Source organism: Doryrhamphus excisus, chromosome 10 (assembly GCF_030265055.1).
Source record: "Doryrhamphus excisus isolate RoL2022-K1 chromosome 10, RoL_Dexc_1.0, whole genome shotgun sequence".
NCBI lineage: Eukaryota > Metazoa > Chordata > Actinopteri > Syngnathiformes > Syngnathidae > Doryrhamphus > Doryrhamphus excisus.
The window spans coordinates 18,216,376-18,337,739 of record NC_080475.1 but is presented as its reverse complement, the minus strand read 5'-3'; the positions used below and the strand labels follow the sequence as shown (position 1 = coordinate 18,337,739).

The following is a 121,364-nucleotide window of genomic DNA, read 5'->3' as shown; positions in this document are numbered from 1 at the left end:
TTACTTTTTGCAGTTTTAAATCTGCACTTCAGTCTGTACAGTACAGGTCAATAAATAAATAAGTACTATTATTGTAAGATTCCAAGAATAGACTGCTAATTTGCCACGTATGCTCGCACGGCTTGTGGGTTTTTGACGTTGTATTTCCATCTGCGGTGCAAAGGAAACGTTTGTCCAGTGAAGTTTGCTGAGCATCTGATGAGGCGAATGGAGTCTTTTAAGAATGTGGACATGCTTACTCCATCTCCTCCAGCGTCAACACAGCAAGCGGGAATAGTGTGTGTGTGTGTGCCAACTAACTAAGCCAACTGTCACTGTGTCCTCTACTTGGATTTTTGCCTTGTAGTAGATCAGGAAATGTACAAATTCAGCCATTTTTAATGAAGAAAATGTCAAAAATGATTGAAAAAAAATTATAATAGAGTTCAATAGACAAATATTCAAATGTTTATTTTCTGTTACAGTAAACCTCGGATATATCGGATTCAATTGTTCCCACTGGTTTTGTCCGATATAAGCGAAATCCGTTATATGCGTATACCGGAAAATGTCCGTTTTACGCATATATCGGATTTATATCCGGTATATGCGTAATCGGATTTTATCCGTTATAAAAAGGCACTTCCTTGACTATGTTTCCAATGTACCTGGACTGGGCAATGAAAAGAGACGTAAGGTAATGAGAATTTAACTTTATTGGACTCTGAGCATAACAAATTGTTAATTAAGCTAGGCCCTGTCACGCCCGTCAGGCCTACGTTATTTCCAATAGTGAGGTTAAGATCTCATTCACTGCTGTGCTAGTATTATTGACGTCACTCACTTTTATATTTGTCCTAAATCTGGAGCCAGGAGAAAGACAATAGCCAGTGACATCAACAAGATTAGCATAACGATGCGGCCATCCGATATATGCGAGGGAAATTTAATGGAAATGCATTGGAACGGGACTGGAGATTTTGTCCGAAATAGGCGAAATCCGTTATAAAAAATCCGATATATGCAATGAATTTTTATTGGAAATGCATTACAGAAAAATCGGTTCTTTTTTATCTGTCCGTTGTGAGAGAATTTCCGATATATCCGAGGTTTACTGTATTTGTTTTAGTTTGACAAGCATGTCACTGATTACATGTTTACCACTTTGTAGCGCGTCAATCTAAAGAAACATTTTCTATCATTTTATTCAGTATTGGATCTGATCAAAACGGGCAGTAAATGTATGGAGTTGAAAGATAAATCATTACTGCATTCACGGACATTTGTTAACATGGAGGTAATCCCCCCCCCACCATCTTCTCCTCTCCACCTGGTTGGGCTGCTGGCCTGCCATTGTCGGGGCCTTGATAGTGACAAGGTTGACATCAGAGGAGAGCTTTGACACAGAGTGAGTTAGGACTGCCAGCTGTTAGCAATCAATTCTATTTTGAAGTCAGGGACACATGGCCCCCCAGGGCCAAAACTGCATCGAGCCCAACCCCTCCACCACTCCCAGCCTGCAGCCTCCAAGCCCCACGGTCCCATAGATAGCCAGTCCAAGTATTAGTTCCAGATGTTTTTCCAGCCAAGATGACCAATGAAACATGCACCACTAAACCAGAAATAAACACCAGGGAACCCAGAGACGGGGTGTTGCATCATGGGATACGGAGAATGGGACCAATGTCATGTTTCATTAGCCATCGGCTCCTTCCTGGAAGGTGGAGTCGCCGTCATAAATATTCTCCTGGATTCGAATGTGGCATTCTGAGTTTTAAACAAATTGCAATATCATTTAAAAAAAAACACACATTCATGTTCTTACATGAAACGAGACAAGAGACGAAGAAGCCAAGAAGAAAGAATGGGAACACCAAGATTCTGGTTCAGGTTCTGGTTCAAACAGGTCCTGTCTCAGGAAATTACATCTGACAGGTGGAATGTCTTGGTAAAATACCTCCATTACCTCTTCCCAAACTGGAATCAGATCAGACACACCTGGAAAGAAATACATAATCAAGCATCCAATCAAATAAAACATTGAAGGGTAGCTGTTTAGGCTTACTTAGTCTTAGGTGGACTGCCATTCCTGTCGTGATTGTGCTTTATTTCTAACAGACCCCTTCCCTGAACAACGAGGGGCTTCTGTACGGGTCTCTACCTCCCTCGTGTGGTCAAATTGAACACTATACAAGAAAAGGAATACTTGAATTACATATTACAATACATTCTTTATGCAGTGCGGCAAAACAACTGGCATGCACGAACACAAAAAAAAGTAAGGCGCACGCACCTGAAATAAATAGACAGAAACAGGTCAGAGAGACAAATGCAAAGCGAAGGAAAATTGAACAGAGCAACGCATGAAGTGAATAGAATACAAAATAAAGGCATGGAACCAGGAACTAAGGCAGGGGTGGGCAAACTTTTTGACTCGCGGGCCGCATTGATTTAACAAAATTGACGGGGGGGGCAGACTATATAGTATTTTACATGCAACAGTCCTATTTTTACGCATATTTTACATGTAAAAGTGTCATGCAATCTGCTATATGTGCACTTTGAAATCATTTATTTGATGTAAAGTGTGTTGGAAATTAAATGTATTATTATTATTATTATTATTGTCTCTATTATTACTATTTTATATATATATTATTATATTAGATTTGTTATTATTAGTTATAGTAATGTTATTATCATTATATTATTATTATATTATTGTTAATAATAATAACAATAATAATATTACAACTATTATTATATTAATATTATTAACAACAATATGAATATAATAATAGTAATATTATTATTATTAACAACATTCTTATTATTATTATTATTGTCATTATTTTTATTTTTATTTTTGTGCTTGTGTTACTTTTTCCAGGAGCATTTTGTAAACAACAGACCACATCAAATAACGAAATTGATAAAGCAGCTACCTCAACCATCAAAAAGTTGGCCCAAGCCACGATGCCAGGTTATGTGTTGAGTTTAAATGAAATACTTTGGAAAAAACAGGCGGGCCATATTCAAACACTTGGCGGGCCGCATGTGGCCCCCGGGCCGTAGTTTGCCCACCCCTGAACTAAGGCATAGAAAGGAAACTACACAAACTGCCACGCAGGATACATCGTGACAAAAATACTTCTTTGTTTGTGCATACATGGTAAATAAAGCTGATTCTGATTCTTACATTTCAATAAAGTTTAATTTAAAAAGCTTGCCAACCAATGAAATCGCAGTAACGCCACCTGTCACGTGACGCACAGCCCGTGACGTTGGACGGGAGGAGGAAGGGAGGCAAATTTAGACAAATCTATTTATTACAATCAAATTTATTACAATCAGTCATTCACTTTTGTTTTAGTGGCAGGAACGAAGAAGAATAAGAAAACTCTATAATAAGAATAAGAGGAACCACCAAAGATTTTATCGCCAAGATCATCATCCAGTTGGCTACAAGGCATCACAGGGATGAACTATGGTTGAAAACCAAAAATAAAAAATAGCATAAATGGCTAACACCTTGAGTCATTATGGAGGGCGGGGACATTCCAAAAACATGCTAGGTTAATTGGCCACTCCAAATTGTCCATAGGTATGAATGTGGGTGGGAATGGTTGTTTGTCTATATGTGCCCTGTGATTGGCTGGCCACCAGTCCAGGGTGTACCTCACCTCTTGCCCAAAGACAGCTGGGATATGTCTTATACTGTGTTATTTGCAGGATATCGCCATAAGTAGGGCCCTATGATTTCTGTGATGATGAAATAGAGGAATAGGCCAACAAAAACGGAATTTACTGTTAAATGCTGAATCTTACGAAAAGTGACATATTGGGAATGAAATGACATAATCGTGAGGAGGAACGTTGGTGAGGGGAAGTATTTGAAGAGCTTGCAACCAAAAGGCGCTAAATCCATTTTGACTGATTTTGAGAAAATCAATGATTTTTAATTACGCACATATCAATCTATTTGGTCATCAAGTCTATATTGCAAATGAAAGAGCTATCAATATCAGTCATAAAAATGCATCCTATAAAAATCCTGCACACACCATGTATTTTATATATATTTTTTAATTAATATTTTTTTCGGATTTTGCGCCTTTTGCCTGAAATAAATTTGAAGTCACCTTTAACTTCTTCAATAGCATTGTTGGAAAAGAATGTAAGGTGCTTTAATGTGCTATGCTAATAAAATAATTACAACACAGAAGCCATTCTCAACATACAATACACCCCCCCCCACCCATACACACACACACACACACACATGCACTCGTTCACCTTCACACATTACAGAAACAAAATGTTATAACCTACCACTAGTACACTGTTACTGTTAAGATATTATAGCACACATTTACATCATCCACATTCCATGATGATCAGCTTTAACACAACTCAACATACCCAATTATACAAGACAATGGTACAAGACATGTCATATGCAGTTGCATTCAACCTGTAGGCTGCAGTAGAGCGACACATGAAAACTAACAATTTGCAGACAATAATAAAAATGTTATTAAAAGCAGTGCTCATATTTGACTGCACCATGAAGGTGACAGTGACAAAAATCATCTCATTACAAACTCTTTACATTGTAAAGAGCCACACGCACATCAATTCCCTAACACCAAATGGCACATATGGGACTGAATCAAACACAAAATTTCAACTCACCTTCACCACTATTTGATCTCCTGTTAGCCTTGTTTTTCTTCCATTCTCCTTCATTCTTCTGTCTTTTCCTTGGGTTATTTGTTATATCAGCTAGCTCATTCATGGTAAAACTGCACTAGGATTGTATAAATTGCAGTATTTTTGCGACTTCGTATTCGATCAAAATGTACACAAACAAAACAGGATGTGCACTGATACTGGCAGTATGTGCAGTGCCAATTGTATTCTTCTCTCTGATTGGTCAGATTATCCATAGATGGGAAACTTGGGCCAATCAGAATAAAGAATAAAGAAAGGGATTTAGCTCCTTTTGGTTGAAATCTGAAATGGAAATAGCGCCTTTTGGTTGAAAGCATAAATTTCATATCACTTTTTTTCATATTTTTTAAAATGATTTCAAGACCAAAATATGTGATTTGGATACACATGACAGAGGTCTATTAAACTCAGGAAAAACATGCAACTTAGTGAAAATTGGATTTAGCGCCTTTTGGTTGCAAGCTCTTCATTTACCAATAAGACCAGGAGTGAAAAAAGACGAGGCGTTTATTTTTGCACCCAGCTTGTTTGAACAGTCAACAAAATAATGGTGTCAGGTTTTCTATTATCTGTGACGGGTTTTCCGGTCTGGACCAAAGTAGCCGTGATAAACCAGGTACTGCTGGAGGATAATTAAAGAAGTGTGTGTGCATTTTTGTTTATATTAACCGCTTGATGACGAATGGACCCATGTCCAAGATGAATTTCCAGGGCAAGGGGAATAAAACTGCTTTTGGCAACACACTTATATAATATACAATATTACGTATATACGTATTATAATTTGACTTTCTATGGGTTACATTAACCAAAGTTATTTTTACATTTACAGATTGGCTTGCTGGGGGGTGGGAGGCAGAAGAACTAGAATTCTTCAAATGTCCTTGTTTGGTGTTCATGTTGGTTGTTGGAAATAAAACATTGTTTAACATTCCATGTCAACTTTTTTTTCTTTTTTTTACAATTTACAACTGTCGCTGTACACCGCTGCTTAAATATTGTACTTCAACGTTGTCTCAGTTTACAAATACAAGTATTTTACAACGTTGTTCCACTGTCGAAGTACACCGTTGTTTAAATATCATACTTCAATCTTGTCTTGATTTACAACTATACAAACTATTTTACAATGTTATTCTAACTTTAAATGTTCACCATCATTAATGTTTAGTCAACACATCAACGTTGTGTGCCTGCTGGGTTTAGAATTTCAACCACTTAGCCATGAGATGCTGTCACTGAGTTCATGTCTATGGATGCCTTTCAGGGAGAACACTTACTGGAAGTCCTAGTGTTCGTGTGTGAGTGAATGTGTGTGTGTGAGGGCGAGCGAGAGAAATGAGTCAAAGTGACTCCGCCCATCACTTGTTATTCTCTGGAAGATGACTGACTCATATGTCGAGCAACAGTGGGTCGTCTTCCCAATAGTTTCAGTCGAGGTGTGAAACGGCTCTACAGACGAACAAGCCCCGACATCACATCGGCCCAAGTGCGCACGCCGCGACTGTCTCCTGAGAGCAGGAAGCGACTTGCGCGTGCATCTTGGGCGCGCTGCGCGAGGAACAAGGAAGTAATGGCCGGCTAACCTACTTCATAACTGCTTTAACTTTAGCCTTCCTAGTCCACATTGTCAGAAAACGTCCTCTATGAGAAGCGTTCTCCGCCCCCCATGTGTGCGACTGTGCCAGAGGAGACGACGTAGAGCCTTTTTAATACAGTAGTTGTATTAACGAGCCGAAGGTAAGTGTAAACATTGTACTTGGACGTTAGCTGACTTAGATAAGTCTTGGTAGTATTATTATCATTTTACCATCCTTCGTTATTATTATTTTGACCAGTTTCCGTACTCCGTATATCTGCGCATTTCCGTTTGTGTAAAAGCCACCCACAACCATCACCAGCAGTATTTTAAAGAGAGGCGTCGCCTCCGTTGATCATGATATGATTCCCTTTCACGAGATAAGTTTTAATTTGAGCTGAACAGTAGTGTCCGTTAATGTTGACCCTCCCATCAGGCTGGCGGTGTTCCAGGCCGCGGTAAACTTTGAAAGATATTCTCAGACTTCCGCGCTCAATAGCTCCCAAACGAATGTTTGTTACAGATCAATCATACCTCTTCCCAACACAGACAGACAGCTACACCTCAGCTTTTATCAAAACGAGCCATTTGTTTGCACTCTGACTAAAATTGATCTCTATGAGAAGCTGGCAGCGAGTCAGCAGCCCATGGATCTTCTACAAATGTTTTCTTCGGTATTATTGCAATTCAATGTTGCCAACTCCTCAGTAAAAACAAAAATAGCTATTGGCTGTCCAAGAAGTTGCCAGATTATTGGTTATTTTTCTGTTTTGGTTATTTTAATTATTGTGATTTCTAATAATTTGGGGGAATTTTTGTAATAATAATCATGAATAAATCTAATTATGTAACAAGCACGTTCAATAGCTCATAGCTATCATGTAAACAAGGTATGTCAATAGAGTTGCTGGCTCATCAGATACGTTGGAAAATTTGAAAAAATGATTCCAATAAGTCTTGGTTCACTTAGAAGAAAAGAAATTAAATCATCTCCAAGACTTGGGGACAAAGTTGAATGATTTAAAACTGGGGGAAAAAAGCAACAAGTGACAGAAGCGGCTGTACAATATTTATCCTTTGAAAATAGCTTGCCAAAGTAACATTTTGTCGTATAAGTTATTTCATTCCTTAATTCTTCAAGATTACTCTAGCAAATCTAACAAAGACCAATGTTGATTTTCATCACTGACCATTCAGCTTGACCATGGCCCAGTGGAGTCGCATGAGCCAACTGATACAGTACCTTCCTGTCCACACCATCAATGACCTCTACCCCACAGCCACCTTCGCAATTGAAGTGCGACACTTTTTGTCTGACTGGATTGAGGCACAAAGATGGTATCAGTCAAACAGACACACACCGCCTCGTGCACACACACACACACACACATTTAAACTCCCACTCATACTGTGTTTTCAGGGAGGAGTTTGAACTGGACAATGCAGAACAGGAGGCAAACGCCCGGGCTCTGTTAGACGAGATCATCATCCTGCTGCAGTCGTATTCGCAGCATAACGCCAACGTGGTGGACAAAATGAAGTTAATGCAGATAAGCAGGAACATGGTAGGAAAACCATCAGTCAACCAGAGCCAAAACTGAAATTAAGTTCTCTTTCTTGTATCCTGGTATGTATTCGTATCCAATATTAGTGCAGACCTGCCAACATGTGGAATGTATGAATACGCTTGTATCCTTCACTCCATTTTGTGGCATTTTGCTGGTTCCAGTTTCAAGTTCAGTCTGTAAAGCACTGGTCCCCAACCCCCAGGTCACAGACCGGTACAGGTCAGTGAATCAATTGGTAGTTTGCTATGGTGATGGACAGGGTGACAGATGAGTTTAGACAAGAATCTCTATGGACTATGATGTTGGCAGATGACATTGGGATTTGTAGTGAGAGTAGGGAACAGGTGGAGGAGATGCTAGAAGAGTGGAGGTTTGCCCTGGAAAGGAGAGGAATGAAGATTAGCCGCAGCAAGACGGAGTATATGTGCGTGAATGAGAGGGACCCAAGTGGCCCGGGGCAAGTTAAAACAAAATTCGGGCAAGTAAATCCAATCAGTGATATTCCTGTCGGGCAAGTGCACTTTGGCATGCCATACTGCGAAGAGTTTTTTTTAAAGCGGTTCTTGTTGGGTGTTGGTAAAATACGGACTGCGTAATTCCGGTGGTAATTTGCAAAGCAATCCTTGCAAATCTTGAAATGGACCAATCAGAATCGTTTATTTAGACAGTTTTACCCACACCAGTTCTTGTTCGCGATCAACCAATCAGCGATTGTTTGACTACGAAAACATCTATCATGGTGTCCCTGCCAACATTGTCTAATTCTTCAACAACTTCTGAAGGAAAAGACCAAAAAGTGATGAAACAGTGCCTCCTAAACAAGTATTTTATTAGCGGCAGCAAATCAAATGATGGCACAGGTGAGTGAATCACATTGCTGTGACAATTTGAAGTGGTCACAATGAAACACCACCGATTAGATTCAATACGAAGTGCTGATTTTGCACAAGCTACAAAAACTAGCGGCTCCATTTCTCTGTGTATTTTTCTCACCTTTGCTTCACAAATTATTGTTTGACCATTGAGCATTTTTTTCTGGATTAAAAACACTTTACTAGTACACGAATGTGTCTATTCAATAATGTTTCATTGTGGTGCACAACTTATAAATATCACTGCTTACTACGACTACGATGTGTAAGGTATAGGGGGGGATTATTGAGAACCCCTGAGTTAAGGCTAGCATAATGATGTCCAAGCCAGTTTCATTCATTTTTCATTAAGCTGTCTTTTTTATGTTCTCTTGAACCACCATTCAAAACCAGTGCCCGGTTTCCATTTGCTCATTTTAATTACATTTTTCTGTATTATCATGTCTGTCAGTTTCCTATTATTTCATTGATTTTGTTTTTTTAGTGGTAAGGGTGCCAATAATTTTGAGCCTGTGTGTAGATTTAGAAGAACTAAAAAGCCTGTGTACTTGTCTTATAGGGCATGTTTCAGCAGCAGCCGCTGCAGTTTGCAGTAATGGTGAGGGACACTCTGCGCAAAGAGAGGGATCTGCTCAGGCCTGTAAGATTTTTTGGACTTAGTTGTTCATGTTCTACATAAAACTTGCTCTGTTTACCTGATTGCATTCTATGAGTCCTGCGCTGTGTGTGTCGTGTGCAGACGTCCCAGGTAGACAACCCTCCACAGTGTCCTCAATATGGCACCGGAGAATTAAAGTTTCCAGCTATGCAAGATGTGGATCACCTGGTTCTCAGGGTGTTGGAAGTTCAGAACCTCCGACAGAAGATACACGATCTGCAGGAAGAGCTTAACTGGGAGAGGCAAAACTTTGAGTTGTTGAATCAAGGTATTATAAATCTAATAAATCTATTGCTCTTGTAAGCCCCAAATAGAAATAGATGTACAGAAGCAGCATATTTGAAACATGTGTACATAAATATAAATACGCAAAAAACTGCACAATATAATTCCAGTGCAGCCCTATAGGATACAATAAAGTACAATGGCAAATACTTGAATGTAGCAGAAACATTGGAATGATAACTAAAATGTGTGTTCTGCCCCATTCAAAAAGACATAATTTGTGCTTACTGCTTGTTGGTTGCGCAGGAACGATGCAACAGAATGGACTGGAAACCCCAGTCTCAGAAATCAACAGACTGCAGAAACACATCCAGCAACTGGAGTATAGCGTAAACACCATGGCAACGGTGAGCAGGCTTACTTCTTTATACAGTAACTCTCCAGAATCACTCGGATAGGTGTGATCATGCATTAACAAGTACACTATTTTACCAAAAGTCTTTGCTCACCTGCGTTTGTGTGGCTGGCATCAGTGTAATGTGTTGTGATTGCTGCAGAAACGTTTCCAGTTGCTCATGGAGTGCGTGGACTGTCTGGACCAGTGTCAGGCACGACTCCTCAGCAGGCTGAAGGCTTGGAGGTGCGAGCAGTATAAGGCCACCATTGGACATCCTTTTGATGACAACCTGAACATCCTGCAGACTTGGTAAAGTGTCTGCTTTTGTATTTAATTCCCGTTCTGTTCTTTAGTTTAGAGTTAATGCCCAAAGTGTAAAACCCCTTAGTAAACCTAGGAGCTTTAAATTGAGTACTATAAAATGTCAGGCCCAATGTCAGCATTTTTTTCTTTTTTTTTTTTTATTATTCCGTTTTTTACACTTATTTTGCCAGCATAGTGTGTGTGCTTTTGGGGTTAGTGAATGTGTGCGTGTGTTGAGAAGGCGTCTTGACAGAATAATAAATGTGCCTCTGGTCTTTTTTTTAACTCAGAACCTTTATATCGTCGTTAGTGGGTATTGTAAAATAGTAGCTTACATGAAAGTGGTAACACACAACACGGTGTAAACACTCACCCAGCCTGAGTCGCACAAACACAGTCGCACTTGTATGCTCTGCTGAGCTAAGATAATCCCGCTAGCTTCCATTCACGCTCCGTAAGAGAGGACTTTGGAAGTTTTTTGCCACAGTTTAGTTCAGGCGGGGGACAGTTAGTGCTTGGGATGACATCCCGCCGCAGAGCCGTCCGCAGAGAAAATGTAGTTTATGTATGGTATAAATAAACAGACAAACAAAAACAGTAAGTGGCTATTGTTTTCACTCACTAGTGTAACTCTTACTGTGGAAGTACAATTTGCTGTATGTAAGTGTGCTCGGAAATCCCAGGTATACATCAATCAACAGTGCATTCAACTTGAAAAAATACATGGTGTCTTTGGTTCTTAATGACACAAAGTGTGATTCAAATGTTCAGTTCATTTGGATCTGTTAATGCGTTTATCTTCTGTGTCTTCTGTCTATCAAGTGCAGCCAAAAAAAGGCGTATTTCGCACATAGCTGCAAATGGTGACTAATCGTGATTAATTCATTTGAAAATTTTGATTAATTGATCAATTTGTCCTCACTTCATACCCTAATCATGATGTTTTTCATGTGCTCCTGTCAGGTGTGAGCAGCTTTGTGGTCTGAATGGCAAGCTAAGGCAGGAACTAATGCTCATATTGGACCCCATCCCAGAGCTGCAGGAAAGGCTGGGACATCTTTTGCAGGTTCTTGTTCAGAGGTAATTTTCTGAGCATTTTCAGCTGAGCATTACCTTTGTAATGGCAGCATGTCTGGTACAGCTCTTGTTTACCCTATGGGAGAGTACCTTTTACATTACAGCATGTCCAAACATTTTGTCATTCAATCTCATTTGATCACAAAGACCAATGTAGATCACTGACGTTTCTTTACTTTTCCATGTGTACACTATGTGCTTTAGCTCTCTTGTGGTGGACAAGCAGCCTCCTCAGGTCATTAAGACACAATCCAAGTTCTCCACTACTGTACGCTATCTGCTCGGGGAGAAGGTAGCTCCAGGGAGGCCCGTGGTGTTGAGGGCACAAGTTATTAATGAGCTGCAGGCCAGAAACCTGAGTGTCATACTTAGGTAAGTTGGTGAGCACAACACTTGTTTGATTTAATTTTGTGTTTCAACATCAATTTACATTAAAATTGTAGGTACCGGTGGTCCTTGGGTTACACCGTTCTGAACTTGTGGTTACATACTGCATATACATACTCCCATAGATGAATGTAAAATGAAAGCTACATTCAAGAAAGTCAACGAGGGAATTGTTTAATTGATGAAATGCAAACATGTTCATTGTAAACGAACTATTGTTTTAATTGTTCTCCTGCCTCTTCTACTTCCCCCTCCCAATAAGGTAGGGAGTTGTTCTCCCTTTTTAATGACCGTTATATTATACTATATTTAATGTTTCCTTCCTGTGTTCTGTGTACATGCAGTGTGAGGGATGTAGGATTTAATCTACATACAAGAGCCAACTGACACCGATATTTGACTGAGGTGTGTAGTGTAGGAACGGGACTGGTATGTAACCTGAGGACCACATGTATAAGATAAGATAAGATAAGATATGCCTTTATTCGTCCTTCAGTAGGGAAATTTGCATTGCACAGCAGCAAGAGTACAGAGTCAGTTAAGCAGTACAAAATACACAATATAGAAAAATAAACAACGAGATGAGATATATGACCAGTCTATACACTGAGATCTTGCTAGTGAGTTAATATGAGGCATTATAGAAATACTTCACATAGAACTTAATATATTGCATGTGGAGGTTGATCATATATTGCACAGAGAATGGAGTCTGGAGTAACTATACTGAATATAAAAAACAAAGTATTGCACATATGTACATAGTGGTGTAGAAGTCTTTTGGGAGCGGTGCTGGTTGTACAGCCTGACAGTTGCAGGAAGAAAGGAATTGTGCCTGGAATAGAATGAAATATTTTTTGTGGCTTTTGATGTAAAATGAAACAATGTTGCATTGTATGCAGTGATAATGTTGGGGAAGTGATCAATAACACAGCCATCCTTGAACACAACACAGCCACCAAGAGCACATGTGCCACATTCAGAAATATGGTATGTACCACATTCCACTTCTCAGGCTGCGCTTGATAGTAAGGGATAAAATTGTTGCTTTCCTATAATAGTCCATCAAGAAGATCAAGAGAGCGGACAGGAAGGGGTCAGAGTCTGTGACAGAGGAGAAATTTGCCCTTCTCTTCTCAACAGAGATCACCATCACCGGCTGTGACACTCCGTACAAGATACAGGTTTGTCCTTGTTGTCACTGTCCCTTTTTAATCTGCACATTCACTTAACTGTACTGGGTATGACAATGATGTGTTCTAGAACAGTGGTTCCAAACCGTTACAGTCAAGGACCCCTTCAGACATTTGACCTGAAGCCATGTACCCCCTACTCTTGCACACTTAAAAATGTTCACTTTCTGGCAGTGGTTTAAGAAATATGGACGATAATTCAGTGGTTCATGCTTTTATACTAATTCCGGGTCAAACATGTTTATTTTGCATGGTGACATTTGACACGAGCACAAATAGATAAGTTATTATCCTCCATATATTTTATCCCACTCTGATGTTGGCATCCTACCTTTTGAATCCATTTAATTTGAATCGATTTAATTTGAATTTAAGCTTCACTTTTTTGTCCACTCAGGATGGCTATGGTTTAAGTCAGCACATTCATTTCATAGCCAATAGAAGGGGAAAGTTGACCAATCATGATAAAGCAGTATCTGTCCAAAGGTTTGTTAACATTGATGTCTGTTAGAAGTTCTAACATTGTCTTATTGTTGAATGAGCAACAAGTGGTTTTGTAAATATCACCTACTTTGGGCTGCATGTGTGTTTGCTGTGATTTACAAGTGTTCTTGAATGCAGCGGCAACTTGTGTCCCAGGAGTTACGTAATGCCCATGAATGCACCATTTTTGAAAGTTAGGTGCTAATTGTTTTTATTCACGTTCCCCCATGACAATTGTCGTACCCCAAATTGCGGAGTCACTGTTCCATAATATACATCAACAGTCCAGCAGTGATTACAAATAGATGATGTATAATCATAAATATATCACATGTTGATATTGAATTATATGTAATTGCAGATGATCTCGTTGCCACTCGTCGTCATTGTCCATGGCAGCCAAGACAACAACGCACTGGCTACCATCATTTGGGACTGTGCTTTTTCGGAACCAGTAAGAGGAATGTCCTTTCTATGTGCTGAAGTTACTCTAGTTGCTGATTGGAGTGTTGTGGAAAAAAAATTATCATTCTAACTGGGAAAGACAATTCCTGAAATTGGCAGTTTTTATGACCTTTGGAAAACAAAGGGGTCAGACAACACACAGTATGCATGGCGGTCTGTAGGTGTCTGGCCAGGAGTGGCCTCTTATACTCTAGCATGCCAATCAATGACTGGAAAAGAAAGGAGACTCCTATAAAGTTGGGTTTGGCATCTATTCCTCCTGATCACTTGGGAGTGTGACCAACTACAGCAGAGTGGGCAGACCTGGAGGCGGGCCAGGAGTGGAATACATTAAAACCGACCGTTTTGACAGGAAGCACAAAATCCAAAGAAATCCAGCTGGAATAGGTGCAGATTCTGGAAGAATTATAAAGCTTTCTGTGCTGGTTATTGTGTGTAGCTGCTCTATAGGAGTCCACAGCTCAATACAAAGGGCCGAAAAAGTTGCATAATAGGTCCCATTTAAAGAAAAACTCCCCTTTTTTGGAATTTGCACATTAAGATATGCCTTTATTCGTCCCTCAGTGGGGAAATTTGTAATCATCATCGTCAGTCTTTAAGTGAGACATGAACATATATCCTTCTTATATCTGTGCCTTCTAAAGATATACAAAGAGATAAAAAGAGGCAGCTACTAATTACTGAGATTAATGGGAAACACTTATTCCACCTATAAAGGCTCCCAAAAGCGCCAACAAGGCTCTGTTTGCATATAATGTGACATGGATATTAAACAAGCTACAGCGACATTATTATTAACATTCTTACACCGATCAAACTACATTACTGGTGTGTTGCTTCAACACACCTGCAAGCTACTATAGCGGGCTAGCAACTATCTTTAATCGCACACTCGCCTACAGTGCGTCAGCACTGTGCTCACAGTGCCTCAGACCACTACCACAAAGGTAAGGCAGGTATTGGAGCTGCTACAGCGACTGCTGCTGTGTTGTTATTTTGGAGGTTGGAAAAGTTAATGCGTGTTTGCGTTAGTTTCTACGTTGCTATGTTAAATTCATGTGCTGACGAAAGAAGTTCCAGAGCCGCCGTGGTGTATTAGTCAACATTAGGGATAGACCGATATGGATTTTTTCAGGCCAATACCGTTTTCTTTCCATCACCCTTAGCCGATGGCCAATTATGGACTGACGATTTTGCTTGGGCCAATATTTGTGGCCGATACTGCTTTTGCTCCCTCAATTTACAAAAAAATGACAATGATAACAAATATTACAGGTCTCAAATTTAAACAAACATTTGTTGAAATGTGAACACTGAACACAGTAGGATTCAGCTTTCTTAAGCACACATTCAGTAAACACTTTCAAGTAAAAAAAAGTTTAATTATTCAAGTATTGTCTATGAAATAAAATAAAAAATTTTTTAACTGAAGCATAAATAGAACAGCACCTACAGAGTAGGATTTAGCTTTGTCAAGCAAACATAAATTCATGTAAAAAAGTGTTTGGTGCTTTCTACTTCGCTACTGCTACATTGATTGTGTTTAGAGCAAGCGGCTCTAAACACGTTTTCACGAAACACTGACACAATTTAGTAGTATGTATAAAACATTTCTCTCATCATTAAAGTTTGTGTTGTGCACGCTAAAGACCTCTGATAGCAGACACGGCTGCTCCAATCTGCTCTGGAGAGAGCGCACACACATAACACGATAAGCATTTAACCTCAGCCCGGTGTTGGCTGAATGAAACTCCTCCAATCACCATGGGACTGAATTGCCAAGGTTGCCATTAAAGTGGTGTTGGTAACAGCTGTACATATTAGCCTCCAACTACATCAACAGCTCCCTAATTCCAACAGTAGGCACTTTTAAAGATGAAGCATTCAGCAGCATTCCTGGTTTTAAAAGGTTTGTGTTGTGCACGCTAAAGATCTCTGATAGCAGACACGGCTGCTCCAATTCCTTCTGTGTGTGTGTGTGTGTGTGTGTGTGTGTGTGTGCTCGGAGTGTGCACTAGTGAGAGTGCTTTTATTCATCTGTAGCGTTGGTATGTGATGTTTTTGGGCTTTCTCGTTGTCACACCGTGACTGTTATGCCTAGCGATCACCCAGTGAAATGTGATGGGCTTGGTAAGGTGTAAGAAGCAAGCTAATCCTTCTACTTGTGAAAACGCGCCCTTGTGATTCAACAGTGGGGGCGGGTGCTGCGACTGTGTGTGTTGCGGGGTCCTCTGCCGCCGCAGATGCCTGACTGTAAATCATGCAGCGGAAAATATATCGGCGAATCCACGCGCATATTGGCAGATACCAATTCAAGGGAAAAAAACGCAAATATCGGCCCGCTATATCGGCCGGCCGATGTATCGGTCGATCCTTAGTATGCGGATCAACATATTTGCTGTGGCGACTCCGAAATCAGAAAAAAGCCGAAGGAAAACACACACACGAAAGAAGTTCCAGTAAAGGACCAAAATACGGCAAAACACTGTAAGTACTAGATGTTATCACGATTATCATCATTACCTGTTACTGCATGGTCACCTATGCCACCTTTGTAGATGACATGCCGTGCAGTTGCTACGTGTCTATTTTCATTTGTTTCTATATCTTTAGAGCACAGAAAAGATAAACTGTGGATGAGGGGCAAAATAAAATAGTGTGGTTTCCTTTCCTTACAATGCCATCTACTGTATGAAGTTATAATGACAAGCAACACAGATGTCCCATTATGTGTTCATGAACAAGGGTTAACAGGTGGTAAATCTATTTTGTGGTGATCCAAAGGTATTGGTAGTGGGCTGCCACCAATAAATGAATGTATTGGAAACACAAACAGCATAAGCAATAACAATACGATTATTGACTTAACACTCAAACCCCATGAAGACATTCTTGTGTACATAAGAAGGTTCAACTTGTCATAACATGCTGTGTATGGGTGTCACCAGGACAGAGTCCCATTTGTGGTGCCAGATCGTGTGCCCTGGAAGCTCATGTGTAGCACTCTCAACAGTAAGTTCATCTCCGAGGTCCAGACGCATCACACCCTTCACCACTACAACCAGCACTTCCTGGCCCAGAAAATGTTTGACAAGCCAGACTTCACCGGTGATTTCAGCAACATGATGGTTTCCTGGCCTCAGTTTAATAAGGTATGCACACACACACACACACGTAAATGCCTTTGTCACAATGTCTCATTTTACAGGAAGTTCTCCCGGGTCGACTGTTCACTTTCTGGCAGTGGTTTGAGGGAGTGATGGACCTAACCAAAAAACACTTGAGAACCTATTGGAGTGATGGGTATGAATTATGAAGACATATGTTCACATTGAATATTACCAACTTGTAACACTTGGCTAGTAACTTCAACCTGTTGCCATGTTTTGGCCCCAAAGGCTCATATTTGGTTTCATCGGCAAGCAGCATCTGCACCTGATTCTCAAAGACAGGCCAAATGGAACATTCCTGCTTCGTTTTAGCGATTCTGAGATCGGTGGCATCACCATCGCTTATGTTTCTGCAGCTGAACGTGAGTACAAGCTGTGACCTAGTTAAAAGATTCAATACTATGGTTACTGTGGTACACATAATGTCATTGTATGGTCATATCACCTCGTACGAGGTACATTATTTAATTTTCTTTTTTTTTTTTTTAAAACCTTAAACTGTATTATGGAAAGCAGGAAGTGAACAAATGTAACAGTTACTGATTTTAGTACCAGTACCAGATGGAGGGGTAGGATTTAATTAATTAGCTTTGCTTCTTCCTACTCCTTTTGGACATGTGGAACTGGGAACTGATTATGGGATGCAGTCAATTGGAAAACCATTACCATTACCATATGTATAGAAAACATTTTAGGGCCGCACGGTGGAGAGTGGTTAGCAGGTTGGCCACACTGTCAGGAGATTGGGATGACCTGAGTTCGAATTGGGCATCTCTGTGTGGAGTTTGCATGTTCTCCCCCATTCCAAAAACATGCTAGGTTAAATGGCCACCCCAAATTGTCCATAGGTATGACTGTGGGTGGGGATGGTTGTTTGTCTATATGTGCCCTTGAATATGTTGAACATGTTCTTATTATAATTGTGGTTTACAGTGGTGTAGTACTTCATTATATTAAGTGGTAACTGTTATAGAAGTCACTGAGATCTTTACTTCTTCCAGATGGTGGACAGATGATCCAAAACATTCGGCCCTTCACCAAGAAGGATCTTGAAATCCGTAGCCTTGGTGACCACATCAGAGACATAAATGACATCACCTCTCTGTACCCTGACTTTCCTAAACATGACGTTTTCAAGAAGTACTATTCAGGTAAAGCCTCCATTCCAACTAAACTTATTTCAGTCCTGGGAAAACTTGCAATCAACCATCATTATTATTTTCTATGTAGAACCCCAAACCTCCCCCATTGGGGGCTACATCCCTTTCTCACTGCGTACTAAATTGGGCAAGTAAGGAATGCTTTGCATCTTACCTCTAGTCTACAAAAATAAATGTAATGTGGACTTGAGATTTGATCAGTCTTTGTGTTTTTGCAGGGAGGATGGCTCAGTGACACCTAACGTTGTCAATATGTCACATCACACCGACAGTCACCACAATGCTGCTGGATATCCATTGTAGGTCCTCATTTCTATACATGTCCATAACATAGCTACTGCCACTATAAATGTCATACAAACTGTAAACAAGGAGAAGAAATTCATTTTATTGGGCAAGACATACGGACATAGCACTAGCATCATTGCTCTCCAAAGTTTAGCTGTACTTGCTCACGTTTTGGTGTGCCAAGCCAAGAACTGGGTTTGTGCTGGCTGGTTCAGACCATGGCATGTTTGCAGGGAGGGAAGCTGCACCGAGTAGTTTTGGGATGCTCTCTCTAGGTCTTGGTCACGGTCATTTTGTGTCCATCCATCCATTTCCTTCCACTGAAGAGTATCTGTGTAAGGAAGTCCAGACTTTCTGGTCTCCAGCCACCTCTTCAGTTCTATGGGGGAGACCCTGAAAGCACCCTAAAAGGTTTAGGAGGCATCGGGGCTAGTTGCACGGGCCACCTCAACTTGCTAGTCTGGATGTGAAGAAGCAGTAACTTTGAGCTCCTCACCCTGTCCATACGTTCGTCCCTAAATGTTAACCATTGGGAACGTGGAGGCCTTTGTGGTTCTTACTGTACATCACAACAACGTATGAACAGGATCCTGCTTGTAGAGCAGAGCTGTGAGACTGAACGGATTGTGTATGAAGGAACATCCCATGCTCAGGGGTACCATGATGGGATTTCAACCAGCCACCCTCAGCTTTGAAATTCTATCATGCTGTTCTCATTTATCATATCATATATATTCATCACATGAACTTAACAAATGAAATCAAGGTGAATGGCTAACATGATGTCTTTGTGTTGCAGGGAGGCTGCTTCAGTTGGATCAGTTGTACCCTACGGGGCCACCATGGCTCCTGTGGCCGAAAGCCCCCACAACTCTGTTGGATTCCCAATGTAGGTTACGCTTTCACCACAGCTTCACTGCCTCTCCTACCTTTACCTACCTTTTCCTACCTTTTCCTACCTTTACACATTGACAACGAAGTTGACCAAACATAGGCAGTGATCATTTAAGACTGGAGAATTCCAACTTGACAAACTTAACAAACAAAGACACTCTCTGGCTAAATGTACCAAAAAGATGAGTAAGGACAATCCATAATGCCGACGATAGAGAACATCCAAATCCTTTATTTCTAAAATCACTAATACTAAAAGGAGCTGATTTGGTACATTAAGTACAACAACTCAAATACTACATAAAGCTAATATTAAGCTATTAGCCAAGGGAGGAGAAATATGATCTCAGGCCCGTTGCTGCTCTTCCTGTCAGGCATCAGTACCAGCAGTTCAACTCTTCAGAGTCCATCATCCTGGACCAGATGGAGACCTCAGAGGCTCTTGTTGTCGAATTCAGTCCAAACGCCGCGTCTGCCTTCACTGATGACGGGTAGGTTTGATCGTTCCCATTCCTCCGCTGGCTGCTCTTCTGCTGATGATGTCCAGAAGGGCTCAGGTCAGGACCTAGTCTTGGACGGTCGTCTCTGTTTTTTGTGAATAAAGTGGAAGACATCTCCTTGTTTGATGCCCATAAACAAACCATAACAAAACATACCGCCTTTGTAGACTTTCTGCAGCCTTGTCTTCTTTGGGGCGACAAGTCAAGTCATTAAGGACAGCATGAACAAAAAGTAGTGATGTCGATGGTTTATTTTTAGTGTCCACTTTAACTACACTTGTATAACAGTACACAGAACACAATTGTACTTATGTAAATGTATACGTATATACACACACACGACAATATCCATGTACAAATACTTGCAGTCAATGTGAGCTGATGGGGATGTGCTTCAAATCATATGTTTTATGACTAGAGATTTATGGGATGTTTACTTCATAACCATTTTCTTTCAACATGTTTTTCACTTCAGATATTGGCCAACGATTTGCTGTCAGTTTTATCTCGACCAAATAGGGCTCATTGAACAGGTCCATGTATACAGTCTCCACTTTAGGAGCTTCTTAACTGAATAATGACCAACAATGTGTTGGTCATTTAGCAAACCTACCAATAACAATGATCAGAAATAGCAATTGAAATAAACTTCAGATTTTACACTGACATGACTTCTTACTTGTATGGTATATCATCTATCATCTGCATGTGGTGAGGTGATAGAGTATTATTATCATTATTATTATGAGGTAAATAAAGTATTATCATCATAATTTTTATAAGGTAAATAGAGTATTATCATTATGAGGCAAATAGAGTATTATTATCATTATTATTATTAGGTTAATAGAGTATTATTATCATTATGAGGTAAATAGAGTATTATTATCATCATTTTTATGAGGTAATAGAGTATTATTATGAGGTAAATAGAGTATTATTATCATTATTATTATGAGGTAAATAGAGTATTATTATCATAATTTTTATGAGGTAATAGAGTATTATTATGAGGTAAATAGAGTATTATTATTATTATCATTATGAGGTAAATAGAGTATCATTATCATTATGAGGTAAATAGAGTTATTATCATCATTTTTATGAGGTAATAGAGTATTATTATCATTATCATTATGAAGTAAATAGAGTATTATTATCACAATTTTTATCAGGTAAATAAATTATTAATAATAATAAATCATTATCATTATGAGGTAAATAGAGTATCATTATCATTATGAGGTAAATAGAGTATTATTATCATCATTTTTATGAGGTAATATAGTATTATTATCATTATTATTATGAGGTAAATAGAGTATTATTATTATTATTATTATGAGGTAAATAGAGTATTATTATTATTTTGAGGTAAATATAGTATTATTATCATCATTTTTACGAGGTAATAGAGTATTATTATAATTATCATTATGAGGTAATAGAGTATTATTATCATTATGTGGTAAATATAGTATTATTATATCATTATGAGTTAAATAGAGTATTATCATGATTATTATTAGGTAAATAGAGTATTATCATTATGAGGTAAATAGAGTATTATTATTATCATGATTATTATTTGGTAAATCGAGTATTGTTATTATGAGGTAACTAGAGTATTATCATTATTACTATGAGGTAAATAGAGTATTATCATCATCATTATTATTATGAGGTAAATAGAGTATTATTATCATTATTATGAGGTAAATAGAGTATTTTATTATTATTTTATAGAGTTAGAGAGTATTATCATTATTATTATTATGGGATTATTAGAATATTATTATGAGGTAAATAGAGTATTATTATTATGATGATGATGAGGTCATTACAGTATTTTTCCTCATTGCTAATTTTGTTCATAAACATACTAAATGTTAACTGTGTGAGCTGTCACATGAAGCCTGTGATTTTGAAATATTTTTCTGTTTTCACCAGTTTGTGTAAAAGGAGAGAATAAACAGACAAGAAAAAAGATGTCAAACAAGAATTTTACAACATTTTTTGACATATAAAAATAAATGACTGCCATTTGCTGGGGAGGCATGCCTGCAGTGGAAATAAAGGCCGTCCATTGAAGGACAGCATAACGGTGGTTGCCTACTTGGCATCGCTTTCAGAGAACACAGTGGCATCAACCGGCCGTAAATGATGATTAGTTTCAACAATCCTCAAAAGTTGCTTTAAAAAAGGAAGAAAAGTTTACACTGTACATGACAGAAAAAACATGTCACTACAATGTCAATCTAGTCACCCAACCACTTTACTCAGGGAAACCACACAGGAAGAAAAAGATCAAGCAGAAGGAAGCTTAAATATCTGGTAAATGTCACAATGCTAATATTTGTCAGCGCTCCGATACCTCCCTCCTGATGGAGGAGTTAGGGTGAAGGGAGGATCGTCTTCAAAGTTCTTGTCCCCACCCCCCGCTCGAGTTGCACAAGGAAATGATTGCACTCCAAAAGATCCATGCCACTTAAAGTCAGCGCACACCTCATGCAGTCCTAGGAGTCCTGACCTCCACCATGGTGATGTCAGTTCATTGTTAACTAAGGCGACCCACAGCCGTGGTCCTCTCTGGATGAGGGATGATGCCAATGTCTAAAAATAGGCGTCCATACCACGGAACGAAACCCGATGAACCCAATGAAAACCATCGTTGTTTTCATCGGACAGCAAAGCTTCATGAAATGTTTCATTAAACAGGATAATCTTCATGACTCAGAAAGGGACATTTCCCAGTCGCTGTCCAATGAAAACGACATGATTTTACCCCCAAATCATTTTTGGTATTCAGGATAAAAACTGACACAGTAGATAAGATGTTTTCTCCTTGGAACGCTGTTGATTTTCCAACGTACCGGTTGGAGTCATAGGTAGCAATGGAAAGCCAAGAAGGAAAAAGAGAAACCGAAAGCACACACAAGCATACACACACAGAAACACAAGAGTCCCCGTGACACACGTCTTTAAAAAGTGGGAAAGAATGTGATGATGATGATGATATGATGAAGTACAGTACGTACACGTCAACAAGCCATGGCTGCTGGAACAAAAGCAGAGAAAAGAAAAAATCATCCTGGCTCCAAAAGGGGAAAAGCAAGCTGACGTCTACAGTAGCTTCACTCCTTGCAGACTAGAGAAGAAGAAAAGAAATGCAAATAAAGACCAAGGGCTATCTTCATCTTCGTCCTGCAGTCCAACAGTGCGTGTGTGTGTGTGTGGGGGGGGGGGGCTCGAGTGTACATGCTGTCAATCAGTCAGCCTGGCTCTGGTGTTCTAATATGGGATGGATGAGGGATTAGCCGATGGGAATGGAGGGAAAAAACTTTGGCAATTCTTCTGTGGGCTTCTTAGGGTCTGGGTTTTCTCTGGGCTTAGGGTCTGGGTCCTCTGTGGGTTTAGAAGGCCCGGGTCTTCTGTGGATTTATAGGGCCATGGTCTTCTGTGGGTTTATAGGGTCTGGGTCTTTTGTGGGCTTATAGGGTCTGGGTCTTCTGTGGGTTTAGGGCCTGGGTCTTCTGTGGGCTTACAAGGTCTGGGTATTCTGGGGGCTTAGGGCCTGGGTCTTCTGTGGGCTGGGTCTTCTGTGGGTTTAGGGCCTGGGTCTTCTGTGGGCTTACAGGGCCTGGGTCTTCTGTGGGCTTAGAGGGCCTGGGTCTTCAGCTCCATTGGTTCTCTGGTTTCCTGCTGGCCCTCGGCCTCCGGGGGCCTGGTGCCCTTCAGCGTGGCCAGCCTCTCTGAGAGGCCGCGCATTCGGGGGAAGAGCATGAAGTCATAGAGAAGGGCACCAATAGCCCCCCCAATCATAGGCCCCACCCAGTACACCTGCCAGGACACAACAAAAGTTCAAGGATGTCATCAAGCTGTGCTTACAGTCAAGACATGGACACGAGTATTGGTGAGGTTAGAAGGTTAGAGGTCAGATGTTGGGCATGGAAGAAGACCTTTCTTGGCTCCCCATCCCAGTTACATGATCAGGTTCTTCCACACCAAACTCCCCCAGGCATGGCAATATACTGGACTTATCGAGAAGGTCAGGCTAGACCATCAACTTTATATGAAGCCTATTTCATTGTAAGGATGTACACTGCAAAACAGGCCTGGCCAAATAAATCAACCAAAATGATCTGTCCATGCAGCAGCTGAATTTGACTTGCTAAGAAATAATAACAATTCCAATATCTAGAAATAAGTGGACCGAAATCCTAGATTTTAGATTTGTATACCTAAAATGACACCTGTGTATTGAGTTGTGGACTCCTATAGAGCAGCTACACACAATAACCAGTACAGAAAGTTTTCTAGATCTTCATTGAGCTGTATTTCTTTGGATTTTGTGGTCTATTTTAATGTATTCCACCTATGGCCCGCCTCCAGGCACGCCCACCCCGCTGTGGTTGGTCACACTGCCAACTTCATAGGAGTTGATAAATGGTGATGTGTCTTTTTAAAATGTCCGCTTTTATCATCCAGCCATATGTGGTGGATCCCAAATCCCATCCGGAAGTAGAGACTGGACAGTCCCAAGTTTGTCAAGAAAAGAGGTTACTTCAAGACGGCTCTGAATTGTAAATAGCTTTAGCATTTTAGGTCTTTCACTGCTATCGTACTTTTCCACCTCCAAGACACTGTTAGCACTTTTAGCTACTGATCCACTCTTCCGCCTGAACTATGCCCCCCCATCAATATTTTCTTGAAGGAGTATACCAATGGAAAATCTGCCATTCAGTCATCGGTGGGTATTGGTCATCAATAATGGCTTCCAGTATGTCAGCAAATATATGTTTGGTATAAATAAATGTTGGTCCAATACTAGATTACCGAAATACTGGATAGTTGCAGCCCTCATATCAACTTTGATCTCGTTACACTTTGCTTTATTTTTTTAATTTTTGCGGTTTCAATAGTTTTTTTCTCACAATATTACAACTTTTTGCCAAGCTAATTTTCCCCAAATGATATTATTTGTTTTGTTACTCATAATGACAAACTTTTGTCTGCTCCTAAAATGACATCATTTTCCCAAATATGAACACGTTTTTTCACTGTGGCTGCACGTTGGACACCCTTGGTAATCATATTTCAAATGTGAATGTTTGGACTCATCTACTGTCGCTAGGCGACATTCTTACCCAGTGGTTGACAAAATTCCTGACTAGCACAGCGGGGGCGAAGGATCTGGCTGGGTTCATTCCGGCCCCGGTGTAGTAAATCTAAGTGAGAGACATCGGAGGTTAGCGGCGATGGGACAAAGCTATAAAACGTACACAAAGGTAACCAGGAAGTAGTCCCACCCCGAGAAGATGTCCCATCAGCACTGAGAAACCGATGGCCAGGGCAGCGGATCCCAGGCGTCCGTTGCGCCTTTCATCCGTAACAGCGAAGATGCAGACAACGAGCTGCAGGGTGAGGAAGACCTCCATGGTGGTGGCCATTCCCAGACTGATGCCGGGCTGCAGCTGCGGGAGTAGAGCAGACCAGGGGAGTCTGTGCATGCCAGCCGTCTACATCAGTAGTCACAGAACCACTTTGACACGGACTCGAAGGTGGTCTTACCGTGTTGAGGGCCAGGTTGCCCCTCATGTTGCCGGGCGTGACCCCATACAGCATGGCGGCACCAGCCAAGGCTCCGAGACACTGGGCCACAATGTAGAAGATGGCACGAAACAGGGACATCTGGGAGCCGATGAGGAAGGCGAAGGTCACGGCAGGGTTGATGTGTCCCCCGCTGATATGGCCAATGGACTGGATGAGCGTGGCGGCTGCCAGCCCGAAGCAGAAGGCCACGTGTAGAACATTGTGGGGACCCGTGGTCCATCGGAGAGCGGCCCCCAGACCAAAGAAGACAAAAAACATGGTGCCGTAGAACTCGGCAAAAACCGCCCTCCAGAAAGACATGGAGCGGAACTCCCACATGGTGCTTGTAAGGTACTTTCAAAAACCAAGCAAGTCAACTCAAAGGAGATGTACTCCTGCACAAGAATACCTTCAGTAAAAATGGAAGCTGAACAACTTCACATGCAAGTTGGGATACTTTGGGAATCTGATATCTGTCATGGAGAACTCCTGAGTGGAGCACCGCGCACGTCCACTTGCATGTAGGAGCCAACCCCGGTGTTGTCAGCAGGACATGGAGACAATAACCAGAGAGGCATGCACGGCACCCGGCCCTCTTATGAGGCCGGGGGGACTCGGGGGCCTTTTTATAAGCGCTTGGCTGAGCCCAGGGGAGTGGTCAACGCGCTGCAAGTGACAACAACATCATTTTACCCGAACCCTTCCCGGACCGCCGCTCTGCCCTCGTCGCTGTGATTCAGCTGATGGGAGCGGATGCTCCATCTAGAAAAACGGCCATTATTCCATTTGCTGGGATAGCAGTATTACTGTACATGTTTTGCTGTACAGCTCTTATTATTCATGTATTCTAATGCAAAGTCAAAATGGGGGGTTTGGTTGGAGGGGTTGCCGGATTACATTTTGGCTTTGCTATGTTTGCTTTGCCCCAACATTGAAATAACAAGACAGTTCAGTATGCAGCAAGGCAAATGTTATTATTCTGATTATGATTTGGGTCATCAATGTGTTTGTGCCTTTCTAACATTGAACACACCGTGCTAGTGAACGTTTAGCATCTGGATGTTTGTAAACGCAGCGTGGCGCCAGAAATGATTAGGCAGACTCTTTACATTGTGAATGTTGGGACAGCGTTGCAGGCTCAGGCCGGATAAAGTGCTGGAAAATCTGTGGCTGGAGAGGAGAAGAGAGGAGAGCGGGTGTGGGTATTGAACGTCTGCACTGGAGCGTCATGCTGACGCCCATTGGTGGTGGTGGATGGGGGGGGGGTTAAAAGGATTGTGCTGAGCTGACTGTGTCTTTGTCTGGTCTGCCCACAAAATGCTGGCAGCAACACTTTCTGCTGGTTTCTCTATCATGTTTATCGTGGCTTTATTGGGGGGGGCATGCATGGAGTCACTGCTGTCAGACATAGGTTTATCGGGGAGGAGGGGGGGGCTTGATATACCGGCTGATATGTTCTATTTACATTTATATCTTATATTTCATTTTGTTTCTTATAGAGCAATTCCTCATGAGCCTTACGAGCTTTCTTCATACGTGTATTGATCCAGACAGATTATTGGTTATTAGTTTGAATCCCGCTTGGAAAAGCGCTGCTCAAGCATCCATTGTTGATTTAAGCCCCCAGTTGAATTTTACAAAGGGGGTGTTTAAAAGTTGCTTGCATTGGATTTTCCTATTCCCTGGGATGGAGACTGCTGACACGTACAATATACAACTTGGACCCGAGTCAAACTAGTACAGGGGTGTCCAAAGTGTAGGCCGAGGGCACATATTGGCCCATGCATATTGGAGAATGGAAGCAGCAGCAAACAGGTCCTCCTTCCCCAGCCGGTCAAGCACATGTACGTACGACAGGCGGGAACGCCACTGATACGACAGAAGAGAAAATAACGCTGAGTGATTTGTCAGCTCTGGTAGCCATTTTTGTGATGAAAACGTTTGATGCTTTTGAAGGCGTATTATTTAGAGAAGCCAAACTCTTTACTTAACTGTCCCCGACAACCAGTTGGAACTACTTTCTTCAGCACCCAAATCCCACCAGAGCTGGGCTAAGGACCCCAAGTTGGGGGAGTCGCTGCTTATGGGGGTGCATGTCAAAGAGTCCCAACTTCCCCTTTAATGAGCTGAATACCATGTAAGACCACTTTTTAACTTGAGCATCCTGTGGACTCTTTCAATCACATTTTATTGGTTGGGCAAACTTGGGATAGGCTCCAGCACCCCCCGAGGATAAGTAGAAAGTAAAACATGATTGAATGATTAGGGTTCATTGTGCTTTTCAAGGCGCCCAAAGCGCTTCACAATCAAGTGAAGCCATCATTCATTCGCTACACACTGATAGTGAGTGGTAATGTACATCTGTGGCCACAGGTGGCCGAGGGGGTAGTGTGATGGAAACGAGGCTGCCAATTGGTGCCTACAGCCTCTCGGACTCACACCAAATATTCATCCACATTCATACACCACTGAGAACCGCAGGGGAGGTGTCTTGCCCAAGGACACAACGACATTGGCTGGGTGGAAGGATTGAGGATCAAACTGCCAACCTTCCAGATTCTGGACAACCTGCTCTACCTCCTGAGTCAAGTCATTGCTTCACTCTAAAGCCAAGAGAGACAAAGATGATAGCTATGGAGGCTTTAGCCGTGCTTCAGAGCCTCTCTCTGAAGGAGGTTCAGAGAGTAATGTGGAAGGAGACGTCACCTCGCCACCTGAGAGCCATTCAGAAACCATTTCAGAGACGCCTCCTAGCAGGAAAAGGTGTAACATCTAATTCCAGACTTGCTGCACCTTGCTGTATACACATTGGATACACCTTGGTGGCTTTCACATGGAATCAGCATTGCATCATCCTGGACGGCGTGGACTCCTGGTTCCGTCATCCTGGATGGCGTGGACTCCTGGTTCCGTCATCCTGTACGGCTTCAGCAGAGAGGTATGGAACAGAAAGGTCCGATTTTCAATGTCTTTCCAGTAGATGTGCTGTTCCAGAAATACACCAATCAGATGATGTCACGGAGGAACGTCATGTGACTCCGAAATGAACTTCAGCAAACGCAAGACAAACGATGGTGCAAGAGATCGTCTTGGAGCAGCAGAAGATGGCGAGGAGGCAGCTAGTGACAAGTGCGGAAATAAAACAGCCAATAATTATAGTTTTCATTTAGTATCCTGATGTGTTTATTACCTTCTTCTTTCTCTTTGGGCTTTTCCCTTCAGGGGTCGCCACAGCAACCAATCTCCTCCGTCCAACCCCGTCTTCTATCTCACACCAACTACCCTCATGTCCTCCATTACATCCATAAACCTCCTCTAGGTGTATATTACCTTTACCAACAATTCCTTCTTAGATCTTTTTCATGATAATCCAAATTGTAGACAAGTTCTAGTAGTTTCAGACTTCTTGTAGACCGAATCTTATCACCATGTAAGGTGTCAGTAGAATACAAATGATGAGGCACGTAAACATTAAATTATAGGGCAAAGAGTATATATAATAATATAACAATACCCCAACCTCCAATAACGGTGTATGCTTTTACCCGGGAAGCTGAAGAGCTGCGTTTGATCCCAAGCTAAGCCAAACTATTTTTAGTCTGTTATTTCCAGCTAAAAATAAATCACTTCATTTGTTTCCCATGTGTTCGTATTACTCCAAAAGTCAAGTCAAATTGTATAAAAATAGCTTTTCATGGGTCAGTTTGGTCCGAGCCACATTTTACGTTTTAAACACAGCTGCCCAGACGGCCCCAAAAGGATTTTTTCCATGGGGCCAATTCCTGGGGGCGCCCGCGTGCACCTTAAACATTTTAGCAATAATTTGTATGACGGAGCATCTTTTCAAGATATTTCTATCGATAGTATTGTCCCTTGACAGGACCCCCTGTTGGGGGGCTCTTTGAGGTAAATTTGGCTGGGCTGATGTTGAACAGAGTGAACAAAGTTTATTAGAAATTTGCCAACAGTAGAAATGATGCTAAACCTTTTTGATCAACCAAAGTGTGGCTTTGATTGATTTTGTTTTTTTGGAATAAATACACATCAATCACCTGATGTTCTTCCCTTAGAATGCATATGGAAGAATGTTTTGTTGCTATTTGCTACAATGTGCAACATTTCACACACACAATTACAGAAAGAAGTTGAAGTGTGAGCCAATACTGTACCCTTCGTATCCTTTGGCCAAAATAAGCCCCATTGGTGTTAAATATTCATAGATGCTCCTGTACAAATAGAAAAACATTCTACTTCTTAAATTATCCAACAAAAGAAGTGCAATTTGCATTACAATTATTCAAAGAAAAACCTTGCCCCTTATAAAAAAAAAAGAAATAAAGCAAATGTGAAACAGTATTTAGACAACAAAAAGAGAAAGGAAAAGAAGATGGGGAGTAAGACAAGAGCACATTACCGGTACTTTACAGTACGAAGAAGAACATTTGGATTGGAACACTGAAGAAGAAGCGATAAGGGGGGGGGGGGGGGGGGGGGGGGGGGGGGGGAGACGGTGCTTTGGAAACGGTGCACACAAACAAGCTTTCTTCCCCAAAAGGTGGCTGGGGTCTCCGCCCAACTTGCAGCTGACTTTTTTTGTGATTTTTCCTCTTTAATGTTCTACCAGTAGTAGTGGGTCTACTCCAGGTCAGGCATTTCTAGGGAAGACACAAAATGGGTGAGATTTTACATGGAACATAACATGGCTGTTCACACGTTGGGAGAAAGAAAGTAGTATTACTAAATACTATTCCAGATTGAAATGAAAATAACATGTCTAGCTAGGGACAATACTACTAGTATAGCCCAGACAGGTTTTAGACAATGTTCACATTCACCCAAAGTCATGATCTAATAGATTCAATTACAACCACGCATATGCACACACGTAAATATATACAAGTATATATACATCTCTATACACAGTATATGTTATATAAATATACAGTATATACAGACTGGGGTGCTCAGATCGATTGGCCCAAGATCGGTATCGGCCAATGTCAGTGGAAAAAGGACTGTATCGACATCGACCGATACTTTAAAATGCAGACCTCCTCCACCAATCAGCTCCGCTCCGCCCCCCTGTGGCACCCAGGACAAGCATGTCTGCCGTGTGTGGGACTTCCTGTCTTTGTGAGAGCGACAGAAGTTTTGCACCCAGCAAAACTTGCCTCAGAAATGTCTTACCAGAGGGGCAATTTAAAAAGGTTTGGATCGCTGCAGATTTGGGGGTGTGACCAGTTTGAGGCTGGTAATGTGATTGGGACCCGTAGATTCGGGCTCGGCTCCACCCCTAATATATACACATAGTATATCCATGCACACTTAGGGTGTGTAATATATACACATAGTATATACACGCACACTAGGGGTGTGTAATATATACACATAGTATACACATAGTATATACACGCACACTAGGGGTTGGGCCGAATACGGTATTCGGAACGGCACGAATAATGACTTTTTTTTTTTTTAAACAAATAACAAATACTTTTCCAAATATTTGAATTCATGAATTTTACTCTGATACGAATACAAATACTTTTCCCACCACAACAAAAACAAAAACACCCCCCCAACTATATGATATGATATATAGTATATTAATGACTCATGACCAATCACCATTTTAAACTATGTCTGAAATACGTACGCCCATTTTTACAGTATTTTAATGAAAGAAATATGAATGCCTTACCAGGATTATAGTATATGTTTGCATGTATGAACGGCTTCGAATTACCTGAAAATGTGCTATGAGGGTTGCGTTCAAAGACATCATTTATTTAAGATGAATAAAAAAATCTTGATTTATTCTTCCTCTGTCCATTTAGACCACACATGACATCAAGTTGTAGTTTTTGAATGTATCTCACTGTTGTCGCGTGACCAGTGAGGGTGAGGATGAGGACGGGCCTATAGACGTGTTTGTGATTTGCTAAAATGTACAACAATTCCTAATATGGTTGCATTTCAAAGCTGTCAAATTGGCAGCAAATAGTTTTGGAACGCCAACGTGCGGATATGATAACCGGTCTACAAGCTAACTCATCAACCGTTTAGCCCATTATGGCCTCAAGTTGGCCAAAATGATGAACATTTAAAAACAGCACTTACTTTCATCGTCGCTGTCGGGGGGCTCGTGCTGCAGGAGACGACCACAATGAATTATGGTCTCAATTATGATTCAATGATGCTGCAACATCGTATCCATTGACCACAACATGGCTATGTGCTAATGCTAACAGAGGACCATCTACAGATGATCTCAATCACCATATTGTGTGTATGAAAGGCTTACCTCATCATCAGCACAATCTAGGTCAGGTAGATCATCCCCGCCCATGTTGTTCATCATCTGAATATGTGAACAAGAGAATGGATGGAAAATAACGTGTGGTTGCTTCCCATACCATATGATATGATATTCAGGGCCTACTGAAACTCCTGTTTGTTATTAGCACCAAGTGGTGCTATGTTAATACGTTGGCTCCACAAGGGCAGATCTTTATGATCAAGACAAGACCCTGAAGCTCCCCGTAGATCACTTCCTGAATTTTTACCAGCGCCACCTGGTGGCAACGGTATAAAGTTTGTGATGTACATTAGTCCTTTACAAGGAGATTTTTCAGATGGACATCAAAAGTTCAATAGAAAGTATGACTGACAAACTGATGAACTTGAATTATGGATTATTATGCATGTAACGCACACATGGTGGGCATGGCGGCAAAGTGTCTTCCTTCGCCATTGACCACCACCAAGTGTCATAATATCCCCCCCACCCGATTCATAGATCTTCATCAAATTTGATAAGAGACATCACTCATTAAAGGATGCACTAAAAATGCCATGTTCAAAAACAAACAGGAAGTGGCCATTTTGGTTCAAATCGGCCATTTTGGACAAAAAAACGGGGTTGTATTTCAACGAAGTAGTCCTAGGGACTTAAAAGCATACATACTAGCTACTATATAGCCGAATTCACTTGGCCAACCATTTTAACATATACAGTGCATCCAAAGTATTCACAGCTTCACCTTTAACACATTTTTATGTCACAGCTTCATTCCAAAATGGATGAAGCAATTTTTTTTCAAAAAATCTACACACAACACCCATAACGGCAATGTGATTTTTAAAAATAATTTAAGTAATTAATTAAAAATAAGTCAACTAAAATTAATGTAATTCATTTATTGGTTTATTTTAAGAGAAGCTTTTGGTTTGATGTTTATCACTGTTCAAAAGATGAAAACTTTCAATAAAATAAATTATTGAGAACAATCGTTAATCTGCATATTGCCTTTGTACAGTGACAAAGAGAAAAGAACAGAAGCTATTGTGTTTTATTGATACGACAGGCAACCTTTAAATTCTACTGTATTTCCAAAGCAGATCTCCACTAAACAGTGCAGTCATTGTCACCATACGTTTTTGTGCTAATTATTTATAAAACAAATGCATAACGACTGAATTGTGACCCTACGGTGAGACATTAAATATCAGCTGTCGATCTGGGAGACCCCAGCAATAGTCATGCTTCGTGCAAATGTTGATCTGAAACTTTGTGAAGATGGGCTCTACGCCTACACCATCTGAATGGGTCGTATTCATCCGGGAAATAACGTAGTACAGACCGATCAATTATGGACTTCAAAGTCAGCAAGTCAAGATTACTTTTTTTTTCATATTAATATTAAGGTGTGTGCTCGTAATAGACTTACCTCTGAGAACTTGTCAAAACTGTTCAAGTCGTCATCGGAGTCATCTTCCCAGTCTTTCCAGTTATTGAAATCCACACTGATACAGTTGCACTACCAAAGATAATGAGAAAATAGACAATTGAAGTACAGTACGAGTTCATCACAACCGTTGTCTTGTTCCTTTTAGCAAGATGGCAAGCTAGGTTATTACAATTCAGTAAATACCATTTCATGCTTAATTCAAGGGGTGGTTTGCTAATATGGCAAGAAAAGCAGGTTAGCTAATGTGAATGTATGATGAACACTTTACACCCAAATGACGCACAAAACCTTAGTTTGAAGCCCTGTGATGCATGATGTCCCGTGAGATGTGACCATACTACACAATACCTCAGAGTGGCTCACGAAAGCTCACTTCAACAACATCAAGGATTAACCCTGGCAGTAGTTTGGACTACAAATATATTTAGACTACGAAGCCCTCTACCAAAACCTCCAGCAATGCTTATTGTTTGATATACATGATGTGATCACACATTAACAATCGTATTGATGGTAACCTGTAATACTTACAGGATCTTGCTGCATTTTGATGATTTCATACATTACTGAGACTTCTTTCCTAGTCACATAGCCCAGGAACTTATGCTACTCCCATCAACAACAGCGGCGTAGGAACATTGACAACACAATGTCTGCTCTGATTAGGATGGCTGTGTCTTCCAGCACAAGACTTGTACTTCATTCCTTAGGTTAAAACATTTTTTTATATCAAACAAGCATTTTGTTGAATCTTCACAGCGATATTGAAAGTGGTATCTGCTCTTCTGTCTGTGAGTGACGCTGAGGTCAGTGGCTAGCGAGGCAATGTGTTATTCCGTTAAATATAGTTTGGTTTCATAGTTTAGTATAGCTTGGCTAATATGCAAGTCAGTTATGTAAATGGAACACTGTTGCCATGTTTTGTTTTGTCGGGGCATTAGCGTCAAAATACGTAGTACCCCCAATACGTCCATTGTTAGCTAGCTCAAACTAACTAAATCGTTCTTAGGTTTCATGGTTTTGACCATTTTCTATTTTCATTAGTTCCCAAGGGGAAAAAAATCCAAAGAAATCAGAGGTCCTTGGATTGTGTTTGACCTCAGAGGTGTGGCTGTTTATGGAAGACAAATCAAAGTTGCCATAGGTTACCCTTGTCTTGTCTTTGGTAAGTCGAGGCCACGCTTTTCCAGTCTCTGCTTTTCGTAAACAACACAACACAGACCTGTCTGTGCGTCTGTGTTTGGATCCCTGCATGAGACAAAGAATCTGTCATCCAAGTCACTGTATTCCACAGATCGCACTGGACAACCTGAACAGTCCAGGATTTATAAAAAAAAAACACACACACACATTAGCAACTGTAATCATGACAACTCACTTGGGGGTCAATGTCCCTGTAAAGGTCCACTGTGTTCTGATGTTTGATGTTATTTGCTCCACTGACACAGCTGTAAGAAATTAAAGTAAATCAGGGACACTTACAAACCACAACTTGCTGGCCTCAACACAACTATTGAATTTCAGCTATACCAATTTAGACCGAATAACTCACCTGAACTCAAGTTTGGACATGTCAAAATGTATGTGTACGTCTTTACTGTCCTCCACGCAGAACTCTATAAAGACAAAGTCCCGTCTGTCATACCACTTGGCTGCTGCAGGCTGCCTAAATGACACGTGCACACATACAGAGAGATGGAGATAGAGAGATAGAGATAGAAATAGAGACAGAAAGAGAGAGAGAGAAGACACATGAAATGTCCACTTTTAGTATCATACAAAACAGGCCTATTTCATTAATTTACTTTACTAAGTTATGTTTGTGAGGACGTTTCACTGTCCGTCCATGAACATTATGAATGAAAAAAAAAGGATAGATGTATTTTAGATAAAACAAATATCTTGTATCGAACTAAAGTTCAAAGTGTGAAGTGGGCTGAAAAACGTAAGGGCGCAGAAAAAATAAGTATATACGTATAATCAAATAAAATACATAATAATAAAAAAAATTTTCAAACCTGCTAAGCCAACATTAGGTATGTTTTAGGGCTGCAACAATTATCCTAATAATTCAAATACCTAGATTACAAAAAATATTGGATTTCTTTTTATGTACTTTGAGGAATTGCTTACGTCATGAACACGCTTAGGTCAACCAAGCAGAGGACAAAGAAGGAAGCAGGTGTTTAAACACGCGTGGATAGGGCTAACCCTAACCCCCCTAACCCTAACCCTAAAAAAAAAAAAATGACGCGTGGATAGTGAAGAAGCTAGGGAAAGCGACAAGGCAATGAAAGGAAGAAAAAGTAAAGAAAAACAGACAGGAAATATGTCTACACGTGACGTGTATCTGTTGGAAAACGGCACTGACCTACCACAATAGCAGGCCCTTCCTGATTCGCCATCGCCACTGTGCAGCAACAATGAAATCCCAGCGGTTGCCATGAATTCTATTTTTCATTCATACAAGGTCCATTTAAGAAACAAAACATTTGATTATCTCAAAAATTTAATCAATTGATCGTTCATTATTTTGTGAAATAATGTGTTTTTTTACAAATTTTGTTAGAATACTCAATTACTAAAATATTGTGTATCGATATTCAACCTAAATCTATTGGGATATGAGTTTTCGGTCCTTATCGCCCAGGCATCTGTTTGTGTAACCAGTTGTTCTTGACACACATCTCTGGTTGACTCCATGATCATATTGGATCCGTTGCGGCCGCCAGAAGCATTCCGTAAGATTAAAATGCCTGTTGTAGGCTCACACCAGCTCCCTGCGGCACGGTTCCGTCCGCGTCGGCTGTACGGCAAGATGTAAGGTTCAGGTTCTAACTCCCCCCCCCCCCCCCCCCCCCCCGAGTACCGCAGATGTCACAGACGCCAGAGCTCAATTTCCTAATTATAAACATGAAAAAAATATACTTTTTTGGACTTACGCATTGTATGAAGTCATAAGTGCGTCTGTTTGGTCTGTCTTCTGACTATACAAACTGGACGTTTGAGCTCACTGGTTCTCTTTATTCATCACTGACAATCACCGTGCACAAATACAGCCATAAGTGTGAACCCTGAACTCCGGTCAGTCACTTTTTAGACGTTGTGTTAAACCCAAAAAACAATAACAATTCAGACTGTGTAAGTTGTGTACAAGAAGTGGTGGTATCCTTCTCAGCGGCCGTAGAATGCGCAGTCGAGTTGCACGGTGTTGGTCAAGCACGTGCTGAAGCAATAAAGAAGATGGCTACCAACCGAAACTCACGCAATCTGTAATACACATTTCCCAATACACATTTCCCAGCACCCATACACAAAATGTACAGCGTACGGCGATTGTTTACAAGAACTTCTTGTATACAGGGCTAGTTATCGTGAACATCTGCCCTCACGAGCGCAGTTTCTGCAGCCAGGGCGGACACTCGCAGGGGTGCCTATCGGAGCCTGTATGAGTGGCACTTTGCGGCAAGACGGACTGGATCAGGACCGTTGCTGCGACGGATCTAATGGGGGGGATATTCACTATATCTGTAACTTCACATGCCATGCCACCAACAGTTTATGTTGGTGGCATAGCATGTGAAGTTATATGTTGTTGTATGAATGTATGAGGTAATGTATGAGGTTATGTATGAATGTAGCACCGTAGTCCATCTCTGAAAAGCGTTTCTGTACAAGTTAATATACTGCAACTATCAGCGTTACAAAACCCGTATTTAAGCGATGAAACAAATCTGACAGTGAGCTGATAGCAACTACGTCCCATATGCCATCTGCTCTAACTCCAGTAATATTTGGAGTAGAGACGTAAATGAGGTACCAAATAAAAATTCAAGCCGCGTGTTATCACACACTCCGGTTTACAAATTTCTAAATTTTATAACATTGCTAATATACAATTTATCATTGTTTAATTGCCGGGTGGTCTGGTATTCATTCAAAAGACGACGTATTCAGTTCAAGTTAGCGAACTGTACGTTAGCTACTGGCTAATTTTGACACCATGCTTTTGCCGAGCTAGCACGACCGTTAGCTAGCTAAGCCGAAATGAAAATTCAACTATTAAGTGTAGTAATAATGGCTACTACATAGTAAAAGCAACACTTACATCTTCGCTGTGTGTGTACGAGAACTCCCCCGTCAGATGACGATACGGCCAGTTGAGCGAACAAGTTGCTGAGCACGACAAAAAGATTACCGTGACATAAACCGTTAACTGGATGACAACACGGAGCCCGCTGTCCAAACATCGCGTGATTTCCGTGTCCTCCCGTGCCTCTCAAGCAAGGATTGTGGAGTTAGGAAAAGGATGGCCGATCTGCTGCAAAAGGATGGAACACAGTGAACTGGGCATGGAGCTAAAAGTCCGCCATGATAGGGTGCCAAAGAGGTGGGCGGGGCTAGGCGAACAATCGAGGACAAGTACACGCTGTGCATACACTTTGATGATTTAGTGAACATATGTAAGTATTTCAATTGATAAAAATCAATTATACTGCAGAAATATGACCTACATGTTGATGTCAATAAAAACCTGAGCAGCAGTATGAAAGAAAACGTTTCCTTCTTTAATTTGCTTTTTTCCTTCCTTTCTGTGTCATTTAACCAACTTGGAAATTAATAATAAATCAATAATTGTAATGGACAAAATAAATAACAAAATAAATAAATATTTTATTGCCTTACAGTGTTCCTAAGGCTTAACAAGAATACTATTATTATTAATTTAATTATTTATGTTGATTAGTGTTCCTAAGGCTTAACAAGAATACTATTATTATGAATTTAATTATTTATGTTGATTAGTCCTTTAATTTGCTTTTTCCCTTCCTTTCTGTGTCACTTAACCAACTTGGAAATTAATAATAAATCAATAATTGCAATGGACAAAATAAATAACAAAATAAATACATATTTTATTGCCTTACAGTGTTTCCAAGGCTTAACAAGAATAACATTATTATTAATTTAATTATTTATGTTAATTGATTAGTAGACTATTTTACAAATGTTTATTTCCAGCACACCGTGGAACAGAACTAAAGTACATATCAATAAAATAAAAACATCAGCACCGTATAGCATCAAAGCTAATATTGAATATGAATAGCATCACTGTAGCCTGCTTCTTAATCAACGACAAGAGTCTGGCTTCATATAACACTGTACTTTACAGTATTGAGTCTTTTTAACCTCTTGTTATGCTGTTTTGTTTTACTTAATTTTCCTCTTCTCAGATGTGCACAACAACAAGTGCCACTAACAGTATCTGTAGGTAACAGTACAAGTTCCTGTTTGGTACATTTCAAAATAAAATTATGACTTTCACAATAACCTCAGCATTACAGTTACATTATTCATTCATTCATTCATTTTCTACCACTTTTCCTCTCGAGGGTCGCGGGGGTGCTGGAGCCTATCCCAGCTGTCTTCGGGCGAGAGGCGGGGTACACCCTGGACTGGTGGCCAGCCAATCACAGGGCACATATAGACAAACAACCATTCCCACCCACATTCATACCTATGGATAATTTGGAGTGGCCAAGGTTACATTATTATTATTATTATTATTATTATTATTATTATTATTATTATTATTATTATTATTATTATTATTATTATTATTATTATTATTATTATTATTATTATTATTATTATTATTATTATTATTATTATTATTATTATTATTATTATTATTATTATTATTATTATTATTAATAGTTAATTATTATTAACTTCAGATCAAGTTCCAATCCAGTCCAGCTCTGATGTTAACTTCACCCACCTCGCCTACTTTTATAGCACATCATTCGAATCAGACTGCTCTGACCTCATCCCCTATGATGCTCACATATGCTGTGATCTGCAGCGTGGGGTTCTTTTGTGTGATACAAGCACAAGGAAACCCAAGGAAACGCTCTACCATACATCAAAAGAACAACTAAGGTACGTACGACATTGAATCTGAAGTGACTAAATTGTGAGCCTGCAAGTGTTTTCCTAAAGGGGACCAGCACAAGAAATGACCTGATTGTCTTGTTTTCCTGACTATCTCTGAGAACATTACTTCCAACTGCATATGGAAGATATTCATGACACAGACATGGGGCAAAGGCTCTCTTATTTTGAAGGATGGTCACGGAGAATGTGGAGAATAACCCTACATTCCTTACAACGTGGTGAAAATACACTCATCCAGCCCAACCACACAAGCTAACCTTCTCTCTTGTCCGCTGTCAATGAAATGGTGGCCGTGGTTGGAATACATTAAAACAGACCGTTTTTGTGGGAACCTCAAAATCCAAAAAATGACAGTTGAATAGTTGCAGATTCTGGAAGAACTGGAATGTTTTCTGTGCTGGTTATTGTGTTTAGCTGCTCTATAGGAGTCGATAACTCAATACAAAGGGCTGAAAAATAAGCACAATAGGTCCTTTTAATGTAAGCGTCTGAACCAGCATTTTTGTATTCATTGTCCCATCACATCTGATGTCTGATTAAAGACGTCACGTATAATGGGAACTCAACCTGACGGGAGCTGAAAGTATGATGCCAACTAATGAGTTCCCATTTTTCAGTCAACCCTATACGATATGGAGTATGTGGTCTCATCGGCTTATCTGATCTCATGAATCTCATTCCAAGAGAAAAAGAAAAAAAAGAAGCTTGTTGAATTAATGTAAGTCAGTCGATGTCTTAAGGATTATCTGTGATTGCCCATATTTCTCAGTTTTAATTTATTTATTTAAATGCCCTCGCGTAATCGCTAGGGATACAAGTATGAAACAAGTACATTTGGTCATTATCCGTATTGGTGTTTAAAGAAAATGCTCATTATGTATTCACTGTTCATGCTCTGTGATTGGCCAGTCACACACAGAAACTTCCTCTCTCAAGACCGAATCTGCAAACAGAAGACATGGGACCTCAGCGGTGCCTCATTCCCGTACAAGGTGCAATTTGGAAGTTTAAAACGTCTTTTGTCACAGTGCCTCCACTTTATTAGGTTTTCTTCAGCTCACCTCTATTTTGGTTTATCCCCCAGTACGGATACATATCCAGATCATTTAGATGGGTGAACAGATACAGATAGTGGTATACTCGCTCATCCGGAATATTCGACTTTACAAATGATTCACTGTATTTGAACGCAGTGTAAATCCTATTAAGGGCAAAGGTAAATATGAAGTAGATCCAGGGCCTGCACGGGGGGCGAGTAGTTAGTGCGCAGACCTCACAGCTAGGAGACCCGAGTTCAATCCCACCCTTGGCCATCTCTGTGTGGAGTTTGCATGTTCTCCCCATGCATGCATGGATTTTCTCCGGGGACTCCGGTTTCCTCCCCCATTCCAAAAACATGCTAGGTTCATTTGCCACTCCAAATTGTCCATAGGTATGAATGTGGGTGGGAATGGTTGTTTGTCTATATGTGCCCTGTGATTGGCTGTGAGCTGGAATAGGCTCCAGCACCCCCCGCCCCGCGACCCTCGTGAGAATAAGCGGTAGAAAATGAATGAATTAAGTAGATCCAGTTCATATTTACAAAGTCAATGTCTTGTGTCTGTCACTGGGACATCATGTGGACTGGTGCATGGCTCCACTGTCATCATCCATCCAGTGGGTGTGCATGGATGATCTCCACTGCCATGTCACTAACCCTTTTCGAAGAAAATACTCCTTCTCGATGATGTCAACACAAAAGACCTCCACCATAAACTCTGTAAAGAACACAAATATAATAGTTTTAATATCCTAAAGATAATCATGATCAGGATGGAGCTGCAGGAGAACCGTAGGTATGTGGTACCACTATGGAACATCACTGATGGCCTCCAAACCTTCTCCTCCTTTGGCTCCCTGCACCTCATCATCAGTCCACCTACCCTCCAGCTTGATACAGTGGAGGATGCTACATTGTTATACTACATCATGTATAGCATCAAATAATACACATATTAAAACTTGTGTTGTTGCTGATCAGAGTGCTGTACAAAAGAACCAAGTAGGCAAAAAGTACTAATAATAAAGGCGCTATGAATGTTACTACTGTTCAGGGTAAACATGACGCCACGTGACACACCCAGGAAGTGTGAGGAAGGCTAGACGTCTGAATTCCCAAGACTGGTTCGTGGCTGGAGGAGGAGCCTCCCAATGTCTGGCCTCCATAGACTGGGTAGGCTACTGGCCTGGTAGGATGCAGGCCCCGGACTCAAACACACCCTTCGTCTTGTCTTGTCAGGGCGTGGCGTTGAAAGTGACTTGTGTCACTTTAAGGTTCGAACGACAGAGAAGGTCAAATAATGTCTGCACTCCTGTTTGCGTTGGCCAGTGTCTTTTGACTTTTTTGGTTGCAATCACCCCAATCACCAATTGCAATCACCCCAGTCTAGGCAGATCTAATCTTGTGCTTTATGCTGGCGCAAATATGTTCTGTGTATTTTGCAAAGATCCCAGTGTAACAACAATGTAACAAGGCTGGCCAGGAGTTGGTCACACCGTTTACTGACGTTGGGAGGCTCCTCCTCCAGCTGTAAAGCAGCCTTGTGAATTCAGACGTCTAGCCTTCCTCACACTTCCTGGTTGTGTCACGTTGACTCATGTTACCCTGAAGTCCTGACAGAATGACGTCTGCCTAAGAACGTAGAAACATAACTAAATTTACGTTATAGAAGCAATGTTATAAGTTTTTTTAAATGTAGACTTTAAAGGAGAGAGAAGAAATGTTCTCTGTCTGCAGATTTATCTCCAGCTCACAGCTAAACCTGATTATTAAACAGTAGTATTCATCGCTCCTTAATTTAGTTATTACCTTTTGGCTACTTGGTTCATTTCTACAACACTGATCTGATCAGCAACAATACAAGTTTTAATATGTATTAAATAATGCCATATATGATGTAGTATAACAATGTAGCATCCGGAACTGTATCAAGCTGGAGGATAGGTGAAAAGATGATGAGGTGCAGGAAGCCAAAGGAGGAGAAGGTTATCGTTACGATATTAAAACTATTATTTGTGTTCTTTCCAAAGTTTATGGTGGAGGTCTTTTGTGTTGACATAATGGAGTATTTTCTTTGAAAAGGGTTAGTGGACATGGCAGTGGAGATCATCCATGCACACCCACTGTATGGATGATGACAGTGGAGACATGCACCAGTCCACATGATGTCCCAGTGACAGTCACGAGACATCTTTGTTGATGGAACACAAACAGCAGTACCATGCACTCAAACTGATTTATTGAAATACATCTTACATATAGTCACTGTATTTTCATTCATGTCTATGATGTAGCCATTTGCTAAGCCTGTTAGAAATAATTATACTTGGAAATATCACCTAGATCTACTTCATATTTCATTCTGCCTTAAGAATGATTTAATGTATTGAAGTACAGTAATCATTTTGAAGACAGAATATCCTCCTATTCCTCAATCTTCGCTATTAATACAGAAGATGAAAACCACAAGGGCAGTCATTTCAGCACAATACTTATTCATTGACATTCTTTACTGGTACATATTGTTTGTAGTTGCTTTACTGTATGTGCTTATGAGCTCATGCATTCCTCCATTACAGAAGACACAAGCAAGAGAAATGGAAACAATCACATGAACACAAGTACATTCATAAAAGTAAACACACACAATTAGCCAATAAAACATGTAGGTGATGTACACAAATAATGACGTCATCATGTTCATAATGTGAAGTGTTAGGTGTTTACAAAACGGTAATTACATCAAAGTCAAATCTTTCCACGTTATGAAAAATGTATGTCTTTACATCAAATAAATCAATACTTACGATTTACAAACAAACAAATAAATTAATTATTAATTAATCAATTCGCTTACGCTTGATTCTGTCAGTTTTGCACCGTAATGTTGACTTTTTTTTTAAAGGGCTGAATGGAAGCGCGCAAAGAATATTGGGATATGGTGGGCCACCAAGGTTGGTTGAAATGCAGACTTCTAACTGGAGAAGGAGGGCACATTTGTCGGCCGCATTTGGAGGAGCCTTCGCGCATCATGATGACGTCATGCAGCCTACAAATGCGCACTTTGAGGATGTAGACGGTGGATTCAGCTCATAAACCGCACCAGGCCTCTTCCACTTCCTCTCCCTCCTCCTGTGACGGCTGCTGTTAGCTGCCCACCAAGCACTTAGCAAGACTGCGACTAGCTACTAGCTTTGGCTTCAAAAAAGAGAAGTGAAGGTGGGGAGGAAGAGAGACGAGGTCCGCTGACTGGTATCTGGAAACAAACCGATGAAAAACACAATGTTGCGAAATCGCTGAACGCCCCGTCGCTTTTGCGGAGAATGGCTGACAGCCGAGTAGCAGCGATAACATTGGCTCCACACCTTCATCGCGTCCTGTCTTTTTCTCTCCCGCAGGAAGCCTTCATCGCCATTGAGGGGATTTATGGGCTCACAAGGTAATAACACACGAAGATTTTTGTTGTTTTTATGTGTGTTGTGACGGCATCCAGTTCCCTTTTGTTTACAGCCTCAAGTTGTGATCAGCTGATCGGCGCACACTTAAGTGTTGCGTGTCAGTGTTTTGACGTGGCGCCACGCACAGCTAGCTGAGCAAATGTTGTGATAGGCAGAAAGCCCTGATGACAGATGTTTGCTTTGGTCAAAATGGTCAGAATGCAACATGATGTGTGCCGGCTAGTCATGGAGAAAAGGGCACTTAAGACCTTGTGGAATGTTTAGTGTATAAGAGACTTTGAATTGTTTGTGTGTCTGCAGTTTCATCTGATGAGATGAGTGTCCGTGCCGGCCAGGGGAGTGATGAGGTGCTGGTGTCACAGGCCGTGTGGGATTACCTTGCTGCGGCTGGGGGGCCATGGCTCCTTGACTTCCAGCACAAGCAGGGCGTGAGCGCCGGCATAATCCGGCGGGGGGAGAGAGGGGGCTGCTGTGCCGTGAGGTTGCAGCCTGTGGGAGGTTCCAGGCTCTCCGGGGTGGCGGATGGACCCGTCACCAGCGAGACGCGGAAAGCCTTCATTGACCTGTGCCGCTGCGCCCGCAAAGAGATGAGCAAGCAGGAGGGGGGCTCCAAGAGGAAGAGAGCCCTGCTGCCCTGTGTGGGGGTCCTGGAGCCAAAGGAAGAGGGGAATCTGGTTCAACATCAGCCTCCGCCGCCGCCGCCTCAGCCTCGCCGCTCCCAGAGACAGCAGCAGCAACAGAAGTTTAGGAAACCTGCCGATGAGGAGTCCTGCTCCATGTTCCATGAGGTGGCCCACAGGAAAGACTGCGGGATGGCTTCCCACAGCGAGGCTGACGACCACATGTCTTGCTCTATCTGCATGGGGGACATTGTGGAGAAGACAACGCTGGAGAAATGTGGCCACTCCTTCTGCCGCTCTTGCCTGGATCAAGCCTTCAAGGTAAAGAGGGCCTGTCCTGTGTGTCGGCTTGTTTACGGCCAGTTGATTGGTAACCAGCCTGCCAACGGCACCATGATTGTCGAGCGAGATCCGGACCTGCAGCTTCCGGGTCATGAAGGCTACGGGTGTATCTGCATCATCTACAGCTTCCCTCCTGGCTTACAGGCGGTGAGTGCGCCCAATGATGGTTTGGTTTTGAATTATGAATTACATTTATTCCAAAATCCAACATTTTCCTAGCACCATAATATATATATATATATATATATATATATATATATATATATGTATATATATATGTGTGTGTGTGTGTGTCAAATTAGCCCACCACCCCACCCAAAAAGTTTATTTTATAGATCAACCAAAGTTCATCCAGCCCCCCAATTAGGCAGTCGCCTTCAAATACTTGGGTGTGTCTTCAAATGTACATTTGACATATCTGCTGAATAATCAATCTAGCTTAAAACATCTCTAAACAAAGAGAGTCAAAAAGTGTTACGAAAGTACATACCAACATCATCTACAGTACTTTTACATAGCACTGATGTCATATTTGTATAGGTTACAAAATAGACGCCATATTAGTGTCATATTTATGAAAGATGTGTGTGACGCTTTAGTAGGGCTGCAGTTATCAATTATTTTAGTAATTGAGTATTCAAAATCTTTGTTGATTATTCGAGTAATAAGAACATTTTAGCTTGTTTAAAGGGAAATCATTAATTTACAAGAAAAAAATCAAACATTTGACAAAGTAATGAAGGATCAATTGGTTGAATAATTGAGTGTTTCATTTCATTTTTTAAACATACATAGTACTTAGTGTAAATGGTGGTTATGTATGTGTGTATATGTGTATATATATATATATATATATATATATATATATATATATATATATATATATATATATATATATATATATATATATATATATATATATATATATATATATATATATATATATATATATATATATACATATACACACACATACATATTTGACATATATATGTCCAATCAGACTGTACACAGAAGAGTATAACTGCTGTGAATGAAGCAGGAAAACAAAGGAAACAACAGCCCAAATGAAGGTAAGACAACAAAAACTTAAGCCAATGACACGACTAGTCATTCAGTCACACTAATGATGACTAATCAACTTTTCCACACGACCTACACAACATAGCGACATCAAATATGATGGGTGGCAGTAGTGAAAATTGTGTGCACCTGATGTGTGCAACCTCTTGCAACTCGCTCGACGGCGATGCGCAGCTTTACACAGGATACACGTTACGGTGTTCAAATTGATGTTTATCCACATTTTCTGTCCGTTTCTTTAAATTTAGTTGTCTTCATCTTTCGGTGCCTATTGGCTATTTTTGGTAATCAAGGTAATTTGGTAATTTTCGAATTATTCAAATAATTGTTGCAGCCCTAGTCCACACATCATTTAGCAGGTAAGTGCCACAATGTGCCCCCCATGGCCTAACCCCTGAATCACAGCTAGTCACCATACACCATACTCCTCCTGCTACAATAGCTTATAAAAACAGACAAATCCAAATAACAAAACAATGGAGGAAAAGTTTGGCAACAAAGTTCTGTAGGTCAACAAATTCTTTGCTATTTGCCGTTCTCTTGTCTGGAAAAAGTCCCAAGTCATGGTTTGTTAGGTCAACAACGGCTTGTGTTGATGTCAGCCAGCCAGTTCCAGTGGTGTCGGGGTGGTTGTTTGTGATTTTGAAATCTATTTTTAATGTAATGGGGGCGTATTTTGCTGAATGTTCTGAAGTCCTGCTTTAATACTAGAGCTGTGTCAACTACAATAATGGTGGCCAGAAGAGTCATGGTGGAGGTCTTTGTGGATGTAGCGCTCCTGCCGGTCTACATGGTTCTCCTTAATACCCCCAAACTAGCTTGAGTTGAGACCAAAACAGCACCCAAGTAATGTGCTCCCATTCGTTTATCGCGGTTAAAGAAGTAGTGATAAATTGAACGTACTTAAGTGCATATAAAACCTCTTTATTTGTGACTTTTTGACATTATTAAAGCCCTTATCTAGGACACATTTGCCACTGCTTCTGCGCAGGCTGTGGGATCTCTGAAGTGACACAAGCCCTGCTTTAGCGATGCAGCTAACTACTTAGCCCCCATTTTATTTGTTCAAAGAACAACAAAGTAAGAAGCCAAAAATGTACCACTGTCACACAGGATGGGAGGAGAAGTTGTTTTTACTTGTCATGTCGAACTCTACATCCCTGGCCGCCTTAATGCAGGTAATGCCTCATCAATGTGACATGACTGATTTACCAGGCAACCAGAAAACGGTGACCATTTATTTCTTTAAAAATGGCGATATAGCAAGGGAGCCATGTTGGAACCACAATTTGGCAAGAGACTACTGTAATCAGCAATTCCATCTGTTGACAGAATTCTTGTAAATAATGGAATTAGGGATTAGTGTACGTATCCGTACTGCAAGGTAGAATTTCTTAGTGTTGTGAATGCTTGATGCCAACAGCTTGAGCATCCAAACCCGGGTGTGCGGTACCCAGGAACAGACCGTGTGGCCTACCTCCCTGATAGCCCAGAGGGGAACCGCGTTCTGGGCCTTCTGCGCCGGGCCTTCGAGCAGCGCCTTACCTTCACGATCGGTACCTCCATGACGACGGGCTTGCAAAATGTCATCACCTGGAATGACATTCACCACAAGACCTCAATATGGGGCGGGCCCCGCTGGTATGTTCTGTCTTTGTGACAGAAGTTATAGATAGAAGTTCCTGACACTGGAACCTGATGTTTTTTTTCTACCCTGCTCCTTCCAGTTTTGGCTACCCAGACCCCACGTACCTGGTGCGAGTGACAGAGGAGCTCAGAGAGAAAGGTATCACGGTGGACTGACGGCATTGAATTGAAAAGGACCTTCAGGACTTTGGCAGGTGTCACGGTTGTGGACAAAGCTTGGCTCCAGGTTGTTCTGTAAACGTTCCGCCCCCATCCCATGAAGCTTTTTGGGCCCTCAGCAGACGGGTGCTGCAGCAGAGTCCTCATCAATCCGTTCCCACACATTTTTCCTTAGAGGTTCAGTTTAACTCCACGCCGCACGTGGATGGAAGGTGAGAGTGAGTGCAGTGCATTCTCAAATGACACAATCCTCCACTTGTTTTTTTGGAAAATGCACTTTGCTACTTTATTATTTGGTATACGGCACTTACTCTTATGAAGACATGTCTTGAATGTTTCTGCTCTGATGATTTCCTCATTAGTTCTAATCACATTTTATTTCCTTATTTCCCAGATGACAGCTTCAGCCCCCCCCCCCCAACTTCTTGCAATCTACAGCACTCACGGGCACTTTTTTATAAGGGAGCATTTTTTGTAAAGCATCTGCTTTCTTCCTGATTGTTTTTGAAAAGCGTTTAGGGTAAACAGGTTTTCGCACTTGGTCATGTAATTTGTCAAACAGATACCATTGCCATACTCTTTGTGTAGATCAGGACCCCCTTCCCCCCACCCTTCTTGGCCATCACTCACACGTGTACCTTGAAAATGTCTCCCAGGTATCAAGCCCATGACTTTAGTTGTTAGGAAGGCACTCATCTAATTACCAGATTTATGAAGATGTCAAATATTCTGGGCATATAAGCCACTGAACCAAATGAAAGGCACAAAAGCTCTTTAAAAAATCTATGCCGACGTCCTTGTCAAAGTGGGAGAGTTGCCTGTTTAGCGCTCATTAAAAATGAGACTACTGTTGGAAATGTTGATCTGAATAGATGATATATCTACACAGTACAAAAACAACTTACTTGGGAACAATGAATTATGATTTGAATTGTTAGGGTGTGGATTTTGTTGTGCCTTTTCTGATACTCCTGGTGAAATAAGCATGATGGTAAGCAAAGTACGTTTGGGTGTATTGCAGTGTTTTTCTTGGTAAACAGCGTTATGTTTGTAGCTATACTTACAGGCTTTAAAGGGGAACTGCACTTTTTGGGGAATTCAGATCATTCCCAATCTTTATGTGAAAGACTATAGACTTTACCAGACTTTACTGGAATGTCTTTCCGAGACTATTGATTTCACAGACGTATTGATCAGAACTAATCCTGAGATCCTGAGTCTTCGTGGCGATGTTGTCGGGTCGAGGTTGAGAGCTGGTATCCTTCCGTCTGTCCTGTTGTTTTGTTGTTAGCTTATGGATTCTCTACTTTGACTAACTATTCGGCTTATTGCCGACACATGTGAGGCATGATTTGTAACCTAGCATTAACTTTTCCAAACTAGCAACACAGTACCAGCACCGTTGCAGCACAGGTTGCGTCACTGGGGAGTAGCTCGAGTGACACAGAGATGTAGCTGTATCCCAATGATGTACATTTTAGCTAGCTCAAATTAACTTGTTTTCTCATGTTATAATGCACAGAAAAGGGAAATATGTGTTCATCTTTCACATAAAGATTGGGAATGATGAGCCAAATTCCCAAAGAAGCGCAGTTCCCCTTTAGGGAAAAAGGCACTGTTCATGCAAACACGTATTAGCATTTTTTTCATAAACTTGGAGTCCAGACATTCTTTGAATTCTGTTTTATGTTTGAAAGTGTTTTGCTAAGTGCAGTAACCTGCTTGGCTAGTGATACATTCGGCATTACATACAAGTAATTTCCCGTTTTCACACCCTTATTTTTTTCAAGGGACCAACTGAAATATTTTTGGACACAGGATTGTAGTTTACTCGACTACTGTGTAAACATGTCTATGCATTATGTGAATGAGGAGGAGCTGGGGGGTGAATCATTTGGGAGGTGACGCATGGGACAAATAGAGGTTGCAATTTTGCTTTTCTAACTGTCAATTGGTACTTTGTTGATCTCCAGAATAATGTGCTTTACATTTTAATACTTGAATAAAATAAAAACTCATATTTGAGATTGTATTGGATGTTCAATGTTGTGCTCCAAATAGAAAATGAAAAGTTACTAATGGGCTGTTAGGAGTGAATTATGTCATATGCCGTAACATAACATACTCATCATATTTCAGGAAGCGGCAGAGTGCAGCTAGCTGATCATAAGAAAATGTACAATAAATATACAGTACAATCAATACAATGGTGCTAAAAGAATGAATACACAGAAAACACAAGTGCAACATTAAAAGGCATCCCGAAAAAAAATGACTTTTGGAAAATCACATTCTCCTAGCTGTGTGGCCTGTGCGCTAACCGTTCAGCGGGAAAACCACATGCATTTCTGTAAACTATTCACTCGACCAATCAGCTGCTAATGTCTGGCTCATGTGACCACCCACTTGGTGTGTGTTTGACGTCAGAGGCGTCAAGTTTGTTTATATAGCCCTGAATCACTAAGAGCCTCAAAGGGCTTTACGAGCTGGCAACAATAGAAAACAATCACACATCCTGGTATGATAAAAAAGTATGATCAAGGCGCCCAAGAAACACCACAGACTTTAACAGTGAGGACAATTGCTCTGTTTGGACAGAATTAAGCAGGAGACATTATGTTGCCTTCATTCATTCTTCAACACCTACTAAGGGGTGTACACGGGAGTACACGGGAAGGCACCATGGAGGTGTCTTGCAGACTACTTCTATTATAATTAGGGGTGAGGCTGACTTTAATTTATGGTAATGGTAATGGTTTTATTTGAACATGCATCAGATTCCAATTGAGTGCATCCCATAATCAGTTCACAGTTCCACATGTCCAAAAGGAGTAGGAAGAAGCAAAGCTTATTAAATCCTACCCCTCCATCTGGTACTTTTACAATCAGTAACTGTTACATTTGTTCACTTCCTGCTTTCCGTAAGTTTTTTTTTTTTTTGACCCGTACCGAAGTACGAGGTGATATGACCATCCAATGACATTATGTGTACCATATAGTGATGTATACAGCACATCATGACTGGTTCAAGACTCTTCATCCTTGTATTTAGCAAACATCAACTGCTTGTATTGTTTCTTGAATTGGCTCATCGTTGTGCATTGTTTGAGGTCCTTACTCAATCCATTCCATAGTTTGATTCCACATACTGAAATGCTATGGCTTTTCAACGTAGTCCTAGCATAGAAGTGTTTCAAATGTACTTCTTCCCTGAGATCATATTTCTCCTCTCTTGTAGAGAAGTATTGGATAACATTTTTAGATAATTGGTTATTTTTAGCCTTTTGCATTATTTTAGCTGTTTGAAGATGAACTATATCAGCAAGTTGAAGTATTTGTGATTTTAAAAACAAGGAGTTAGTATGTGACTGCACGGCGGACAAGTGGTTAGCACGCAGACCTCACAGCCAGGAGACCAGGGTTCAATTCCACCCTCGGCCATCTCTGTGTGGAGTTTGCATGTTCTCCCCGTGCATGTGTGGTTTTTCCCCGGGTACTCCGGTTTCCTCCCACATTCCAAAAACATGCTAGGTTAATTGGCCACTCCAAATTGTCCATAGGTATGAATGTGAGTGAGAATGGTTGTTTGACTATATGTGCCCTGTGATTGGCTGGTGACCGGTCCAGGATGTACCCCGCCTCTCGCCCAAAGACAGCTGGGATAGGCTCCAGCACCCCCGCGACCCTCGTGAGGAAAAAAAGCGGTAGAAAATGAATGAATGAATGAGTTAGTATGTTCTCTGTAGGCGGCATTATGAATTATCCTTACTGACCTTTTTGCAGTACATTTAGCGAGTGAAGATTGCTTTTATAGTTATTAACCCATATTTCCAAAAGTAAGATATGGTAGAACCAGAGAGGAATAAATGTAAACTTTTTGAAGCTGTGAAAATTATGCTGGGGTGTCCACCTGCCACACGCGGCTGTGTGGTGAGGAACAATAATACTTCAGCCCAATCGCTTGGAAGCATTTCACTGCAGCACACCATTTTAAGTGGGGAAGCAGTAGGGAGCTGGATTGGCGTATACTTTGTATTCTGCCCTACGTGGTTTTGGCCGTCATGATTATGAGCAGAATCCAGAAACTGCATTGAAAACATGTCCCAGCATACAGCTCGGCTATGAATTGCTCCAGACGGTCCAAAAGACCGCAGTTGTCATTTTCTAGCCCCCTCACACAAAGAAGGCAAGTATTTGTGATTAAAAAAGTTACAATTATAATATATATAAATAGGAAAATGTTTGGCTCCGCCACTGATGTCCAGCAGAGGGCAGTGTTTAGTCAGCTGTTCATGGGAAGTTGCAGGTGACATCTTTAGCTACAGGCCATTCAAAAGTTGACATACACTTGGTTATGCATGAATGAGAGAAACTGTCCAAATGGGTACGGTATGTAAAAATGATTATAGGAAGGTGTATTAAATCATTCATGACTTCATAACTATTAATATTTGTACTTTACAGAAACAGAAATTGGAGTTACTGTGACATCTCTCGTTGCCTGCATGTGTTTTGGCGATTTGGTCACTCTGTCCATCAATTTTCTAGATGTCAGATGTGCTGTTTCACTGTACAAGTATAACGTCTTATCATAACTATAAAGTATTATAGAAATATATGTTGTTATACTTTATAGCCTCTGTCACATCAGTCATTCCCAAATGTCAGCTTTACAAATGTCATGAGGAAGTGTGTGTTCCTAAGTCCTAAGTCATAAGCTTCATGCAGATTTGACTTCATGATGATGCTTACAAGTGCTGCTTATCCATCCTGTCAGTCTCCTTAAATAGTTGTTGTCTTAAATGATTGGTGTCCCAAGATAAGGTTATCCATTGTTCTTTGACGTTTGGTGGATGACAGTAGTAGTGGTATCTGTGATGTCCCTTTCTGCACAAACAGCGGATAATTCCCAAGGCTGTCCCAAAGCCTAATTTTGACCGCGTATGCCCATTTAGAGAGAGTCTGCGTGTCTACTTGTCTTTGCTGATATCGGCATTGTTATTGAGCTTACAATACTCTTGTATGATCTTTGATGTATTATCATTAAAACAGCATTATTCCTATAGACTACTACAACCACTATTCAAGGTGGAACTGCATCAGGGATCAGCTCTGAGCCCCTTCTAGTTTGCTATGGTGATGGACAGGCTGACAGATGAGCTTAGGCAAGAATCTCCATGGACTATGATGTTGGCAGATGACATTGGGATTTGTAGTGAGAGTAGGGAACAGGTGGAGGAGATGCTAGAAGAGTGGAGGTTTGCCCTGGAAAGGAGAGGAATGAAGATTAGCCGCAGCAAGACAGTATATGTGCGTGAATGAGAGGGACCCAAGTGGAAGAGTGAGGTTACAGAGAGAAGAGATACAGAAGGTGGAGAATTTGAAGTACTTGGGGTCAACAGTCCAGAACAATGGAGATTGTGAAAAGGAGGTGAAGAAGCGTGTGCAAGGCAGGATGGAACGGGTGGAGAAAAGTGTAAGGCAGGGGTCCCCAAACTTTTTCCAGTGAGGGCCACATGACTTTTCTTTCCTCTGAAGGGGGCCAGGGTCAGGGTCGTATGTTTGTTTATGTTCTATGACTGGGGCAAAGTGTGGTTGTAGTCACGTCACAATAGGTTACCATTTCCAGTTCTATGACAGAAAAATGACCATGCTTTATTGTTCAGGGGCCCGGGACAAATGTGGAAGTGGGCCGTGTCCGGCCCCCGGGCCTTAGTTTGGGGACCACTGGTGTAAGGCGTGATGTTTGATAGAAGAGTTTCAGCTAAAATGAAAGGAAAGGTGTCCAAAACTGTGGTGAGACCAGCCATGTTGTTTGGTCTAGAGTAAGGCTTGACCGATACATCGGCCAGCCGATATATCGGGCCGATATTTGCATTCTTTACTTGAATCAGTATCAGCCGATACGCTCGTGGGTTCACCAATGTATTTTTCCACCACATGATTTACAGACAGGCATCCGCCAGCTTTGTATTGCCGGAGGACCCTGCAACACAGGCAGTCGCGGTAACCTCCCTCACTGCTAGAGTGGTGAATCATAACAAGGGTACGTTTTCAACTTTTAATTAGCCTGTAATAGTTAAACTTAGTTGACATATTGCCACCTGCTTTGAAATAGGAAACATGAACTCCAAGTGCATGCAATATACGTGCTTGAAAATATAGTTCAGTTTGTGGGTGTGAAAACCAGGAATGCTGCTGAATGCTTCATATTTAAAAGTGCCTACCATTGGAATTAGGGAGCTGTTGATGTAGTTGGAGGCTAATATGTACAGCTGTTACCAACACCGCTTTAATGGCAACCTTGGCAATTCAGTCCCATGGTGTTTGGAGGCTGAGGTGTTATGTGTGTGCGCTCTCTCCGAGCACGCACACGCACACACACACACTCACAGAACCAATTGGAGCAGCCGTGTCTGCTATCAGAGGTCTTTAGCGTGTACAACACGAACTTTAATGATGAGAGAAATGTTTTAAAGGAATAAATATTCAACCATGTGCAAAACATTTCTGTTGTAGTTTGTTTTATCTAGCATCGATGTGATGACTGCTCCTCCACAGTCTGTTCTATTCGTCTATTTGTCTGTTGCGTTGGTATGTGATGTTTTGGGCTTGTTGTCACACCATGACTTAAACTGTTATGCCTAGCGGTCACCCAGTGAAATGTGATGGGCTATGTATGGTGTATAAAGCAAGCTTATTCTTTTACTTGGCATTCGTGTTTCCTATTTCAAAGCAAGTGGCAATATTTCAACTAAGCTTAACTGTTAGAGGCTAATTAAAAGTTGAAAACGTACCCTTGTTATGGTGTGGCGGCGGGATGCTGCGACTGCGTGTGTTGCCTGGTCCTCCAGCAACACATAGCTGCCCGGCGGATGCCTGTCTGTAAATCATGCGGCGGAAAAATATATCGGCGAACCCACGCGTGTATCGGCCGATACCGATTCAAGTAAAGAACGGCCGGCCGATTTTTCAGTCGATCCTTAATGTAACTGTGATTACAGTGATTACACTTCAAGCGTCCGTTTAACAATTGGCAATAGATTTCATAATATTCAGTTAATCGCTTCTTTGAGCACTTTTCTTTCTGTTTTGCCCTTCAATGGATAAAATGGCTGATAAATGAATAATACAGAGTTAGTAGCTTTATTGACTTTCACTTTTCATTTCAGTTACTTTCACTTTTCACTTCCGACAGTCCTTTACTCTTCACATTTAACTCGTATGTCATCTTGTACATTACCAAACGACATGCCAAATAGTTGTTTGCCAAAGTGCTAATAATCTTATCTAGTCTAACATATGTGTCAATTTATAGTCAATTGACTATGTGTCAATTTCCACTGAAACTTAATGTACTTCAGTGTTCTTCAGCCAAAGAGTTTGCACTAGTGTGAAATTGACACAATGACGAGGCTACCACGTTAGCCAGTTATAATGGTGCCATTGCTGGTTGAAAATGGACAGAAGAGGGATTAAACATCCAAACCCTGACGTGAGCTACATGGGTACATGTCGTATGGCCTTCCTTCCACCCTGCGATGAGGGAGAAGAAGTCCTCAAGCTCCTGAAGAAAGCCTGAAGAAAACAGGAAGCTTATCTTCACTGTGGGACAGTCCCAATGGGATCACCAGCACATGGGGTGGTGCTCCACAGTGGGATGTGTTCTACGTACCAGAGGTTATGTCAGGTCAGACTATTCCAATAACGTTACTTGTGAATGTCTATTGAATAATCTTAAGGACACTGTTCACAGAGCCGAGCCAAGGCATAGGCGAACTACACACCTGCTTTGGGCCCCATGACCAGTTTGGGGATCCTAAGAGCAAAAAAAAAAAGTCATAATTTTTCCCGTATGTGAGGGCCCCAAAATCAAATTTTGCTTCAGGCCCCCAAATTTTGCTCGGGCCCCATGGAGGCTTGCTCATACATCAAACAACAGTAGCCACGCTTCCATGAGGAGTTTTTCATTTTTCCGAATGGAATCTTGGTATGAAAAAGTATCTGAACCTTTTGGAATTTCTCACATTTCTGCATAAAATCACCATCAAATGTGATCTGATTGTTGCCAAATCACAAAGATGAAAAAACTGTCTGTTTTAACTAAAACCCCCCAAACATTTATAGGTTTTCATGTTTTAATGAGGATAGCATGCAAACCATGACAGAAGGGGGAGGAATAAATAACTGAACCCTCTGCCTAAGGAGACTTAAAGAGCAATTGAAACCAATTTTTACCAAACAATTTAAGTCAGGTGTGTGCCCAATCACTGATGAGTGGCTTAAAGCTGCCCTGCCCACTATAAAACACACACCTGGTAAGAATTGTCTTGATGAGAAGCATTGTCTGATGTGCACCATGGTTCGCTCAAAAGAGCTGTCTGAAGACCTGCAATCAAGAATTGTTGATTTGTATAAAGCTGGGAAAGGATACAAAATCATCTCTAAAAGTCTGGATGTTCATCAATCGACAGTCAGAGATGTTGTCTACAAATGGAAAGAGTTTACCACTGTTAATTCACTCCCAAGGAGTGGCCGTCCACCAAAGATGACGCCAAAAGTTCAGCGCAGAATACTCAGAGAGGTAAAAAAGAACCCTATGTAGAGTGTCTGCTGAAGACTTACAGAAATCAGTGGCACAGTCCAATATCTCTGTGCACACATCAACTATATGGAAAACAATGGCCAAGAATGGTGTTCATGGGAGGACTCCACGGAGGAAGCCACTGCTGTCTAAATAAACATTGTTGCTCGTTTAATGTTCGCAAAAAGGCACTTGGACACTCCACAGACGTTTTGGCAAAATATTTTGTGGACTGATGAGACCAAAGTTGAATTGTTTGGAAGGAACACACAACGTCATGTGGAGGAAAAATGGAACAGCTCACCAACATCAACACCTCATCCCCACCGTGAAGCATAGTGGAGGATGCATCATGGTTTGATGCTTTTTTGCTGCCTCAGGGCCTGGACAACTTGCAATCATTAATGGAAAAATTCATTCAAACGTTTATCAGCATGTTTTGCAGGAAAACCTGAGGCCATCTGTCAGACAGTTGAAGCTAAAAAGAGGATGGATGCTGCAACAAGACAATGATCCAAAACACAGAAGTAAATCAACTTCAGAATGGTTTCAGAAGAACAAAATACATGTTCTGGAGTGGCCAAGTCAAAGTCCAGACTTGAACCCCATTGAGATGCTGTGGCATGACCTCAAGACAGCGATTCATGCCAGACATCCCAGGAATCTGACTGATCTACAGCAGTTTTGTAAAGAAGAATGGGCCAAGTCTTGATCGATGTGCCAGACTGATCTGCAGCTACAGGAAGCGTCTGGTTGAAGTTATTGCTGCCAAAGAGGGGGCCACAAAATATTAAATGTGATGGTTCAGTTACTTATTCCTCCCCCTTCTGTCATTGTTTGCATGCTATCCTCATTTAAATATGAAAACCTATAAATGTTTGGGGGGTTTTAGTTAAAACAGACACAGTTTTTTCATCTGTGTGATTTTGACAAAGATCAGATCACGTTTGATGGTGATCTCTTGCAGAAATGTGAGAAATTCCCAAAGGTTCAGATACTTTTTCATACCACTGTACATGGAAGGGAATATTCCAATCTCTGGACTACATGCGCCGCTATAATCAACCAGAATAGTCAATGAGGCATGTCCAGTAAAAGGTAAACACCAACATCACGGGATACCGTGATATGCGTGTTACGTCATATCTGAGCATGCGCTGGAAGAACGCACCCGGGATAAATTGAAACAGGAAAAGATCAAATTCAATCTAATATTTTATCATTAAACTCGGGACATGTTTCATACAGATACTATATATTTTATTTTTAAAGAAAAACTGGACTTATGATTATAGAAGGTTTAGATTCTGTTCCACACTCCTGGTCAGAGGGTGGCGGTAATGCACACTGAAAGCTGCTTGCCATACGCTGCTCCTTGGGCTAAATTAGGCCAACATCTGGACAGACGAGGAGTTCAATGGCCCACTCAGATGTGGCTCATACCTTAAGGGCTTGGTTAAGGACAAGTGGCATCGTGGCACACTGTGCTTTTAGGATGCAACGTGCCTTTTTGGTCAGGCTTTGCCACGATAAACATAGAATGCTCTTTGTTCACTTCGCACACCGTGGGCCACTTTGACTGGAGACCCACACAAAGCCAATGGAAGAATACGATGAGAGCACCATCACTTGGTCCTGGTAGGCAGGAGGACCAAACGGCACACATTTACCCACATCTACGGTATGCTGGTCTTTGATGGGTCTTTGATGGGTCTTTGTTGGTCTGCGGTTCAGGACAGGACAGCAGCACAATGGCTGCTTTCTGAAGCACAGATGCAGACGACTTCCTCTTCTGTGCCCGGACAGGAAATCGTCTGATACTGATGGGTGGCTGATCGATCAGAGCAACCCTATCAATAATAATTACCATATTAATAATAATATGGATGGGGGCACATCATATGTAGCTCTTCAGATGAAATATGATGGTTCTTACTTCCATTTCCCAAGAGCTGCCTCCAGCTGACCTTTCTCCTCTCCACGCCTTCCCACCTCATCCATTTGCTGGTTGATCTCTGGATCTTCAATGTCATCTATAGTTTCACTGTGGAGCACTTCAGTAAGGCTTCTGATTGGTAGTTCAAGAACTCCTTTGCCGTGGGTGCTAATGTTGGACCAACAGCGCGGTACCCCAAGCCACCTCTTCCCATACAAAGTTAGGTTCTGCTCCATCTCCTCCACCGTTATTGGGACCTCGTAGATCATGAGTGGCCACATTATTAGGGAGAAGTCCATACTGGAGGCACCAGAGCTTGTCCAGACTGGTGGGGATTTCCTGCCTTAGTACCTGGACCTGGTCTTTGTCCCCAAGGCTTGCCTTGTCCCACCTGAGGGGTTGCTCTGATACCATCGGTACTGGATGGTCACCAATGCAGAACCTCCCATCCTTCAAGTCTCCCTTAACTATTGAGATCCTTTGGGTTATTTTTTTGGCTTACGTTTCATCCTGCAACTTTCCAAGCAGCCGCCTGGTGAATGATACAGTCGTGGCCATGAAGGCTCGGATCAATGGTTCTGTAGTAGTCCTCCCACCTCCCACCCCAAGGCCCTGAAAAAAGCCTGCAACGCTTCCCCCACCCACCCGGAGTTCAGTTCGCAGGGTGTCATTGCGACACATAGCAGTTGCCATGGAGAAGTCCGTGGTGGGCCAGAGAAGAGAAACACCAGGTGTCCATGAAGGAATGAAGGAGGGTCAGAGCGTCCCGCTGCAGCAATCTCTTGGGAGAAGTTGTTTTCACAACACGACCTTGGTTAGCCATGGTGGGGACGCCGAAATCCAGATTAAGAATATTGTTTGGGTTAGGTCGGGCAGCCACATTCCAATAGACCGGACCACCCTATTGTCCATTCTGGCCTCCCAATTGATCCAACTGCTTTTGCAAAGCCGAAATCTTCACCAAGATGGCATCCTTGTTGTGTTTGGCAGTCACAGTCAGTGTGTGAACGGCTTTGCCCACCAAATCATTCACGATGGGCAGCTGTGGGCCACCTCGATCCGCTGCCTTCATCATCATACGAATTTTGCGATACACCAGGAAAGTGCCCAATCCAATCAGCAACCGACCTGTTATCATGGTTCCGAATAGGTAGACGGAAAGAATCGCCAGGCACATGACCTTCCACTTCCCCCAACTGTCCATCACGTACCCAGCGGTGAACGTTCCGTCAGGGCAGGCAGGTTCCCCCGTACCTGAGCTTCTCGTCGAGAAGATCGTGTCAATTGCGTGGAGAGACCAGTTGATCAATTCCATGATTTAGGCTTTTGGAGAGCAGTGCAGTGAGAGGCTCTTGAGGAAGTATAAGACGAGACTAGGCAAGACAAAGACGCTAAGCAGGGAAGATAAGGGGTAGGGAGGAGAGGGGAAAGATGCGACCGCCTTCGTTGAGAGCCAGAGAAGAAGGAACAAGTTAACAAGTTAACTTAACATTTTTCAATTCATTTCCCACATTTTATCTCCGAGGGCCAATTTAAAGGACACAAAGGAATAAAAGGCTACAGGCCTCCAGTCATTCAGCACCTTGACGGAACCCTTCTTAGGAATGGGGATGATTGTGGTCATCGAGGTCTGGAACAGTTGCTAGAATACCCCCCACCCCCAGCTGCTCAGCACAGTGCTTGAGGGTCCGTGCACAGATGTGGTCGGCGCCCCTGGAAGTGTTGAGCTTTGTCATCTTTCGTGCCCTCACACCTCGTCCTTGCTGAAGGTAACTTCCCCAGGATTGATTGAGTAAGATGGAGTGACATGTCGTAGTATGGAGACGAGATGGAGTGAGGAAAAGGACTTTAGCTTGGAGCTTCTGTCCCTGTCATACCTTGTGAAGAAGAAGTAGAGGCCATTAGGTAGAGACGTTGTGCCACAGCCATCAACCTGGATGGTTTTACGACTGGATGTCCTGCAATTTATAGCTGCCATGTTCTTTGGGGTTCTCTGAGGTTCCCCTGGGAAAACGAGGCCTCCACTTTGTTCTTAGGAATTCAGCTTGGCTTGTTTAATTGCACATTTGACCTCTTGGTTGACCTTTTCCTCTGCTGAACCAGGATAGAAAATCCTTTTATTCTTATTGAGTAGCTGCTTCAGTTCTTGTGTTACCCGGGGTTATTATTAGGTAATACTGGAATGGTTTTGGTTGGAATAATACTGTTGACACCGAAAGATATATCATCTATGATTGTGTTGACCTGTTGGTCCATGTTGTTGGACACCAGTAAACAATTCCAGTCCGTCAATGCTGCTTTTTCTGACCTCTTGACGACGGGTGCATAAGCTGGAGCAACCAAATGCTGTCATAGTCTGCAGAACCAAGCGAATGGAGACTGGCTTGGAAGCATTTGGAATAGAACCGGAGCATTTGTCCAATGTTTTTTGTTGGAATCCCTTCAGGAATGTATCAATTGAACAGTGGTTAAAATCACCATCAGGAATTTTGGAGCATCTGGGGAGATTGATTGTAACCTGTTTTGGAGTGTTCTTGACATGTTCAATGGCTAGATAGAAAGATATGGAAAGATAGCAAAATAAGGCAAAGGTACAGGACAAGGCAAGTTTAATTTAATACAGCAAAAAAACCCCACAGATTTCCCAAGAATAGATTTGAAACAACAGTACTGTCAACAGGAAAACAAATAGTCACCTCATCAACAATATTTCCAAAAGACATCCCTCCAGATGTCTTCCAGTGATTACAAAACAATCATATAGATATTTATTTACAGTCATACGTTACTATTATAAATACATATATTACTATTAGGACATGCTTGGAGGTTAGACTGCATCATCATACCACACTGACTACTAGACTCAGAATGACAAGGTACTAGGTGACATTAGGAATTAGTTCAGTGACCATGAACGGGAAGGAAATCATCTTGCCTTCAGTCAACCGTTCATGAAGACACGCTGAGCAGCTTGGGATATTTACACAACTCACACAATGTATTGTCTTGAATACAACCTAAATACACAAACACCCACAAGAGATTGTCTTGAATACAACCTAAATACACAAACACCCACAAGACAAGAAAAGAACAAAACCACAGGAATATTTAGCAAATACTTGAATGGAAAAATAGCTCTCTGGAGACAGGGCCAGCCTGTACTTTTGGATCTCCTGATCTTAGACCCCCCCCCACTCCACCACATTAGCTCTTTTACTCCAAAAAATCCAAATCTGAAGACTCCATCTGCAAAACCAGATACAGCACCGCCACACTCTTAAAAAGATTCAACAATCAATTAATAAAATCTCAATTATAGCATAATACATAATGAGCCTTACTTTTTCAAACATTTGATTAAAATATTTGTTATTTGCTTGAACAAGAATTGCCTCATACAACAGTGAATCATTAAATAAAAACACACTTGCAAATTATCGAAAAATTATAATTGATGATTTTTTTAACTAATGCAGACCATTATGGGTCTTAGTAACGTTTACCCAATTTTTGTAGTATTGTTATATTTATAAGACTTTTATTACCGTCATAGGATAATTTCATACTTTTTCATAATTTCAAACTTTCATTTCATTTACCACTTCCTCATATTCTAACTTGGATTCTTCTGGGGGTTGGGCAGGGCCCACATTCATACCTATGGACAATTTGGAGTGGCCAATGAAGCTAACATGTTTTTGGAATGGGGGAGGAAACCCACCATGCTGGTAAAAATACGTATAAAATGTAAAAAAATGAATTCTAAAAAATTCAAATGAGGAAAAAAAAGGAATTGGGGAAAAAAGAAAAGGATCCGTAAGGCCCTATGTATGCACGGTCCAGGGGTGGCAGAGGAAGGCAGAGCAGAGACAAAAAAGAGAAAACAAGCATGGCTGAAAGCAGAGGAAAAGCGGAGACTGCAGATGAAGAAATTGTTAAATTGTAAATGAAATATGGAAGTGGTTTGGTTCCGATAGAGCATGTGTATGTTCCAATCCCAGGTTTCCGTTTGCCTTGTCACCAGTGCTACCTTTGACCTTTTATTTATTATCCAACCTCCACCCTACCGGACCTCCTTCCCAGGAGCCCGTCCAGCAGTGGCGTTATGAGCTCCTAACCATGCAGCTCCAACTTCACCTGGTCCTGCTGCCCCCTCCAACATTGCTTCCACACATCCAATTGCAAGCCAGCAGCAAACTTTCACACCTGACTGACTGATGCGAGATGGCCCTGAAGGCTGCATGCTAGCTTTATTTTTGTACTTTGGAATGATCCATGAGATACATGAAGATAGCAGGGAGATGATGATGGACAGCTCGGGGCTTCAAGCCTTTACTAACGTTGGTTACTGGGAAAAGGTGTGTACTAAAGGCTCAGGAGCAAGTGGACAGCCTGGTGATCCACTTCTTCTGAGGGGGGTTTGGTTTCTAGTGGGTGGGGGAAGGAATCAGCGGGCAGCCCAGATAAAACCACTGTGCCCACTCCCCTTCCCCGAGACCAAAGATGCAGGGGGCTGGAGTGAAGACTTTTACCAGCAACCATTGCGGCTCACATGACGGAGCAGCTCTTGGTCTTCTCCTTCTTGAACGTGGAGGAGAGCAAATCCGACCTGCTGGACAGGTGAAGCAGTCTTTTGGACAGGCGGCGGGAGGGGCCGGGCTTCAGGAGGGGCTGCAGCTGGTTGATGCACGTCATGGCTGCCGTACGGAACACGCTGTGAATGCTCTTTTCGGAGGTGAAGGCTGAGCACTCCAGGTAGGACTCAACCCCCAGCTGCTTGGCCAAAGCAGCACCCTGGAACAAAAACCATGGCTTATTGGTGACTGTTGCAACTGTCCATCCATCCATACATTTTCATTTTGCTTATCCTCACTAGGGACGCCGGGTAAGCTGGAGCCGATCCCAGCTCGTTCTGAACTCCACTCTCGTTCTGAGTGTGAAATTAAGTTATGCTCATCATAGCTTTGACTTTCTGGTGCAGTTTTTGCTACAATGTTTTATATCTAGTTTAAAATTTCACACACTTCTTATCCCACCATTTTTCTTTGGCTTCTGTACAAGGTCCAGTCTTCATGCACTTGGAAAGGGATCCCTCTGACCCCCCCCCCACTGAAGTTGAGCATGGACGTCGAGCCAAGGTCCCAGGGTATGGAGAAATGGTGTGCTACTTTCTATTTGGAGTCATACAGTACGACTTAGGGGGATTAAGGAAGTGATGATGAGCCATATGAAATACACATACATATAGAATGAACAGGAAACAGCGTTAAAGTGTTTAAAACAATCTGATATCAATTTCAGATGGCACATTACCATTTTGACACACAGACGTTTGTCACAAAGATGATGAAATAAATAGAAACGCTGGAACTGACCTTTCAGTTGCTGTGATTTCCTTTTTGTTTATTAAATTGTAAACATTGAGGGCTCTAATTTCGTGGCGCAGCGTGGCACGGCCTACTTGGTGGTAATTTGGTCCAGTGCACCACTGGGCACAGCCAATTTGGGAAACTGGACTGCGCTGATATGGGCGTGGCGGCGCACCATTGGAGGAGTCTACATTTTCAGCTTAGCAGGCACATTTTTTAGAGTGTCACGCACATTTGAGTGGAAAAAACAAGCAACCATTATTTAATGTAAGCATCTAAACCAGCATGTACTTTTTAAAATTAAAACCGTGGCCAACGCTACACTGGGGCGAGGGGTGGGGGAGTGGGGGAGGACCAAATAAATAAATGGCTTGTCCCCCCAAATTAACATTTTAGAAGTGAAAACTCCGCCAGGAAAAAAAAGCACAAGACAGTTCCACTCATCGTTCAGCTCTGTGGTTCTGCTTCTTCACACGTCAGATCGCCCCCCCCTTCCCCAAATAACCATCCAATCACAAGTGAGCCAACACACATTTGTGCAAACAGAAAGTGAGCCATTAGACAAATAATAATTAACAACTAAAAATTAGGAAGGCTGCACGGCGGACGAGTGGTTAGCGTGCAGACCTCACAGCTAGGAGACCTTAGTTCAATCTCACCCTCGGGCGTCTCTGCGTGGAGTTTGCATGTTCTCCCCGTGCATGCGTGGGTTTTCTCCGGGTACTCTGGTCCCCCCCTCCCCCCATTCCAAAAACATGCTAGGTTAATTGGCCATAGGTATGAATGTGAATGGTTGTTTGTACATAGGTATGTGCCCTGTGATTGGCTGGCCACCAGTCCAGGGTGTACCCCGCCTCTCGCCCCACGACCCTTGCGAGTGGTAGGAAATGAATGAATGAATGAATAAAAACGAGGATTAATATAAAGTTAGTTGTTAAAATTTTACTGTTCATTTTTTCTCAAGGATGATAAAGAGTAGATACCGTGAATATACCATCAATGGTTCTCCTATTTGGCCATGTAGAGCAGGAATGCTGGTGGATACTTCGGTTAGCCTGCTGCTGTGTTTAATGTAACTGTCAGGAACAGATGACGTGTCCCACCAGGTGGTTTATGTGGTGAATGATGCATGGTGGCCTCTGATGGCGTTCATTTGATTGGTTAAGATTACATATTGTTAAACCCTCACGCCTTCTCTCCTCCCTCTTTGCCACTTGAGCCGGTCGGAGGGATGGAGGCATGGGTGCGCCGAGCTGCTCTGTGCTGCGCCACTCACAAAAATTGCCAAGTACGCTGGCCACACAGAGGCCGCGCCAGGTCTACGAAATGAGAGCCTAATGTATGCTTTCTCACCCACCTGCTCATAGGTGACTGGGCTCTGCTTCTGATTGGACAGTTCCATCAAAGTGCAGACATCGGTCCTCAGGTCTATCTTACAGCCAATAAGTAAGATGCGTGTCGTTGGGCAGAAGTCCAAGATCTCAGCTTTCCACTGTGGACAGGATTCAGTTATTCATTTTGTTGCTCATAAATAACTTAAAAAAAACTAATTGCACAACCTCACAGGTTCATTTCACACACAAAAAGATCTGAATGTCTTCATGTGTACGATATGGATGGAAGTCTATGGGGGGCACCAGGACTACACCTACAGTAAGTGAAAGACTGTAGTTGATGCCCTTTTCACAATCTGTTTTAGTTATCCCAAAATGGGTTTTAAGTGGTTGAGTTCAGGGTTCCCATGTTCATCCACACCAAACTCACGCTAGCATACCCTTGAGGATCTTTCTTTGTGCACTGGAACAGAAAATAATCTTCCAGAATTGCTTTGCAAGATTCGATTTAAATGTTATTCAATTAAGTAATAAATGTTTATTTGCACCAATATTCCAAAATGTCTTGGTAAGATGAAGAATTGGGATTGAGGATGAACTCCCAAGTCTACCCAAACCCTGATTGATGAATGAACTGTTAAGTTCATACTGTGTAACTCCAAGAGTGCCTTTACCTTCTTCAGACTGCTGTCCACAGCGTCTGGCCGGCTGATGTCAAAACACAGCAACACTGCATCAGAATTGCTGTAGCACAGAGGCCTCACGTTGTCGTAGTATGAAGAACCTTGCAGGGCAGAAGAGGGATGCTCATTAATAGGCGAAGCCACGAGACAAACAAGGTGTGCTCAGCAATGCTAGAAGACCTACGAGCTTGCAGGCAGGAAAAGACGGGAAGATGTAACGAGGCTCAAACAAAGGAACACCTGGCAAACACGTGCAACGGGTAGAGCCCAAGAGCTGAGGTCATTAGGAGAGTGAAAGCAGGGAGGTCTCATGGCTTCTGCCAGGACCAGGGAGAGAGGTGTCGATGGCGAGAGGAGAACAGCAGAGGTCAGCGAACGCCACAGAAGGACAGAGGCACAATGTCACAACAGGCACCAAAATGCTCATCCCAGGCCAATAAAAACAATTGCACATCCCAGCCACGCCCCCTGTCCTGTTGATTATAAAAAGGCTTGGATCACTAATCTGTATTAAACATAAAGGTAATTAGTAACTAGAAAATCATGGAAAGACACCATTGTAATGCCTGCTACAACTAAAGGTACAGTTGTTTGGACAAATAGTATAACCATGACAACAAATATAGCTCATAAGAGTAACATTTTTGTTATAGTTATTCATGTAAGAATATGAATGAAAAACATGGAAGTTGCTAAATCTCATCTCTATGGACAGGCGGATAGCAGAGAAAATAACGCCTGTACGATGCTTTTGAAGGCATATTGTTTAGTGAAGCCAAACTCTTTACTTAACTGCCCCCAGAAACTAGCTTGAACTACTTTCCTCAGCACCCAAATCCTACCAGAACTGGGCTCAGAGAGTCGCTGATGATGGACTTCCCTGCTTATGGGGCTGTCATACAACTTCATGTCCAAAATAAAAAATTTAATTAAATTATGAAATCGAATATGTGGAATGTATTTACATATTTTTTTTCTATTAAACATTTCTTGAAAAGGCTCTTTTTAGTGAGAAACACTTTACTCTGTAAAGCCCTTTAAATGAAACTTTTTATGTTATCATTATACACCAATAAAGTGAATATCACTGCAGACTGCAACCACAATAACACAAGATTGTATTGTACAACATTAAAGATGCAAGATTTATAATTGCCTCAGGAATGTTTCAGTCTGACGGCAGACCTTTAGTAAAACGATACAGCGATACAGCCGCAACAGGGAGGAAAGAGGAACGCTCCATCTGCAGGGATTATGTGAAATGAGGAGCCTCACGTTGCTGTCCCTGGAAGTGTCCCTTTGCTCATACAGGATCTATGCCGTTCCAGAGAAAGGGATGATGACAGTCTAGCATCAGTGATCATCCTCATTCATCTCCTCTTGCAGGAGATTACACAAGTGGAAAGTTTAGCTCGGAGCAGACAGACGCTCCCACTCATGCTCAGAATTCTCAAGTAATCCACCCCCCGAAAAAATCCTCTGCTCAGCCTGCAATTCCTCCAGTCCCTGTTGTTACCACAGCAACAGCCTTGGAACCCACCATCTACCATCATCCACCCCTCCCACTTCGCTCCCATTGCCAGTCAGCCATTCTACACCACAAAGTGCCCACCCACACACTCCTGGGGACATTCCTCTCAGTGGGGACACATCGTCAGACAATCACACCAAAACACACAGCCATGCCGACATCCCACCTAGACGCTCCATTTAAACATGGCCGGCCAGCGCATCTCTGATAGAATGATACGTTGATACGTTTACTTTGGGCAACTGTAACTTTCAGAGGGGGTTCAGTCGTCCCCTTATAGCTGCAGACAACAGGAAATGACTCATTTCTCATTACACGATCATCTAAATTGATTTATGGCCTGGACGACATCGGGGAAAGAACACAAGAATGTGCACACGCATGGCTGTGTGGATACACATAAAATAATGTGTATCCACAGCCATGCGTTTATTGTTATTATTATTTTATGAATACTTAGCTCAATATTGAAATCTCCACAAATGAAAATATTTTTTGATTAATCTTTATAAAGGTTGTTTTGATCCAATCATTAAGGGGAAGTGGGAAAGGATGGATCTGGGGGGAGGGGTCCTGACAGTTAGTGGTGCACGAAGCCATGCTCACATCATTCATCTAGTTTTCAGGAACCTCAAAGAAAAACTCCGGTAACACTGCTGGAAGTCCAAGTCGACAGGCTAGCTTGGCCTAGTCGGTTGTTGAGTTTAAAAAACTACAAGGAAAAAAAAAGCTAGAAGGAAAAACGCCGGTGAAACTGCTGAAGGACCAAGTCAACAACAGGAAGTGTTGATTGTGTAGTGTTTGTGTATCAGGGCTTTGAAAGACATCCACCATTAGCATCCTAACTATCATAAAACCATCATACACTCCGACGGACTCGCGTACAGTCATGGGACCAAACAATCCTGCTTGTCTGTCCATTTATGAGTTTGCAGGCAACTTCTTGGTTCATAGAGAATGATAAAAATAGTCAGGAAAAGATGGCCAGGACTCGACCATTTGGATTATGGGGTAAGAATAATATGACTCAAACAGGAAAAAAAATAACCACAGTAAAAAATAATGACGCACCTTATTTATGCCTGCCTGCTTGTCTTCTGTTTATTAGTCAGTCGGGTACGTCTTGGTTCATGTCACGGAAATATGGACACTACACTACCATATCGTACACTATGCTAGCATTTGTGTTCTTGGGGTGGGTAACGAATGCATTGCACAGAAAGACCAAAATAATTCCTCTATCCTCATTTTTATGAATGAATTTTTTATGAATGAATTATCAAATATGCTTGAACAAACATGGCTCAAAGGGGGAGAAAAGCTACCAAAAGAACCCAAGTTGAGCAGGCAAAAGGTGAACATGGAGGCCGAGCTTAATGTTTAAACTCCATGGGGCAGTCAGATGGGCTGCTCCAGTGGTTGGATTCCCATCCTTAATCCCCTGCATCGTGCTGTTTGTGCAAGCGACCCGAAGCGGCATATGGCAGAAAAAAATGCAGGTCACTAGAGTTTCCAGGCTGCCTCCTGTGTCTGTCTGCTCTGGTAAACCCACTCCTGCTTTGCACCCTCATCCCCCGGCGTCAGGCCCAACTCCTGCTGACCTCGGGACTACATTACAGTCAGCATCCAGAGGGATTAAACAGGTGGTGACGGTAACCAGGTCAACACAGTAGACGGCAGATCCCAGAGGAGATCCGCCCTGACACACTGACCTTCTTTTTCACGCTGACTGCAAATTAACATATGATGCCCAAAGTTGGCAAGAACTACAAGTGAAGCAGACACAATATTGCCTCTCCCTCACTCTCATTTACATGCCTGGGTTCTAGTCACGTGTTAGACCTGGAAAAACTACAAGTTGAGGCAAATACACTAACTGGCCACTCAATTCTGCAAACTCAAATGGGATCCAACACAAAAGTCTGTAATTAACATAATGCTCAGTTGTGATGCGTTTAATGTTTAATGTGTGAATTCTGAAAACATTCACACACTATTGTAGGTCGGCCATTTTCATCTCTTTGTGTGAATGTTGAAAGCATTCGCAAAATCTATTCGTTCTTCCGACTTCTTAATCCGCCTCATTTTTGACCACTAAACTACTCCTCCATTTCTAACCCAGTTTTAAACAAACCCAACATCAAAATATTCAGCTTACTCGGGACAGGTGAGGTACCTATTCAGGCTTGTCAAAATATTCCTACATTGTAATATTCAAAGAGCGGTGCAGCAATGCCCTTCTCCTTGTGCATGCGTGGGTTTTCTTCGGTTTCCTCCCACATTCCAAAAACATGCTAGGTTAATTGGCCACTCCAAATTGTCCATTGGTATGGATGTGAGTGTGAATGGTTGTTTGTCTATATGTGCCCTGTGATTGGCTGGCCACCAGTCCAGGGTGTACCCCGTCTCTGGCCCGAAGACAGCTGGGATAAGCTCCAGCACCCCCGCGACCCTCGTGAGGATAAGCGGTAGAAAATGAATGAATGAATGAATGAATGCAGCAATGCCGTATAATTACAGCGCCTACAACTACACACATCCTGCTGAATCCATTGCAAATGTTTAGCTCTGTTAGTAGAGCATCAGGTTCTTAGTCAGGATGGTGTGAGTTCAAATACAGCATCAAGCTCACCCACCTGGATACTTTATGCAGTACTATAAATATCATGATATTACATCAGATGAAAGACACTGTCCACTTATTAACTAATTGGTAATGATGTTACTAGAGGTGCCGGGGCTTCGGAGCATGTGTCGAGTAATTGAGTGGGTGCTTCCTCGACGCGTCTATTGAGGCTTGATTCGTTGGGGGGAGGGGCCGGAAATGATGATGTCGGAAGCCTCGCTGTCCGGCTGTACGACGTGACTGATTTGGGTACTGGTGCAGAATTTGGCGGGATGATTGTTTGCCACTCAGTGATATAAACCCCTCAGGCTTAGACATTAAAATGTGGGGTTTTGTGGAGGGAGTCAGTCAGTTGAGTGAGTGGATAGTGTTTGGCGATAGTTTGGAGTGTTTGGTTAGGAGTAGTAGTAGTAGTACGCTTACGTTAGTTTGGAGTTCAGAGAGAGAAGATGAGATGGAGATGGAGATGAAAGAGCCAGCTAGAAAGAGGAACAATTTGACTTGATCAGTCCTAATAAGGTAAGCCAAATCCAACATTATTAAGAGATGGTATGTTTGCATTGTAATATTACTGCATTATTATAATAGTAAATTTTCCATGTTGACTTCTGTTCATTGTGCAAATGATAAATAACGTTTTTATCAGCCACAAGAAAACACGAGTTGGATGAGGTCCTTGTTGACATGCTTGTCAAAGATACACAACCCTTCAGCATAGTGGAAGACCTTGGGTTCAGGACATTTGCATCCGAACTGGATCCAAAGGATGCTCTCCCTACAAGGCAGGTATGTATGGGTCCATCCATAAAATGTATCTGTCATTGTTGTTGTTAACCTAATATCGGCCATGTGGACATCCATGAATATGGACGCATACCTGGCCGTCACATGCCATTTTGTGGGGGAGGGAACTAGGCTCGGTTCTGTACTGTTGGGCGTGAAGGCATTCCCCCAATCCCATACAGCTGAAAATATAGCTAGTGTGAAAGCCCCCCTTGTGGAGGAATGGGGGGCCACTAAAAAGGTGATGTGTGGTCACTGATGGTGCGCCCAACATGGTTGCCTCAACCTGATCGTGAAGAAGGCACATGACCACCCTGTTCTATCTGGCATCCGGGCCAAATCAAGGAAGGGGGTTGGCTACTTTAGAAGCAGCACCAGCACCAAACAAGAAATTGCTGCAGGAGTTTGAGACAAGATGGCAGCTCAACAGCTCATACTAAAATGCTGCAACGATTGGTTGAATGAAGGGAGCCAGTTGGAGCAGCATCGGCAGGCCTCCAACGCCACATACCACTCTTGACATTGTTGGAGGGGCGTTTCCCTGCTGGCTCCGTTCTATGATGCCATAGTTGACCTATCAGAGGAAAATGTTTCTGCCTCTTGAAAATGCTAAAGCAATCCCTTCAGGAGGAAGTGGCAAGGCCGGCCTCAGCGGTTGCACATGAAATGGGAGCGCAACTCATAAGACTCCTTCGGGAGAAGCCACACACCTTACATCAATGAGCATCGTGTCGCAAGCTACACTGCTGGACCCGCGATTTAAAGTCGTTGGATTCTCCAGCCCAAATAGAGCCTCACAAACAATACAGTGACCGACCTCGGAGTATGCCACGTAAATAAGGTCCACACAGGAAATCCCCCAAGCTTCTACTTCTCATGATGACACTAGAGGTAATCTATTATTTTGAATGCTGAAATCAGTCATTCCTGTCAGAACACTTATTATTTCTTCATAAGAAGAAACTGTGGCATCGTTTTGACAAAAGTGTAAAGGAGGCCTAGAAGACCCAAATGTAACAGCAGATGCCACAATAGAGGTCCAGCGCTACATTTCAGAGCCAAATACGAACAGGATGGAAAATCTATTGGATTACTGGGAGGGGCAAAAAACATTGTACCCCACTTTATACAGGCTGGCTTTAGCCTGTTTGTGCATGCCTCCATCCTTTGTGCCATGTGAAAGAATGTTTTCTAAGGCCGGATCAAAAAAAGAGGAATCGCAACCAAAAATTGTTGAGAAACTATTATTTTTGTATAAAAATCAATAATTCTCCCAAGTTCTGTCCAAGTGACACAAGCATACATCTTCAGTGCCCTATTTCTAGTTACACAAGCACTTTCACTGTCCTCTGCCTGCATGAGGCCATGCCAGGTGACATAAAACCATGATGATGCCAGCCATGTCACATGATACTGCAAGCATATATGGACAAAGACATTCAGCATTTCATATATACTGTATATTTTTTCCTACACTTTGTAGATTAATCATTTGCTTATAAAATGTTTTCCAAGAGCCAAAACAGACCAGAATTCAATGCATCACACATGAAGATCCAGCCACCAGGCCACCAGGTGGTTCCGTGTGCACATCAATTACACTCGTTACACTCGAGAAAGGAACCCCTTCTAGAACCAGTTGACTGAAATGGTTCAAAGCCTCACGGGGCTTTGTCTCACCAGCTCTACTCTGTATTTTATATTTGCCAATATGAACTACACGGGAATTTGGTCGACAGTTGGATTGAACACAGAAAACTGTGATTTTTTGTTAATAAATTCAAAACATTTCTTCTACAGATTTGTTTTGTTATCATTCCACATTGTACTCCACCTTGGGCACGTAGCTGACTGGAGAAAGCTCCATCACAAGTAGTACTAACAATAACGGCACAGAACACAAACTAAAGTCATGGTGAATGACTGAATAGAAGGGAACACAGAACATAAATACACACAGTCTATCGATAGACTGGATTTGAGCTGTATCAGGCGTGCAGTTGAAGCTAACAGGCTAGCATGTCTGCGGTGGAAGGCCTTGGCAAAGAATAAGCATTAACTCTGTAATCCAAAACATGAAAAAAAGCGATTTTCACAACCTACTACTTGGCACAAACTCCACTATGAGGAATGTGTGTGCTGTTTGCCGTGTTCCTGTAGCGTTCCACCTTAAAGAAAAAGCAACCTTATCACATTGCTAATATATGGTCCCCGTTGCAACACTGGAAAAAACGGCTGTAAAAACCTACTGAAAACCATGGACTCACCATGTCCAGTCAAGTTTTCAAGTTATTTACACGACAAGCTCTACCACTGATGTAGAAGGAAGTTAGACAGCTGCTCAGCCTGATGCAGTCGATACGTTGGCGCTCATGGCACAAAATATGGACATGCTTAGGTCTTCTAGAAATGTTGACCTTAAAATGCTACCATTGTAAAATATGCTATTTATATTCCTTCATATTCATATAATTAAAAATGAATGGACAATTTAAATGGCGACTTCTGCTAGTGAAAAGTCACATTAGTGAATCACTTTGTGGATTCAACAACCATGGCATGGCTTACTTAATCATTTGGCGCACTTTAGCATTAGGAATATTCGGATTGTCATCTGAAAGCCGTATAGCTCAGCTAGTAGAGTGCTTGGTTTGCAATCTGAAGGTCCTAAGACAGAGTTCAGAGGTGCCAGGCCGCTTGAAATGGTGCTATAAAAAATGTCAGAAGAAATGTGAGAAGACAGTCAACTCCAGACTTTTTTTTTTAAATAATAACTTTGATTTTGGATTGCAAAAGCACACCACTACATATTTAACAATGACAGAATGTTGTGTATCCACCTTTTGCTCAAAGCCTACTGGAGTAGGCTCCTTCATACCTAGTGCTAACAGAGTAAAATAAAGAAAACAGTAAAGAAAGGGCATGGAGTACTGAAGAGAGGCCTGTCACCATATCAAATGTTGCTGGTCAGTAATAAAATATCGTCAATATTCAATATTATCACAACATTTTTTCGACAATTTCATTTTAGTCATGGTGTCATTCACATTAGCACCACTAGTGTATCGTGGACCTGTGTGAGACCTGTGTTTAGCTCGTTTGTGTGTGGAGAGTGTTTACTGCTCAGATGAGCTGCATTTTTTCCCACTCAGAATCTGCAAGTCTTCATTGGACATTGTAAAACATTCCTTACATTAAAGCCTTAAAACACAATGTGGTGAAAATATACTCATCGAAGAACCACTTTGCGTGCTAAACTAAGCTCTAAGAGGAGATTCGGCCAACTTTCACTGCCGTTTGTCACCGTTTCAACCTGTTTAGGTCGGGAGGTCCGCCGGGTAAATACTTCCCCACACGAACATTCCCCTCTCACCATGACAGCATTTGATTCATCTTATGTATCCGCTGTGGCGAGCAAACACCAGCTCGGCTCCTTTACTTTATCCTTTATACTGGTATACGTCATTTTCTTATCATTGGAAGAAAATATACGAGTATATCAGCATATAACAAATATGGCCCAACCCTACTTAATATAAACTTTGACAGAAGCTGGCAACTTGACTTGCAAGTAGTCAGAGCCAGTCAATCCAGAACAACCTTTTTAAGTATCTTTTCACATGCAGTAATCAAGACAATTACCTCAATTACCTGACCCAACCGAAAAAAAAAATGTGACTTCCCATACTCTTCAATAGTCAAATGTTTCATCGTTCATAGTTCATATTGTATATCACACATCCTTTATTCACATACATTCAGTAAAAATGAATAACCCAACCCTACGGCTATCTGCGTACCCATAGGGGCACCATGGTTCACTTTGGGAACCTAGGTCTTAGAACATGGTTCACAAATGTTTTCCATCGACTACAATCTCCGAAAAATGTAGGTCTGCATCTAACACTGTTTTTGCTACCGTCGCTTAACACCACCATATAGCTTCAAACAAGTGGTTTCAATGTCATTTTATTTATTTCTTGAAAATCTTGAGTGTTCCCATGTATCACCAGTAATACTGGTACCGCAGCAACCTGCCCCAAATATTCCAGTCCCCTCTCAGTCTCAAGAGACTGCTTGTATTTGATTTAGCCAGAAATGTAATACTAATTACCTGACGTGTCCCAAAGACTGAGCTCCACTCTTTGCTCCTCCAGCTCCAGACAGGCAGTGTAGTTCTCAAACACTGTCGGCATGTAGGTCTGTGTGGAACAATGAACATGAACATGCTGCCATTAGTGGGGGAGGTGTCACTCAGCCAGTCAGCAACAGGTATGGAAAGGGGAATTGCTGTATAGAACGTGGGAAAATTGCACCAAAAAAGGTCAAGTGCTGAGATAAATACGTCAAAGCAGCTTGCGTGTCTAATCGGCACTGCTGCAGACAGTCAGCGCTGTTTAAGCACAACAGACATAGGAATTGTAATGAATGGATCAGTAACAAGAAACGTGTGCCTATTTAAAGGTCTAAATGGGAACAGATGTAGACAACATTTTAGGTGGAAGAGGAAACGCTTGCACCTTCTGCAGTCAGACATACGTACCTCTGGATAACAGTCCTTAGCCAGCACTTGCAACATTGCCGTTTTCCCGCATTGGACGTCTCCCACCAGAACCAGCTTGCATCTTGCCACCATCGGCTGCGTGTTTCTCCTCTCCTTCATGGTGGCCACAATAGTCCAGTAGAAATTGGTGGAAATATGGCGAATAATCAGCGGTACAAGGCAAAAGAAAAAGAATAACATGTGCACCAGTTTCTCCTCGCCCACGAGGGGTGTCTGCAGTTGATCTGATTGAATTTGCCACTGCAGCTCTTTATACGGGGGGGAGCAGCCAATAGGAGGCAGCCATTCCATCACTCTCGCATCTTGTGCTGCATGCACTCAGCACATACACTAGTTCGATGGCACGTCATCGTATAGAGGGGTCATTTAAAATAATTCATATACAGTGGTATGAAAAGGTTTGAGTACCCTGATCATTTTCAAGATTTTCCTTTCTAAATCACTGGTTGTCGGGATCAGAAATTTCAGTTCAATATATCATATAGCAGACCTACACAGCGATAAATGAGAAGGGAGATGAACTTAATAGGATTTACAGAAAGGGTGCCATAATTATTTCAACAAAAGTAGGCAGTTCTGACTCTGGGTACATTTATGTGATGAACTGTGCAGGATCATAAGGCATACGTGCTCTTTGATTTCTGCAGCATAGAGCATCATAGAGCATAAATAGGGTGGAAGTAATGCAAGAAGAGATTTGTAAATCAACATCCTCCTGTGAGTATACCTCCGGGAGCTCAAGCAGGACCACTCTGCTTTGGCATATAACTCACAATGGTGAGTGAGATGACCACAACCAGTACTAAAGCGTAGTGTACAATGATAGACATAAGACATTTTAAGGAGGCACTCATATACAGAACATCACCATCAATCAATCAGTGGTAAATGTTGCAGAAACAAGATATTTCCAAGCTCTGAGGGAGAAACAGGAATTATTCCTCTAATAAAATCCAAGTTTCACTTGAAATTTATAGACTAGATACTTGTAATTAGTAACCATCTCTATCGGCTTACCGTTTCTAGTGCTAATGGTCTTGGCAGGCTCATTTCAGGTTTGAGAATGACATGACTGTTGTTTCTCTGCATTTAAAAACAGTTCCAAGGATTGTAAACGTGTCTGAATTGTATTAAAAGTAGGGCTGTCAAATCAAACATTTTAATCCCGGTTTACAAATTAATTAATCATGATTAATCATTATGTCTCACTATGTCTGAAATATGCCCATTTTTACCGTATTTCTAATTGAAAGAAAGCCAAATTATGGGGCAGGATTATGTATATTTGGATGGATTTGGATTAACAGCGGCAACATTTAAATCAAAAAGATGGCACACATGTCTGAAAATCTATTTACCCAACACTTAATTCTTGCCTGAAGTCAGCTGGGATAGGCTCCAGCATCCCCCCACGACCCTAGTGAGGATACGCAGCACAGAAGATGGATGGATGGATGGATGGATACTTTAATATCAGATTATTTGAATCAGACTTGAACTGTTTTATTATGAGCAATGAGGAGTTCCGTTCAAAGACACCACGTCGTTAAAAATGAATTCACATGTTTGAGTGAATTTTATGGGATTTCCCAGCATCATTAAATGCAGTAAAATATACTTAGCATTAAGGGTTACAAAGTGAGTGACAAGAATATCCACTTATTGTTTTTATTTGCATTTCTGTTTTAGACCAGGGTCACCAACCTTTTAGAAACAGAGAGTTACTTCTTGGGTCCTGATGAATGCTAATGGCTACCAGTTTGATACACACTTCTCAAATAGACAATTTGCCTTTAACTATATGTTATTGGGAATAATTAATGATATTCATCTACCCTACTGCAATGTTTATAAAGCTAGCAGTTAGCAACATCACATCTCAGCTATAAGCAGTACACTAAACACACTAAAATAGCATGCTAACAATATCTATTAGTGGCAATGCTAACTTAGCTCAGCAGTTAGCAACATAACATCTCATAACATGCCAACTATATCTATTTGTGGCAATGGCTAACATAGCCCAGCAGTTAGCAACATAACATCTCATAACATGCTAACAATATATATTAGTGGAAATGGCTAACTTAGCTCAGCAGTTAGCAACATAACATCTCAGCTATAAGCAGTACACTAAACACACTAAAATAGCTTGCTAACAATATCCATTAGTGGCAATGGCTAACTTAGCTCAGCAGTTAGCAACATAACATCTCAGCTATAAGCAGTACACTAAACACACTAAAATAGCTTGCTAACAATATCCATTAGTGGCAATGGCTAACGGTATCTGAATCCCAACACACTCCAATATGACGGTGACAACAGCGTCTAGCATTGAAGGAATGAGAAATAACCTGGTTACTCACGTTTATAAGCCACACTGTTAGTTGAACATCAAATGTTACGACAACTCTGACACCTGCGCGGCTGCCCTGGTGCATTCAGGTGCCCATCTAGTGTCGTAAATGGGAGCTGCGTATGATCATGTTCCCTTAAAGCAGCACAAGAGAATGGACACCAGTCTAAACCAGTCTACAAATTGTACAAATATATTTTTAAATATTTGGCCTTTCCAGTTTACATGCCATTGTGATTTAAACAAGAATAACAACGAAAAAAATGAGGTGTAGCTGGGAGGTTGTTGTGATGTTCGGGGTGTCAAGTGAATGGGCTAATTTTGCGCAGAGGTGCATGTTTGTCAATTAATTTTAAAAAATTCTCCATGAAAATACTGCCTACTGCCTCCACGTCAATAAAAAGAGAAACCTTGCACCACTCAATTAGTGACAGTTCATGTATGAAAAGATTCTTCGTTAAGGTGCTTCATGTCCCTTTTGACCAGGATACAAGGTTTTGTTTTGTGTAGTTTAGCATTTCTGACAGTAGCAATAGCAAAATGATCACTTAGGTTGTTTACAAAGATGCTATGTGGGTATACTTGTGCGAGATATTTGTTATTAAAATGGTCTGGCAGTTGGAAATGTAGTATTAGGGCGGGTGGGACCATCAATTAATTGTGCGAGCGGACTTTAAGGTGTCTGACGTTGTATTTAACCAATTAAGATTCAAATCCACTACTAAAATAAATTCATTTGATGCAAGTTTTGCAGTTTGATTATTGATTAGTTCCTAATCATTGTATTCCTTTTAATATCCTCTCATTTCTCCCTCTGAAGCCAACAATTAAATACAGATTTACCTTTTCTGTTTTTGGAGAGAAGCCGCTCATTTGTAGACCATTTGATTGCAATAACAAGATACCTAAGAGTTCTTAACAGTAATTCCACAAACTGGTTGCTTGTCTGTCTCATGAATGAACAGAATTTCACCACCTCCCCCCTCTTCCGTATCTGCTCACAATATATCTCACAGCTCCTCCTGCTGGTTGCAGGATTCACTACACCCTGCTGTTCCCGTTTCTCCCTGCACTCTTCTAATAGTTCTCACTATCCTCTGACCTGCCTGAGTGGGCAGGAATCTGTAATGGACCACAGAGGTGCATTTTATTGATGGCATTGTGAATGCACACAAATGCCATGATGAGATCCTGAGGCCCGTTGTTGTGCTACACGTCCATCAACATCACTTCATGTTTCAGCAATGTTACGTCTCAAAGGTGTCAAGGGCAAGATGGAACGTAACAAAAGTGTAAAAGAAAATATCAGCCAAGGCAAAGGTAGCACACTGGTAGGTTAAAGTACATTTCCATGTATTTAATTCCAGGGTAAGACAACCCCCACAAAAACTGAGGACGGAACAAAAAGTGGTCCTCAACACCAGGATGTAAAAGAAACCAGTGAACAAAGATAGCTAATACAAAATGGCGTCACCGCCACTTGGTCAGCCACACAGCGATGTTTGTAGAAGAGTAGCATGAGAGAGATAGAGAGCAGTCTGCCTCCTATATGGAGGCTCCACCTGATTGGTAATCAGGCACACCTGGGGGGACCTTCCAGGCATGTCACCACTCGGCAATCAATCAATCAATCAACTCAATCAACTTTTATTTGTAGAGCCCTTTACAACACACAAGGTGACCAAAGTGCTTTCCATAAAAATCAACATTAAAACATTTGATACACAATAAAATAACAATACAATTAAATTAAAATGGCAAAAAAGTGTCTAACCCTAACCCACAAATAATACCAACTTTAAGTCTCTCATAACTTTGCAGATGTCATTGATGTACAAGTTGAACAGTTTTGGTCCCAGTATTGACCCCTGGGGTACTCCAAACGTAATATATGAACTTGTGTATTCTCCTAGCTTTACGTCTTGCTTTTGTAGTAGCTTTTGACCCAGTTCAGAACTAATCCTCTTATTCTGTACCTTTCTAATTTAGTTATTAGGATGTCATGATTGATTGTATCAAAGGTCAGATCCATGAATATTTATACATTTGTACAGGTTTTCCTATAAAAACTTCATCCTTAAGAGACAAGGACTCATTGTTCATTATTTTGGGTACATTTACAATCCCTAAGAACAAACCACCTCACTTGCTTGCTAAATTTGAGTTTTAGAATGTTTGAGTGTATTTTATCTTGAAACTCACAGGAAGCCATAGTCAGTGCAGATTCTCAATTTAATAATGAAGAATCAGGAAAATTAATGGAGAGCAACAATGGCCAGTGGTAGACAAACTGAGGAGGCTATTGCTATTTGTATTATTCCTCCCCCTCCACACCAGGTTGGAACGGCTTGAACATAGTATGGTCCTTTAAATATGGAGGCACATCTGTTGATTCTACTTGCATTTGGACTTTTACTTTTTCAGCCGTGTGCAATGACTCGTATCGAGGAAATATATGACTTTTTTGTTCCAGTTGTGCCCTGCATCCAGGCTATCCAACAGAAGCCAGTAGCCGACACTTCCCTGAGCTGTGGAGCCATACCATTTCTTCTCTGACCTTTCTAATGATTTCTTCTGTGTTTCCTCCGAAACTAAAAGCAATGGTATCATCCACAAATAATACCAGCTTTAAGTCTTTTGTGACTTTGGAGATGTCATTGATGTACAAGTTGAACAGTTTTGGTCACGGTATTGACCCTGGGGTATTCCACACATAATATTTAAACTTGCCAATGTATGTTCTCCTTGCTTTAAGTATTGTTTTCTGTCAGCTAAGTAGCTTTTCACCCAATGGTTGGCTTTCAGTCTCTGCAAAGATTTTATCTGACTAAACTATGAATACATTATATCAGTGACAATGGAATAAAGGTACGCACATATGTAGTTTTCTCTCAAATATTTTACAAGCGGAATCTCTGATTCTTTAGGTGCCAAGATTTTACTCCACACATACAATTAAACAATTTTCAATTTCAAATTTGTGCAATCATTTTGAGATGTGGTGCAGGTAATAATGAAAAATGTTCTGATACCAAATTTTAATTTCAGTCCTAATGCAATAAAGCCTTTAACACTCAAACGGTTTCAAGAATATTTTATATTGTTGTTATATTGTTATATTCCTGTACAAATAAAGTGCTAATACAGAAATGACACCCGAACAGGTGTGTGGCACAGCACGGTTTTGAACATGAACAACTGAGCGTTTTGGATTGCAAAGTCCATGTTTCTTTTGAAATCATCATAGGACTTATGGAGAGGTATTTTGAGACAGTTGATAAATGTGTTTTCTGTTGAGGATCTCCCTCTCTGGAATCCTAGCGATGGTTCTGGATAAAATCCAATATGGGGTGCCACATTGGATCCTCTTGCAAATGCCAAGATGTCTCCGAGCTTTGTTGGGCCTTCCTCTTCTGAAAGATAAATAAATGAATTAAATTCAAAAACTCAAAAACAAGGACAGAAGACAAAACTCTTTGCTGGATACACAAATTCAAATCATGTTGTGCCCATGGTTCAGTCACGTTTAAGCACAAATTCAAAGGCTGAAAAGATACATCAGGCTAGAACCAATTCCAGAGCAGTTATTATTCACCTTCAGCAATCCTGCAAGTAGTCCCTCCAGGGACTGGCTACCACCCTGTTTTCATCTGCCCTGTTATAAAATGATCAAATCAGGCAACAAACCTTTTTTCATTTACTGTAGAGATCAACGTCTGCGACCTCCTCGAGCACAGGACAGCATGCATCAGGTCCCTCTCTTAAGCAGGTCAACAATATTCTTGAAAGGAGACAAGGTGGAGGACCTCCATGAACAACAACATGAACTCCAGGGTCTGGCCACTTGTAGGGTGAGGGGTGGGTTGAGCGGGTTTGGACTCCCTGTGGGTTTTTCTGTCTGAAACCTGAGAATTTGCTGTGGCTTGGACAAATACATCATCCTCCTTCAGCGATAGACTGCTTCACCCCAAGTGTGTGAAGGAGCGATATTGCAGGTCCTTTCTTCCTGCAGCTGTCAACCTGTACAACCAGCACTGCTCTCAATAGACTTCTACACCACTATGTACATCTGTGCAATACTTTGTTTTTCATATTCAGTATAGTTACTCCAGACTCCATTCTCTGTGCAATATCTGATCAACCTCCACGTGCAATATTAAAGCTCTAAATGCAATATATTAAGTTCTATGTGAAGTATTTCTATAATGTCTCATATTAACTCACTAGCAAGATCTCATAGTGTATAGACTGGTCATATATCTCATCTCGTTTCATATTATCTGCATACTGTATTTGTATATAACTCTGGAAAAACTGTTGATTTTGTTAATACTTGGGTTGTTTATATTGTTTATTTTTCTATATTGTGTATTTTGTACTGCTTAACTGATTCTGTACTCTTGCTGCTGTGCAAGGCAAATTTCCCCACTGAGGGACGAATAAAGGCATATCTTATCTTATCTTATCTTCGCCCACTCATCATCTTCTGTGCTTGTATAAGTGTCTTCATGTATCACAGGCTGACAAAAAAAGTTAGAATAATCAGCATGGACCTTGATCATCTCATTAAATGGGATTTTGACGAGATGTTGCTATTGAAGCCCTTGCAATACAAATTTCCCCACTGAGGGACGAATAAAGGCATATCTTAATCTTAATCTTAAGTAATTACATGTTCAGTTGTCATTAACAATAATTATTGAAAATGTTACAATATAGACCAATCTCACACAGGACGATCAGCATATCATTTGTATGTGTGAGCTGACATTTTGGACAGTAGTGACTGGGCTATATGCTTACTAGCAGTCATTTTGCATATCTGGCTTACTGTAGGATGTAGTTAGAATATCAAATCTTTCTGGACAATTTGTGTGAGTAATGATAAATCAACAATAAATTAGACTCAAATTTGACTTTTGCACATCTGGTTACTACTAGAAGTCTGCTGCACATACTCAGTACACAAATTATAACCAAGGCAGATTTTTTTTTACCAACTTGCAATATTGAAAATAATGACCAATTATGCTTAAAATCCAACAATTAAACTTCCCTGATGAAACAAAAAATATGAATTGTGCTGGCACTATAGAGGATAACACTAGTGGGTTAATTTAAAACCAAATGACTTTATAAAGATTGATATGTAATTGACTGCATTTATTATTGTTCTTTTTACTAATTTTAATCGCATAAGTCATTTTCTGCAGGGTGCTTACCTCAAGTGTGTCACAAACACGATTGAAGACCGGCCGAGTGGTTAGCGCGCAGGCCTCACAACGAGGAGGCCCGAGTTCAATTCCACCCTCAAGCCACCACAAGTCCACCTAACAATTCCAGTGACTACACAGACAAAATTGATGGAGAATAAATGAAATGAAAAAAGCTACTACCTGCTCTGGCAGCATTAGCAGGTCGGATGTAGCTCATTCATTCTCTAGTTTGTAGCTAGCTAACTACAATGTTAGATAACTGCTAACTTGCCATCAACGACTCACCTGACATCTGAGGGATCCTCATGCAGTTTGATTAGCGATGTGCTGTTGTCCACGTTTTATCAAGTTGTAGCGCTTTTATTATGCGGCCCTTTCCATGTAGGAGTGCTTTCTTTTATTGTATTGTAGAAATTAACTCGATCTTGTCGAACCATTGGAAACTGCAGGAGGTTATTACTCAATAAAACAGTCTGACTCACGGTGTCATCTTACAGAAAATTCTAAATTCATCACACAGCAACTTAAAACACACAAGGTAGCTATAAAATAGACAAGACAATCACAGTAACTAGGTCATAGGAAGTAATGACCTCCTTTTTCCATTGGCTTGACAAGCTCATCCTGAGTTTCTACTGTTAAATAAAGAGCTTTGTCCTCATGGACTTGTGCGTCCCACAATGTGCCACTGTTTTTCCCCCCTCTTATGAACCCTCTCCCCAACTCTCTATGGACCTTAGCCAGAGCCATATTTATCAAAACCTGGCCAGCTAGATTTGAATATGCCTGCTTTTAATAGCTTGGATAGAGGCTTTTGAATTGAGCCAGTGTGTATTAATATATTAAAACAATCACGACATAGCTCGTGTAGTTGCCACACAATCAATCACAGCACCAAAAAAAAAAAAAAAATCCCCTTCAATGTGTAATTTTGACTTCTTTTTGTCCAAATGCATTATTGACAAAGATACACCTTGTATAGATGTATATCAGAAAGAGCTGCATTTGTCATTTATCTTGCAGACTTGGCAGTCAAGCGTCAGGGACATGAGATCAGACAGCGGAATGTGTGCTGTATTTATTGCATCATAAAGCAGACAGTAAAAGGACAAGTAGTGCAAACATATACTCCAGTATACCTGAGCAGGTATGGTGATAGTCTCAGCTTTTGCCTGGGCAATGTTAGATATACAGTATTGCATACAGGACATTTAAGAAAATGTGCTTTGGGTTTTTAGAGCGTGTGCCATTTTTTCAAGAGAGCATTATGTATACTTTAGTTTCACTGATTGAATGTATGGTGGTCCCTGTCTTGTGAACAGAAACTAATGAATGCAGATGTTAGTAGAAAGTATTACACATTTGCAATACATTCTAAAAAAGAGTACATAGTACATAAATGCATGCATTCTGTGCTGTCCGTTATAGATTTATGCTGTGACTTCTCTGCATTAAATGCAGCTTGACAATAACATTTACAGTATAATCATCATAAGAATATCTGCAGAGTAAACATACAATATGTACACTGAAGCTTTGATAATACGTGATTGGTTAAGTAGGCTGCCATGAGCATGGTCTTGTAAAGCCCTTTGGAATGCAACAGCAATACAATGATATCATGCATTTAGATTATTTATTATTTACAGTAATCACTGTCTGTCAGTTAGTTGGTTTTACATGATGGTACCGGATGCTTTCATGGATGTGTTTACTAAAATATACTGTTGGCCGAGGCCAAGGCCAAGGCCAAAGCCAAGGCCAAGGCAATACAACGGCAAAAAAGAAGTTAAAATACAAACTTTTGATAAATTCACTGATATGTTTATACTGTAAAAGGGTTTTACAGTCTCATGACTTCTGATTTTAAATACCGTCATTCCCAAGTGGTAGAGAAACCTGAAATAAATCAAATATACCACAGCAGGTTGTACAGAAAGATAGTGAACAAATTTACAGTATCTAATTCTAATCAGTACAGTGATGAGTAGAAACCTGACTATTGCTACATATTGGATTACATTTCATTATGTTTTTTATATTTGTGATGATATAATGCATATTTCAAGTCATAATAATGTGTACAAAATAAATGAATATAGTTGTGGATTGCACCTTCTGCGTTGGGAATGAAGCCCTGCCCCTGGTGGAGGAGTTCAAATATCTCGGGGTCTTGTTGACGAATCCGGAAAGGTTGGCGCGTGAGGTCCACAGGGGGATCGGTGGAGCATCTGCAGTAATAATGTCGCTGTACCAGACCTTCTTGTAGCCGGGAGGCAAAGCTCTCAATTTACCGGTGGATCTATGTTCCCACCCTCACCTAAGGTCATGAGCTTTGGGTCGTGACCGAAAGAACGAGATCGTGGATAAAAGAGTCAAAATGAGTTTCCTCCGTAGGGTAGCTGGACTCACCCTAAGAGATAGGGTGGGGAGCTCAGCCATTCGGGAGGGGCTCAGAGTAGAACTGCTTCTCCTTCACATCGAGCGGAGCCAGTCGAGTTGGCTCGGGCATCTAGTCCGGATGCCTCCTTGGTGAGGTGATCCGGGCATGCCCAGCTGGGAGAAGGCCCCGGGGCAGACCTAGGACATGCTGGAGGGATTATGTCTCACAGCTGGCCTGGCTGGTGAACTCCTGGTGGAGCCGGGTCGCCAGGGCTTCCCGGACCCATAAGCGAAGGAAAATGGATGGCTGGGTAGTTGTCAAAGAAAGAATGAATTATTCCACTTTCCGTATAAATGTTCTAAATAAATATTTAGTGTAACTAAGCGGTTGTCTGTATAGCATTACAGAGTGAGTATACAGGGAGCGTCTTACCTGCATGCATGCAAATTACAAGCTCACTGATGTCTGGAGTTGCTAATAGCCTTTTTCACCACAATAGGTGGGTCTACCTGAGGTTTTTAAACATGCACTTACTAACTCACGCCCAGCTTCTGAGCTCCACGGCACCAGCGGGGCCTCTGACAAAGTGTGTCCGACAATGAGTGCTCCTCCTTGGGCAGGCAAGGCGGACGCAGCATCTTCATGTTCCGGTTCTCCTGAGCTCCATGGCACCAACTGTGCTTCTGACAAAGTGCGTCTGACAATGAGTGCTCCTCCCTGGGCAAGCGAGGTGAAGGCAGCACCCTCATGACTGGCTTCTCCTGAGCTCCACGGCACCAGCGTTGCCCACGTTACCACTCTATTCAAGTAGCTCTCCAAAGGTTTCATTCATTTATTATCAACTAGAATTATAAAGTGGGCTTCGGCAGTAGTCCGAGAGTCCGTTGGGCATGGGAGTGTGGCCAATCACAGCGGAGTGGGCGTGCCCGGTGTTGGGCAGTGGGTGGAATAAATTAAAACAGACCTTTTTGGAAATCCAAGGAAATACAGCTGGAATAGTGCAGAATCTGGAAGATCTAGAAAACTTTCTGTGTATTGTGTGTAGCTGCGCTATAGGAGTCCACATCACAATACAAAGGGCCGAAAATGAGCATAATAGGTCCCCTTTAAAGCCAGCGGTTTTATGCATGCATCATGCATCACAGTGTGCACAAACATATATAATCAGCTACTAAGTATATTTGTCAAGATATGAGCCTGATATAAGACTTTATAAACCAACGTGTCAAAAAAAGGGCTACAGAATATGACGAAGGAATAAAAGCAACTGCTTCACTGTGACAACTAGAAACGTGTGTGCCTTTTCCAGGAAGCACTTAGTTGAAGTGGAATGTCAGCTTGGTGTCGAGCTGTAGAAATGGAAGGCATAGAGAAGTACTGTGTGTCGCTAACAGGAATGAACCCTGGTAACCTTCTGCTGGCCAGTTTCATACAGTATGTGACAACTTTGCTACAGTGGAGCATGCTAACACAGGCTGACCTTTAAAGCACGTCATTTGATGAACATAAGTGCTGAATCACCTTGCTTGCGCCAAGGTTGGCCACCTCTGGGTCGGAAATGGGGGCTGGCTCAGCTTTCAAAGTGAAGGGGGGGCGGGAAGGCATGACTTTCAGTGGCAAGCATTGTAGGAGGTGCATGTAGTGTCTTCGCTACTGTATTGTGTTCATTTAGCTGAGTACCCTGAGTAGTCCCGTGGCATTGGGTGTGTGTGTGGGGGGGGTGGCAGCAATGGGCCCGTGGTGCTCTGAATGATGGCACGATGATGATGTAAATGGTCCCTCATCCGGTTTTTTTTGTTTCAACCTTTTCACTGCATAGCATTTCCTTCAGACTCGATGATGGAGATAAGAGCTGTTGCAGTTGCTGCCCACCGGTGGCGCCTTTGTGCCTGTGCCGTGCAAACTCCGGCAAACAATATAAGCTTCCTGAGAAGATAACAAAATGAATGGTCTGTACTTTCAAATGTTAGAATAGTGAGATGAAGACGTCTTATCTCACCGTGTGAAAGAAAAGGATCACTCTATCAATTCTTGAGTCTCAGAAAACTATAAAAGATGCATATTTGAAATGTCAATAATCTGTTAAAGCTACATAACAACAGCAGTCTGAAAGCATATATTACCTGTTGGCTGGAGTTAGCAGAAGGAGGGGTGATGACGCTTTGGTCGTTTTTAGGGTTGACGGGGGCAGAACAAGGAAGGTGTGTCGCACGCCAATAAATGTCCAGATACTCCGCCAGGTGTTCACATGCATCTTCCAGCTGGTTCTCATCCAGGATGACATCAAACATTTCCTGTGTCAAAAATGGGATCATTGCATTAAAGATTCCTTCCTTTAAATTAAAAAGTCTATTACGACCCTTTTGAGCAATACAATGTTTGGCAGATTCATTCAACGGTGCATGTCCACTAGTTGTCTTGAGTTGTGTAACCCGTCACACTGCCCGTGTGAGGGTTCAAACACAGGACATCAAGCCAACGTTAAGCGCAGCTCTAAAGGCCAAGCGAGTGAGGTTTGCATGTGTTCCACATGACGTGTTGCATAAAGAAGTGGGGTGTAGCGGATGAACATTAATAGTAAATAATCTGTTGTAAACGTATTTTTAGTTGCTTCGCAGTAAGCCTGCAGTGGACATACAGACCTGAATAACATCTTAAAGGTCAGTAAGGATAATTCATAATGCCGCCTACAGAGAACATACTAACTCCTTATTTCTAAAATCACAAATACTTAAACTTGCAGATATAGTTCATCTTGAAACAGCTAAAATAATGCATAAGGCTGAAAACAACCAATTAGCTAAAAATGTCATCCAATACTTCTCTACAAGAGAGGAGAAATATGATCTCAGGGAAGAAGTACATTTGAAACACTTCTATGCTAGGACTACGTTAAAAAGCCATAGCATTTCAGTATGTGGAATCAAACTATGGAATGGATTGAGTAAGGACCTCAAACAATGCACAACGATGAGCCAATTCAAGAAACAATACAAGCAGTTGATGTTTGCTAAATACAAGGATGAAGAGTCTTGAACCAGTCTTGGAAAAGGGAATTTAGTGAAAACAATTAAACTTAAATAGGCTATTTCTTAGCTCCTCAAAGGTTTAAGACCATTGCTCAGAAAGTTACAAAAAAACTCTCCAATCCAGAACCATAAAAAATGTATCAGTAGGACTCAGTAATGAGAAGCTCCACTGTTACTGTTAATCACTTCAAAAATGCATTTGGACATACTTGATGGGAGTGTTTCCAGGAGGCTTTTGGGAACATTGCTCCAAGTGGTGAAGATGGCTTCACCAAGAACATCAACTGTCTGGAACTGATGGCCATTTTTATAAACTTCCCTTGCCATCCATCCCCAAATGTTCTCTATGGGATTTAAATGCGGGATGGTCCAAAAAGTCCAAAAGAGTGATGTTATCTTCCCTGTCCTTGGAAGTCCTTGGTCAAACGAGCATTGTGAACTTCACTTTCTTGTTCCGTAATGACTGTATCACGAATGTATGACTGAGGTGTTGAGAGTGAAGTAACGTACAGGCGGACACTGTGCAAGCTTGTCCCCGGCCATCATCTGCACGTTGAGGTGTTTGCTCTGTGACTTCCCTCGAGATTTAATCAGCCTCTGCAGAACCTGATCACACAGAGCACAATAAAGCTGATCAAAAGCATAGTTAATGGTGACGGACAGCCATCAACACTAAATTGTGTGAGCAGGGTTCCGACAGATTTGATCAAATTCCATAGGTTTTCCAGACTATTCTGATTTCCATTCTAATTGTCTATTCATGAAAAAAAACCCAATGCTCTATTTCACTTTTACTTTTAACTTACTTTTACTTTTCACGTTCACTTCACTCGCTACATGTACTGCAAAAAAGGTCAGTAAGGATAATTCATAATGCCGCCTACAGAGAACATACTAACTCCTTATTTCTAAAATCACAAATACTTCAACTTGCTGATATAGTTAATCTTCAAACAGCTAAAATAAAGCATAAGGCTAAAAATAACCAATTAGCTAAAAATGTCATCCAATACTTCTCTACAAGAGAGGAGAAATATGATCTCAGGGAAGAAGTACATTTGAAACACTTCTATGCTAGGACTACGTTAAAAAGCCATAGCATTTCAGTATGTGGAATCAAACTATGGAATGGATTGAGTAAGGACCTCAAACAATGCACAACGATGAGCCAATTCAAGAAACAATACAAGCAGTTGATGTTTGCTAAATCCAAGGATGAAGAGTCTTGAACCAGTCATGATGTGCTATATATATCACTATATTGACACTTACTATGGTACCCATTATGTCATTGGATGGTCATATCACCTCCTACTTCGGTACGGGACCAAAAATAAAAAAATGTAAAATAAAAAAATACAATAAAAAAAACCTTAAACTGTATCATGGAAAGCAGGAAGTGAACAAATGTAAGTTACTGATTGTAAAAGTACCAGATGGAGGGGTAGGATTTAATAAGCTTTGCTTCTTCCTACTCCTTTTGGACATGTGGAACTGGGAACTGATTATGGGATGCACTCAATTGGAATCTGATGCATGTTCAAATGAAATAAAACCATTACCATTACCATTACGTCTTAGCTCCGGTTTCCTGCTTTTATTTTGTTATACTTGCTGTGTTATTCTGTTTTGTTCTGGGTCTGCTTAATGTTTCTTATTACGCAAAAAAAGTAGTAGAATCTTCCACCAATGCCATGACATCATTGCTTTTCTGTGCATGACTAGATTATCTCGGGTAAGATGTAACATAATAACAACAATAACAACTCCAACTAAGTACTAAGTACTAACTAAGTACTGCGTTCAAAGTAAGTGAGTTAGGTTGGTGCTTTACTTTGGGAGATGACACTTTGACGTAGACAATGATGGGGGCCAGCGACGTTTTGAGGAGCTGTGCCGGGTGATTGATGGTGTCTGCATCCAGGACGACCAGCTGGAGGGATTTGGCGAGCTCGAAGATCCTTTCTATCTCACTCTGTACCTCAGCTGAGAGCAAAGCATGGAAACATACTCGTCAAACAAGATGCAGCATCTATTCTTACCAGTTCTTATTATTCAATGGTTGAAAGAAAACTCAACAAGAAGAGATCAACGACGTTGTCATCACTTACCAAGACTGGAGCGCATGTTGGACCTCTCCATGATGGTCTTCTTGTTGAGAACAGAACGCTTTGCCAGTGACAGGTCAGCGGTCACCCGTGTAATGGAGATCCTACAGGCGAAGGAGGTGTTTCAGGAGGCAACAAACCGGGACTATAATTCTGTGGCTATAAATACTGCAAATACTGTACATCAAGTCCCACAGCAGGGGTCTCACACACGGACTGTAGCTTGTGGGCTACCAGTAGCATGGCAGCTGATTTTGAGTAGCTCAGTTAGGGGTTCAAAAATATTTGCTTCAACTCTTTGTGTCTGTTTTGTTGTTGTTAAGTGCGTTCAACCCAGACATCGTGTCTTATTTACAAATAACGAAATCTGGAAATGAAATTACCTGCCATCAAACCTGTGCTTCAGGAAGTCAAACAAAGCTTTCTGCATCATATCTGTGACCTAGCAAACACAAAAATAGAAGTTAGCAGATTCAGATTCTTTTCCTCTCTTATGGTGGACCAAAATGTTTATGGCCTCTTCCAAAACTGGGTGCTCACACTACCTGGCCCAAAAAAGGTCATCACCTGGACTCAACTCAACAAGAAGGTAAGAGCCTCCGAAGGGATGATTACTGGTGCTTGGTGGTCGGTTTGGGCCTGTTTTCTATATTATCCTATGCTATGGTCCAGACAATAGGGGCAGATAGTATCATTGAGCTAAACGCTATTACATGGTAAATAGATTTCCTCTGCAGGGGAAAAGTGTAAGCTAAACATTTCCTGTTAAAGGGAGTATTATTTGGCTTTATTTGATGTTTTGTTATTATGCAAATTTGGAGTGGCGAGAGGAGCAGGAGGGGATAGAAAAGGAGAAAAAAGAGAACACAGGAAGTATAGCTTTTTTTAAATGGAGTGTGGGGACAAGAGGGGATAATACAGAGAATACAAAGAGAGACAAGAACAACAGAAACATACTTCACTCTTTTGTCCACTCGTGATGGCAGTGGTTGGTTTTGGACATACCATATGACATATGATGTTAGCTTTTAGCATCCCTAAAATCACATGCACCATCCAATAGAGGGCTTACCAATTTGGTTAGTCCAATCCAGGTGTCACCCTTTTTTGGGGGGGACGAGGGCATTATCAGTGCATTATAAACTAACCAATAACTTGGATTTGTAGTGCTTTAGCAGAAATATAGCTTTTTTTAAATGGCATCATCCTCATGCAGTAAGAGGAAGAAAAAGAAAAACACGTCCTTGATGACAGAGACACAGATGGTGTGTGTGTGTGTGTACGTGTGTGTGCGTGTGCATGATAAATGAAATGAATGCTGTCTATTTTTGCAAAGTCCTGAAAAATGGATGGCTTGAAGCCGGACGTTGCTCGACCATAGTTAAACAGGGAGAGAGAAGGGGGGAGGGGGGCTGAGTAAGGGAAAGAAAAAAAAGCACGACAGTAATGATGTGCAATAAAGACACATCTGAGATGAAGAACGGGGGCTGGCGTTCACTACTGGAGCATTCACAACGAACACTGCCAAACCAGAACAATGCGTACAAATATATATTTTTAGATACACACACATCTACACACACACACACACACACACACCTAATGGCTTGGCAGTCAGAGGAGAGAAAATGTTGCAAGAACCTGTTCTCTGATCTAAATCCCACTTCATCATATGGATGCATTTTAAGGTGAATTACTGCAACTCCTGCTGATGCCTGCATACATCATATCTTGTCATAGACTAGCATTGTAGCACTGAATGCTACAAGACTGTATGTCATTGTGAGGTAGATAATTAGGGCTATGTTCACGTGCAAGGCGTGACTCATACAGTATGTACATATGTGTTGGCTATTTATTCCATCAGGAGATTAATCAGACATTTCATGCACATTGTTTGGATGGTGGAAAATAAGACCAAGAAGAAACAGACATTACTAATAATTGTACATGTGCTGCCCTCTCCTGGCAAACATGTTTCTTAAAGTTTGTTACGTCACTTGTTTGTGAGTTGCGGGTGTCCGTAGCATAGTAGCGAGAAGCCAGCGGTCATAACTTCAGAAATATATGCCTCTCATTAAAAATATGCATGTCTGTTTTGGTAAAATCTCTTGTTGCAACGTTTTACAGTCATTAGAATTGCAAATGCTAATTCTGCTAATGCAAATGCTAATCCCGTCAGTAATACAGTGGGGTTTCCCACTGTATTAGCATCAAGTTAGCGGAAAACTCACTAACTTTATTCTGTAGAGCTGCGTTGCATTTTTCAAAGAATATTATCCTGTCCTATATTGCTGTTTGGACATATTGCATGTGTATTTGAATGTGTTTTATCTTGTGTTGCACAATTTCATCGTCACTTTTGACCAACATTTGGAGGCAATCACTAAACAACCTCAACTTGTGTCAACATCTTGTCTTGTACCAACATTCAGGGAGGGCAGAATAGTACGGATTCAGACACAAAAGAAAAGAAAGAATGCAAAGAAATGCTCCATATCCGCAAAAACAAGTCGTCATCTACCTGCTTTTTTCTGCAACAAGATAGTATAATTATAGTATAAGTATAGTTATAATTGTTGGTTGAAAATGTATGATGTCACTTACCATATAACAAAACGAGAATGTAACTTGGAAATGACTACAGATGGTTTTCCTCACCTCATAGCCTTTCAGCGAAGGTCCAACCAGCACCACGGGCCGCATAGAAGGAACCACATCGTACGGAGGAACATGTTCAGTCTACAAAGAGAAATGATGAGTCCTGACTAACACATCAAACTGAATAGTATGATCTGTCAGACGGGAAATGCATTGGTTATTACAAAACATGCTGGGGCCGCCCGGTGGACGAGTGTTTAGCATGCTGGCCACACAGTCTGGAAATCGGCAAGACCAGGGATAGAATCTCCGTGCATGTGTGGTTTTTCTCCGGGTACTCCGGTTTCCTCCCACATTCCAAAAACATGCTAGCTTCATTGGCCACTCCATATTGTCCATAGGTATGAATGTGAGTGTGAATGGTTGTTTGTCTATATGTGCCCTGTGATTGGCTGGCCACCAGTCCAGGGTGTACCCCGCCTCTCACCCGAAGACAGCTGGGATAGGCTCCAGCATACCCACGTGACCCTAATGAGCGGTATAGACAATGGACGGATTTTATTACAAAACGTACCTGTTTCTGCTTCTGTTTGGCTTTGAGAACAAAAAGAGCAAACATCACACAAGAATGATGGAAGCTCACCAGGAGTAAAATTGTTAGTTACAAAAGTTGTGTTATATATTAGTGCCTTAACATGGAAACATTCATTTCATGCTGAGCAAAAATGAAGCAACCATAAAAGTCAATTTACTGTGAACGTATGGTCACAGGATGGGACAGCTCCCACTTGGGACGCTGACCCTCAGGGCCTACCTGCAGATGGAGGCGTGGATCTCCATCCCCCGGATGACGCATTCCCCCCTTTCCTGCAGAGAGACATCAAAGTGTCATCATGGGCAAATTCCTTCAGATGGCAATTCAAGGAAATGACTTGCAAAGTGGAGAGACACAAGCTAAGAAGTCGTTCATCAAACCTTCATTGACAGCTATGGTGGAAATGTGGCTGTTGGACAACAGCGGCCAAACGACAGCAGGCTAAAAGGCACGGCATCAACACGTGAACTCTAACCTCGCTGCAGCTTTCTGCTCTTGTTTTATCCTGATGGCCTCCAGTTTGACAGGGCTCGGGATGAAAGTGATGTCTGCCCCCTCCTTCACCAGTCGACCAATCCACCAATCATTGTTGTATTTCTGCATGAGCACAATGCACAATCTGCTTTTAATGTCTCCGAAAACTCATGAGCTGTGAGGTATCACAGGAGGCATGCCAAACCTTTGGTACCAAAGATGGCAAGATAGTAAAGATAGAAAATGACCTCTCACCTCTTTTATGTGCAGAAAGTCTTTGGTTTCAAAATTAATGGCTGCACCTTGGACCGGACAATCTTCATCCAGGGCCCCGCAGTAACTAACATTTGTTTTCACTGCAAATGCCACTGGTTTGGACTGTTGAAAGAACAGATAGCAAATATATAGCAAATACGCTAATACCCTGGTTTTGATTTGACTTTTGAATCTAAAACCCAATTGGCTGACCCTGACTAATTGCTGGTGAAAGCTTTGACCTCTGATTCTCGAGTTCTCACCTTGGCCCTCTCTAGCTGCAGCTGAGCCTGGCGCTCGGCTTCACGCCGAGACGCCTCCTGGTCCTCCTCCAGGGACAGGTCGGAGTCAGAGGGTCGACTTGTGTAGGAATTGGCTGAACCCTAAGAGAGAATGCATGGTTTACAATGAGCGATAATGAAAACATGTATTTCCAGTGTTTATATAGTATAATATTTATAATATGACAGAGCTGCTAAGATGATTCATTGTACAACAACAATAAACATGTGATAAACGTGTGTTCTATACTATTAGTTTGGCTCATGGCAAACAGAAAGGCAGCAGGGAATTAGCCGAGATCTGACATACTAATAAAATATAACGGGACTACACATCTCCTTTGTGCAGAGGTCGGCAACCCACGGCTCTTCGGCCTCTTTGTTTTGGCTTCGCATCCTGGCTGAATTGGATGATGTGTTTGGCTTCCTGCTTTGATTGGGATGTGACAGACAGGTCTTCTTCCCCAAGGCGGTAAACTACCCCTCAATAGAATCCCCCGCAAAAAGAAACATCTGAGTTTTTACGTCTGCATGGACACATGCCTTTGTTTTCTCTGGCTTTACGTTTATACTTCATATCTGGCGAGAAACAACACAAAACGCTGAAAGACATTGTCAACACAAGCACTCAACACGTTCTGAAAAGTTGTCATTTTTTTCAGAGTGGATCAAAGTGGGCTTGAACGAGGGCTTGAACCAGGGCTACATATCATTGATGGGCGCCACACACCGGAGGTGACATACGTCCAATCTAGTCATTCATTTCCCTTGAACCAGCGCAACAAGTCGATGATTGTGAGTTTCTGTCCAACCAAGTGACACACTGGCTTGCCAATTGTGATGTGATCCCAGTCGGTTGACAAATGTCAAATTTTCATGGCTGCTCCCCAGACAAGGGCCAATCAGCAAGAGTTTTATTGACTGATCAAGGAGTGGACAGGATGCTAGGTTCTCGCAGGAAAACATACTTACTCCAAATTCCCAGCGCTATTTGATCTTTCAGATTGGTGAACAGGGACAGGGAGAGGTACAGGTACAGGTACAGGTACAGGTACAGGTACAGGTACAGGTACAGGTACAGGTACAGATACAGGTACAGGTACAGGTACAGGTACAGATACAGGTACCGATACTGATACAGATACAGATACAGATACAGATACAGATACAGATGTACTCGTTCATCCATAGTCTTTGTAGCTGGTCTGGGGGTTGACTTTGACTGTTCTCACCATCCTCCTTATCTGGCCTGCCACTCCGGGCCTTAACTAGAACTGTTCCTGTGGTCTTCCATGTCCTCACTATGTTCCTCAGAATGGAACCTGACAGCTGAAATCTCTGAGCTAGCTTTTGTATCCTTCCCCTGGCAACTTGCCTTTGGCCATCTTAAATACCCTTTCTATGATTGGCTTCACCTGTGTATGCAGGTCAAGGGTCAATGAGCTTACCAAACTAATGTTGTGTACCAATAATTAGTGTTAAAGGTATTCTAATCAATAAAACAACAAGGGTGCCCAAATGTATCCACCTGCCTACTTTAGTTTAAATAATGATTGTAGACTTTCTGTAAATCCTATAAAGTTCATTTCCCTTCTCATCTATCCCTGTGTTGGTCTTCTATATGATATATTTACCTGGAATGGATGATCCCAAAAACCATTTACAATCATTTACAAAGGAACATCTTGAACATTACCAGGGGTGCCCCAAACTTTTTCATACCACTGTATTTTATCACGATTATGTTAGCCATACATGCAGGATGCTTGATGCCGCCCTTGTGCAAATTGTGCAAGTGTACCTAATGTTGTGGCCAGTCAATGCAACTGCACAGCGCTGTGCACCGCACATGTTACGGAACAAGATTACCAAATAACTTTAGATATAAACCAAAATAGAGGCGAGCAGAAGAAAACCTAATAAAGTGGAGGCATTATGACAAATGCCGAGCCATTTTCAAATTCCCAATTGCACCGCTGAGGTTGCCGCTTGCAGAGTCCGTCTCGGGAGGAGCGGTGGCTGTGTGTGACTGGCCAATCGCAGAGCGTTAACAGTGAATACATAATGAGCATTTTCTTTAAACACAAATACGGATAATGGCGAAATGTAGTCGTTTCACATTCGTATCCGGCAAAAATGCATTATTCTTAACCGATACAGAGTAACTGGCTCGTCTTTAGTATTTACCTCTTTTTTGTCAGGATTGTTTTATTAGGGTTAAGTGTCGACCGAGAATGAAAAACTGTTGTCTGTCTGCCTTTTAGTGCTCTTTTTAAATTTCTGCGGTTCTGCTCTCTCCATCCATGCCAAACATACAGCAAATAATGAACATTAGAGAGAGATAGTGGGTTGGGTAATACAAAGTATTGGGCAGGAGGGGTTTACATTACTGAACAATTAAACATGCTCATGTTTTGCTGTCAAATGATATAAATAAAGAAAATCAACAAGATATTATTAATGCCAGACAAAACTGATGTGATTATATTTGGGGGGTTATATTGGCTTGGCTAGGTTGTGGGATGTCCCCCAAACTTGTGAATACTTTAGGGTATAGAACACTTGAGAAAGCTCAGGATGAAGCACCAAAACATCAGAAATGGTCGTTGGCCAAGTGGTTATTCCCTGCACGTTTGAGTGGAGATGCAACTATTACTAGTCAGCAATAAAGTCATACATATGTACATACCTATTATACATGTATACCTACATATGTACATACTTGACTATTTTTAGTCAAGAGTTCCTCTTTGCACTTACAGTGTGTAACAACATGTGGGAAGGACGACCAAAACGACAACAATTCTATTGTAACAAAAAGATCTCTTCTTTATTTTTGTTTTTAAATTGTGACAAGCTCATCCATCCGATTGTTTACTATCCTGCGAAGTGTCACATGATCCTGCCAGTCACACAGCTATGACTGACACCTAAGAGACAGACACCACCCACACGAAAACCGACAATTTAGACTCTCCAGCTTTTAGATCATCGGACAAGGTACCCAAAGAGGACCTACACAAGCACGGGTAGAAGACGCCGACTCCACTCCCAAAGTTGACGTTAATAACATAAAAAACAGTAATAATAAATGCAAATGGTGCAGCTCTCAGTCAAAGCAGGTGTACCTCATGCTGTGACTGGTGAATATTCCGCTTAGCTGAAATGCAGCATGAGTGCAACTGAAAAAACTCTCCTGTGAAAACTGCTTGACCACCGTAAGAAAATGAGAGTGAAACAGTGAAAAGCCCTTATAGTCAACAGATGGGACGCCCAGTGAGGTACGAGTTCAAAGCAGAGCATCCGCTGCAAATCCGAGCTCAGCTGGTGAGTTTGCTTGCAGCACGACTAAGAAGAGCGAGTGAGGCGAGGGAAGAAGAAGTGGCGATATGCTGGCAAAGTAAGTGAGATAGAATAGACATCGGATACCAGCAAGAAGGGAAGGGAAAGAAGGCAGACGGGGCGAGACTACATGCGACCAGATGCAACGACGACAGCGGCATCACAACATACCTTGTTGCAGATCAGTCCTGTAGCGCTGGAGTCAGACATGATTCTCCCGCCAGCGCTCCCCCTGCCACTGTGAGAAGGTGGAACCCCCCCTCCCCCCAGTGGTTACCATCAGCCTAAGAGCTTCACAGCTGGCATTTTCTGTGCTGCCTCAACACCCATTTCCTTCATAAGATTGACGCAACAACAGCAAGACGAGCACACAGCATCAGCTCCACCCTGATGGAGATACTCATGCATCTGCCTCTCCAGCATCAGATGTGCCTTTTTTTCCGCTTTTCCAGCCACTCCGTCATATAGGCTCGTCTGGTGTCTTATCCTTGACTGGGCACTGAGGGAGAACTTCTATAAATAAGAGAGAACAAAGACTGAACCCTTACGTAAGCCACTGTAAGCTAACAGATAATAACTAACAGATGACGACAATAACGAAGCAAGGAAGGGTCCCCGTCTGTGTTTATCAGTCCCTTAGTGTGGCTTTTCAGACAATAATTGATACTTTTGGTTTTGTTCAATTAGTACATGACCCGACCTGGATTAATGGAAATACCTTAGATGTGGTCTTAACTGGGGGCATTACGACATCCAATGTAATGGTACTTCCTTATACAAGCGTTATGTCTGACCATTATTTCATAACATTTGAAGTCTTAACCCAATGACATCACTCTGAACGGAATCAGTACTCTAGCAGTCCTAATATGAGTTCTTCAACTGTTACTGCACTGAGCTACTGCCCTCAGCAGGTTCCTCCTTTTCCTCGCATACGGGTCCTGTAGACAATCTTAGAAATGATTTTAACAATGTGTTATGTAATGCTCTTGATACCGTAGCACCTTTAAGATATAAGTCTCATCCCCAAAGACTTACTCCTTGGTTTATGGATGAAACTCAAAGGCTGAAACAGTAATGACGGAGATTGGAGCGCAAATGGCGTGCAACTAAACCTGATGTCTTCCATCAGGCATGGGGAGATAGTCTGACCAAATACAAACAGGCTCTTGTTGGGGCAAAAAACAATTATTTTTCTAGATTAATTGACCTCCATAAAAATAGCCCTAGGGGCTGCACGGCGGTCGAGTGGTTAACGCGCAGACCTCACAGCTAGGAGCTGGGTTCAATTCCACTCTGCCATCTCTGTGTGGCGTTTGCATGTTCTCTCTGGTTACTCCAGTTTCCTCCCACATTCTTCTTTCTTTCTTTCTTTCTTTCTTAATTTATTTCAGACATGCATACTATGTTACATTATTCTTTCTCACATATACACTTACAATATCTATTTATATATATATATATACGTATATATATATATACATACACATATACATACACACATATATACATACATATACATACATGCATACACACAACACCTCATTACTACACATGTCTGAAAAGGAGCAGGAAGAAGCAAAGCTTATTAAATCCTACCCCTTCTCCACGCCATAGCAGTTACCAATTCAGTAAGGTTTTTTTTTTGTTTGTTTTTTTTTCACACATATAATCACAGAATCTTACATAAGACAAACAACAAAAGAAGAGTGGGAACATCGGACACCCCAGCAAAACCCCAGAGCATTGCTGAAGCACACTACCAACCCCGCCAGTCAACCCACCTGGCCCCGACCCCCCTAGCCCCTGAGTGCACCCACCGAGTGCCCAGCACCCCAGCAGTCCCCGCACACCCCGCTGCCCTCCAATAAGAAGCCATTTTGGCTGGACCCACAATTATGTGTGATCCCTGGGCGGGCCTACATTTGGGTGGATTGTTTGTTCTGTTATCCAACAGACCTCTTCTTCGTGCCACCGACATGTTACCTGTGGCATGTGGTCAACGTGACACCCGATGTCCAACCATCATTTACCTCATTATTGTGAGGCCACACGGAATGCTCCCATAAGAAGCACCCACCAAGCCCGGGCGCCCCAAGCGCCATCTGCGGCCATTGAGGCCCCAGCCCAGCCAGAGAGCAGCAAGCCGCGCAAGTGTGCTGAAGCACCCGAGACCCAGACTCACACCCCCAGTAGCCAGGGAAGGCCAGACAAGGCAGGGTCCACTTTACGAGGCCACAGCACACTCCCGCCCTTCCCAGAGCTTCACCTAGATGCCCGACATCACCCACCCCTCATGTTGTCTGCCTATAAATGATGTTACCATGATAATAATAATAATACTCACAGCAACTGTTATGTAGTCTATACAATGCCATATACAACTTGCTTTCTGGTACTCATGATTCCCTTTCATATTTACTCATAAGATTGTTTATAAATAGTTGTTTAAATCTATTTAGCGTATCACAAGTTTTCATCTTTAAATCTAAATAATTCCATATATCTACTCCTTTGATTGACATACTACATCTCTGCTTTACATTTGTTCGTACTTTCCCTTTTGCATACACACTCATTCCTCGTAGATCATATTGACTAGTACGAATCTGAAACATCCCCTGGACAACATTTGGGAGCATGTTTTTATTTACCTTAAACAGCATTTGCGCAGTTTTGAAATCAATTAGGTCATAAAATTTTACAATTTGCGAATGTAAAAAGAATTTACTTGTTGGTGCTTGGTAAGCAGCTTGATTGATTATCCTTATTACTCTCTTTTGCATCATGTAAATTGGTTGTGCAATGGTTTTGTAGGTGTGTCCCCAGATTTCAATGCCATAAACAATATATGGCTCTATAAATGTTCGATATAGTAATTGTAGAGAATGTTTATTGAGGATATACTTTAGTTTATGTAGTATTGCGATTACTTTTGATATTTTGTTTTTTTTTTATATGATTTATATGTGATTTCCAGCTTAGTGTGTCATCTACAATAATTCCTAAAAATGTGCTTTCCTTTACTCGTTCAATTTCAGTATTCTCTATTTTAATTTGTGTTTGTTTTATTTTTTTTATGGTGTGCAAATATAATATATTTGGTTTTATGTAGGTTTAATGATATATTTTTTTTAATTCCAAAAACATGCTAGGTTAATTGTCCATAGGCAGGGCTCGACAATAACGTTGTACCGATGGCCCGGGGCAAGTTAAAACAAAATTCGGGCAAGTAAATCCAATCATTAATATTCCCGTCGGGCAAGTGCACTTTAGCATGCCGTACTGCCAAGAGTTTTTTTTAAAGCGGTTCTTGTTGGCTGTTGGTAAAACACGGACTGCGTAATTCCGGTGGTAATTTGCAAACCAATCCTTGCAAATCTTGAAATGGACCAATCAGAATCGTTTATTTAGACCGCGGTCCGTAGTCCACAATCCGCGTTTTACCCACACCCGTTCTTGTTCGCGATCAACCAATCAGCGATCGTTTTACTAGGAAAACATCTATCATGGCGTCCCTGCCAACATCGTCTAATTCTTCAACAACTTCTGAAGGAAAAAACACCAAAAAGTGATGAAACAGTGCCTCCTAAACAAGTATTTTATTAGCGGGAGCAAATCAAATGATGGCAAAGGTGAGTGAATCACATTGCTGTGACAATTTGAAGTGGTCACAATGAAACACCACCCATTAGATCCAATACCAAGTGCTGATTTTGCACAAGCTACAAAACCTAGCGGTTTCATTTCTCTGTATTTTTCTCACCTTTGCTTCACAAATTATTGTTTGACCATTGAGCATTTTTTTCTGGATTAAAAACACTTTACTAGTACACAAATGTGTCAAATGTTTCATTGTGGTGCACAACTTATAAATATCACTGCTTACTACGACTACCATGTGTAAGGTAGCATGGCTTGCCATGTTAACATACATCTCCACAAATTTTCAGACATTCCTCCAAATACAATGCATCAGTACTATTATCTGATGAATTATCAGCATATATTGATATATGATATCATTATGGCAGTCTTTTCATTTTACATGGGGCAAGTTCGGGCAAGTAGTTCTCACCTTAAGGATTCCCCATGGGCAAGTCATTTTTGTTTTTAACGTAGAGCCCTGATAGGTATGAATGTGAGTGTGAATGGTTGTTTGTCTACATGTGCCCTGTGATTGGCTGGCCACCAGTCCAGGGTGTACCCCGCCTCTCGCCCGAAGACAGCCGGGATAGGCGCCAGCACCCCCCGCGACCCTCGTGAGGATAAGCGGTAGAAAATGAATGAATGAAAAATAACCCCAAATACTGATACGACACAGTTGTATTACTAACTCAGAAGAGGACCTCTCCTCAGAGTTCCCCATTTCTCAGCTAACGAGTTCTTGCAGTTTTTTACAAATAAAATTTGAGCTCATCAGGAATGAAATAAAGGACACCCGACCTCCAGACCCGTTACACATGTCAGCGGCCAGGACTACTGTTAGGACTACTTCCATCCCACTAGCTTTTCCCATTTTGACTTCCTGGGAAACTGGTTAAAGAGCTGTTCCCACTTTTATCTCCTTCAATTTGAAATATTATAAATCTTTGGCTTTCATCCGACACTGTGCCTGCAGATTGGAATCGGACACATCCTGTAGCTTATGATAATGTGACTTCTGAGGACGGTGGTGTCACTTGCGGAGTTCCACATGAATCAGTGCTTGGCCCTTTTCTGTTCAATATTTACATGTTGCTGCTTGACGACATCATTCCCAAACATAACATTAGCTTTCACAGTTATGCCAACAAAACTCAGCTTTATGTGTCATCAAAGCTAACTGACCCAGGAGATTGCTCTAAACTTGAGCCTTGTCTCGTCGAAATCAAAGAATGGATGCCCTGTAACTTTTTACTCTTGAACCCTGACAAAACTGAGATGTTGATTATTGGTTGCCTGTTTAAGGACACCACTCTGAGTTTTGGTTAAAGCATCATTACCCAAAGCGACTCAGGAAAAAATCTTGGTGTGATATTCGATTCAAATCTATACTTTCAAAAGCATATAAAAGGGGAACTGCACTTTTTTCAGAATCTTGCCCATCATTCCCAATCCTTATGTGAAACATGAACGCATATTTCTGTCCCTTTTCTGTGCATTATAACACAAGAAAACAAGTTAATTTGAGCTACTTACAATGCTGTCATTGGGGTACACCAATGAGACCTCAGTCCATTCATTTGTCACGCCTCATCTTGATTACCCTCTTCTCCGCTTCCCACTGGAGACCTCCAACTACCCGGTTCACAGGTATGACATGTTCAGAGCAGGTCTCGTCAATGGCAGGGCTGTGGATCCTGGAGAGGGCATCAGGTTTGGCGTCTGTGATAGTGAAATTGAAGCCGGTCAAAAACAGGGACCCTCGTGCTTGCCGAGAGTTTAGGTTCTTCGGATCGGTGATAACCAGACAGCCCTCCAACCAGTGCCTCCACTCTGGTCCATCTGGTCCTCCCAGTGCCTTAATCCTTGCCAGGCGCAGCGGGCACTCTTTTTCACAAACTTTGATCACCTTTTGCCCGGGCTCCCTTTGTGGAAAGCATGATGACTTGTCCAGGATGTGTTCCCCGGATGTGGAGGACTCCATCCTTCAGACCATCCTTCCCCAGTCTCGGATCCTGGTAGCTCTACAGTGAGGCTTCACCGTCATCTTCACCATTGTTGATAGGTTTTCTAACTTCATGCACTTCCTACCTCTCCGCAAGCTCCCCTCCTCTCTTGACACAGCCAAGTTGCTCACGCAGCATGTACGACTTCACGGTGTTCCTCTGGACATGGTGTCAGAGAGGGGTCCTCAAATTTCTTCCAACACCTGGAAGGCCTTCTGCAAGTCCTTGGTTGCCACTGCGAGTTTGTCATCAGGCTACCATCCCCAGTCGGAACATGTGGGGCATCCTCAAGGTGTGTGTACCATCAGAGCCTTTCTAGGTAAATGGTAACTGGTCTTGTATAGCGCCCTTCCACCTCCAAGGCACCTAAAGCGCTTTGACACTGTTAGCACATTTACCTACTGATGATACAGCATCAGGAACAAAGGAGGGTTCAGGTTCAGTATATTGCCCAACATGATCATGGGAGGACGGCGGATCAAACGACTGCTCGACCGCCAGTGCCATGCCCCTATGGGCTTTGCCCCCTTTCAAGTGGTCCACAACAGTCAGCCCACCACCTTCCCCTCCCAAGTGGCTGGTTGCACGGTGCCCTCTCTGGCCACTTTCCTTCACCGTGCCCACTGGGTTTGGTGCGCTACCATGGCTGCACTATCTCCAACCACCAGGCGTAATCAAAGCTTGGCTAACCACCACTGCAAGCCGGCCCGGTCAGGTATGGCAGTCATCTCGGGATATCATTAGCCCCTATGAGGTGGAGCAGATGATGAACCCGGGACTGCTTGTCTGAAACTTTCTCCTTCCCTTAAGATTCGTCCTGTCTGCCATCTTTCCTGCCTGAATGAGCTGTGTTCATCCAAGCGTGTCTCCAACAGAGTATGAGGCTCCAAAAAGCACTATTTGTGTATTTTATCCACTTTTTACATGTACACTGTAGGGCTGGGCTCTTGGTTTTCCTCTTTTCCGTAATTCCTGGTTCATGCCCTTATTTTGTAGTCACTTCCTGTGTTGCTCTGTTCTGTTTTCCATTGCTTTCCATTATCTCCCGCACCTGTTTCCCATTTTCTGTTATGCCTATTTAGTTCAGGTGCGCGCTCCTTTCGTTGTTGGGTCATTGTCGTTTGTTTCTGTTGGACATGCTAGTGCATCGTTCTGCTGCATAGCACCAATAAATAAATTTTTACCTGCAATTGGGTCCTCATCTCTGCATCCGGGGGTCCAACCGTTAAGCTCTCAAGCCGGAACGTGACACTGGGCGATACAGCGATATTGCCGACAAACTAGCCCACAAACTCGCTGACAAACAGCAACAAGTGTTGCAAACTAAAACAGGAAGGGCGTGACATAAAGCTAACAATAATCTATTAGCTAAAAATATCGTCCAATACTTCTCTACAAGAGAGGAGAAATATGATCTCAGGAAGAAGTAAAGGTGAAAGACACAAGGTTAAAAAGCCACTTGAGGTTTGCTAAATACAAGGATGAAGAGTCTATTTGATGGTTATATCTATGATCATTCATCTGGTACTTTTACAATCAGTAACAGTATCAGGTGATATGACCATCCAATGACATAATGGGTACCATAGTAAGTGTCAATATAGTGATATATATAGCACATCATGACTGGTTCAAGACTCTTCATCCTTGTATTTAGCAAACATCAACTGCTTGTATTGTTTCTTGAATTGGCTCATCGTTGTGCATTGTTTGAGGTCCTTACTCAATCCATTCCAATCCATGTTCATCTTCCAATCAAATGTTTCTCCGTGACGTGGTAGGCGTTTCCACGGGGCAGGTAGGTGTCTTGACAAGCCAGAGAGGACAAGGCCTCCATAACAGGAGACAGCCTCGTTGATCTTGGCCAGACTGGTTGGGTCACCAAGCAGCCCGAGGCCCTGAAGACCCTACTTTGGCGTCCATTATGCTCTCTCTCCGTCTCTGTCCCTCTCGCTCATCAGACTCATGCAATGTAAGAATGAAGTGCACTCCAGCAGAGCTTTTATCACAGATGTCTCAGGGCTTTCTAAACTGGCCAACAGGCAAGAATACAAGTACACTGTAGCAAGCATCTCCCTCACAAGCCTTTGCTGCGGACAATACAGACAAACTATTTTCATCATAGTCCCAATTGGGAAGAGTGCCTCCAGCATAAGAGATGGGGGATCGAATGAAAAATAATACAAGGCAAGAGACAATCAGAAACAAAGACAAAATGATTTCACAATAAAAGCCAGTCGATTTAGCCCGCCTAATCCAAAATGTACCAAAAGAGGATGATACCATCAAGGCAAGGAGAAGGGAGCAAGCAATAACAGTGAGACGGAAGAACAATAGCACAATCTTTGATTTTTTTTCTACTGTTCACTCCCAACTAATTATAGCTCCGCTCTTCTCCCTCACCCTCATCTCCTCACCTCCACCATTCCTTTGCTTTTCATCCTTCCTTTTCCCTCATCCATTCCTCCTTTCCCCTCCACACCAACCTCTCCTCTTTCCTTCCCTTCTTGTGCTCTATCATGTCCCATTTCCTCACCTCGCCTGCATTTCCTGTCGCTCACAAGGGCGTTGGGGTTAAGGTTGTCAAATTTCACTGACTTTAGATTAATTCAATTAATGCCACCCAAAGAGATGCAAAGCCGATTTTAACGGGTTATATCAGCGATATCAGCAGATATCATCAGCCCATGTCAGTGTGAACTGGCGTCAACAGGGAACACGAACAGACGGCGGTTGAGACTGCCGGATAGTTGACTATTACGTCCTGCAGTATTGTTTTATTCTCTTGGTGCTGTCAGGCAGGTGTGTGATTGTTTCTTTTTTTAGCTCTTTACACAAGAGCCAACAAATGTAAGAGCAAAGAGAACGATGCAGAAGGAAAAACAAAGACAAATGAAAATGCAGTGCAAGTAGCTATTTACAAGGATATTAAAACAACAGTTTCAGCAATCTAATATGTACATCTTATTTTCTGTTTTGACCTTTAGTGCTTAACTCTGACATTGTTTCATACCAACGTTTTTAGAAATAGCCTCCGCACTTATGTTGCTAATCGTTTAGTTTCTTACATGCTTTCCATGAAGGAACATCACGTGTACACTTCAACATGTCTGAAAAGGAGTAGGAGGAAGCACAGCTTATTTTATCCTATTTTAATATGATTTGTTCTGTTCCTGCGTTTAAATGTTCCATCAGTATTTTTGACTTTCCATTCTAATCTAATTTTTGGGGGGGGCGCCTCAGATGCCAGCCCATTTTCATTCCCGACCCAATGCCTACTGGTTCTAGGAATATACAGGTATATCTGAACTCCTGCTACGAGGATCACCACCATTTGGTAAGATGCTAAATGGTCTTCAGGGCTCTACATTAAAAACAAAAATGACTTGCCCATGGGGAATCCTTAAGGTGAGAACTACTTGCCCGAACTTGCCCCATGTAAAATGAAAAGACTGCCATAATGATATCATCTAATTTTTGTGGCATCACATGAGAATCTCAGATAAAGATTAAATGATTATCATTTCTTGTGGTTGTTTTCCTACATACACATTTCACACATGACGTTGCATGGAAATCGGGATTGTCAAGAGACTTCTAGGCACTTTGCCTTGATAAATAAAAGTACATTCATGATTGAATAAACATTGTGCTTATTAAAGAAAGAAAAATGACAACACAAGTTAAGTTAATAGGTAAACGCTATTGGGGAACCGCTAGATTTTGTAGCTTGTGCAAAATCAGCACTTGGTATTGGATCTAAATTGCCACAGCAATGTGATTCACTCACCTGTGCCATCATTTGATTTGCTGCCGCTAATAAAATACTTGTTTAGGAGGCACTGGTTCATCACTTTTTGGTGTTTTCCTTCAGAAGTTGTTGAAGAATTAGACCAGGGGTCTCAAACTCAATTTACCTGGGGGCCACTGGAGCTAGGGTCTGGGCAAGGCTGGGCCGCATCAAGTTTTCCCCCCAAAAAACTGCATTTATTAAAAACAGAAAAATATACAAACTTTTTCAGTGCTTTGGTTCTGATTTTCTACAATAAAAGCTCTGATAAAACATTCCACTGTTCTCAAATATCTTAATTTTTTATTTTTCTGCACAAAATAAGATGAAAAATAAATAAACAAATCAAGAATAAAGAAAATCAATCAATCATTAATAAATAAATATAATAATAATAATAAAACAGCAAATAATAAAAACTTAAGAAACCACATATAGTTGGTGGGTAGAAAAATGATTTTTTTCAGATTAAAATGAACAAAGCATTGTTAGAGCCCTGTAGACATGACAAAACACGACTATAGTCACATTTATACTCTTTTTATTTACAACATATTGCGCAACTGCAGGGTCTTGAGACACATGCTAACTCGCAAACTAGAGCGCTAGCGACCTAAACGGTAGCCTTCAAGTTATTTCCTTTAAACTTAAATAGCCAAAAACTTCCACACAGATAGTGAGGATAACTATTAACAGTTATTTAACCTTTAACATGAACATTAATCAAACGTAATAATTTTTTCTGGGTACATGATACCATACAGCATCCATATCAAACTTGCGCGGGCCGCACTAACATTAAACTTTCATATCAAGGCGGGGGCCTCAAACTAGTGTCCTGCGGGTCACATTTGGCCCGCGGGCCGCGTGTTTGAGACCCCTGAATTAGACGATGTTGGCAGGGACGCCATGATAGATGTTTTCGTAGTCAAACGATCGCTGATTGGTTGATGAAGTCAGTATCACATGATGTTGACGTTTTACTGGGCATGCCCCATTGACTATTCTGTTTGATTATAGCGGCGCATGTAGACAAGAGATTGGAATATTCCTTTCCATGGATACCATTGTTTTCGGAAAGGTCATTCAGAAAGATTCCATTCGGAAAGAGGAAAAACTCCTCATGTAAACGTGGCTAATGTGAGCACATTTGGCTACTGATGATGATGTAGCATCAGGACCAACTGGGGCTTCACTATCTTGCCCAAAGATACTGTACTTCCACATCACAGGAGAATCAAACCCACAACTTTCAGGTTGGGAGGCCTGCCTGAACCATGCCCCCCCCCATCAATATTTATTTTCTTGAAGGAGTATACCACTGGAAAATCTGCCATTCAGTCATTGGTGGGTATTGGTAATCAATAATGGCTTCCAGTATGTCCAAGGACCTTTGGATAAAGTCAATGTTGTCCTTCAGCATTTCTTACATGAAGCATCCTGTGGATGTTGGAGAATCTTTAAACACAATTTTATTTGTTGGCAAAGAAATGGTCACACTAAAAAGATGGTTTGATGATAATAGATTGTCCTTGAGCTTAAATAAAACTACATACAATCATGCTGTTTGGTAACAGCAGAAAAGACACGCACTAGCAAATACAAATAGACGGTGTGGACATTGGAAGGGTGAAGGAAAATACATTTCTGGGGATCACAATAGATGAAAATATGAGCTGGAAACCTCATATTACAAATATGCAACATAAGGTGGCCAGAAATATTTCAGTATTGAACAAAGCAAAATTTGTTCTCAATCAGAAATCACTCCACACTCTTTATTGCTCTCTGGTTCTACCATATCTTACTTATTGTGTGGAAATATGGGCTAATAACTATAAAAGCAATCTTCACTGGCTAAATGTACTGCAAAAAAGGTCAGTAAGGATAATTCATAATGCCGCCTACAGAGAACATACTAACTCCTTATTTCTAAAATCACAAATACTTCAACTTGCTGATATAGTTCATCTTCAAACAGCTAAAATAATGCATAAGGCGAAAAAACAACCAATTAGCTAAAAATGTTATACAATACTTCTCTACAAGAGAGGAGAAATATGATCTCAGGGAAGAAGTACATTTGAAACACTTCTATGCTAGGACTACGTTAAAAAGCCATAGCATTTCAGTATGTGGAATCAAACTATGGAATGGATTGAGTAAGGACCTCAAACAATGCACAACGATGAGCCAATTCAAGAAACAATACAAGCAGTTGATGTTTGCTAAATACAAGGATGAAGAGTCTTGAACCAGTCATGATGTGCTATATATATCACTATATTGACACTTACTATGGTACACATTATGTCATTGGATGGTCATATCACCTCCTACTTCGGTACGAGGTACATTATAAAAAAAAACAAAAAAAAAAACCTTAAACTGTATTATGGAAAGCAGGAAGTGAACAAATGTAACAGTTACTGATTGTAAAAGTACCAGATGGAGGGGTAGGATTTAATAAGCTTTGCTTCTTCCTACTCCTTTTGGACATGTGGAACTGTGAACTGATTATGGGATGCACTCAATTGGAATCTGATGCATGTTCAAATGAAATAAAACCATTACCATTACCGTAAGTAATCCCTCAGTGTAAAATGAAGGCTGCACTATAAAGTCAAAAAACGGGCCTTAAAACCAGGCCAATTATCTAACATGTCTAGAAATATGATTTTAAATCTTGGCAGTGTAGTAGTATTAGAAGTGTTAACATTGTGGTACTGAATGCAGCTTTGCTCATTCCACCCCTTGAAATTGTCATTTCCAGTCTACTGTAAAAACAAAGCACTTTGCAGCAGCTGCCAGGAAGATCACATGGGCTCCCATCTTGATCGATAAAAACATGGAAAAATGGTCTCCATCAGCACATCTGTAGTCACCATAGATGTTATTCAGTGATGATGTTTTGGTTCCTATTTTCCAGAAACAATACAAGCTAGGGATGGGCATAATAATCCATGAATTCATTGTTTACAATGTCATTGTTGTGATGCAAAATGGAATGCACTACTATGCTCCAACCAGCAGAGGCATTGTTGATTAAGTCTCAACTAGTATGGCATCAGCTATGGGAAGAAGAGCTACAGCCATGCAGACCACCAGTACAGCCCCCCTCAACTCTTCTGGGAAGCATTATTCAGGACTTATTATTCAGGAAACAGGACTTGACATTGAGACAGAAAAAAAAATATTCATTCATTGATCATTTATTTTCCACAATTTGGTCAAAGTGCAAACTCTGACTCTTTGTGCTGGGTTCGTTGATACTTTGTTATTGCACTTAAACGTGATATTATGTGGCTTTCAAGGGCACCTTGTTCTGTGCAAAGTGGGAGCTGAACCATCATCCAGTCAGAGGTGGATGATCCAGTCTCCTGACGGTGCAACCAGAGTCGGGCAGAGCGAATCAATAGAGAAGCCGCACATGCACAGATGGAGATGGTCCATCCTATCATGAGCAGCTCCGCCCCCTCCTGCTCTAATGTTACTTGGGTCTACTTTCCCCTTCCATGCTTGTAATGAGCCATTAGCTGCTCCTGCAGTCTATAAATAAGTACCTTCAAGTCACGCCGCAAGACAAGCTGTGTACTTTGTTTCCCCCCCACAGACAACAAGACCACTGTGACATCTTGTGTTAGCCATCTGCAAAGGGGACGACTAGTGATGCAATAGGGACGATGCAATCGCTGCCGTGCATGACTCAATGAGCCCGGACAGGAGTTTTCATCAGGAGTACTGTTGACTTTATCCTAGCCGGATATACTGTGCACGCTTACACTTTCATTCCTCCAGAGAACACTCAAGCTGCCATCCCAAAGTGCTCGAAAATGTCGGGAAGCTGGAGCTAACTAACTAACCCACACAGAGAGCCGTGGGCCCGCTATGCGGCACACTAGAGCCCACTGCGGCATCCTTCACTAAATCGCTGGTGTTTTCTGCTGGCTGACCTGATTTAGGCTATGGGTTTGAGTTAGGCCTAATTGGTGCCTCTTGAGTTAGTGAAGGAATGTCAGACGTATTATTATGTAATGCCATGCTACAATAACCGCACGTTACCGAGTGTTTCCAGTGAACTTGGTGTCTCCCAACAATATCAGGTGTTTAAACACGATGATTAACAAGGATCAACCAGATTGACCGGCACGGTGGTCTAGTGGTTAGCGTGCAGACCTCACAGCTAGGAGACCAGGGTTAAATTCCACCCTCGGGCATCTCTGTGTGGAGTTTGCATGTTCTCCCCGTGCATGCGTGGGTTTTCTCCGGGTACTCCGGTTTCCTCCCACATTCCAAAAACATGCTAGGTTAATTGGCCACTCCAAATTGTCCATAGGTATGAATGTGAGTGTGAATGGTTGTTTGTCTATATGTGCCCTGTGATTGGCTGGCGACCAGTCCAGGGTGAACCCCGCCTCTCGCCCGAAGATAGCTGGGATAGGCTCCAGCACCCCCCGCGACCCTCGTGAGGAAAAAGCGGTAGAAAATGAATGAATGAATGAACCAGATTGACTGGCCAAGCCCAACAATCGTATGCCAAGCACCCAATAGAATACATTCCAGTACTATGGACTTTAGCCTGTATAGCTAATAAATGGTAATGGTAATGGTAATGGTTTTATTTCATTTGAACATGCATCAGATTCCAATTGAGTGCATCCCATAATCAGTTCCCAGTTCCACATGTCCAAAAGGAGTAGGAAGAAGCAAAGCTTATTAAATCCTACCCCTCCATCTGGTACTTTTACAATCAGTAACTGTTACATTTGTTCACTTCCTGCTTTCCATAATACAGTTTAAGGTTTTTTTTTCGTTTGTTTTTTTTAATAATGTACCTCGTACCGAAGTACAAGGTGATATGACCATCCAATGACATAATGGGTACCATAGTAAGTGTCAATATAGTGATATATATAGCACATCATGACTGGTTCAAGACTCTTCATCCTTGTATTTAGCAAACATCAACTGCTTGTATTGTTTCTTGAATTGGCTCATCGTTGTGCATTGTTTGAGGTCCTTACTCAATCCATTCCATAGTTTGATTCCACATACTGAAATGCTATGGCTTTTTAACGTAGTCCTAGCATAGAAGTGTTTCAAATGTACTTCTTCCCTGAGATCATATTTCTCCTCTCTTGTAGAGTATTGAATGACATTTTTAGCTAATTGGTTTAGCCTTATGCATTATTTTAGCTGTTTGAAGATGAACTATATCAGCAAGTTGAAGTATTTGTGATTTTAGAAATAAGGACTTAGTATGTTCTCTGTAGGCGGCATTATGAATTATCCTTACTGACCTTTTTTGCAGTACATTTAGCGAGTGAAGACTGCTTTTATAGTTATTAGCCCATATTTCCACACAATAAGATGAAAACAAACATAAAGCAACATTTGTGAACAGGAACCGGAATCTTTGTCCATCTCAACTTTACTGCTTCATCAACTTTAATCAAGGCATTGCACACTGATGCTCCAGCACGCACACACACACACACGCACACATGCACACATGCACGCACACATGCACACACACAAAGCACTTTGCGCCTCATGGGACAGGCTTTTAGTGCTAGCTGTCTCATGCAGTATTTAACTGACCCGGCACAGGAAGCCTAGCGGTCCCAAATGCACGCCTCATCCACCAACCAACGCCTGCAAGTCCGCCCGCAGCTCCCAACCATAGTAACTCACACGACAGCACTAAATGCCATTTTCTGCTTTAGTGCAACTCCGACTTTGCACACAACCATCCTTGTCGAAGGCGAGGAGTTCTAAACACATCTCTTTAGAAGCCTCATAGCTTCACTACGTGCAAAGTCTGCCCTGTCTTACCTTGACAGGGGCTCACACATCCCAAAGTTTGAGTGAACACTAAGAGTAGAAATATTCCATCTTTGCATATGATCCAATCTGAAATATCCCGAGACATTGAGGAGAAATCAGCATACTTACTCAGCTGGAGATGGGAGAGCGACACTCCCCGCCCGGCCGGTCTGCTGTCTCTGCTAGGCAGTCATGGTGTGCTCTCTCTCTCTCCTGGGTAACACTCTAGTGCACTGTGGCGTGATTGGAAGCCGTCTATCTCCTGTACTTCCTCCACACCCACCACACAGTCCTCTCCTTGCTACGTCACGGAGACTTTATCTGTTCTGCATATCATCCTTCCCGCTCTTCCCATTCTTTCTCCTCCCGCCTCTTCTCGGCATCCCTCCATGAAATGAAAGATGCTTGCAAACCATTCATGGACACAAGAACATAAGGAAGCCATGGCAATAAATGATTGAAAGACATCACCTAATCACAGCCATGTTATATGGAAGTTTTCACTACAGTAGTGGTCGCTCTATTATTTCATAATGATGAGTACGCTTAACCTTCCTCTTGTGTTAGCTTTCTGCTATCATCTCTTATGTTAACGGGTCAGCTTTGACCCATGTATTAACCCTTAGATGCATAAGTGGGTCAAAAATGACCCGGTCAAGTTGTTTTCTCGAAATATCTCGTAATGAAAACATTTTATCATTTCATATTCCAGGTATTCCTCAAAAAACATATTTTTGATATCATGCCATTCACATTTTTAACTTATCTTTTATTCTTTTTTATGAATTTTTTGTTTTTGTGTTACTACCCAACCTTCCATAAGTGGGTCAAAAATGACCCGGTCAGGTTGTTTTCTTGAAATATCTTTGTAATGAAAAATTGTTATCATTTTATATTACAGGTATTCCTCAAAAAAACATATCATGCCATTCATATTTTTAACTTACCTTTATGCAACACACAATAGATCCTCACATTTTCTATTGTTGTACGGGGTCATTTTCTTTTTCAAAGATGGAAAAAAGAAAAAAATGAAGATGTTTCTAACATGAAATCATTCTTGTGTGGTCCTAAATATAATACTAAATATCATACAAGTGATTATTCCTAACAAAAAATGGCAAAATTGGCATAAAAACGCATTGATTCTAGTATGGGTCATTTTTGACCCACTTACGGAAGAGTGTAGGGTCCACTCACTCGCGCATGTAAGGGTTAAATCAGCTGTAAAATACACTAAAAAATAATAAGTTACCATCAAATTTGCTTCTCATGTCTTGGTTACCTTCTTAGGCTTCCTCATCCATGAAAATGTTGGTTTTAATACTTTTGGTGTGGGCATTTGGTATGGGCCCTTTTTTGTCACTATACCCCTTGATTTCAATTTCCAAAAATGGTCAAATGAACCTCAAAAGAACCATATTAATAAATTGAAGGCTCTTTTGTTACCTGGTGATACTGAGGGATATAGAACAGCTTCACCACCAGCAACCTCTTCATCTGACTCGCATCATCTGTATCTTCTGGATCATACTCCACGTTGTCCTCCTGCTCATCTCAATGGCTATGCTGGTCTCCTCTCCCTCATTGTCACCAAAAATGTGGTCCAGATCTTGGTTCACTGTACTTCTTGCCATTCTTTCCATGATCCAAATTGTAAATGTGAAATCCACTGCTGCATACCACATACATTTTACACTTTCACCTCACTGTTGTATTTGGATGCCATAACAATTGTGTGTGTTTGTAGCGCTACTGTGCACACAAGCAAATAAAATGGTCTCGACGTCTTCAGTTTGAGTTACGTGTTTTCTATTAGATACTCGGTGGCAGTTTTCAGGAGTACAAAACTATATATTCTACTGCCTGCTTCTGCTTCAGATGTCTCTGCTTGCTCCTGCTTGCTTCTACTTTACTTCCCAAGCTTTGGAGACAATTTCATGTATTTCCTAGGGACCTCTTTGTCGTGATCTCTGCTGCCGCCTGCTGCCCTTTTCTTGCAGTGCATCCTAACTGGCAGCAGGCGGGTCGCTCCTGCACACACCTGTGACCAATTATCCCCGGACTACTTAAACCCTTCTCACAGCTCTGCTCAACGCCGGATTGGCCCTCAAGCTTCCACAGTTACTGGCTGCTGGATGTCATCCACTCTCTCGACCACTCGTATGACCTCTCTGACTCCTCGCTTTCTGGCTTTTAACGTGTGCGTTGCGTGTATTAGCCTGCTGGTTTATGCAAAAGTTTGTTTGATATACTTGCTTAGTCTTGCCCGCTGACCTTTTGTCACCTGTGTTTTTTCTTCCCGTGCCCAGTTCCTCGTCTTTTGCTACAGTGTTGTTGGTTTTTGTATTTTACCCTTGGACTATTTAATCCTGGTTGTGTTTTTGGTTTACCTTTTACCAGTTGTTTTGTACGTCACCCTTTCGTTTACTATTTCTATTACTTGGTTTGCAGACCAGTTCACACCGCGTTCTTGACAGAGCAATCTGGCCAAATATGGAGAACAGACTTAGAACACTTGGCTCAGCGCTCTCTCATCAGGGACAGCTGGTCCGCAACCACAAGACCCCCCTGTGGGAGATCATGGAAGCTCTTGCCACCCTGTTGCCACCGTGGGTGCGCTAGACCAACGGGTAGAGCGGGCTTGTAGCCACCTCCTTCCGGGCGAGCAAACGCCACCCAACAGTGTAGTTACAGCTAGCACCCACCCCGTAACTACCCCCGCAGAGGTTTTCCACTGCAAAAGCATGCGTGGTTGCGCTGCACTGCACTGCGCTGCTCACGAAATTTGCAAAGTTGCACTGGGCACACCCCATTGGGGCGCTGTAGGCGTGGCGCAAGGCAAGTGTGCCGTGCCTACCCCTGGTCTACGAAATTAGAGCCCTGAATATCAATGACATCTATAAAGTAGCAAAAGACTTAAATACTACGATAAATACTACTGCCTTTTGTTCAAGAGGAAGCACGGAAGAGATCATTAAAAATGTCACAGAGGAAATGGTCATATTAAAAAGATGGTAAAACAAATAAATCTTATTATTATTATTAGTCATTATCCGTAATCGTGTTTCTAGAAAGTACTCATGATATATATTCACTCTTCACGCTCTCTGATTGGCCAGTCACACACAGCGACCGCCTCTCCCAAGATGACTCTGCAAGCGGCAGCCACAAAGGAGCTCAGCGGTGCCCCATTCACTACACGGTGCAATTGGGAACTTGTTTGTCTCAATTACTGCACTTTATTAGGTTTTCTTCAGCTCGCCTCTTGTTTGGTTTGTGTCTAAAGTTACTTGTTACTTATTCTGCAACGTGTCCGGTGCACAGCACTGTGCAGACACTCAACAACTCAAATAGGGTAGCATATCTGTTTTTTTCCTTGGAAATGTGTTTTTGTCTTATTCCATGAAGTCATCATAAAACAGTGGTAATGGTAACCTGAACCTACAACATTAGGTACACTTGTACAGTAGCACAAGCGTGGCATCAAGCACCCTGCATGTATTCCTGACATAAGCGTGCTAAAGTGTTACCCACCTCTCAATATGTTGCAGTATGCAGCTTGAAATATTAAACTTGTTTCATAATGTACATTGCATTTCACAAGACAGCATTTGTGCACCAGTCACTAACGGTGTTTTATTTTGGTTTTGTCTGCGTGATTTGGCTAGTAATATAAAGTCAGTGGGAAAACTGCTTGTAGCATTGAATGCCGTGCTTTTGAGAAAAATATCCCCTTAGGCCTACCAAGGGGATCCGCTGACATCCAACGGTGGCATGAGGGGATCCAGGTGGTCGTCTTGAGGTGCAGGCAGTGCCGGGAGCGCCGACAGGATGAGGAGTGTGTGCCCACAGCCGGCCATCCAGACGTATGGAGAGAGCAATGAGCTCATGTCTTCGTCTCGTCCCACGCATCCAACGCGTCTTGAAGGCGAGAGCTAGCTGCGGCAGAGGGCCTTCTCGTTCCAATCAATCTCGGCCATCAGAATAAGAATGGTGACGGAATGGTCCTCATTTCGGCCACAAACTGGGGTAGGCTGACAAGTAGCTTTGGTCTTCTCTCTGAGACAACCATAGACGGAGAGGAAGCTGAGCATATATGCTACCTTGGCCGAGTCTGTGGCGTACGTGGAAGGCTGCTGGGCGAAGATGAGCGGGCCATAGTCGCCTCCATACCTAGCCGGTATCTTTTTGGACCCCAAAAGATGCATGCAGGCATGAGGTGTTGCAGAAAGAGTCTTTATCGCTCTGATGGCCAAACAAGCCAAAAGGGAACAACAAAAGGCTATGGTGCAGCAATATAAAACAAACACAAAAGTCACCAGGAAAAAGAGCAAGTGAGGCAGGTGAGGCTAAAGTGTTATGACAGAAGCAAGACAAAAATGTTTTATCATAGAAGTACTTTCGCACAGCCCTGAACAGTTTAGAATTACTTACACAATTACGTAATTACACACCTGTTTACAACCAATTTACTCATTGGGACGTAAACCACTGCAGGGACAAAATGCATGCAACATGGTTGACACATGGTGTCAACATGGTTTTTTTAGTTCACACAATCTGAAGTATTTCCTGTGGTTGTTGTGACTGCTTGTTCTATTAATGGCTGCAAACTGCTGTTTGACTTCTTCTATGGTAATGGTAATGGTTTTATTTCATTTGAACATGCATCAGATTCCAATTGAGTGCATCCCATAATCAGTTCACAGTTCCACATGTCCAAAAGGAGTAGGAAGAAGCAAAGCTTATTAAATCCTACCCCTCCATCTGGTACTTTTACAATCAGTAACTGTTACATTTGTTCACTTCCTGCTTTCCATAATACAGTTTAAGGTTTTTTTCTCCTCTCTTGTAGAGAAGTATTGGATGACATTTTAGCTAATTGGTTATTTTTAGCCTTATGCATTATTTTAGCTGTTTGAAGATGAACTATATCAGCAAGTGTAAGTATTTGTGATTTTAGAAATAAGGAGTTAGTATGTTCTCTGTAGACGGCATTATGAATTATCCTTACTGACCTTTTTTGTAGTACATTTAGCGAGTGGAGATTGCTTTTATAGTTATTAGCCCATATTTCCATACAATAAGTAAGATATGGTAGAACCAGAGAGCAATAAAGAGTGTGGAGTGATTTCTGATTGAGAACAAATTTTGCTTTGTTCAATACTGAAATATTTCTGGCCACCTCATGCTGTATATTTGTAATATGAGGTTTCCAGCTCATATTTTCATCTATTCTGATCCCCAGAAATTTATTTTCGTTCACCCTTTCAAAAAAAAACCTTTCTCAAAAATAAATGAATACAAATAAAAAATAAAATAAAAATAAAGACTATGGTGAGATGTGGAAACCACAAGCAAAGTTGATTTTCATAATTCATAGGGACGGTTGCAGGAAACAAGTGAAGCTCGCAGAGGAAGCCGGGGGGAGAAAAGAAGCAGCCATCAGAATTCTGCATGAGCAATAGATGTGAATAAAACATGAAAGAACAGAGGTTTAAAAGTTAAACTCAGTCGGGGCTGTTTTGGGAGCTGCAGCCAAGCATCTAGGGCAGTTGTCGGTCTGTCCCATTTAAAGCACCACAGCTGCTGATGCTGCTTGTGCATTATGTATGACCGGCTATTTTAAGGCACTGGGGGTGCTGAGGTTTGATTTTTGAGTGGAGCGACATGACACCTGGCTGATACTAGATCCCTTCATGCACCATGTTTGCTACCTGATCGGTTCAGACAGGTACAGCACGTGCTCTCGCACAGACCCCAGCTGTCTCCCGATAAAGGGTTAAGCTAAACTGATTGGTGGATGCAAGATTGAGGAGATCCAAAGCAAGGCATCACCTTGTCAGTGCACATTATGCCATTAGGAAGACCACATACATACAGGCGTTGATGAAATGACTGTGTAGTTTAGGTAACATAAAATACAAATAACAGTGTGAATGAGTGATGAGGAATTTCATCACTTAACATTTCTAACCATATGCCACATAGTAGGGGTGCAACGGTTCAGGTAACCCACACGAACGGTCTGTACCTTGTTATTATTTTTATTTTGGTTTTGGTGGTTTTTATAAAATTGTCTTTTTAAAAATACTTTTTAGAATTAAGCATGAAAATGCATGACGACAGGTGTCTGTCATCGGCTGAGCGCAATTGTAATGTTGGCAATAGGGAGTTTTTGCCGGTGCTTTTTGCCCCTGAGGACTGGAGGTACTGCCCTTCATCAGGCACAGTGGTCCCTTTTTCTGGCTAAGGTTTGTAGTCCTGAGTCTCGCATTGGAAAGCCGGACACCGCATGCATGCACCGCCGGTTCAGGGCCCCCACCGAGACCATCCGCCTCCCGGATTCTCGGGGCCTTCCAGTGGGAAGTGGAGAGATGGGTCATGAAGGCCATCAAGGACACGCCCCTACTTGCTTTAGTTTTGAGTAAACCTGTATTCAACTCAAGAGGGGTTGTACCAAATTCCATGTTGCCATAGCAACACCAAATTGTGAACAATGTAACAGTTGTGCTTTTTGTAAAAAATAATAATAAAATAAAATGTGCAAAACGTATGCACATCAGCTTGCATTGGTGGAAGTCACTGACCTTGGTATTATCACCAGAACTCTGTGGCATTCTTGCATGTCTCTAATTTGGGGGAAATGTGGGCTTTTGTGGGGAATAGTTTTCTGTACTTGTGTGAGCATCTCGTCGCCCCTTGACTGGGTGATTGTCAATTGTTTAAGCACCATTGTTGCTAGAAGAGTTTAATTTGGGTCAACATTTCCTGAACATAAGCAAAACTGCATTTTTACACCCAATTAGTTATTTCAATGTCAACAATAACATGAGGGTCACATGTCTGTTCTGAATCGGTACTTTGCTTCCCTTATAGAAATGTAAGGATGCAAATTTGCAAGTGATAATTCAGCAGGACTAAAATGAATGATAGGTACCATTATGATGATGACCATAATATAAACTTTTTTTTAATCTGGTATTAAACATGAGAGATTAACAACTGCCCTATATGTAAAGGACGTTGCCATCACTGTTAGCGCATGTGTGTTAGACACACATTCCTTGATCTAGAATTTAAATGTTTAATTCCATACCAGGGGTCACTATTTTTCCAGGATGTTGGTTGTTGACACATAATAGAAACCACACATTTGCACCTGCCTCTTACACGAGGGGCTCGGTTTAGGTGTTCAGTCCAGGAGCCGAGCTCCAGAAGAACCCGAGTGGTAGGCCAAATTGGCGACAGCAGGAGGACAAAAACTGTTTACCTTACCTTACCTGAGGGCCCAGTGAGACATGCAGTCAAGGGTGGAACCGCCATGGACTGAAGAAGAGAGTGTGGCCAAAAGCAGTAGCAGGAGCTTGGACTGAGTGACCCATGATACTATGGGGGCTCATCCTCAATGATGGGCCCTCATACTATGGGGGGCCATCATTTGTCTACTGCTTGAACCAAGGACGCTTCCCATGAGGGACTACTCTAGTGAAAGACATCCATCACTCAAAACAAGATGTTTTTACAACCCTTTGACAAAACAAGATTTTTAAGGACTCTTGTCTCTGTCATGTTCAACCTGATGCTCCTCCTGTTTTTGCCTTCTGTTATGCCCTGCCTTCTCCTGGGTCCGCCTTCTCTGCGGCTGGAGGCGGGACTATCTGCACTTAATGAGGTCCAAACACTCTTAAGCAGATGGACTGCACCTTGGACACGCTGGAGATGTTTGTTTCATGGACAGTTTTGACTTTTGGTCGTTGTTGTTGTCTTTCCACGTATGAAGTTTGTGCCAGCATCTCTCAAAAGCTATACACAGTGCACCCTGCTCTCCAGCTTGGCAACCCTTTAGACTAATTGTTGTTTAGCCATTGTTTTTGTTCCAATGGTCGACGTGATATCAGCCTGTGTTAGTTTGCCCTCTACAGACTTTTTTTACGTGCACCCCTTTCTCCTTTTTCGACTGTTTCTAAATATGCCTCCATGGAATTGAACCCTGGTCTCCTAGCTGTGAGGTCTGCTAGGTCTGCTATAAAACAAATAAATCTTCAATGAAATGTACCCCCAAACAAAATGGCATACGTTTTACACTCTATCATTCCCTGTTTGAATTCCTAACATCATAGGACATATGGAGAATGTGACTGAGTTCATGATCATCTGTTTCTAGACCTCCTGTAGTTTTCCTCCAGGAGACACACTGATGCAAATAATACAATCTCCTTTTCTCTCGAGGCGCTTTTCTAATTTGGAGGAAGCTCTCTTCTCAGACTTTATCATCTCTGTCTTCTGACTTTTTAATAACCTTGAACACAATACAGCCCCTGTGGCTGGATAGGAAAGGAGATGGATGATGATTATGTTCATTGAGGATCTATTGATCAATCTGTATTAGGGATTGGTTTACTTGGGCAAAAGATACATTTAACACGATCTAATGCACTCGTTAGGTTG

At 41.7% G+C, this 121,364-nt stretch overlaps 6 protein-coding genes across 13 annotated transcripts; 2 read left to right on the top strand and 4 right to left on the bottom strand.

The window, feature by feature from the left end:
• The first annotated feature begins 6,065 nt into the window (after positions 1 to 6,065).
• Positions 6,066 to 21,044, top strand: stat6 (signal transducer and activator of transcription 6, interleukin-4 induced). Of its 2 annotated transcripts, XM_058083807.1 has the most exons (20): positions 6,443 to 6,453; positions 7,490 to 7,630; positions 7,713 to 7,857; positions 9,292 to 9,372; positions 9,472 to 9,658; positions 9,922 to 10,022; positions 10,173 to 10,321; positions 11,279 to 11,395; positions 11,597 to 11,764; positions 12,682 to 12,769; positions 12,841 to 12,963; positions 13,817 to 13,909; positions 16,869 to 17,072; positions 17,129 to 17,223; positions 17,319 to 17,452; positions 18,092 to 18,241; positions 18,321 to 18,381; positions 18,469 to 18,549; positions 19,338 to 19,427; positions 19,807 to 21,038. In XM_058083807.1, exons 2-20 carry the CDS (start codon positions 7,497 to 7,499, stop codon positions 19,925 to 19,927), a joined length of 2,322 nt encoding a protein of 773 aa, XP_057939790.1. In that variant the 5' UTR covers positions 6,443 to 6,453; positions 7,490 to 7,496; the 3' UTR covers positions 19,928 to 21,038. The 2 variants fall into 2 exon arrangements, with proteins under 2 accessions (XP_057939789.1, XP_057939790.1); XM_058083806.1 differs by lacking the exons at positions 7,490 to 7,630; positions 7,713 to 7,857 and having other exon boundaries at positions 6,066 to 6,453; positions 19,807 to 21,044.
• Positions 21,045 to 21,916: 872 nt separating this feature from the next.
• mipa (major intrinsic protein of lens fiber a) lies at positions 21,917 to 26,170 on the bottom strand. The gene is made up of 4 exons (XM_058083808.1): positions 25,504 to 26,170; positions 25,242 to 25,406; positions 25,080 to 25,160; positions 21,917 to 23,772 (listed from the first exon to the last, which is right to left on the bottom strand). The coding sequence occupies exons 1-4, from the start codon at positions 25,861 to 25,863 to the stop codon at positions 23,590 to 23,592; spliced, it is 789 nt and encodes a 262-aa protein (XP_057939791.1). The 5' UTR covers positions 25,864 to 26,170; the 3' UTR covers positions 21,917 to 23,589.
• Positions 26,171 to 30,025: 3,855 nt separating this feature from the next.
• On the bottom strand, positions 30,026 to 37,643 carry ptges3a (prostaglandin E synthase 3a (cytosolic)). The gene is made up of 8 exons (XM_058083810.1): positions 37,384 to 37,643; positions 34,828 to 34,941; positions 34,654 to 34,723; positions 34,425 to 34,523; positions 33,255 to 33,344; positions 31,829 to 31,885; positions 31,645 to 31,672; positions 30,026 to 30,179 (listed from the first exon to the last, which is right to left on the bottom strand). Coding segments are annotated over exons 1-8 (480 nt in total). The 5' UTR covers positions 37,386 to 37,643; the 3' UTR covers positions 30,026 to 30,159.
• A 5,612-nt stretch (positions 37,644 to 43,255) lies between these two features.
• On the top strand, positions 43,256 to 49,609 carry dtx3 (deltex E3 ubiquitin ligase 3). Of its 4 annotated transcripts, none has more exons than XM_058085449.1 (5): positions 43,258 to 43,515; positions 43,674 to 43,714; positions 44,034 to 44,842; positions 47,202 to 47,419; positions 47,506 to 49,609. In XM_058085449.1, the coding sequence occupies exons 2-5, from the start codon at positions 43,702 to 43,704 to the stop codon at positions 47,579 to 47,581; spliced, it is 1,116 nt and encodes a 371-aa protein (XP_057941432.1). In that variant the 5' UTR covers positions 43,258 to 43,515; positions 43,674 to 43,701; the 3' UTR covers positions 47,582 to 49,609. The 4 variants fall into 4 exon arrangements, 3 of the variants coding, with proteins under 3 accessions (XP_057941433.1, XP_057941432.1, XP_057941430.1); XR_009131920.1 differs by having other exon boundaries at positions 43,262 to 43,714; positions 47,506 to 47,796; positions 47,979 to 49,609; XM_058085450.1 differs by having other exon boundaries at positions 43,256 to 43,714; positions 44,034 to 44,674.
• A 12,732-nt stretch (positions 49,610 to 62,341) lies between these two features.
• Positions 62,342 to 78,312, bottom strand: rnd1b (Rho family GTPase 1b). 3 transcript variants are annotated; one of them, XM_058084991.1, is made up of 6 exons: positions 78,203 to 78,312; positions 74,980 to 75,093; positions 74,551 to 74,638; positions 65,488 to 65,597; positions 64,837 to 64,971; positions 62,342 to 62,904 (listed from the first exon to the last, which is right to left on the bottom strand). In XM_058084991.1, the coding sequence occupies exons 1-6, from the start codon at positions 78,230 to 78,232 to the stop codon at positions 62,659 to 62,661; spliced, it is 723 nt and encodes a 240-aa protein (XP_057940974.1). In that variant the 5' UTR covers positions 78,233 to 78,312; the 3' UTR covers positions 62,342 to 62,658. The 3 variants fall into 3 exon arrangements, with proteins under 3 accessions (XP_057940974.1, XP_057940973.1, XP_057940972.1); XM_058084990.1 differs by lacking the exon at positions 78,203 to 78,312 and adding an exon at positions 77,370 to 77,507; XM_058084989.1 differs by lacking the exon at positions 78,203 to 78,312 and having other exon boundaries at positions 74,980 to 77,343.
• A 5,329-nt stretch (positions 78,313 to 83,641) lies between these two features.
• LOC131137265 (voltage-dependent L-type calcium channel subunit beta-3-like) lies at positions 83,642 to 98,602 on the bottom strand. Of its 2 annotated transcripts, XR_009131873.1 has the most exons (15): positions 97,815 to 98,602; positions 94,284 to 94,403; positions 94,021 to 94,143; positions 93,767 to 93,888; positions 93,511 to 93,563; positions 93,271 to 93,290; positions 92,757 to 92,837; positions 90,479 to 90,537; positions 90,099 to 90,199; positions 89,822 to 89,973; positions 88,498 to 88,593; positions 87,082 to 87,252; positions 86,958 to 87,004; positions 86,763 to 86,884; positions 83,642 to 85,264 (listed from the first exon to the last, which is right to left on the bottom strand). XR_009131873.1 is itself a non-coding variant. In XM_058084987.1 (14 exons), exons 1-13 carry the CDS (start codon positions 97,851 to 97,853, stop codon positions 86,975 to 86,977), a joined length of 1,167 nt encoding a protein of 388 aa, XP_057940970.1. In that variant the 5' UTR covers positions 97,854 to 98,601; the 3' UTR covers positions 83,642 to 86,884; positions 86,958 to 86,974. The 2 variants fall into 2 exon arrangements, 1 of the variants encoding a protein (XP_057940970.1); XM_058084987.1 differs by having other exon boundaries at positions 83,642 to 86,884; positions 97,815 to 98,601.
• Positions 98,603 to 121,364: the final 22,762 nt, after the last annotated feature.

What these genes read in the sequence shown, in the direction of transcription:
- stat6 (XM_058083807.1), top strand. Translation starts at nt 7,497, where the DNA reads ATGGCCCAGTGGAGTCGCATGAGCCAACTGATACAGTACCTTCCTGTC. An exon ending in GCGTAAACACCATGGCAACG is followed by an intron (nt 10,023 to 10,172) that starts GTGAGCAGGCTT and finishes TGATTGCTGCAG; the next exon opens with AAACGTTTCCAGTTGCTCAT. An exon ending in ACACTCCGTACAAGATACAG is followed by an intron (nt 12,964 to 13,816) that starts GTTTGTCCTTGT and finishes ATGTAATTGCAG; the next exon opens with ATGATCTCGTTGCCACTCGT.
- mipa (XM_058083808.1), bottom strand. Translation starts at nt 25,863, where the DNA reads ATGTGGGAGTTCCGCTCCATGTCTTTCTGGAGGGCGGTTTTTGCCGAG. An exon ending in GCAACCTGGCCCTCAACACG is followed by an intron (nt 25,407 to 25,503) that starts GTAAGACCACCT and finishes CTACTCCCGCAG; the next exon opens with CTGCAGCCCGGCATCAGTCT. An exon ending in GGAATTTTGTCAACCACTGG is followed by an intron (nt 23,773 to 25,079) that starts GTAAGAATGTCG and finishes GTGTCCTGGCAG; the next exon opens with GTGTACTGGGTGGGGCCTAT.
- ptges3a (XM_058083810.1), bottom strand. An exon ending in TTACCAAAGACAAGACAAGG is followed by an intron (nt 33,345 to 34,424) that starts GTAACCTATGGC and finishes TATCTTTGGTAG; the next exon opens with TGCAACTGTATCAGTGTGGA. An exon ending in TAGATTGTGCTGATGATGAG is followed by an intron (nt 31,673 to 31,828) that starts GTAAGCCTTTCA and finishes CGTCTCCTGCAG; the next exon opens with CACGAGCCCCCCGACAGCGA.
- dtx3 (XM_058085449.1), top strand. An exon ending in TCCCTCCTGGCTTACAGGCG is followed by an intron (nt 44,843 to 47,201) that starts GTGAGTGCGCCC and finishes TGATGCCAACAG; the next exon opens with CTTGAGCATCCAAACCCGGG. An exon ending in ATATGGGGCGGGCCCCGCTG is followed by an intron (nt 47,420 to 47,505) that starts GTATGTTCTGTC and finishes TGCTCCTTCCAG; the next exon opens with TTTTGGCTACCCAGACCCCA.
- rnd1b (XM_058084989.1), bottom strand. Translation starts at nt 75,291, where the DNA reads ATGGAATGGCTGCCTCCTATTGGCTGCTCCCCCCCGTATAAAGAGCTG. An exon ending in CAGTCTTTGGGACACGTCAG is followed by an intron (nt 65,598 to 74,550) that starts GTAATTAGTATT and finishes CTGCCCTGCAAG; the next exon opens with GTTCTTCATACTACGACAAC. An exon ending in GCCCAGTCACCTATGAGCAG is followed by an intron (nt 62,905 to 64,836) that starts GTGGGTGAGAAA and finishes TTTTTGTTCCAG; the next exon opens with GGTGCTGCTTTGGCCAAGCA.
- LOC131137265 (XM_058084987.1), bottom strand. Translation starts at nt 97,853, where the DNA reads ATGTCTGACTCCAGCGCTACAGGACTGATCTGCAACAAG. An exon ending in GAGCAGAAAGCTGCAGCGAG is followed by an intron (nt 93,564 to 93,766) that starts GTTAGAGTTCAC and finishes GTCTCTCTGCAG; the next exon opens with GAAAGGGGGGAATGCGTCAT. An exon ending in TCAAAGTGTCATCTCCCAAA is followed by an intron (nt 88,594 to 89,821) that starts GTAAAGCACCAA and finishes CTGTGTGATCAG; the next exon opens with GTTCTGCAGAGGCTGATTAA.